This window comes from Planococcus citri, chromosome 1 (genome assembly GCF_950023065.1).
Source record: "Planococcus citri chromosome 1, ihPlaCitr1.1, whole genome shotgun sequence".
Taxonomy (NCBI): domain Eukaryota; kingdom Metazoa; phylum Arthropoda; class Insecta; order Hemiptera; family Pseudococcidae; genus Planococcus; species Planococcus citri.
Window position 1 is genome coordinate 41,739,066 of NC_088677.1, and position 111,643 is coordinate 41,850,708.

At 32.4% G+C, this 111,643-nt stretch overlaps 2 protein-coding genes across 4 annotated transcripts; one reads left to right on the top strand and one right to left on the bottom strand.

The window, feature by feature from the left end:
• Positions 1-4,572: 4,572 nt before the first annotated feature.
• On the top strand, positions 4,573-48,810 carry Dh31 (diuretic hormone class 2). Of its 2 annotated transcripts, XM_065344941.1 has the most exons (5): positions 4,573-4,729; positions 7,165-7,258; positions 43,574-43,683; positions 45,722-45,823; positions 47,929-48,810. In XM_065344941.1, the coding sequence occupies exons 3-5, from the start codon at positions 43,577-43,579 to the stop codon at positions 48,080-48,082; spliced, it is 363 nt and encodes a 120-aa protein (XP_065201013.1). In that variant the 5' UTR covers positions 4,573-4,729; positions 7,165-7,258; positions 43,574-43,576; the 3' UTR covers positions 48,083-48,810. The 2 variants fall into 2 exon arrangements, with proteins under 2 accessions (XP_065201013.1, XP_065201014.1); XM_065344942.1 differs by lacking the exon at positions 7,165-7,258 and having other exon boundaries at positions 4,585-4,729.
• Positions 48,811-49,988: 1,178 nt separating this feature from the next.
• tyn (trynity) lies at positions 49,989-108,246 on the bottom strand. 2 transcript variants are annotated; one of them, XM_065344939.1, is made up of 17 exons: positions 107,909-108,246; positions 84,429-84,514; positions 63,233-63,330; positions 58,494-58,626; positions 57,530-57,666; positions 56,890-57,011; positions 56,539-56,683; positions 55,692-55,804; positions 53,776-54,001; positions 53,411-53,533; positions 52,885-53,060; positions 52,444-52,577; positions 52,201-52,349; positions 51,973-52,054; positions 51,727-51,871; positions 51,457-51,658; positions 49,989-51,373 (listed from the first exon to the last, which is right to left on the bottom strand). In XM_065344939.1, the coding sequence occupies exons 3-17, from the start codon at positions 63,324-63,326 to the stop codon at positions 51,222-51,224; spliced, it is 2,133 nt and encodes a 710-aa protein (XP_065201011.1). In that variant the 5' UTR covers positions 63,327-63,330; positions 84,429-84,514; positions 107,909-108,246; the 3' UTR covers positions 49,989-51,221. The 2 variants fall into 2 exon arrangements, with proteins under 2 accessions (XP_065201011.1, XP_065201012.1); XM_065344940.1 differs by having other exon boundaries at positions 52,210-52,349; positions 107,909-108,245.
• Between the last annotated feature and the right edge of the window lie 3,397 nt (positions 108,247-111,643).

Below are 111,643 nucleotides of genomic sequence, written 5' to 3' on the forward strand. Positions count from 1 at the left end.
CAAAAAGTTTTGGGTTAAGTGTTTCGGTTAGTCACAGTGAATAACAATATGAATAATGATATCGCATAATTGGTTAATTGGACTGAGGTGATCACATTCCACCAATCATATGCATCTATTTCATGTCGACAACATAAACATTTAAAAAATAATTTTTGGGGGTACTCGATATTTCTGCGCTCCCTGTACGTTACGTTCTTGACGAGGTGAAGGGCTGACGGAAAGGAAAATGTAGGTAGGTAGAGGTACGTAGGTACAGGTAACTAGATACCTTTCTGAGAGATGCTCACTAACACCGCGGAATTGAAGTAGTAAATTGTTAAATACCTAATAAAAAAATAATAAAAATATAAAAATAACGAATCGTAGTTCGATTATTCAATATTTAATATCAGAAATTAGGTCTTAAAAAACGATTAGGGACGTTTATTATTATTATTATAATTTTTTTAATCTAAAGAAGTGGTCTCGAAACATGGGTCATTTATTTGAACATGGGTTAATGAAACGTTTTTCGTTACAACTGGCGGCAAAAAACAATAGGAACAATACAAAGCCCATTGTTTAGAAATTTGTAAGCCCATTGTGTGTATTCGTACCCAGACCAAAAACTGTTATAAGGGATTTCTTCTCGAGTTTACAGAATCCTGTGCGTAATCCCTATACACGTTTAGGTTCGCTAATTAACTACATTACTAGTTAACCTGTCAGGTATTCTACAAATGGGAAATTTAATCATTTTTTCTATTAAATTCTTGCATTGCAGGTATTACTTATTAATCCGCTATACGGTTACGGTTTTTGTTATCATGTTGTCATTTGTTTTTTGCTCCTTTTTTTGATGAAACGTGTTTGAGAGGGTGTCGTGGTTTAACAACATTACAGCTCGGTTTTCTGTTGTCGACGAGTATGAGTTTTTCATTCGAATCGTAGGTATCACACCTCTTCATTTTTAGCGTATTTTTCACATTTCTTTGCAATGTGTATGTCTATGTACTTATTCGATCAAGGCGGATAGGACAAAAGCCAACTTTTTTCAAAATACATATAAAGCGATTTATATATAATACTTACTTGAGTGATGCAGAGAAATTAAAATTACATTAGATCCCATACTAATTGAAATAAATGTACAAACAAATACTTTTGAAACGAAAAGTCCAACAGGAATAGGATCGTAAGGGGGGACGGGGTAATAAATTCGAAAAAAGTGAAAAAACTTCCTTTAAGGAATAAAATTTCTTACAATTTGGTATAAGCATATTGATTGATGAGACACTGACAAAAAATTTAAGTATGTACATAATTTAGTTTCTTGAATTGTAACATTACTTTTACACAGAGCCTAAATTTTTTCAGGAGTTTCCAAAGGGGCTACATATACCCCAATATCAGTCTGATCAGCCAATATGTTAATAAATTTGCATAATCTGTTTGCCGTAAAAATGAAGCCGGAACCATCGATTTCGTTACACAACTTTTTACCAGTTCCTTTCGTTCTGGTAAAACAACAGCTTAACAAACCATCACCATCTCTTCTTTTTTAGCCTTCCGCTGGGTAGGGAGTACCTACAGATCACGTAATTTTCACGTATTTGCATTTTCTTGTAAAATTTGAAATTTTTGAATTTGAAGATTCAACTATGTGTACTATCTTAAAAGACCAGTATCATACTCGTAGTTGATTGATTGATTGATTGATTGATTGTTTGTTTGTTTGTTTGTTTGTTTGTTTGTTTGTTTGTTTGTTAAGCATTCAATCTTATAATAAATATGACTTTTCATTCGCAAAGATTGTGTTCTTTCAGACTTGTTAAAAAAGTCATCGATTCCACTTCGTAATTATTGTTCAAAAATTCTACCCAGTTTAATTTTGATTTAACTCGCTTCAATTGCAATAAGTATTTTTTCTTAATTGTTTTGAATATTTTTAATGAAAACATATTCTTCCAAGAAAAAGTTATCAAAAGTTTATCCCTATTTACCTAGTATGTATTTTATAGTTTTTTACTTACTCGTAACTACAGGTACCTATTCCAAAAGTTTTCATCATCACAATTGTACATATTTCTCTCTGTTTCAATATTTGTTTGGAACAAAATTTCCAAATCAAAGTGCAGGACTTTTGCAAGGTTTTTGTGATGGCATGTTGTATCTCAAGGTAGGTAATGTAAGTATCTACCTATAAGAATGCCAATCATTTTAAATCATACCGAACTTGTTCTTAAAGTTAGTTCTTTAAATTGTCTATAGTGGTACCAAGTTTGATTTCTTTAAAATTTTAAATACAAAATTTCTTAAAAATGACTTTTGGCGAATTTCTACCAAAAACTGCTAGGGTTCTTCTGGCCAAATACAGGACTATATTAGACCTCAGCTTCACATTTGTCAAATGCCAGAACCTTTTTTTATCACTTGCAAGCTTGCGGGATTCACAAGATCTATTACACAGTAGACTGTAGATACCCTGGTTCACGTTCAATTTCAGTCCAAATACCTACCGAAATGCGAGTACTAAAAAGAAAACTGAAGGTTTTACGATTCACCAAAACTGTCATCATTTCGCATTTTTTCTCTTTTTGATGACAAACGTTTTGATTCAATAATTTTTTTCTGTACAATTAGAAATGTTTTTAAAAAATAATCAGGTTATTTTTTTGTCATTTTATTGTGCTGCGAATTTTTTAAAAATCAGCCGCTATAATACGATACGTACTTGAATTTTGTATCTTTTCCAAAGTTTATCAACTATTCTTTTGAAGTAAACTGTGTACCTAATAAAATTCCAATTGGATAGTTTTTCGTTTGTTGTGATGTTCTGAGAGACGTCGAGAGGAAGTACTCGTACTAAACAGTGCATCAGGAATTATAGATATGTAATGTAATTTTTTTTAGGTACTCCTTCTTTTACCTCAAGGTTTATTAAGTAGTGGTGATAAATTTTACAGTTTTAAGAAAATTGATGGAAAAATTTAGAATTTGTTTGGTTTTCACCTAATGAAATTTGAAGAGAAACGTATAAGCTCAACCAACCGATTTATTTCTTAACTTCCCGCTCTCCCCATTCGCAGCTGACTTTAGAATAATTTTAAGGCGTTTAGTTTCTGCCTGTCGCATTATCGCGAGAGGCAAATAAAAATATATCACAGATGACAATTACTGCGTACTGCGTCCGTTTGCGAAATTGGATTATTCGAAACTCAGGTTCGGACAGATAAGGATTTTCCCTTCAGAATGATCATAATTATTCATAAAAGAGGTACCTACTTTTAACAAATTTATCAAAATTATCCCTCCTCCCCCCTCCCATAATTAATTCGGTACATGAATTCGGAGGAATTTCACTCCCCCCCTCTATAATCTAATCCGAAGTTGAAACAATTCAAAACTGTTGACATGGATAGTAATTCATAAGTACTTACTCACCTTCATAAATTTACATGTTTCGATAATTAATATCGTATAAGGCTATCCATCAAAACAAAAATACATTTTTTAATTACTCACTTTACTAGACCAGTGAATTATATGACGGCTATGAGTGAGTCTGAAAACATTTGTTTTCAATCCTGATACGATACCTACTGCACTTTTACGTAAAATGGAAACCAAAAGAGAACAAACATTTGACAAAGTTGGCTAATTGTATTTACGAACTATCCTTAATTATTAAATTGAATTATTTGTTGGGAAATGGTTGTTTGTACCGTAGCTTAGCTGCCTTCTTGATTAAATGTGCTTAACTACTGTAAATGTTCAAAGGTAAGTGCATTGTTTTTTAATGAGAGCAAAATATACTTTGTTTTTGTTAAACGTTTTCTTGATGCGGGGGAAAAACTTGAGGCATAATTCCATCAACACATGACCATCTTCTTCCTACGTGGTCATCTATTTATCAAAAAAATGGGTACATCCTATATATACGAGAAAATTAGCGAATGACAACTTAATTTCAAAGCAGAAATTTTTTGGAAATATGTACTTAATTCGTAGGTAAGTATTGAGAAAAAAAGGTTGTAATGTATTGTGGATTAATGAACTCGCGTAAAAATGCGAATACTTATAAGTAGGTACCATCGTAAATAAGGAAATCGGCTACCTAAGTACAAGTACGTAGGTCTGTGGTCATAATTTCGAGTTTGAAATTTTGAACAAGAGTTTCAAAAGTAAGTACGAGTATACTTATCTAATACCTAACAATGACGGGCAGTATTTTATTTAAAATTTTCAAAAAAGATGACTTTAAATTATTATTTTGTATATTCCTTACGTTAAAAATGAACAATATTGGGCTTATATTCGAGTGGGTAGATAGTTAGGCACATTCTACACTTTGAAACAGGTTGATGCTTCCAACGGCACGTTTGATTTAAAACTGCGAAGTGATTTTCAAAAGTAGAGTAGGTAGTAGGTACACTACATATGTATACTAAATATGAGTCATCAGAAGAAAGTTTGAAATTGCTGAAATTTGTGTATTAATAAATAAATAATAAAAATGATGAACAAATTCGATTGGACCTCATCGTGGGATGGAGGCGTGGTTTGGGCAAAAGCGTCATGAGCTTTATATGACGTTATAGTCGTTCATATAACGGTACGTGTAAAAGCCTAAGTTCGAATTCTACTTCATTGTTCAGTCACTGTTTCAGCATCCGTATTACCTCTCAACGTTGCAATTTTTTAAAAGTTGAACCTCGATTTTGAAATACGTTTTTAACAAAATACCGTAAGTAATTTTTTCCCGTTTTTTTTTCGTTGAATTTTTTTCAGCTTGTTTATGCGTTGAATTTTTTATTTAAATGTAAGAATTATTTTTTTCTTATGTACCTAGTTGAAAATAATTGTTAATATTTACGAGACAGGGCCTTATCCATCGTACAAATATAAATAGGTACATTATCAGATTTTATTTGTGTAAATCTGTGTTCAGTCTTTATTCGTGGACATTTTCGAGTAGGTACCCATTTAATTTTTCTGAAATTTTATTGAGATGTAGACTTCTGTTCTTTCTCGATGCCGGTATGTTTTCACCTCGAAAAGCATACATTTTTTTTTACGAAATCGAATTCTTGTCTTAAAAATATTTTTGAATAAGTAAACGAGAAAAATATGAAGTTGCTGAGTATAAAATATTTTCGCATTTCGCGAGCAATTGTCTGAAATGAAAAGTGAAACGATTTTCGCAGCATTATCATTGCCATGTGTTACCTATACATCTACCCGCATATTATTACCTGTTGAAAATGAACCAACTGTTTCGTTTGCACAAATTCTATCGGTGCAGAGGATCGAGTATTTGCGGCAATTTTTATCGAGACGATTTTTATTTTTTATTGGAATTCATAACGCATCAAATCACGAATTGAATGGAAATGAATAAGTATGAAAACATTTCTGATGGTACTCGTCGATGCACAATCATTAGGTAGGGTTTTCGGCATTAAATATCGATGTGTTGTTATTGATGTACGTACTTACATATAATTTTCACCGATGATTTCAACTTAAACACTCTTGGTTCTACACTTACTTTTATCAATTTTGGAGAAAATCAGCGGCAGATAATTCTTTGGAAGGGTTGAAAAAACTACCTACACAATAAAATGAATAAATACATTTTTTGCAAGTTAAAAGAAACCATTCGAGTTAACTTTTGTCTCTATATTCTTTTCACTTTTAAGTATTCTTTTTTGAACACTTTACCAAACAGAGATACTTAGTTCAGACTTTCATGGACTTTTTTCAGAAGAGATTGTATTAAAGGGTCATTCATTTTTCACTTATGCATGATAATGATTTTTCCCCTACTCAAAAAAAAACTATGTATCTCGTATTCGTGTATTCTGCCACGTCGTCGTGAGGCAGAAGTCAGCTAAACAGACGAATAGCTAGGTGTACGTATTTTTCAATCGTTTGCCTTATTTCCATGTTTTAGAAATTTGTTAAAATTCCAATGCAGAATTGCATTATAATAAATCAATTGATACTACAGGTATCCCATTTACTTTTCGAATTGAATTGAAACACGCGTATTGAAAATTCAACACGACCATAATTTGGCAGCTTTTTTACATAAGCCTCGGCGTTATCTAGCATCACTTTTCCCTAGACGAACGGAGAAATTTGTTTCGTTGGAAAAATTGTTTTTATTGGAATTTTTTTTCAATTCAGCCTATTTCTTTTTTGTGCCTTTAAAACCGCGTCAAAGTGAAATGAAGATGAGACAAGAACGTTTTTCCGCGCGATACCAGCTTTACGTAAACTGAAAATTAAAAATTAAAAACCTAAAAATGAAAGAATTACACGCATATTAAACATAAGACGAACCAAGTGTCTCAAAATGAATGATACCGTTTCCGATTTACTTTACTGTGTCGTCGAGTTGTTAAATCTTTGAACATCGTTAGCTATTCTGTTGAAAATTTTCGTTGTAACCGAACGCCACTAATAGGCTATACTTTTTTGTACCTAACGAAGTTTTAAGAAAATTAAAATTACAACTTCAAAAAGCGATCGACATTTTTTATCGAAGATTTTTCAAAATTAGTCGGTTACTCTCGCGATGATTTATTAGGCCTATTTATACTCGGAATTGCTTACCTAGAAATGTACATTTTTCCCCTCAACTGCTAAATTTATTTTTTGGTCAGTTACGAATAGGTACGTATATGAAAATTTCATTACGTTGCTATAAGGAAAATTGTTTCTCACGTCTTGGTAATTATTTTTATTATAATGATATCTGTAATACTTAAGAGAGGAATACATGAAGAGTAAAAGTTGCCAGCAACATTTTATGAAATTGCTTAATTTTTCTGTGAACTCATTTTCTAACAAAAACGCTCTCTTGAATATTGATGATAAACTTTTCAAATTTCGAAAGATGAAAGGTAACAACGCCCAACTTCATTCTGCCTGATTAATCCACTTCAATGACAATACCTATACAGATGCCTGTCTCTTCGTTAAAAAAAAAAAACTCTAATTCGTTCATTCTAGAAAATATTTAAATGCTGTAATGATCTATTTGTGGATATCCCTGTAGTATTTTTTCATTTTAAAATAAGTACTTAGGTACCTATATTTAGACATTGGGCCTTAGTGCGTACGAAGTGTATGAAATTGGCTGTGGTAAGTAATATTTCTTACTTTTTGTTCTAGATACCCATTTCTGCAGGTAACTTAGGCTGAAACATTGGTAAAATCACCAACAAAATTAAATTTACTTCGATACAAACCGGATAACGATACATCGGTAAGTACGACTTTCAGTTGGGGTGCACTTTTTTTAATAGCTACGTGCTTATTCTAAATTTTAAAGAGTGTAGTTTTTAAGTCAGTTGTAAATTGGCAAGAGGATATTGGGCTGCAGTATCCGTATAGTGATAGGTTTCATTTGATATCCACAAAAAATGAACCATACAACTTACCCATTAGTTTTTTCCATGCTTTCCGAATAGTACTGAACTAATTTAAATTTGGTAAAAAGTCACCATGCCTTAAATTTTAAAAAATCTTGAATAAAATTCAAAATCTGCTACATGTAGGTACCTACTTTTTTTAAAAATCCAATTGGAAGTTAATTTTTAGAAACAAAAAAATCAACACCCATGTACTTTGTAGAAAAAATTCTAAAACAACTTTGAAGTTTTTTCGTTTTTAACTGAAAATTTTGGCTCATTCTCAAATCTTTGCCAAAAATTGTGGACACAAATTTGAAAAAATTCTGATGCCTCCAAAAATTTCCGGTAAGAGTATCTCAGCTTAGATCCAATATATAAATTACAAAAATATTTTTGCGTTTTTTTTTTGCCATTTTAAGCGTTTTTCACTGCTTATGAATGTGTCCGAAATCATCTTATATTCAGTGATGTAAACCTCTAAAAAAAAAAAAAAAAAAAAAAAAAAAAGAAAAACTGTAATGTGGAAATAATACATAAAAGTAGGTAGTAGATACCTATTGAATTCTCTACTGTTCCGAAATTGTAAACTCAGTAAGAAAATTGGTGATTGCGAGCCGTAGTTCTTTTGAAGTCAATTAATAACTTGTTTATGAAACCCTCTCTCCAACTTGACAAAAAAACATCATAAGAAATTCACTTCAGCATAGGCACCTACTTACATACAGCTTCAAAAGTAAAAATAACAACATTTGGAAGGCATTTTTCCAAAAAAATATCATTTTCAGAAGGGAAAAGGGGCGTATAAGATTGAGCACAACTTGAATCGTTAACGATCTGAGTAAAAATACGAATACGTAATCTAAATAATTATCTGACTTGGATACCTAATGATTGATTTTTGGCTGAGAATTTGTACAATGGTTTGAAAATTTCCTTTTTAACATGGAAAACCTTGCATGGGCTTATATGTATTTCGAACCATGTGGTTTTTTTTTCAAATTAGAGGATTCGAAGAACAGGATACAGTTAAAAGATTCAATCTCTAGTCAATTTTTAAAAATTTCCATCATCAAAGAAATAATAATTTCAACGTGAACACTTATTGGTTCTATATTTATTTTATCAATTATGAATGAAAGTCAGTGGTGAGTAGATAATTCTTCGAAAAGGGTTGAAAAATACCACCTAGGCACTTATCTGACGAAATAAATGAATACCTACACATATTTTTCGCTTTTATAAATTACGAGATTTATCCCACCTCCCCTAAAAAATCTGCTATTGGTACTTAGTCCACTTTTTCCACTTTTCTATGTATTCACTACCCACCGTTTCAACCCTCGTGGTTAAAAATTGATTTCAATGTTTTTTTCTTTCTACCAACTATGTACCATACGTCACCTATTATACTATACAGAATCACCATAATCAACCTCAGAAAACTTGGGCATTTGCTCATTTTTGTAATACGATGAATGCATTCTATTGATGCCTGCAAATCTCAATTAGACAAATCGTTGTTGTTGTTTAAATATTCAAAATGCCATAAAGTTATGCATAATACCTACTTTTTTTAAAAATTTCATTTTAATCGACTTCTCATAAATGAATAACTTTTCACTATTTGCTCACTCTCAGGGTTGTACATGTTTAAAACAAAAATGTTTTATACATGTTTAAAACACGTTTAAAACAAATGAAAAAAAAAACAGAACGATGTTTCAAACAAAAAAAAACATTTAAAACCGATTAAAACAGTGTTTTTTTTTGTTTTAAACGTGTTTTTTTCAACTCCAATTTCCTAAAAAAAACACGTTTTTTTTAGTTTCTTGTTGAAAAAAAGTGAAATTGAACAAACGGTATTTTTGGAGACAAATTTTGTGTTTTGATTCCAATTTTTCAATATTTCTTAAGCTTTATAGCTATTTTATGACGTCACATCTTAAAAATTGATGTCTGGTGAACCATAGTTTTAAACAAGAAAAAAAACAGTTTTAAAACAAAAAAGACGTTTTAAACAAAAAAAAACACCGTTTTTGTACAACCCTGCTCACTCTTCCAAGCTACCCTTGCGAGGGTATCTCTTCATTAAAAGGCATTAAATTTTGTCTTTTATAGCAAAAAAATGAACGAATGAATTGATAAATAGGTAAATACATACCTAGTAAGTTGTAGTAAATTATTACTTACCTTTTTAGGAATGCCATTTCATAATTTCGCGTTGAATACAAAATAAAATATTCTGCATAATTTTTATTCGTAAAAAAAATGAAACCTTTTCTGTAAATTCAAAGAATAGGTAGGTCTGCGTGTAAGTAGATATCGCAAACTGTTGAATAAAAGTCAAAAACCTTCACTAAATCTTCAAAGCAGATGTTGAAAATGTCTGTCATCAATCTTTTGTATTCTGTATACGTAGATGAAGCCTTAAAAAAATTGACTAAATTGTGAGGGTTCAATTCAAAATCGAATAAACAATCATTTAAACGTTTTCGTTTACATTGCAACTTGACTTTTTTTTTCAATAACTAGGTACATAGGTAAGTATACCTAATTAGGGACCCATCCAACACTCTATATTTTTTCTTTGTTTGAACCAAAACATTTTTCATTCAAAATATGTTATAGTACCTACTTAGACTTACCTATAATTATGTTTGTATAATGTATACTAATGTAAGACGTACCAAATCGGAAATTACTTCTTATTCCAATAAATTAAAATGTTCATAGGTACGTAGACGAATACTTTCCAAGTCATACTGCCCATACCAAGACACCTACCTACTTACACAAAGAATGGTAAAACGGATTTGAAAATCTTTTTGATGGCAAACAAATTGTAGCTATTACAAAATGAATAGGCTACGAAAAATCATTGTGTATACATAATGGGTTAAGCTTTTATAATTCATTCTGGTTTATAAGACATCGTACAGTCGGGTTAAATGACATGTCAGACTACTCCATTAAGACAGTTGCAAAATCAAGGCGCTTTTCACATGAATCATAGCTACGATGAAAATTACATTTTTAGGCGTCTTGAAAATTGTTGACCGCGCATTGCAAATACGAGTAATACCAACCAAAGGGGAAAAATTAACCTAAAATGTTCTTAAAATCTGAGAATGTTTTCAAGTTTCCATTTAAACGATTATTGTATAAGAAGGAATATTTTAAACTGGCGGCTCAAGTTGTACAAATTGTTAAACAAAAACAGAGTTGTCTGCAACAACCGACTGCCTTAAAATAGAACGCTAAGAATTGTATGCATTACCTATACGTTTAAGGGAAGGAAAATGTGAGAAAATATCATAATTACATATAAAAACGAAAATGATGAAGGTTTACGGTTTAGTAACCTAACCCCCACTGTTCCCCCTCTACCTTTGAGAGAACAAGGTTTTGGAAATGTTGGATATATGTAATTGTAAATGTACACTACGAAAAAAAATGCTGAATGAAAACGAACTTCAATCACACATTTTTGCACATAGATATTTCTGATTTTTGTGAACTTTGAAAGAAATTGTTCATTCCGATACCCTCTTCAAAACCTTTTAGGTAGGTACCTACATACCTCAAAATGAATACCCTTTTTTAAAAAAAATTCAATAATAGGTTTCGAGAGAAAATTTTGTATTAAGTACTAATAAATGCACGTTTTCGAGTTGATCCTGGGAAATCTTTGAAGTACCTATATATAACTGCCCACGATAATTTAGTAGATAAAATTAGCTTTCACTTGTTATGTAGGTATACCTACGGTTTTTTAGCCTTTTGCAATTTGACGGGAAGCAATTTTGAAAAAAATTTTCTCAGCCACTCTCGATGATTAGTCATTTGCCATTATTCGAAAGCGTTAAAAATAACGTATGCGTAAAATTAGATTACGGATGTCGTAAAATAAAATACATTACAACAACAAAATCTTGAACTAGGCACCTATAATAATGAGAAAGCTTCACAGGTGCAGTTTTTTGTTTAAAATTATTTGGAAAAAATGTTCATACAGAACAAGAATAATAAAATTTTACAACAAAGTCGTAAAAATACACCTTTGTGCGTGGTTAGGAAAAGCTTATATATGTAGTTGATTCGATTGTGTATCAGTATAGTATAAGTGGCAGATTCTATCTAGATAGAGAAGTACCTATACCTACCAACATATCGAAATGATTTAAGCAGTTCTTATTCCAGGCATTTATGACGAAACAAATTTCTTGTATGATAATAAACAGAGGAAAAATGGCTTGATACTATTCAACCAACGATACAACGATACGCATCATAAAGCCAAGTACAAGTAGATACCTTTACAAGTACCTACCAAGTACGTTAATACATTAACTAGGTATGCTCTTTCTCCAAAAACCATACCTATTACTTTTTAAATGACGGTATGTGAAATTTTCGTAAATACTCCCCATCTCTTGCAAATTATTTTAATTCTCCTCTATTAAAGAGATACCTACCTCTGAATAAAGTATTTTAAAACAGTTAAAAATTGTTCTATCATAGATTTCAGTATTTTTCCAAACTACCCATCTCATATACGAGTATTTTTAGAAAACCTAATGAAACTACCTAAATCCGGTAGTAAATATTTACTTTACGGGGGTTTTTTGTGAAATGAAATACCTACTTGAGTTAAATTCAATTCGATTACTTGTGACCGTTTGTGTAAACATTAATAAAAAAATATACTTACTTACCTTACAAGCGAAATATCCATCGATCAAGAAATATTTTTCAATTATTTCCCATTTAGGTAGGTACATTTTATTCCAACTTGTTTTTTCAATTGAAAATATACGTAGGTACTTATTTAAGACATTAAAAGTATCAAAAAAATGAACAACTCGACTAAAAAATTATTCAACAATGTTACCATTAACGAACTGGAGGCGATATAATTTAATCTCTGCTATTAATAGTTGACTACTTAAAATTCTCTGGATAAACTTATTACTTAAATGAAGAAAAAATTAGGTAGTCTAAATATGTAGCATTCATTCGACAACTTGATTACTGCTTTTTCAAAATTACAGCCTAATTATTCATTCATATTGTACAGCGTGAAATATAGGTAGGTAGGTACCTATTAAAATGAAGGATCCAATTTCGGCGCTAATTTGTTCTTCTATATATTTTTGAATTTTGTATGGTATTACCAAATTGAAACAAATTATATGATTTTCAGATCATTTTTGATACATTTTTTTTGGTGCGGGTGAGGGGACGACTTCAAATATTTGGGTGTAATAGGTATTCGTGAGAATTACTTCTCAAGTTGTATAAGTCTTATTAGTAGGTAGTGGAGGCCGGTATTAAATAACTTCACCGAAATTTTGTAACAATATCACAATCTAATCTATGAAACCAAAGAGCTTAACAGTGATAATTAACCTAACAATTTAAAGTTTATAGTTGAAGCTCTACTATAGATTAGGTACCAAGATGAAAACATATTTCCCAAATCGGATCACTTTTCAAATAACAATTGATGAATCGTATTTTCCTATAATCCTTTTTGAAAATAAGCCTAAGTACGTGGTGACATGTAGCCAGAAATTTTCCAATAAGTGGCGGGATAGATTCGAATGGAAAGTAAGTTAGCAGAGAAAGTTTTCGATATTTTTGTTTTGTTGTGTCTTTTTGTACGAATGCAACATTCTTATATAGGTACCTAGGTATATAGTACATATATAGGTAGGTACTTACCTAATAGGTAATACATTTTTTTAAAAAAATTTGCCGTAAGTTTAGAATTTTTGTTCTTTTTTATTTCTTGCAAAAGTCATCATCATTGACGCGTGATTCTCAGATGATGAAGTGATGACTAATATCCTACCTAATACCTATACGTATATACGCTTTAACAAACATTATAATTATGCCAGCGTATTCAGAGTGAGTGAGCACGACCAATTTAAAATTTAGAAGAACCTTACGCACATTCGAATTTCAATTTTGAAAAAATTCAGATGAATATACACAGCCTATCTTGAAAATTGGAAAAGCAAACATCATTTTTAATGAAGAAAAAAGGTTGAAATGAATTTTTGATCACGGAGCGGGTTGGTAACGGTATAGCACATGTGTTCATCAAAAACTGAACAAAAAATTACATACCTACCCAATTCAGATGAGAGATAGTCATGACTTAATTGAAGGGGCCAGATTCCAGAGTGGATTTTTCAAAAATGGACCGTAGACTTTAAAATTATCGCGAAAATGAAATGCACCTGGGCGAGTAAACAAAGTTAACGATAATAACTTTTTGTCCAAAACTAAAATTTGAGCGTCGCATTCGACGCTTTGAAGTTGTAATAGAGGCCACTCCGCTCTGAAATTGCAAGTGATTAATCGATCTATGCGCTTTTGCTGCATGATGTGTTATTTGGCAGGAAATAGTTCAGACATGTGAATTTTACGAAATCAGTAAAGATATTCGTAATCTATATTTATACTATGATACGATAACTTATCCGATGAGACGAATTTGAATCCAAGTTACATGAATCGGCGAAGAAAAAATGCGACAAAATTCTATGAATGCTGATAAGCTGAATGCGGATGTATAACGTCGCACACTGGACCAGCCTAATGAAAAGTGCGCGCATGTCAATTTTTTGAGAAATGATGGCCTACGACATGAAAAATATGACCTTCCCTCATGTAATTTTTCACGATAAATTCGATTTTGGTATCAGTTTTACCCCTAACCCCACTGGGGGGGGGGTGGTACTCGCTCAAAATTTTGGAAATTTTCAAAAAAATGATCATACATATCAATATGTAGGTTTTCGAAGGCGTAGAATTCGAATTTCACACTATTTTTGCGCTCCGAGGTTCAGGGTTCAAGGAGTGGGGGTGGGGGTGTTGAAATTTGAAAATTTTCAAAAAAAGGATCATACATATCGATATGTAGGTTTTCGAAGGCGTAGAATTCGAATTTCACACTATTTTTACGCCCCGAGGTTCAGGGTTCAAGGGGTGGGGGGCTGGGGCGTTGAAATTTGAAAATGTTCAAAAAAATGATCATACATATCGATATGTAGGTTTTCGAAGGCGTAGAATTCGAATTTCGCACTATTTTTACGCTCCGAGGTTCAGGGTTCAAGGGGTGGGGGGCTGGGGCATTGAAATGTGAAAATTTTCAAAAAAATGATCATACATATTGATATGTAGGTTTTCCAAGGCGTAGAATTCGAATTTTACACATGACAATTTCTACATTCTGAGGTTTAGGGTTCAAGGGGTGGTAGATGGGAGGGAGGAGGGTTGAAATTTGGAAATTTCCAAAAAATGAGATGGATTTCAACCTCCCTCCCCTGGCCCATCTTTGGGAAATTTCACAAAAATGATGTAGGAAATGGGTTCAGGGAGGCAAAAAACATATTATTTTGATATCAAAACGACTTTTTTTGTGAATTTTGGATTTCGACACCCCTCTCCGGGTTCACCTTTGGGAAATTTCACAAAAATAATGTGAGAAATGGATTCAGGGATGTGAAAAACATATATTTTGATATCAAAACGACATTTTTGCGAATTTTGGATTTTGACCCTCCCCCTCCCCGGGTCCACCTTTGGGAAATTTCACAAAAATGATGTGAGAAATGGCTTCAGGGAGGTGAAAAACATACATTTTGATACCAAACACGGCTTTTTCACAAATTTTGGATTTTGACCCCCTCCCCTGGTCCACGTTTGGGAAATTTCACAAAAATGATTCCAGAAATAGATTCAGGGAGGTGAAAAACATATATTTTGATACCAAACACGACTTTTTTTGCGAAATTTGGATTTTGACCCCCCTCCCCTGGTCCACCTTCAAGAAATTTCACAAAAATGATGTCAAAAATGGATTCAGCGTATTCGAAAACCCCCGGATCATGAGTCTTAGACTTTTGGAACCCTAAACACGAAAGATTGCAGAAAGTTCAATTTCAGCAAAAATTTGCAACTTTCACACGTTTTAACTTGAAAAAGTAGTCAATAAATCGAAAATCCGCAAGTTTCCGCAGCTGGAACTATCGTAATAGTAAAAAACACATTGAAATTAATAAATTTTCACGAAAATTTTTTTGATCCACCTTGATCCAAATAAGTAATTGTACAATGAACACGTAAAAACAGCTTAAAAGTACTGCTTATTTTGCTACCAGTTATTTTGTAAACAGTAACATATTAGGAGAATCTTGTTCAAATATTTCAAAAAAGTACACTTTTCTCTTAATAATCAAGTTTTTTCCATAAATTTTCATGCGTTTTTACCCGCTAATTAAGAGCAAGCAATTACCTGCATAAGTGCCAATGTGCTGTGTCACGCGACAGTGCAATGTCGCGCGCAACGATCGGTCGCGTTAGGGGAGGGATGGGGCGATGGGAAATTTTGTTTTGAGTGTTTTTGGGTTCGGGGAAGCATGTACCTTCTACAGGACCAAAAAAAACATATTCATTTGGTATTTTTTTTTTGGGTCCATGCGCGCACTTTTCATTAGGCCGGTCCAGTGTGCGCGTCGCCAGCAGTATATCAGAATACATACTTAGGTATAGGTATCGAAAAGGAATGTGAATGTAATGCGATGAGAAAAAAACGTTGCTGCGAAGGGTGAAATGAATTCTGCATGTAGGTACCTACTTGATTAAACGATTAATTTATCATTTTATGATCATATCGTTTTGAAGTCGTAGGTATTTAATTTTGCAGATATTCTTAACCATTTGTTTTCAGTTTGAAAAATTGAGAAGAAAAAAATGTTGAGAAATAATCAGATAAATCGGGTATTTTCGATTTTATTCCCTCATGAGTCATGACTTGAAAACTACATAATTATTCAAAAAACAGGAAAAAATGGGTAAAAAATTATAGTCACTTTTTCCTAACGTAAAAAACTTCAAGTTATCTATGGATAGATAGGAATGCTTTTTGGATTTTGAAGGAAACGGTTCAAGTACAGCATAATATTTTAGCAAAAAAAAAAAGTCATTGGTACCTACATGCATGAAAATACTTCTTTTTCATTTCCCATTTTTTAACCCTCATAATTTTGAATGCAAACAAGAATGAAGAAACTAATAGGAAAATCATGCCAAACAATTTTTCAGATGCGGAAAAGGGGGGCTAAGTAAACATGTACTGAGGAGTTGAAATCGAAAAATGAATACATATTCAAACTCAGCGATCTGAGATTAAAAGAAGTCAACATATTCGGGCCGCATTTTCATAATTTTTCAAACATTTTTTCCTAAAATGGAGGGAGCTAAAAGAAAACTTTGAGATCATAAAAAAAAAACGGATACTCAAGCACCTAGGAAAATTCAACAAACAGTAGTAAGTATATGTCACAGTTTCTCACATTCATATTTTTACCGTTTTGACCACGTTTAGTAAGACCCTGAAAGAAACGATCAGATACGCTAGATACCGGCTAATATAGATGGACATATACGCTATCTCCTGTAAAGGAGCGCGACTACGACGACGACGAATGGGGGATGAGAAAGGGAGGGGGAAGATGATTAGAGAAGTCAGATTGAAAAAATGAGCAAGTACATAGGTATTAGGTATCCATACTATTAGGAATCGTATTCAAAGAAAAGAGGGTAAAAATGTTTTTTTTTGTGATTTTTCCATACTGTTAAGTATTAGGTATAATAGCTTTCAAGTTTTAATTTTTATTTTTTTATTATTTTTATACGTACTGATTATGAATAAGTTGAACTTTCATCCGGCAGTTTTTAGTACCCACTAAAAAATTTTAACTAACTGATTTTGAATCCCTCTCTTATTCTCGTTATAACCTTGCGAATTGAGTTGGCGTTTCAAGTTTTATGGTGTAGTCAAGAAGGGACACAGAGGACATTGGCTCATCCCCTCCCCTCCCCTCATGGATTAAAATTTGTCATTCAAAAATGAGCGTTTTTTGCCTTTTTGAATACATTTTTTTGTAGAATTTATGCTCTTGCTTCATCGCTTAGACGTAATTTTATTACGTACTAATTAAGTACATGTAATTGCCATTTGAAGCTTTTCCAAAAAATGCTTCCAAATTTCACTTTTTTAAAATTTGGAAATCGTGTTTTGCTTTCCCCTTGAAAAAATCCTAAAGTAGGAAATTGTGGTGGTTGTTTTTTTAAACCTAAGTTTTGTTTTTAAATTCAAAAAAAAAAAAAAAAAAAATAGATACGCATCGCGTACATACCTAATTTTTTTTGAAAAAAAAGATCGAAAAAAATAAGTTGGAATGATCAATGATTTTGTTTCGGTCCAGAGAACTCGTATCTATAATATTTTAGTTTCTGCGCTTACCTATAATAAAAACAAATCATTAGAACCAGGTTTACGCAGGGTGTGAGGATTGTAATTTTTTTTTACTGACTGAACGTAAATTTGTGAACCGTAGAAAGAAAAATACATAGGTACCTACTACCCAGACCTACTGTAGTTATGTACCTACCAAAATTCACGAGGGAATTGAAGATAAGTCTATTAATTTATGTTTGTAGGTATAGGTAGGATTCTGTTTAAACTTTCAATCACAAAATGAGAGTGTAACTTCAGGGCCAGGTTGTAAATGCAGCGGCAGAGGAAGTACGTACCTAATTTAAATTTAATCAAAAGGATAGCCACTTAGCAGTATCTGTGGATGATTACAATAGGACATTTGTCGAGACTTCATAGACCATTGCTTAGGGTCCTGATGAATTTAAAAATGAAGTTTTCTTAATAAGCAAGCACCTATAAAGTATTGCTTCATAATACATATACAGCATCGATAAGTAAAGGAGAGGTAGACTTGATAGTTGATCGGTAGGTATAGGTACGAGTATAATATGTGTATGCTACTACACATGTACGCGACTGAATGTGACGTCAAATTTGCATAGTGTAGATTTGAGAAACTAGGTATACTCCGTTAAAAGTGTGAAATAATTAACCACATAGAAGAAGAAAATTTGTTGCGCAAAATTAAGCAGTTGTAAGTTTTGGAATTCGTTCTTTCGAAGACTGAAAAAAAAATATTAAAATGATATCCACCGAATTGTGCGAATATTGAAATCCTGTAATCTTGTCCTAAAGCTAGCGTTTATTCATTGTTTAAAATTTGAATGCATGAAAGCGAAATAACAGAGAACACCGTAGAAATCTAGTAAATATCTACGATCCTGAAACTAGGTAGGCACTGAAAAAAATTTCCTCCAAATTTAAAAATATCTACAAGGATATAATTTACTAACATTGTCAAGAATATTTCAATTTCTGTCTATCGTTTATAGGTATGATTTCGTGTGGAATGTTTACCTTCGTCAGACTTTCCTTCCATAAGTAAAGCAAGCAGACAGAAAAAGGAAAGTAAAAAAAAATGTGCAAATTTCAACTTCTTCACTTTATTCTCATTATTTATCAAGAGTGAAAGCTGATATTTTGTTGACTGTATGGTATAGCTTTCGTTGGTACTGAGCAAATAAGAAACGAATCAGTTTCTATGAAGTAAAAAGCTCAAAGTTTGAATTGATTTTTTTATCGTCAATCATATGTTTTTCCCTTTAATAGATTTTACAAAAAATCTATTATTTAAATGAAAAAAAAAAAAAAAAAAAAAAAAAACGAAATGAAAAGCTACCTATGTATATTTTACAATATAGGTATACAAATTGTCCCAAAACAGAGGTACCTATTCATCCTATCTATGCATAAGTATGAACCGTAAAATCTCAGTGATATGTTGAAAAAATATAAAACGACTTTTTGACATATTTCTGAAACAAATATGATCGAAAAAATATACATTCGGATGATAAACAAAAAGATTGACCCAGAAAAGTTGACATTATACGTATATGTAATATCATGTCAGAAACCTAAAAGGAAAAAATCTCAATTTCATGTTTTCAGTTCCGTTTTCTCGATAAATATTTGTAATCAGAATGGAGGTTTAAGTAGCTCTTCTATACCGCGTTAAACTAACATAATACAATATTTCACGGGGTGAAATTTGAGTTTTGAAAGCTGTGTAACTTTTCTTATGTAGTAATTCTTTCAATTTCTCATTGAAATATGAATCCAAAATTTAAAGTTCAAAAATTTAATTAATGAATCATTTTTTTTTTTTCAAAATTCAAAACACTAATGTAATTTTTTGAAACCGAACTATAAAATAAATTAACCAGTTCAAAATTTTAAAAGTAGGTACGTAATACGTGTCATGTCTGGAATTCTTGTTTATTATAAGAAAAAGCTACAAAAAGTGCAACATGTAGAGTAAAACTCGAGTTAAACTTGAAAGAATACAAACCTATTCGATATGGTTTTATTAGAACGTCTACTCAGAGAATTAACACAATGTAGCGATGGATAATGAAAGAACCTCTGGGAATTTCCTTTTCTAACGTTAAAAATGCCGTTTAATGGCGCTATCGTTATTTGTGAAGAGCAAATGAACCGTTTCCAAAGAAAAAGAGGGTCTGAAGTTTCTATCCCTTTTCCTTCGAATCATCGACAAAACGAAAACAAGCCAAGGTTTACAAATTTACATTGAATTTGTGTCTGTCTCTGTACACAGTTTGACCGAATAAGCTTTTTTATTTTTTAGAAAATAGCCTTAACACTTCCTTATCATTTTTTTTCAGTCAATGATTTTTTTTTTTTACTAAAAGAATTGGTTTTGAATTAACTACCCTATACCTAGTACCTACATGTTGATCAGGCTCGATGAAAAACTCCGAGTTTTTTAGTCTTGCATCTTTGTGCATTCGATGTAATTATATTTAGAATAAAGGTGTACCTTCTACCTACCTATAGATAAAATTAGGATAAGGTGGGTATCAATTTATTCGATACGTCATGTTTCGAATTCAAAATTAAATGTAGAATTAAAGGGAGGAAATAAAGTAGGTATAGGCACTAGGCAGTTGGTAAGTACCTATTTGTACTTACAACCTTACAATTCAATGGTAACAAAATTTCATTTTCGTTGAAAATTAAATTACCAATTTATTTCTTCTTGGGATGAATATTTCTTTCCTTTTTGCAGTTGAAACGTTTCTTGTTGTCTTTTTGGAAACGTTTTGTGTGCATATATGTAGGTAACAACATGGGTAGGCAATTTATTTTTCAACACAGCGAGTAACCATTGGATGTTGATAAACCATTTAACAAGATTTTAATAATTTTTAAATGTTTGAAAGAAAAAATGTATACTTACATAAAAAAAATGAAATTCATATGACTCTCTTTTACAAGGTTCACGAAACGGTCACTGAGCAGTCGTGGTCGTGTAGCGAAATATGCGGAAGTACCTACCTATTAATTCATAATGAAACGTCGATGAAAGCACGAAAATTTCTCCATCGCTTAAAGATGCTACGACGGCATCGCGTAGCTACCTGTATTTCGAAATAAAAAAAAGTATCCCTCGAGGGTGAAAAAACTACACAATTTCGGGCCAACGAGATAAAATATCTAATTAAAAGCGATGTACACAAAGTATTGGGGTTAATGTCGTAACAAGTCAGACTAAACGATCAGTCTTCTCGAATATTCATCGAAAAATCGTGGGTGTGAGTTATCCAGAAAGAGAGAGAGAGAGAGAGCGCGATCATTTTTATAGAGGGTTTTAATTTCAAGGATCTATTTGAAGGACGTTTTTCCTACTTATACCTATCTGTGAAAATTTACGGTTTAATTTTCTCATAAACGAATTTCCATAGAGAATTTGAAAACTTATGCAAGACTTTAGGCATTTTTATCGACAATGCTAACTGCAGAGCGATTGGAAATTCAAGCTGGTTTCATACTTGCATAAAGTCATGGCAATGGTAATAGCCAGAACGAGAATTTCACCATTTTCTGATTCCTCCCCCCTCCCCCCTAAATAACAAAATCAATACAAGTTGGAGAATTTTCAGAAAAATTACCTATTAAAATGTATTCGCAAGCAGGAATTTTTCATTTTTTTTTATCCTGAATTCTGTACATTGCAGAATCCTACGAAAACCACAAAGCACTCTCTTAACACGAATTTGTAGAACTGTAGATTGGAATAGGAATAATAAATTTAGCACCTTTTTTTTTTTTTTTTTTTAATAAATTTATTGTTTGAATATTTGGATACAGATTTGGGCACACCCTCACCGCCTCAACATGCCACAAGGCCTTTATGAGGGGATAAATTTAGCACCTAGTCAGACACTTTGTCGGCCAGTGAGCATTCTGAGTTTATTTTCAAATGATAACCTCATCATATAGTAATCGATAAATATTCAGAAACATTAAAAAATAAGTTTTAAATTTTTATTAAGATCGTAAATTATTAAAAGCTAGGAACAAAAACGAAATAAAAATATCCTCTGGGAGGAGGAAGGCGATGGATAATACAAAGTAGTGCCAAACAGCACCGTTCGCGAGTACTTAATATTTTTATTATAATATTTTCAAAGCTAAGACGATGACGTTGATGGATAAATGTTTTCCAGACTCAGGATTACAATGTTGCAATGTCAAATACATATAACAATAAATAGTCTAGTGAAAGAATCCAAATGGTTTATTGGTTTGTCTGACGTGTAATTTATGCCAACCGTTTGTCTTTCTTAAATGTCACAGATTATTATCCGTACCCGTACGCATAGGTTATCGGTACGTATACATCTACATAGGTCTAGGTACTTGCGCCTGCAATTGAAAAATACCTCTGGCGCAACAGCGCGTCTATTCGCGATGAATAACGAGTAATTCGTTATTTTCGTTAAATTTTATTTTTTCGATACCTAAATTTACGAAAAAATTTCGTAGTGCCCGAGAAAAGTTCATAAAAGTTTTTTGTTTGTTTTTGATAATGGAATAGCTAAGCTGTTGCTCTTTTTTTCATCTTTTAAACTCCAAAAATCTCGTCTTTACGTGGAAAATTTAATTATTGATAAGATTATTCGTTAAAAAGAATTTGAGAAAGGAAACGTTCTTCGTATGCCATGTTCGTGGATAAGTCTATACCTAAATAAGATTTGGAATATTTAAATTTTATAGGTAAACAATATTTTCTATTGAATACGTACGTATACGTATACCTATTTTGTACTTATAAAATGAATGAAAATGGAATAAAATTAATCAGGAAATAATAGAAAATGAAAAAAATGTCTACGATTTTTATCAAACACATGAAACACATATGTATGTACTTACCTACCTAATCTTATTACCTACATATATGTACGATATGTACTTATCGTTGTGCAGATTTATAACCATAGAAATCTGAATAGGTACATAGATTTCATATAAAAGTGTACAAGTTAGACGCATTAATTTTTTATTTAATAGCTGCGTCGAATTGGTATACTTATAGTAGATAATAAACTGATTTTCTCGTCGTTGTTTACGTAGGTCTAGGTACGTATGAAAATAAAGAGGGTGTCAAGTCACCTTTTGAAAATTTTGACTCGTAAAGAAACGCCACCTTTCATTAAAATGCTCCATGACAGTTTATTTTGGTGTTAATTGTTGTTTAACAGGTTTCCTATTCCATTTCACACGAACCAACCATCATTTATAATGGTACTGTTGAATAATAAATTGTTTTAAGGATTTATTCGAGCTCTATAAGAACTTGGAAATAATTTCTTTGAAATTTTTTCTTTAGGTGCTGCCTTTCAGTTTTTATATAGGTACTTACGTATTTCAAACCAAATCAGATGTTGAATGTCAGCATTGCCATGTCATTACATAATTACCTACTACTGGGTGTTCCGCAACAGGTTTACAATTTTCGAATATTTTACAGGACGTTACAGCAACTTAACGTACAAACTACACGCATGTAACATACGTTTGCTGATCCTAAAAAATGAAAAAGTACAGTTGTTGGGTATTGAGGGATAATTTTTCATGGTTGCATACAGGGTGTTTCGGAAATCGCCTGTCAAAATCCAACTGTTAAAAAACGTTATTATGACTAGTGGCCTATCTTGTGAATTGAAGGAGACGTGCTTTGCAAAACTCAAAATTTACTTATTTAAAAAAAAAATCATCAAAAATAAGAAAATATTTGAATCATTCGAATGATGCCCATCACCCGATAGTATAGGTACTCAAGTGGACGAACAAAAAATGTTATTATGACAAATTGTCTATCCTCAAAATTGAAGGGGTAAACTTAATTAAAAATTTTCAAATACTAGATACCTATATAAGTTAGTGAAGCCACTTGAATGATCCAAACGTTTTCTCATTTCTGGTGAATTTTTCAAAATTGATAAATTTTTGCCCAAAAGCATTGATGTTTAAATTATATACCTACATCGAAATGATTTGTTTTTTTAAAAGTGAGATTTCATCAATGACAATTAATTACTTTTCTTGCCCAGCATTTTATAAGAAATCCAGGTATGCATGGAATTAGAACGTGATAATTTTTTGTACAAAAAAATTCATAAAGTATGTGGGGAGGAAAGACGAGAAGATTTTTTCTGATTAAGTAAGTATACTTACCTATTGCAAATAATTATGTACTTACCCACCTACATCGTTATAAGAAATCGTAAAATAATTATTCCATTTTAAATGATAGGCTTCAATTTACAGACTAGGTAGGGACTCAAAGTAGGAACTGTCATGAAGAAAACTTGAACTACCGACAGCAAAATTCAAAATTAAACCAACAGAGTAAACACGTGATTACATAAATGTAGTTTATGTTCTTGTTGGTACACATAAAGTATACAGACTAAGTATGTACTTATGCTAAAAGCTGAAACAATTAAATAATTACGTACCGATGTGTATATGTATAACAAAAACAGAAATAACTTGGTAGGTCTATGCCTATTTATGTAGTGCGGGTTAAAAGTAATTAAAATATTGAAGTTTGAATATGTATATAGCAGGTAGAGGTAAATAACATTTTATGTGAGCTGATACAAAGATACACATGTGTAATTGTGTACATTATCTATTGCAATTTAGGTGCCCAGTTAAATCCTGTGAATTTTCTTTTTCTACGAAACACGATTCTAGGTGCATAGGTATCAGGCACCTACACCCTACACTAAAATAGAATCGAATTTCTTGAAACAAATTTCATCCATGTAAATGACCTAACGTGACGAATTAACTAACGGTTCGTATTTTGGATAACACTTATCTGATGGAAAACGTTTAGCCCAGGGATATAACGTTGCAGTCTAATTTGAATGGGCTCAAAAAAATGACCGTTGTTATTGGGGTTCAGTTGAATTATTAAAGGTGAGATCATGTTGTCCAAACAAACAGATATCTACCTGCGATTGTACTCCTCATTTGTAAACATATTTGACAAAATAATATCGTACCTATACTAATGTGACGTATAGTGGGTGGTTCTGGTTACTATTCGCATTTTTTCATCGACGAGAGCCTTCCTGCATTTTCGACTTCACATTTTTGCTGAACCAATCAAACAACTGCATTACTTATACTTAACCAACGAGAATTTGGCAGGTATTTTTGAAATTCTGTGACATGTTTTTGCCATACGTTAAACATCGGAATTTTTTAAAAATCAATTCAAGCATCCATTATTTGTGTACCTGTCTATTTACATATAATCTTTGAATTTTTTTCTATGTCTTCCTTCTTTGTACGAATAGCTAAATATATACCTACCTACCAATGATAAAAGCCTAGTAAAGTCTATCAACTTATCATACGTAGTTACCTAAGTGGGTGAAGTGTGGATGGACAAACCAAATACACAAGTACCTACCTCCTAAAAGTATTAGGTACGTAATTAATTGATTTCACTCAAATGGAAGGTGTGAAGCAAAAAAAGTTACTGTAGGTAAATGTGCGTAACATGAGGGTTAGGAAACTCCACTATACATTTTAGATGGACTTGGATAAAATAAACATCGTTAAATACGTAGGTCGCATCATTTTATTGCAATTTTTATATTTTTTACCTTAATTTATTTACTTATTTCTTGCAATGTATCAGGGTATCCCTAAGTACGTTTTAATTGAAAATTTTACGATGAAAATGTTAATTTTAAAATGATTTTTCAAGTCGTGTGATTTTTGTATCACTAGGACCAGTTACCTATACGGTAACCTAACATTCATTCCATTCCACACTCTGATTGAATTGACTTTTAATCCTGCTATCCGAAATTTTGTAAATCTCACCCACTCATGCATAAAGCATACGATGATCGATGATTAAATTACATATTAAAATGCCAAACGTACTCGTAGAATGAATTGGAAAGTAAACTGGGTAGGTAAAATATACCTGCAGCTATACAAATAATGATGCTATTGCAATGATAGTATGCATTTTAAGATTATAAAAATAATTTTATTCCAATATATTTCCTGGGTACATTTTTTTAAATTCACGAAACGATATTAAAATAAAAAATGACTTCAACTCGTCTCCAAGATAGTTCAAAATTGAAGAGCATTTTATTAACATTGTCTTAATGAATCTATGCGGTAATATTCTCTTTACTATTAACGACGGCGTGGTAGATGTAAATTGGAATTATTATTCAGCGTACAAACGAGTTTATCAATTATTTACAAGCTAGCAAATAATTTTACCTCTGTGGAAATTCCTTCGTCTGATAAATTTTCATTCAACAGGCAAATTATCTAGGAACAACGGAATGGTTTCCTTTTCTTTACAACTACATACCTTACCCTTTTCACTCTTACACCTAGACCTACTCATGAACTTGTCTGTGTGTATCTGTATAGGTAGCCTACCTACCTAATACTCGCGTCGTATACACGGTTTTTTATTTTCTGTGACGATTTGATGTGACAATGTATGCAAGTTAACTTTTAATATTTTATGATTTTTGTCGCCGTTTGAAAGGATTTACGTACCCATAGCCTTTACCTTTTTCTTTTCCTTTTTTACGCATTCGTATACGTACAAAATGTTTATTCAGTTTTTCGCAAGTTTACTTACTTGTATCTACGATTTTTTCAACCAACAAAAATTGCTCGCTTTACTGGAAAGGATTTCTGATAAATCTATAGGTACGACATTGAGATTTGTTTGTTTCATTCCATTGATAAGATTGATGTATAATTCCTACTGGTATTAGGTACCTACTTGTTTTTTTTTTGTTTTTTTTTTTTTTACAGCCGTTACGTTTTTGATTTTGTTTTACTTAACACTTTTACGCTGTTTTTTTCTTAACAAGTTGGTACCAAACTCGAAAGATTTTGAATGAAAGCTTTACCGCGAATTTTTGATACCTATCCTCCTATTAGAGATGCATTCAATACGTAATATTATTTTCGTGTTTACATACTGGAATTTTTTATATTCGCACTTGTCAGAAAACATTATACGTTATGTAAAAACCGAGTAGGCAGGAAGATTTTTGTTATTAAAAAAGCTCTAATTAAAAATAATTGTAGGAATTTAATCATTTTTTTCAATAAAAAAAACATAAAAATATCCGGAAAATCAATCAAATTATTAATCGTTTTGAAATAATAAGAAATCAAGGCGATTATTCAGTGTGATAACTTCCTCTTTATTTTTTTTCAAATTGACCGAGAAACTTAAATAAAAAATTGGTGAAAATTCGAATCATTTTTCAGGTGAATTTGAAAGAATTAAAAAATGCATTCATAAAAAAATGTATATAGGTACCTGTTTTAGAGAAGCAATAAGCTTGAATTTCAAAGATTGAGTCATAGGTGTGTGTTATCAAAGGTTCCTAGAAACTATGTTATAGAAAGCTCGTACTCTAACCCAGCAGTGGGCAATTTTGAAATGCTCTTCGTAGAAAAACAAATTCGCAGTGATGGTGAACGAATCGATTGCACGCAATCTAAGTATCTATACCATTAGCTAAAAGGTGCAGGTATTAGGCTACTTTTTTCACGATTTTACGTGGGTTGACAAATAGATACGAACGTGTTTAATTCAATTCAACCAGTCACATATCCATAATACATTATATTAGCTAAAATAATTAGTTGAAGGATGTGTGAGAATGCGCAGATTTTTTTGGTATACTTAGCCATAAAAGTTAGAATATATAATTAGTAGGTACCTACTACCTATCTATACCTTTTCTTGAACTTGAAGAATCAAAATGAAACACAAACCACAAACGTAACAATCATGTTAAAAAGCCACTGTAGCCAATAAAGATCACAAGAATAGCAATAAACTTAAGTTATCAAAGCAGTTAAGCTCGCATATCAACGCATGAAATATTGTAGCCAGCTGAATATTAAAGAAAATTTAACAAAGTCCAAACTCTGTGAGCTGATGTCGTGACAAGTTGAAAAGTTTTCTTGTTTCCGAATTCTCACAGGAATGTTTTGCTCACATTCGTATTGTAAAAGTATCATTAATGTCGTTGTAAGAAGATCGGTCCCTCGACTACCTCGGAAATATCATTGTTTGATTTCATTTTTGATAACGTGTGAGGTAAAAAGGAGATATTTTGATAAAGGTTTTAGGTAGGTAGTAGGTACTAGGTACCTCCTACATCATTATACTTCCTAAATCACCACAACCAATCGTTTTTGATAGCCTATTAATGTAGGTACGTAGTAGGTACAGGTAGGTATTTTCATTTTTGTCATGATGTATTTGCAAATATTTTGTCAAGTTCGACAGAAATTCATAATTGGACTAGTAATTCAAAAAACACGTGCAACTTCAAATTTTTCGAAAATTTGTGTTATCACGTTTACTTGAAAATTTTACTCGTCTCAATTTCAGATCTGTGTACTTCCATCTCCCGGATTGAAAATTTGTTTTGATTCAATTTTCTAGAAACTAAATTCAAAAAAAGAAGAAATTTTTACAAAAAATAAAAAACAAAAAAAACGCCGTCTGCATTTAAAATATTTTGCCTTATTTTATTTTTTAGTGTTTATGATTCAATTGTGAGTAAAACTAACATGCGAACGAGTGATCGAGTCGACTGGTCTGTATAGGTAGAGGTATTGGTAAGGTACTAAAATTGAAAACCGCATCGCTTTTGACAATACGTATAACTTTCTTACCTCACCTACATGAAAAGGTTTGAAATGTACAGTACAATTAAACGAAGCAATTCAAAAAATAACTTCTGCGCCTTTTATTAGCCGCAATAGTGGAAAAAGTGCACTTAATGCGGTTTAGGTAGGTATATGTAATTTTATATGGTGGCATTATAGCTTTCTGGATAATATTTTGCTGCAGGATGTTCTAGGTATAGGTATACTCTTTGAAGCGGCTTTATAATTTCTGTTTAAACGTTGAATTAATTTCATTATAAGTAGGTATAAAGAGGAAAATTTTGTTTTAGAGTTTTCAAAAAATGCATACCTACGTACCTACTACCAACCTACCTATCAACTGTAGTTTTTTCTTCTACCCCTATGTCTGACTGCCAAATCATCTTCTTTTTATTCGAGTTACCTAGGTAGGTAACGTTTTTAATGAAGAAGCGTAGGACTGTCGGTACAATTTTTGGAAAGTTTTTCTATTAATTAGGTAATAAAATAGGTGAGCCTATCGTTTTATTTAATAAATGTAATTCGAAATAAGTTCGGTACAAGGAACAGGCAGCAAGCTTTAAAAGGACTGTTTTAAGTATTTTTTCAGCCCGTTAGTTTCAAGCTATTCTCAACTTTATTATAGCCGGCTAATATTATCTTATTTGCAAAATATTCACCATGATTACGGTTTTATAAATTTCAAAAGGGTATACAGCGGTTAGTAATAATTAATTTAGATTTTCATAAAACGAAAGTTTTTACGATAGATTATATTTGATTTGAACTAAGTTCTATGTACCATGAAAAGCAATATACAAAAGAAGTTCGTAAAGATAAAAATATTTTATTGCTATGAAATTTTCCAACAAAAGGTCGTACGGCGAGAATAAGCTCTTATTAATAAAATTCACAAACAGATTCGTACGTACGTAGTGTACCTACGTAAGTTTCCGTTGCAATTTTCCTAACGACATGATGATGAGTTGTTGTAAATCGTTCGTACTTATACGTTTCTCTATCATTTAACAAATTCAGTTTTCAAAATACCTACCTACTCAATACTCAACTTACCGGTAACGAAAAATGGCGTTGAAAAAGTGAGTTACCTACCTCAGCTATCTGTTTATAAACGTCGTAACTATCTTTTCATACGTAATAATGTCATACTTCTTATGATGAGAATAATTGAACGTGGGTTAATAGAGAAATTCGTCTTAGGGATGGAATTTTACTAAAATGGTATGCGTTGGGTCGGTAATTCGATAAAAATATGCTAGACGACATCCGCATACGTTTACGTACCAACATACAGTAAATATCGTAATATGACGGATAAAATCAACACTCTCGGTTGTTTCACACTTCTCTCGCTCTAGGGTATTGATATTGCGCTTGCATAAAAATAGCAAACAAATCTTCATTATATTTTAGTGGGTTATAATTTTCTGTGGTATTTTGAAAATTTAACTTCGATTCGAATTTCATAAGACACGTACCTACCTAGTATCTGTAATTTCATGTGTAGAAACCACTGTTCAGACGACAATCTGTAATTTGTCGAAAGTAACTAACTTTGTTAATATTTTCACTTCAGAGGTGGTTTTGCAATTAACAATGCAAACGCATCAATTTTCTTACTCACCTACGTACGTGCAACCGAATAATTTGTCAATATAGGTACCTATTTATTTACCCAATTCGCGAATTGTATTTTGAAGGTGGTTTCAGTAACCTGCGATAAAATGTTCTTGAACATACGTATGTACATGTAGGCTGTTTTCTTTGAGAGTAGGTATATAAATTTTCTAGGCGTTATCTACATGAATGCAGATTGCAGTAGGTACCTACTACCTACCTATATAGTTGACGTATAGAGTATGGATTTGTATTATGTGTACTTTACTTACCTATGTACCTAAGTCTAAGTATAGGTACCTATAGAATTTTATTTTTAGTGCCAAAGGATCGCGGAGGTATCTACGTATTGCATTTTTTGTGCATTTCTGACTACTATAGATGGGTACCATTTGTTGTATCTACCTATATTATTTTGAGAAAAAATACAACAAATTGTTTATGTAATGTATGTACTTGTACCTATACCTACTATACAGATCACAGTAACTAGCAGATTATGTGGTGTTTAGGAACCGAATTGCAATGTCAAAGCGTGATAAATAGATGTCAGTTTATTTTACGCTTGAACTCGTGCTCTTTTTTTACCTTCTTACCTACTTGATTCAACAAAAAAAATGAAGCGATAAAATTCGATTTTTTGATGTTTAAAATGTTTTACCTATATATGAACTTTCACCTAGGTGCATTTTTCATCACGTACAAAATGAGACTAAAATCATTAACGACTCGGAAAATTGATCAAATAACGTACATACCAAGGCAAAATTTGCATGACTCCAATAGATACCCATACTCTGAAAATATTTTTATTTGCATTATTATGACGGTAAATTGTTGAAACATCAACTCTGTTGCTCGTTCTTCGGTCAAATAAAATCGAAATATTTTTAATTTGACGAAGAAGCGTAAAAACGTTATTCATGTGTTTTTGTTTTTCTGTCAAATTGAAAGTGTGGGATTGCGTTTCTATTATTTTAGAATTTTTCAGATTTTCAAAGCTTTTGTTTTTTTTTTTTTGTTAGTTTAACGATAAAATGGTTATACAAAATGACTTATTTTCCGTGTATTGAAAACTTATTTCTTGAGGTTTTCTTAACGTGCGAGGCGTTTTTGAAAGAAACTCTAACTGGAAATGTTTATCTACATTATCGAATGAAATAGCGCTGTATTTAAAGGTCTTTTCTCCACTTAACGGACCATTAAGATCCAATTTATGATTTAAGCATGGCACAATAAACTCACTTGGGTTATTTTCAGTTATGATTGATTGTACCTATCTCAAAATTCTGATGGGTAGGTAATTACTAGGTATGCTATGATCAAAGCAGAGGAGTACCATGAGACAATTAAGAGAGAAATTTTCCAATATTCGCCCTTGGCTTAATTTTAAAAAATCTCGTGAAGGTATTATAAGCACACCAAAATCGGATTTATAAAAGAAGATCGAATCTACTAAAAGAGTGCTCCAAATGTGCATTACAAAGTTGAATTATTACCATCTGATGATGTCTTAGTAAAAATACCTACCTACTAGGAAGAATTAGCCTTAGAAAATCTAAGCGGATTCTTCAATAACTAGGAATGAAACGCTTTCTTATACTTAGTCTCAAAAGAGGCAGCAGGTCAATGTATGATACGAGTATGTAATTGAAATAAGTAGAAAACAATATATTTTGTATGTCATGAGCATTTTTTAGAGTTTTGCGGAGGAAATTAAAACAAAATTGGTAAAAGATAGTTCAACGTCGATTATGAATTGACTCTCACTGAAGAAAAAAAGACAGAAAATAAAAAGAGGCTACGGATTTTGATCAACGTGAGGGTGTGCTCAAACCAAATCTTTCACGAATTATCAAGATAAGTATCGGGAGCTACCTACCTACATACTCGTAAATTGCAATGTTAATTATTAGGTATTTAATTTACGCCGCGCCGTAGTTTACGTAGGTAGTCTACGTGTACGCGTATATATATAATGGTGATAAAACGAGAACATTATTTAATATCCTTCTTTTTTACTTGTGTACAGAAAGGATGAATTGAATTTAACAATTCAAAATAAACAAATAAGAATTATGAAATTTGCATAGCGTCACAATTTAATACCTATGTAGGTACTTTTGTGCTAAAATTTTTTCGTAAATAAGTCGAAACGAGAAGCCTTGTTGGCAAAACGTCTCTCGTTTAGCAGCGTAAATTAGCGCTGTTTGTCATTTATTTAATTTCATCAGGAATTTCAAACAGATTTTGAGGAAATGAAAATAATAAATGCCAAATTAAAAAATAAGGCCCTTTTTTCGCGGTCCCAGCTGGAAAAAATAAACACTGATTTGAAATTTTAATGGTGTTAATATTTAGATAAATTCGTCTAAATACATATATTCAACGAGAGAAATTTCATGTTTACACGTTACACGCAGTCTATAGCTTGAGAATTTTGCACTATCCACGAATATCTTGTACGTGAAAATTCCATCACATCGTGAGATAATATACATTGGCTGTGCGTCGAACGCGTTACCTACGTAATTTCTATCATACCTTTACCTAGCGAATAGCGTTGAGAAATATTTTGCCGACATGATGTTCAAAGAAAAAAGTTCGGGTTGTTTTGTCTAAAATAAATATATAAATTTGCGCGTCGAAAGTAACTCAAATAATCACGCCTTGTTTGGTGTATACTATGCGGGTAGGTATAGCTAAGTGGTAATTTTATTTTCAACAATAAACTGCTCTAAATAAAACCTAACCTACCTGTGCAGGTGCGATCTTGTGTGATGTACAAATGTGGAAAATTGTGATTAAAGGGGCGTTACTTTTGCTTCAGATTTGAAGAGTCGCTACAAAAGACTCTTTATTGGTGTTAAAAGTAAAGAAACGAATTGGCAGTTTTACTTAAAATTGAAAATATAAGCCGTGAAATCGAATTTCATTGATAACCTGTAAGTTACAAAATACACTTTATGCAGGTCGACTATCGTCGCTTGTTTTTTTTTTTTTTTTTTTTACTTTTTTTATTATCATTGTAAAAAGAAATCGCATTTTTCCTTAAGAATGGAAAAAGGTTGCAAGTATAAGATGTAGGATGAACTCTGACATATTTTTCATAAACATTTCCAATGGATATAGGTCTTTGAATAATATGCATTGTTTTTTTTTAGTGCTAATAGCAGTCAAAATATCCAGCTATTTTTTCAACTGTCTTTATTCTTATAATCGCAAAAATGGCAAGGATACGAGTCGTGAAATGCTGAAATCATCGTTGAATTTTCAAAATAACTTCAATTTTTGTTTTAATCTTGAAAAATTGAAAATTGAATTTATTATCTGAATTTTTGTACAACCTTTCAGGTAAATTATTGTTATCATTTAAAGGTGATATGTAGGAGTAAATTTGAATTTATGCTCTTATTTTAGGAAACACGTGAAATTATATCTTTACAGTAAACTCTACGGTATTTCAAAACTTTGTAATGCCTAGATTAAAGTTTTTCAACTTTTATCAAATGAGGAACTTTAAAAATAGGCAAAATAAAGTTCATTGGCTTATGACTTCATGACTTCATCAGCTTGTTTATAGCTTTTTTTTTTTTTTTTTTTTTAGAAAAATAAACAACAAATAAAGGATTTGTCTCCTACTCTAATGATAAAATTTTGTTTTTTCTCTTAAAATTAGGACACTGCAAAAAACGTGTCATGAGGAAGACGATGTTAGGTACTTTTCCAATTGATGTAAAATCTGTGTGAAAAGTGTTCACGAGGTGCCTTGAGTGTTATTTTCTTGGGTCATTTGAATTTCACAAACCTAATTTTTTTCCTGAAAATTCCCAGTAGCGTAGCGTGTACCTAGGCCAGCCTAATATGTATAGATTAGTATGATCACTCATATGTTAATGAATTTGCATACCAGTTTGCCATACTTTTGCAATAGATGATATACATAAATTATGAATTTGTGACTGAGTTTGAGGATCGTCGTATATTTTGGATACTTTTTCTTGGTACCTCTACTCCTTCAACTTCCAATTGAAGACGTCATAGCAAAAAGGACATATGTGAAACAGTTGTACTTTGAGAAAGAGCTGTTTAAAAGTTTGTGTGCTTGTGAAGAGTGTACTGCATTCAGTAAAATTACCTATAGTACAATCCCTGTACTATAATTTTACTGAATGTAGTACACTCTTCACAAGCGCACCAACTTTCAAACAGCTTTTTCTCAAAATACAACTTTTCACATATGTCCTTTTTGCTATGACGTCTTCTTGATAAAAAGTTCAAAAAATTATGAAAATGTGGGATTTTTCTGAGCAGGATATTCTGCTCCACGTTCTGATCAATCTTTAAAATCTTGATTTTGTCATTTCTCGCTAATCTGTGGCCTCCAACAAGATTACGATTTTGAGGCTAAGCACCTTTAAAAGTAGTAGATGAAAACCAAATTTCAAGCTGCTTCTACCAATTTTAAAGTTTTTGTAATATTTTGAAAATTTATGAAAATTACAGTCATTAAACGCGGGATGAGATTTTTCTTTTCCTTTTTTCAATCTCATAAATTTAAAACGAATAAAAAATTAATTCAATCAAACATTCAATAAGTTGATTGTCATTTTCCGAATTTAAGTAACATTTGAATCCTGTGAATAGCATACGAGTAGGAAACAATAATAAAGCAGGCATACGAAAAACTGAATCCTAAAACTGTGTTAACTTTGCAACAATGAAATATCTCTACTCATTATTGAATGTGCTTTTCTAATTAAAAAAATCTAAACTTTGTTTTTCAACGACTCGAATCACGAAATAAAATACTTCTGTGCTCGAATCTTCCACTTTTTTCTCGTTCATACTTACTCATCTTGACTTAAAGGTACGTTGAAATTTGATACTTCTTTGTTGAAAATTTGTTTGTGTGCATTAATTTCGCTTTAAAAAAAATGAATGACGTGGTTAATAAGAATACTCGGACGTACTTTTTTTGTTGCTCATTGTACTCGTAGTACCTATTTTTGAAATTTTCTCGTTGATAAGTATAAGTATCATTTTGAGTGCATTCGAATAAAAATTACTCATTATGATCATGCGAATCTGTAGTACGTAGCTACGTAGCTACGTATACTGAATCTACATACCTATAGCAATGGGAAAGGTAGGCATATAGGTACTCCTAAACAACGTCATGTCTTTAGAAAGTTTACAGGGGAGCAAGTCCATTTTCATTTTATTCACACAATTGGAGAGTCCATTATGGAAGAATATAAATGAGCATCTGGCTATTGATAAAAATAGGTACCATGAACTTCAAAATTTTGTAGTCTTAAAATGGATTTTTTAAATTTTTTTCTATCTCGCATTCATATCCAAATAATAATTATGTCAGGTAACGTTACCTCTAATGCGAAATTCGACACTAAATTATAAAGGTAGAAAATATCGCTAAAATAATCCGTAGGTATTCTCCGCAGTTTGCGAGACCGTAAAAATTACGTAGCCTGTGAGAGAGGGAAAACAACTTCGATAACGTTTTCAAAGTAATTTTCATGCAAAATCAGCTCAACTAACGTCATTTTAGGATTTTGAAATTTTAATGACTAATGTGGAAGGTACTTAGTTTACAAGGAAATTAGAAGTGGTAAATTAACCTACCTACCTACGCTTTCAAGAAATATACTACGTACTCGTATTCTTCGGTGTAGAAAATCTGACGAATTTGTCATTCTTCGAGATCAAAATACGATTTTACTCGTAAGTACATATTTATAGCGAATGTAAAAGTAGTAAATTGGTATCTTGTTATGGGAATATTTTTCAATGAAAAAATTACTCATTACGATCGTTACATGATTTATCGATTTGAATAATTACCTATTTTGAAGAAATATTTTTTCAAAGCGTTCAGTTACAGGCGCCTACAGTATTTTTTAGTAAGATAGGTATGACAAAGAGATAGGAAACCTAATAATTAGGATTTGAAAAATCTAAAAAAATGCGTAAAAATAATCATTTATTACGAGTATTTTACCCTCTTAATTTTGAACTGCAGCCAGAGTTTTGAAAATTGTTAAATTAGGAGTGCAAATAAACGTTCCCAAAACCTCTTCATTATAACAACTCCAAACATCAAACTACATAGGTAGCTTAGGTACCTATTCAACAAAGAACAATTTCGCGGATTTGTCACGAGTTATTTTATTTTATCATGCAAAGTGTGAGTGGAAATTGTAACGTAGGTATGCTCTCAGATATATGGGACGCAATTGAATAGGTAGTATACCACAGTTCACGAAGCTAATCGTGATTATCATAGCCTTAGAGCTGGATTTGAAAGGATCTCGCGAGAGATTTACATTGAGCCGAAATCGCAACGCCCCGTCTCACGTCGTTGTCAGCGGTTACCCAGTTGAACATTTAATTTTATTTCAAAGGTGTGCGTATAGGTAATATGACAAAGTTTATGAAAATTATGATTCATACGAGTTTGATATTTCAAAATGCATAATATGAAGTTAATTTGAGTTGTTGTTTTTTCAAACCTGGAGTTCCATGGTTAGAGATTCATTTCGGCATTTTTAATTTTTCTTTGAACGATATTTATCCCTACTACATATGTATGTATCTTCAAGATAGGCAATGTGTTCGTCTGAATGTTTTTTTTTATGGTATCCTACCACATCTGAATTTTCAGTTTTGCTACTTTCCCCAGACACCCTGCATCTATTTGTGCATGTAGGTATACATACACTACTTACAAATTGATATTCTACCTCATGATTTAGTTGAACACATAACCAAGTATAAAAAACGTTTTGGTCATTTTTTAAAACTTTTATTAAGAATTCGAACCACGACTACAAAAAGTTTAAAGAAAATTACAGTGAATGTAGATAAAAAATGGTTTACTAGAGACAGTAAAAAAATCAAAAAATTGGACAAAAGGGATTAATATATACTCGTAGGTACGCTACTTACCTACCCCGTTTTTTTGTTTTTTTTTTTTCTACAGAATTAAAAACATTGTTTTTCTTCCCTTCTTTTTCACCCTGGAAATGTATGCGTTTTGCGGTCTGTTTATTTCATTGTTTTTATATTCATCTTTTCCTGGTTGAAAAATTTTTAATTATTTTCAACCGCGAATGTGCGACCTTTATATTTAAAAATTACGATTAACCTTCGTTTGATTTTTTTCCCTCGTCGTCGACGTCTCGTTTAATTTAGAAGTTGCAGGGATATCTATGCGAGTATAGGTACTACGTACCTACAAGATTTCAACATAATTTTTCAAACGTTCGTGTGTATTATGACATATAACAAGCCCTGTATCGAGAAGATAACATTTTGGGGACTTTTGTTCCATAGGTAAACTGTTAAAGCGTATTCAATTTTCAACGTTCGATTTTTCGATATAGGTTGGTTTACATGACTATGTGTTCGAGTACTTTTGCGACAATGATGAAACACTCTGGTTTTGATTCTAATCCAATCATTTATGCTGGCATTTGTTTTATACGCTGATCCTTGACGCGAATGCACCTCATACTTAGCTGATGTTTAATTAGGTATTAAGCATTTCGTAGAACTGTTGGAGGAATAGAAGGGTCATTCTTTATTATACAAGAAACAAAAAATTTACAAGATAAGCATGGAGCCTATCTACGTATTTGTACACAGGTGCAATGCTTTTGAAAATTTTCAAAAAAAATTAGTTTTCTACAGCTAATTTCAATATGATTTTTTTAAAGCCCTATAGATGAACTACAAAATTTTCATGACAAAATTACATATGAACCTAACATCCACCTCACCTGCATTTGAAGATGAAGAAGCAACTAGACATCTACTTACCATTGCTTAACTACGAAGCCTGAGTACCTAGGTATTTATTTTTGTTTGTTTTTTAATTTCCAAAGTGATTGTGCTTTAATTTTTAGTTTAAAAAAAGGAAAAATTGCTCTCACGAATCACAACATTTTTGTGTTGCGAGTAAAGAAACAAAATTATTTTCATTTCGCACTCTCTTCCTTCCAAAATGTCCCAATAAATGCGTTCAACTCGTGAGTTATCCCATTTCTTTCAAGCCCACGTCTGCCTCCGCAGGGCTGCTGGCCCACGCTGTTTCATCAGAGGTCAAATTTCACAATGCAGACCAATTTAAGATGCTCGTAGTTTAGCTGAAAGTGTCTGATCATTGTATTTCTCGATGGCCTTTGACGACTTATTTCATCGTAGACAAAATCAATTCATTATCCAAGTAGATTTCATAAAGTAATCCTGTTATACATTTATACGAGTAAAAGAAGGCATTAGCAATCTTGAAATTATTCTCATAGGTACTTTTCATAATTTTACGATCATCATATGCGAGATTTTATTTTTTTGAAATTATCCAACAGCGGCAATGTATTTGTAAATTTTTTTACCCTCGTATACTTGAATGGTCAGGCTAACTACAACCGCTCATAAGATTAAAATACAATGTGTAGGTAATTTTGAAGCACTATGGAAAAAGTAATAAAAGAAAGATATCTGGTGAATCGCTATTTACAAGGCTGTAATATTTTTCAATTACGACTGGCTATTAAGCGGATCATTGCGTCTTACAATGCAAACACTTTTCACATATTACACATTTGTTGCGTAAACTCCAATATGTAGGTACTGAGAGGCTTACATGTATAGCGAAAAATTACGCATTCGTGGAAAAAATAACATCGCAACGTATTTAAAAGGTCAATTATCTGGCATAAGGTTTTTACCATTTATTTTATCCATTTACCAAGAATCGATGTTTACTCTTTTTTTTTTTTGTTTTTGATAAGAATTGAGATTGGCTCGAAAATTTGCAAGATTATTTTTACGAGCAGAAATAATAAAAGAAATATGGAAAGTGAAACGTAGTTACCTAAATGTTGCGCTTTTGTTGATAAGAATCGGTTTTGAAAATATGAAAGTTGTAACAAGTGTCTAATATTTTTTACATAAGAGGGTAAAGTTGATACCTATCAAGTACATACTAGGTATGGTATTAATAATGTAGCACCTTATTAATTAATACGTTGATCATGTTCGAAAAACGATTTCTGACAATTGGGTAGGCGAGCAATCAAAAGACGGAACTTTTTTCAGTAGGTATTGCAGAAACACGCGCGTTTAAGTTATAGAAAAATATTACTTTTGAAATTATCTCTGACATCGATGGAAAACGTGTTTTTTTCATCGCTGTATGTTCGAATAGAAACATCGTTTAGGTATTGAAAAGTCCTGTTTTTCCATTTTTTAAAAATCGAACATTTCGTTTTTTTTTTCACCACAAACATTTGTACTGAGGGTTATAATTTCAATGTATGTAAATAGTTAACCATCAAATGGTTAGGTCGAGGCAAAATTTGAATTTAAATATTTAAAATTAGGTTTATGGATTAAATGCATACTAAGTATCGGATTGAAGAAAATTTTACGATAATTACATCGGTCGCAATTACACCTAGGTATGCATATGATGGTATCACGTTGCGGAGCTAATTTCATATTCGTAGGTTTTTCCTGCATTAAAAATGCATACGATAAAAATAAAATTTTACGTAGCTAATCAAGAAGTTAAAAATGAGGAATCCGGAGCATTTATTCACTTGGTGGTTTAAAATTCATCGTGTTCTCTCGAAACGCATAAATTTTAATTGTATACTTGGTTGGACCTTTTCTTTGGTTGAAATTTACCTTCCTCCGGTTGGTAGGTACACTTTTATTAAGCCAAGTCCATTTTCGGTGTACACCTCCTTTGAGAATTGTTATTTTTCTTTTCATTATCATATGTGGGTAGGTTAACAGGGTATACATGCATGTATACCTATATATTACATGTACCTATATTCCTTGTTTACGCGTGTTTTACAACAGAAAAATTACTTTTGATAATTTTATACGAATAAAATAATTTAACCTAGGTGATTGTTAGCAGTAAGGACTCAAGAGAACATATCACAATCTAATTATATAGGTATAGCTCATTGAGGAGGTGAAAAGAGATTTAAGTTCTTTGGAGATAAAATGAACATCTCATTTGCATTCATATTGGTCAATTTTGAAATGATTTCTATTTAAATACGTGTATGTATGTATGTACATTAGTGTGGTTCATGAGATAGATCCTCAGTGCTCAGGCACTGTCTACATATTTTAATTGAGTCAACGGTATAGGATTAAATTACCTACCTTCTGACTGATGCAAAATATTTAGAAATCATTTTTGTATGATGATTTTTAAAATTTATATTTGGTAATCTCAATGAGTCATTTCACTGCTGATGAGTTTGCCTACACACAAACTGCGAAACTTGACGATAAATATTGTGTGGTACTTACATACCTATGTAATGTACATATATAATAAGTAAGTACGTAGGTATGTACATACTTATTACGCATTGCGGATTGGTAGGTACCAGTCTCAGCTTTGAATAGTAAATTACACGAAATCACCATACCGTCTAATTTTAATTCCAGCACACGATTTGTTTCGTTCGTTAAATACCCAGTCTGTGCTTAACTGCTTATGTTTGTATTTAACAAAATTCTTTGGAAAAATTTTAAAATTGAATTACCTTGTCCTACATAATTGCATCCACGAGTACCTTGTGCTTGAAATTTGCGCTGCAACGTAATACCTATTTTTAATCGCCGATAAGCGATGCTATTATCGAATTCCAGCCGGAATTTAAAAGTAATCACGAATAATTTGTAGTGTTAAAGAAAATTTAATTAGTGAAAGAAATAGGACGCCCAATCACTAGAGAGACGTTTACCACCGAAGTTTGTACTTGTAACTTATTAATGTAATTAAAATACAAACCCAAGGCGAGTATATTATTTCGTTGAAATAATTCGAATTAGATCGAATGTTCTATTGATCATCATTTTACTAAATGTTTAAATCGCTCGTGCATTTTCTGTATTCCCACCTGTATTCAAACTCGTCTGTCTTCGACAAATTGCATGTTTCTTGTAGAGATACAAGTAGGTATAAAATGATTTCCTCGTTAAAAGAACTGAACATGTTGTATCACCGTTTGTTCGATTGTTTTTATATTCTATCGATAATTTGAATAAATGGAAGTTTGGTATCTTCAAGTGAGATGTATGAAAATCTCTTATTTTCTAAAGTCATCCTTTCACGATTCTTTCCCACAAAGCTGGAAAAAATTGAATTCTACGAAATTTAAAACTAAACATAAAAAAAACAAGTGCTTCTTATCTCATAAATAGGTACCTACTATAAGGACAAACGAGTCACACTCTTTGGCTTTCCCTTATAAAAGTGCCAATCTCTTGCATTATTCATTTAACGTCCATTCGATTCCAATAAAAAGTCGTGCTACTTTTGTATTAACTTATAAAGCAAATGTTTTCTTTAATTTCAACGTGTGTGTTATGTTTGATTGTAAATTTATTTTATATCGTAATGATTCTATAATCATGGGGAAACTTCCAATTTGTGCATTAAAATTTTACATACTTCTTTCTATGCTGAAAATTACTTCAATTTTTGAAAATAAACATGTGAGTTACCCATATTGAACGTAAGACCACCTATCTCTGAAAGTTTGAATCATTTTTTGACCTATTGAATTTGAATGAAGAGAAAAAATTGATGTAGGGTCACGGGTGGTTAGTTGTCAATAATTGTTAGTTGTCAAATTGCGTTTTTAAAAGGATACATGAACGCTATCTCCACGAAACCTTCATAATAACTTCATGCTATACCTACTAATGTTCCAACATGCAAAATTGGCTACAAAGCTTTTTATTTGGGGATACAGTTTTGAAAACAGTGATTTTACAGGTGCGAAGTTACACATGTTAAATTGGAACTTTTCGTTTTTAAACATCAAAAATATGTCAAAAGTAAATAAATTATACATCAATTTAAAGGAAATTTTATCACGGATTCAGTAATCACATGTTCAATTACAAAAAATTTTGAAATGAATAAAATTTTTTGGTTCAAAGATGAAAAACGAGAAGTTGTTAGTTGTCAAAAAAGGGAATATTGTTAGTTGTCAATGAGATAGTTTACCAAAATATGCATCAAAGTGGGAAAATATTTTTAGAAAATTATCTATTGCATTATTGAATCATTTTTTTTCTGCCTTTCGTTCTATAAAACGAATAAAAAGTTGCATTGATCGATTTACCTACGCAAAAAAAAAATTCAAAGAATGACCAGTCAATTTTTAAGTCGTTTATGGATATTTTTTCAAGTTTTTGGGTTTATCTAAAAGTTTAGTCCTTCTCACGTGTTATCTTTTTGAAAATTTTCGAAAATTGAATTGTAAGTTTTTTTTTAATCAATAGTGAATGCGTGTTTGACAACTTACAACAGGGGTGGTTGTTAGTTGTCACAAAAAAGTATCTCACTAAATCCACCATTAACTATTCATCACATGAACCAAAATTCAATTTTAAAAAAAGAAAACATGCGCAAAGAATCAAGCTTTCAAATGAGCTCAAAACCGCAAAAAAATATTCATAAATGGCTTCAGAAACTTCAAAAAACTTTTTTTTTTGACAACTAACCACCCGTGACCCTATTTACACATCTGCCGCTTCACTGTAGTTTTCAAAACTTGTTTTGTCCAAAATATACTCTGCCTACTTGGCTATACTCAAGGGGATTTATTTGCTCACTTACCTACTTACTTAACTATATTGAATTCGTAACTTTATTAGACGCTCTATTGTTCTAATGTTTGTTAGTCCACATCTTTTTACATATTTGCATCAATTGAGTAAAATTGTAACATTCTGTACACTTTGGGTGTATCGCAAATGTTACATTTGATGTTTTTGAAAGAAATGCGCAGAATTATGCCACTTTGACCGTAAACTTAAAATAGGTACAGATTCAAAGCAGGGAACATGCGTGAATCATTGTGTTTCAACGATATGCAAAAATATTGTTGTTATTCTCACTGACTCTGAGAACCATTAGAAGAAAAAATCGTAAAAACTATAGACAATGTAAAAAACTAAATACCAGGTGCCAGGTAATCAAAATGAATGATAATCCAAATACAAACCCTTCCCTGCCTCATTCATCCTATAAACGCGTTGCATGAGAAACATACTTGCGTTTCACGTTAATAAAATTGCCTATGCACCTTGGATGAAGGAACAAACTGCGTTTTGATACTGCGAATCGAAACATGATATTTTTGAAAATAGCGTGCCGTTATTAGATATTTTTAAACGACGACAGTTATTAAAGCTGATTTTACCTTATTTTCTTCACGTAACATTTTATGTATGTATGTTTAAATATCTCAAAATTGGGTGCGCGTCAAATCACACTTGAGGGAGAATTTTGAGAACATTGAATAAATGATCGAAAGAAAATTGGGTACTCATTGAGTTGCAGTTGAATATTTATACATTGAAGTGTGCGTGGTTTTTTTTTTACGTACCTATAACGATAATCGATAATATTTTAATATGATCTGCTGTTAAATCTTTTTTTCGTTTTTGTTTTCAGGATATGCGTTGTTGTGAGAATAAGTCTGCAAGAGTGAGCTTGCTGTTTTTGTGCTTATTTTTAGTCACAAGCACCGTCCAAGCTTTAGAAAACATTCCTTACGTATTCGGGTTGGTATAGCAATTAGTTTATTTAGATTTGAATATAAATTCCCAAATCGAGGTGATTAATTAATTTCAGCCAAAAATTGACGGGAGAAAAAAACAACAACAAATATCTTGGTAGACAGACAGTAGGTAGGTATGCGCTTCACTATTTTCCCTCTGCAATCAATTCATTTCTATCGACGAAATGAGTACACCACAGTAAATAAAATATATATCTACTTGTTTTGTCATTTCAAAAGCCTAAAATCGATAAAATGTATCGAAGCAAGTAAACTGAGTAATAGATTATTTGTATTTACTTTAATAATAAAAATAAAAAACTAAAGGTTCATTCCGGATACCAACCCACAACTTTACTTTATAATCATTCAATTTTGTTTTTTTGGTTGTCGTCGACTGAAGTCTGCGCTGCGTTCTTTATTCTTATTCCCCTTCATCGCATTTATAATAATTTTCGAATTAATTTCGGCGCCTTGTCGAAGTCGTGATGCAACATAACGTGTAGGTAATGTTTTAATTAAAATGTTTAGCGCTTGTATCTGCATTACGCACGCATAGGTATCTATTCTTGTATGGGCCCAATTGTAAAAATATTTTCAATTAATTTTTGCACTTGTTAAATTTAATTTCTGAATTAATATTCACAAATAAAGGATGTACGGATACCTATCAAGGTTGAAGTTTTAATTGAAAATGTTCGTAGGTTTTGACAAATTCTTTAATACTCTTTTAGCGAAAAATTTACCCATATTCGTTGCACGCTGGATGAAAGGTTTTAAAATTCAGGATTAGTTGTAAACTTAATTATAAAATTACTTTTATCAGCTCCGGTAGGAATAATTTTCAGATTGTTGTCTTTTGAAGGGGGAAAAGTCAACAAAGTCACACATTAACTTAATAAATTTTCATAAAATAAACAGGATTTGTCAAATTTTACGCAGGTATTTGAAATTTGGATTTTTATTGTCGACTAAAGCTTATATCTATATAAATTTTGTTACATAAGCTATGCATATTTGATTTATAGTACGTATTTGTAGTAACTATCCTACTTACCTCTGTATGGGTAGGTATAGAGTTCTTTCACTTCTCGAGTACTCGCATTTGAATTTATAATAAGGAATTAGTACATTTTCTCACAGTTAGGTTATATATTTTTATTCGTTAATTTCAGTTCTAGAAGGAGGGGAGATCGAAGAAAAAAGATTTGTATGCAAATAAATATTGAGAAACAATTTTTTGGGGATAAATACAATCATTATATTGGACTAACCGTGATTCGTGAATACCTACCTATATATGTTTCTGGATTCGATCCTTGCAATTTAAAAATAAATAGGTAAATAAGTTGAATAAAACATGATCAAATGAATTTTTAAATGACATAAAAAATCTTAAACCATTAAAATTGATTTGAATGTTGTGAAAATGTTTAAAATGCTGTTAAAAATGGGCAAGCATTGAAATGTCAATTCGTTAGGTACCTATTTAAAAAAATAGATACCCTAACAGTTTTTTAAATCATTTAATTTGTTTAATGCTGCTTAAAAATAGTAAGACAATTATTTAACATAGGCACCTTCTGAAGGCGAATAAACAGGTTTAAGTATAGCTTATTACTACTTAAACTATTTTTAAATTTTTTGGTTTCTACAACATTTTGTTTAGCTTGAAGGATGAGGATGGAGTAGGGGTAAAACGAGAAGATTTAACAACAACAAAAAAAAAAAAAAAAAAAATAGCGGATTTAAACAGTTGAAAAAAATACCAAGTATTGATTATTTCCTTTGAAAATTAGACCAACTGGTTAACAAAAATGTTTTATTAAAATATTGAACAATTTTAGAAATAAAAACAATCGATGAGTTTTCATTATTTCATTATTCAAAGAATTATAAATGATCCAAAGAACTAATCGTCAAAGTGCATACCTATGTATAGACATCAATTTGAAATAGGTAGCTATTTTTTAATCGTAAGAAACAATCATAAGTTGGGTAGGTATACTTGTTACTGACGAAATGATTTATTATGATTTCAGACACAGATCTTACGAATCAGACACAGATCGAGAAATGATACTAGCTATTTTAGACAGATTAGGACAAACTATAAGAGCAAATGCAGCAAATGATGTTGAAAAGTAAGTCTCAACTCCATTAGGTATCTATGTATCTTTAACTTACCGCTATAATACTCCTTAAAAACCTATTCAAAATACTTACACAGTAGAGAAAGAAGCACATTATACCTATACAGATACACCTACTGAACTGAATAATATGGAAGTCGCATGCACTCATCTGTCTAGTCCATAATATACCTAACTAAATTTTTTTAAAAAGTTTATAAAAATTTGAGTTGAATGGAATGGAATAATAAAATCACAACAGTATGCAAGTACACGTCGGATTCTACGAATAGTTATATTTTCTTAGATTTAAATTACCTCACACACATTATATTACGGTAGTGAAGAAAGTAGAAGTAGATAGCTTAAATAAAGCTATATATATTCAAAGTCGTGAAAAAATGTCATTACCTTTTGCGAATATGTTAGGTAACGTGGTTCTTTTCATAAAACGAACATTTCTGGTAGCTTTGAAAAAGTAATAGGAATTCAATGGTAGCTAATAGCATGAAACGATTCGGTGGGAGAAAAAAACATACCTATATGTACCTCTACGTACCTGTGCTTCGCCTACATTTTGGAAAACATTTTCGAATCTATTTTTTTCTCCAAAAATTATGTATAGGTAGGTATACCAACTCCAAGTATCTCCTTATTAGTGAGTCCATGTGTTTAAGTACTTACCATAACACACAGATAAAAATCCTTTCGATGTAGATAATCACGATTTCATATGAATAGGTAGCTATGAATTGAAAAATCTATCGCTATAAAATATACTTATAGCAATACCTACCTACAATTTATTATAATCGAATGAAAGCAATTATTCAATTTCCTCGAATGAAAATTTCATTTCGCTAGAGAAAAAAGTTCTTCCAAACCAGTAACCGTTCAAATAGATAGGTCGATAGGTAGTTACTTACTAGATAGGTACAAATACTAGGTAATAAAAAGTAACATAATTGTCGCAAAACTTGAAAATGTGAAAAGTTAGCTATTGGTCTGGTCGAATGAATGAAAGTTGAATCATGTACAAGCTGGAAGGGAGAAAAAAAGACGAAATTGTATAAATTAGATTTTTTTCATTCCGACGCAAAGAGAGATAGGATATTTTAAGGGAATATTTCCTCTGGGAGTGGACTGGAGGTCTTGGAACTTTTATGTTGAAATGCGGTTACATTTCTTTGAAATTATCGAAACCGATGCCAGTAAAAATAACGAAAACCAGAAAACGGTTTTTCGTTGTAATACATTTGGTCACAATAAATCAAAAGATCAATGCTCATCATCGTCGTCGCATCGGGTGAAAGTACCTAAAACAAAAGCTAGCCTTACCGATAACCTAACGTAATATCACGTACGTTTGCGAATTAAATGTTAACTGCGCTATTACGTTGAATGAAATCTGTCGTTTATTGAATAATAAATACACAACGCGTAGTAATTGTACTCGCGCATGATTTCAGTCATAAAATACCCATAAAGAAGTAAAATTAAGTAAAATTCTAATATCGAATGTAGAATCCTTCAAGTATTGTTGTTTATGTAAAGATGGCGATCAAGTCGGCCAAGTCCCCGAGGAAATTTCTCCAACGGTCGAAGTTTAAATAAAAATTTAACACTTACTTTTCCAAAAAAAAAAAAAAAAAAAAAAAAATTTTGTACATAATACATACCTATAAATCAATAAGTTTTCTTACGTACTTTTAACAACCACTCAAAATTGAAAATTTGTTCATCTTTTGTTTTGAATACATATACCTAGGCAGGTATTTTCACATATGTACCTACTTATCGCCTCCAATACCCATAAAAAGGCAACTAACATTCTCCCAACGTAATGATTAGACGTAGTCATTTTGAAACACCCACACATTCACATTCTTTGAGGGAAGAGTTTGTTTTTAAAACATCCCCAAAAAATTATTGGGCTTTGAATTTATATAGGTACGTGGAAACCCTAAGAACTCGTTGCATAAATTAATTAACGAGGAGTAATGACTTCATTAAATTTCCTTTTCGTAAGAATATAGTAGGTACGATAGAAGGAATAATTTATTCAGAATATTAATACGATAATACATTAAAAATATCATTTTGTGTAATTTTTTCAGTGCAAAGAGAGGATTAGATTTAGGCTTAAGTCGTGGTTATTCGGGTTCACAACAGGCGAAACACATGATGGGAATAGCAGCCGCCGGTTTATCGGGTGGACCAGGCAGACGACGTAGAAGTCAAGATACATATCGTTACGGAATGCCATATTGATTTTTAATATTATTTATACAATCATTTTATTTTACCTGTATTATAATCGGGTCTAGTTTCCACTACCTTTTTACATAATTCATTTGCTTAGAGAAAATGTTTCATAATTAAAAATTTCTGTGCCTATCAGCGGCAACAAGTTGATCAACGAAGAAAAATTTCAACCCAAACCAAATAATGTCAAGTTCGAGAATACTCCTACCTACCTACATACATACCTATCTACCTACCTATAACTATCTATCTATTTCATTCGTGTACACTAAAATTTTATGTAACTAATATTATTTATTTTAGTTTAAGTATTAAGCCTTGTGTATCTATGCTTTGAAAATCCTCCTTTTTCGATACTTTGAACTTTAGTCAACTTGAAGCATTAAAAAAAATATAAAAAATACATTTCGAAATATTCATGAACCCAATTCGTTTCGAATTTAAGCTCTTAGTGAACATTTTATAAACAATCAACCAAAGGAGGACAAAAGAATGAAAAACGAGGCTTCACCACCAATATTTATAATGTAAGACTGTCATTCCATTTTCTACTTACAACATCGAGCATAATTTTAATCGCTTTTTGAATTTATATACTTAAATACAAAAATAACGTGTGTTTTCCAGTTACCAATTCACATAGCCTACGTAACTTTTATGCCCACAACTACGATGTTTAAGACGTTTAGCGCGATATGTACTATCTTGTCCATCAATAAATATTTTTTGAATCATTCATCGAATTGATTACCCATGCATAATTCTCTGTGATCATATTATCCTATGCAATTTTTAATTTTTAATAAATATTCTGAGGAATATTGAATGATGGATTTGTTTATATTTTTTTAAAAGTCACAAGACCTGAATGTATCGGTGTTTGGAGGGGCAGCTACGGAAAAACAGAATAATGTAATTTGATAATTATTTATGTAGAATGCGGGCCATGTGGGTATACAAGAATTTTTTTGATACCTAAGTATTTGTATAATATTGCGATCAATCACTTGACTGAGTAAGTATTTGTATGTATAGTAATCACGATCATATACTAAAATATCGAATTATATTCACAAGGTATACAGAAAGGAAATAATAATCATTTCAAACAAATGAGAAAAAAAAGAGTAAAAAGTAGGTAGGTACTTATAAAAATTTCCACCTAGGTAATTCTTTTTTTGGCCATGTAGTTACTCGTTTTTAATGAGTATTTCATTGCTTACTCCCGAGACTCTCGAGGCTCGAAAAAATAGGCATCTCAAAATTTAGTAGGTGGTACCTTCCAAAATACTTACTTAGATATATGTATGCATTAGGGTACTATAGTAAGAATTGATTGTATTAGAAAAATAACGCATTTAACGCATTAGAAAATCCGATTTTCTAAGAAATACCTATCGTTCATTATTATTATTTTTTCAATTTTTCAAAATACTTTCCTCCGTGTACGCACTGATTTGATTATAAACTTTTATGAAGTTCTGAAATTGCTTTCTGGTTTAATAATAGATTTAAGTTGTTATTGTCAAATTTTTGCATTTTTCGAAACAAAAAAAATTAGAAACATTTTTTCTAAATTCATAAATTTTAAATTTTTTCAAAATAGAAGACGGTTACAATCAAAGAGTAGGTATAATTAATTCGACTTCACTTTCTGCATGAAGCGCTCTCTCATGAAGTAGTTTGTAACTTCAAATCACAGACTGTGTTTCCTAGTATTTCATATTTTATAGTTTTCTTTCTCGAGTTTTCTTCATCAAAATACGTATTCGTACTTCTTTCTGTTTAAAGTCAGAATGGAGATATACGAAGAGAAACCAACAGAAAAAAATTTTAAAAAATGAGTCAAGTACTTATTTTGTAATGTTTTATTTTCGCTTACGTAAAAAAAGGAAAAAAAGAACATAGAACATGTTATCTACTTTTGTTATATTATGCTATAAAAATCGTTATGTCGAAACCAATTCTTATGATACATACAATTGTATAACGTAAGATGATGTGATGGAAAAATTAAGTTTTTCCATGAAGTCCGTTCAAGGTACCTATCTATTGCAAAAGTATACTTCATTTAACAATGTCTTAATTTTTTCACATAAAACATGAAAAAAAAAAAAAACTTCACTTCGCTCATACTCGTCAGTCATCACAAGCTATTAGGAGAATAAATTATTATTTTACCTACTCAAATGAATTTTCTATCAAAATAAATAAAAATCACTCAGTTTCCACATAAAATTTCATGCATATGTATTAGGACGGTATGAATTATCAAAAATGAAAGTCGCATCATGTACCTAAATGAAAAATGAAAGTTTTTTGGCAGTGAATAAACACAATAAGAACCTAATTCAGTTAGGAATAGGAATGCAATGAATAATGAAAGTTATGACAGTTGACAACATAATATTGTCCGTTTTTAAAAAATATATATCACCTGTATACGTTTATACTTATTATCTAAGACTAATTTTTAAAAAAAATAAATAAATAAATAAATAAATAATAAAAAAATTTGAGATTCAAATTTTAAAATTATAGGAAAATTAAATACTGTTTGGAAAATAAATGCACATTTCAATTCAGAAAATAGAAAATAATTTAACGAAAATAAATAGTATGCAAATGAAAAATTAAATCAATCAATAAATAAATAAAATAAATAAATATGAACAAATACAAAAAAGAAGTAACACAAATAATTACAAATTAAAAATATTATTTTGTTAAATTCTAACAAAAATACATTTGCCATGAAGAGGAGGCACTTGTTTCAATGTTCTTTAACAGCTAATACCAACTTGTTAAATTGGAAAAAAAAATATTTTATTGACTATGAAGTACAAGGTCCTCATCTTCAAGACAATTTTGAAATAAAAATATTCTCAATCAATGTTGCATTAGCATAAAATTTGAAGAAAAATTCAATATTAAAAAATGGTACCAATGTATAATGAAAACATAGAAAATTTTCATTGCTGCGTAGATTTCTTTATGACGAATGGATGAATACGTGTATTTATAAAATACATTAAAATCAACATGACTAATATGGTAGCAAACATTGATTGATCGAAATTACGTTTCGAAAGATAATTCGATTTAATAAATGGCTTTTAAGATTTTTAAAAGTATTCACTAAACATCAAGTCATGAATTTCCGTGGTGACATCCATTTTCTCAAGTAATAAAAGAACAAAGTTGTTACGTAAATCAAAATTAAAAGAATACAAGTTATACCTAAAGCTAATACTGAAGTTTTGGTGGGACAAGGTTCCATGACAGTTATCGTTTTATCTGCAAGGAAAAATTAAATTAAATACTTCATCGAGTGATAATCTTACTTAGGTACCTACTCTGATTTCTTTTTATCGTATTACCTTTGTCATAATGGGTAAAGGAAGCTTCGTTATTATTTTTTAAATACTGCGATTGTTTTTCATCGCCAAAATCTAAAACTAAAATTTCTTGACTGATTTGAGTCATGTCATCTCCTTCTGAATTGGTGTTGTTATTACTATTCACTTCTCTTTTTCGTCTTCCCCAGGATTCCACCGAATCACGCCCCCAATCACAAACAGCCTGCGTAAAAATCTCTGTGTAAGACAAAAACCTATATTCGTTATGATTTTAAAATTATGAATAAATACCGGTTCACAAGGTCCAAGACAGTATTTCACATTGCACTGGAATATCACACCGTAAGACTCGGTAAATCTAAATGCTTCGTAAATAGACTGAAGAGCGTTTCCATCCGGAGTAAACGAGGGGAAAATACTAGGATCCACTGGACATCTAGAAAATGGTAAAAAAAAAGTATATATTAAAGCTTGTACAAAATTCAAATTTTTTTATGGAGAGATGAACCACGGCCGGTAAGCCAAAGTTAAACTTACCCTTCGTCGTCAATAATCTGGAATGTACTCTTTGAATCTTTAGCCATGGCCACGCAACTTCTCGCGAATATTCCATAAGGAGCTGCAATGTACCCAAAAATAGAAATTTTAGTCGAAGAACGTAAAATATCACCACCATCACCATAAGGCTCCATTTAGTCGATGAAAGCAAACCATGTTACTTGACCGCCGCTTATAAATAGTGTTAATGAAGAAATTCATATTTACGTTTCTTACTTTCTTCTGGAATTTCTATTCTAAATGTGAGCTTATCTCCAATACGAACAGTTTCAACTTCCCTATTTCTGGTATCAAGAATTCGAATTCTCGGAGCTGGCGCTTCCGGAGCCGAAGTAATGCTAATCATTTCTGGATCCCTGTATTAAGAAAGTTTGCGAGAAATTAAAGTACATAGGCTATTGTACGAAATTTTTGCGTTTTTATTTAATTAAAGAAATGGGTATAGGTTACCTTATTGGCATCATTCCAAATGTAATATTCTTCGAAGACATGTCGTACGTGCACTTTACTTTATAAATTTTATCAGCTTTCGTCATGACTACGCTGTGGTGTTGAATAACTACGGTGTTTGAAAACACCCCCGTCTGCAGAAAATTATTGGTATAACATTTTTTAAAAAACAAAATATTAATTGAATTGAAAGATTTATGCTTTCAAATAAAATATTGTGTTCTCAATATCAATTAAGAATATACATATTACAGTAAATAACGGTGATAGGCGCCCATGTACTTTTTCAGGACTACCTATTGCAAAAAACTATATCACAACGGTGATTGTAGTATATTGAATTGAAAACACATCAATTTTTTGTTCATTTTTTCCTTTCATTTTCCCACTTTCCTCGTTTGCTACACCTTCTAAATTTTAATTTCTTCCATCGGTACTTACCACAGACTGAGTGTTACAATCTTGCCCACTCATCGTTAAATCTAATCTGAATAAGTCACTGTTCAGTACATCAATATTACATGTTTCTGATCGTCCTAAAGCGTAGATTCTTCCGTTAAATGGCTTATTCGTTCGAACTTGGACAGCGATTCTGGTATCTTTACAATGCACCGTAACTGAAATAAAATAAATTGCATTAGAATTATCTCATTATCAAGTTGCACCTAACCAAAAAAGCCAATTTTAGAAATAACATGTTCTGCTGTTAGTACATATGTCTGTTTGATTTCCGACTTCAATTTTTTAAAAATAGGTACAAAGTGTACCTAGGTAGGTAGATACAGATGCAGCTACCTATGTACGTAAAAATCATACACGGCGTACTCAGAATTTGAAATACTGAGCGCCCTATATATAGCAAGTTTTTTTTTTATTGAGAAAGTAGGTTGACAACATGGAGAATAGAGACATGGTCAATCACGAGTCATCATACGTATTTGTAAGGATAGGTAATACAAGTACTTACCATCATAACATGTTCCTGTTTTGTCACAATTTATATCATTTCTAGTCAAATTGCTTATGTTTGGATCTTCTGTTGATTCGAAAACGACTGGTACATTTTCATGGGACAAAGTACCCAATGATTCTGAAAAAGTATTAAAATAGTGAGTTTCGTACATCTGATAAGTTCAATTATTTATTTATGTGTAGAAGTAAACTCCATTTAACTATAGCAAAATACGAGTAGGTACGATTTGGGATTCTTTTAATTTGGAATACCTAACAAAAATTTGAAAAAGTCTCCCGCTTAACCTTATTTGCTTTTGAAATCAGTTATTACGTTATAAATAAATAGGCAGGCAGGTGCCTGGTGCATCGTACACTTACTCTCGCAATGGTTTTCGTAGTAAGTTCCTATCAATTGGCCATCATCGATTAATGGCCTTTCTCCATTCAAATACGTGCTCGGTCCATCAGGTAGAGTTTTATGATCTAAATGGAACAGTTGACAGTTGTACTGGTTTCCACTTGGTGGTCCTTTGTATAGGAATGATCGACATAAAAATTCGTTTTCAATTTCGCAAGCCAGTCTGCACGCAGCTTCGCTGGTTACCTAAAAAAAAGGAAAAATACGTTTTAGGGTGAAAAATGAGCGCAAAAAGTTTTGGTTTAGGTAGACATCCCATTGGTGAAAGACTTTCGCCATCAGGAATGAATACATTTTCCGCACGAATAGATGCCACTACACGATATAATTTACGAACGTTCTGGCAATGAAAATATATTCGCTGAATGATTATAATACATATTATAGTGAATGCCCGCTGAAGACGACCCAACATAGGTATAGGTACTGGGTACTCGTACGAAAGCAAAATGAATTGAGCATTTTATACGGTTTATTGAATAGTTCCTTGAACTTTATATGTAGTATTCGAATGTGTTCGTTTTCCCATTCGTTTACAAGTAATGTAATTATACGCTTATAAAGCTAGGTAGGTACGTTATAGTGTTAGAAATATTTATAGAATGTGAAGTCACCGCTTTCAGTATTTTCATTTTTATTTTTACGAGTAAAATTATAGCATTGTTTATTATTTATTTATCGAGGTATTTTTTCAATTTTCATTTCTACAAATTACGTAAGTAAAGCACTGAAGATCTAGGATACAGGGTGGTCAGTAAGTGAGTATAGTATTATAGTTCCACGATTTGGATGCATCTATCTACCTACATCTAATTTGATAATACATACGAAGTAAAATTTGTTGGATGAACAAAAGTTGACTATCTATTTATTTGAAGGGGTAAATCAACCTCGTTCATAAAAAATGTTATGTAAATAGCTCCTTGTCCTTTTTTTTTTTTGATAGATATTGTTGAATTAGCTCACTCACTGACTCAAACCTATATTATCACTTGATAATCTGATTTAGGCAACTCCATTTTGCCCCTTCCTCCTCCTACCCTAATATCATCGAAAGGAATATTTTCGTTTTACATGATTTCAAAATCATTCTTTCAGGAGAAAGAAACGCTCAAAAATATATTTATATGGCATTCTGACAAATATTACAATTTTTCTTTAAAAGGTCATTGAACCATAAGTACCTATTTATAGTTTCAATGTTATTGTCTCACTTCTCTGTCCAATTTTGTGCTGTTAGTATTTGAACCCTAATTTTGTATCTACGTAAAATTCGAAATCAGACCCAAATTGGAGGTTCGTGAGAAAGAATATAGGTACCTACCTTACGAGTATGTAGGAATTTTAACTTGAAATATTGTTACCTACGCAGTACGCACCTTTTTGCCGGAAATGAGAAATCTACGATAGGTAGCGGAACAAAATATTTTTTGGTTTAAGTTTAGGTCAAGGTTAAAATAGAAGATGAGAAGCATACCTAGTCACGCTTCAACAATAGGCATATTATACAAGTACTCATGATTTTCATCCCTCCTTTTTAAATTTACCTATGTCAACAGTTTTTAAAATACATAGTATCGGAAACTAAATCAAAAAATTCCACCGCGATGAAAAACAATTTCAATTTTAGTAGGTATATTTGAAGAATTCGAAGAATAATGTAAAAAAATCTTTTTAGTGAAATTGACTAGAGAAAAAAAGCAAACAATAGGTATACTTTCGATGACTGGTGAATTTGGCAATGCACATAATCTGTGAAAAAGCGGAAATTTACATTATCTCTGAGCAAGTCGAGGTTCGACTGATAGGTCAGTAACACTTGTAGCAACGGCGAGCAAAATAGTAAGGTATATATATAAAGGTAAATAAAAACTACCTGTAACTCTTTATCCACGTAGTAGTGTATGCTTGCGTAATGCGCAACTTTATCATCGGCTACTCCGATACGAGGCACTTGGAATACTCTGTTTCCTTTACACGCTTGATTTCCTAAAAGTAAAATTCTTCATTTAGAAGCCATGGAAGTCCCTCGGTGGCGTAGTAGGTAGAGCCGCGGACCTCCGTTCAAGAGGTACCCGGTTCAAACCCAGCTACAGAGGCAAGCTTGTGCGTGTAATTAAAAAATCGTTCGTGCAATTATCAACATTACACGCCAAGTACCGGGGGACTACCAGTTTAGCCGAGCTAACAGATAATGCACGCCATCTGTTAGCAGAATCAAAAAGCTGAAACTGGTTCGAGCGTCTATAGAGGTCAACACTGAGGAGCTCAGGGTCTCTAAACTACCCGGCTAGCTCCAAGGTGCTTGTGTAGATGTCACTAGAAAGCAACGGGAAACTACTAGTGGAAGCTCGAAACAACGTCGATTCCCCAGAATAATCGCAGTGGCAATAGGCATTCGCCTCACCCTGTAAGGGTACCACAAAAATGCGATTTCCAATGTCCTGTAAAGGACAAGGAACCACGACGACGACGAGAAGCCATGGCAGTCTTATCAAATCAATTCGTTTCTATACGTATGTAAATAATTGTGTAATGCTGATCGTATACTTTCTTTTGTGCAGCATCCTTAGATTATACCTAGAAGCGTTTTTCTTTGGCAGTTTCTTAAATGGTTGCCCATTTGAAAAATCTCGTATTAAAACGACGACCAACGATGTAATTAGGTATCACGCGCGCTAGTTGAATTAGTTGTATTTACCGTATATTGCGCATAATTATACCTTTAAGACATAAGTTTTCGAAGTAATCGACTCCTTGGGTTTCCACAAATTGTACAAATTGCCCAGTTGTTCTTCGATCCGAATCACTTAAATGACATTGCAACGTAACGTAGTTGTATTCAACAGAACGGCAAGTAAACCGATGCTGAAAAAGTTAATGCCGCATTAAAATGAAATTATGTAATTAAAAAAAATATGTACCTAGGTATGTATGTATTTTTATGCACGTAAGTAGTGTATTTGTATTTATAACAGTTTTGACTTTGAGCAGAGATTACAATTAAAAACAACGGCATTCAATTGTAATTTCCAAGAAGCATTTGACAACTTAGCGAAATATGTCAAGTTTACCTCGTTCAGACAGGCTGCTAGACACGCTTCTTTTGTAGACGTATAAATCAAAGCATTATCTAATCCTCTGATCATCCTATTTGGTACACGTTCGAAAGCCCATGGTCGCATGCATACGTTGTCTGTAAATAAATATCGAGTAAATGTACAGATTTATTGCAGGTATATCTAACAGGAAAATGCTTAGGTAGGACCCGATTTGTGCGAGATGATGTTGAAAATGCAACCTAACCGGGAAGAAAGAGAGTGGCGGGATAAGTCACGAGATGATAAAAATAGGTTCTGTCAAAGTCTAGTAAGTTCGAGTCTCTCGAATGACCCTATTCTCTATAATTAAAAACTCTAGGCGTCAAATTTTTATTTTTAGATTAATCTGAGGTCATTGAACTTCTGAATCTTTTTTTTACCTCCTAATATATTTCCATGGTTTTTTCTCGAATCTTAGCTAAGAATGAATAATTTCAAAACGAAAAATAAGTAATAGGTAGGTATATGTACTTCGTTTGAATGCTCCGGAGTTTTTATTCGAACCATATATTATTCCGAGTCGTTTGTTATACACGAGTTACAATTAAAAATCAAACAAACAATTTAAATTGCATTCGAATAGGTAACTCGAATGATCAAAATTTGTAATTACCTGATCTAATTTGTAACTTGACCATGTAGTACAGGTTAACCGAGCGTTGAGGAATTGCAGCCGGATTATTAGCAGTCGTTTCATTTTGCAGTTCACAGGAAGTGTCTTGAATAGGCGTTAATGGATTCAAAACAAAACTGCAACATTGTCGTCAAACGAAAACATTATACAAGCAACTTACATAGGTACATGGAATAGCTATAAAAATTGAAACACGTTCTATACAGAACAAGAGTATTTCTAATTCATCTTAGCGTAACATACATGACTTTTGAGGGGGAAAAACGCAATTACGCAAGTTATCATCGTACTCTTCTCGGTTATTTGAATATAAAACTTGAATCGACATATAGTTTTACCTATTATTGTTTCCGTTATATTCGCCATTTTTTAAAGTATTAAGTAGGTACTTTGTACCTACTCTTCTTAATATGTAGGTACTTTGGGTTAGGATTGTATATTTTTATAGGGTTCTAAAAAATCCCATTCACGATAAACTGATAAAAGATTGGCGAGTAATATTCCGCGTGAAATATGCGGTACCTCTATCTATGTACTCGTACCTAAGCCTATTGGCATGATTGAAGTAGACGTATTGTACGTCTACGTTCGTCTTTAGAGGATGAAGATGAGCGAAATAACGAGTTTGAAAACGTGCATCTTCAAACGAACGCGAATGAGAAAACGATAATTCACAAGTAGGTATCTTTTTGAACTTGCAGATTTCTAGCATTTTGCTTGTCGGTATTCTTGAAAGAATTTTGTTGCGTTGTAAAGCCATCAGGTAATATCCCACATAAAATATCGGACACGTATAGGTATTTAGTAAAATGGGACATTTAAGTATCAACTTTGTAATTCAATAAAAAATTACCGTTGCAAATACTTTTTTTTCCTTCCTTTTTTCACAAAGGAACTTAATGTAGGTAAGTGAATATCTAACGTAAGGCTTGAAAGAAATTACCTAAAAACTGCAGCTTGGCATTCTAATTCTTCTCTACACCATGCTTGGCACTCGTTTAAGGTTATATTTTTTACTGTGTAATATGTGGTACCTCGGTAATCTAAATCGGTTAATTTTTCAAATGCTACTCGACCTGTTATACAAACAATAAGCAAAATAATTAGATACCCACCAAAAGTTTATATTAATTTTTACACAACATTATTATTTTTATTACCTATTAGTTGATATATAGGTATACCTACTTCAAGTATTAAGATTGAATCTCTATCTACCATAACGAAACAGGTAAGTTACAAGTGCAAGGTTTTGAAGGTTTGAAAGCGTGCATGCGTTATAAATACATATTAGGGCAATTAAAAAATCCTAATGAAAATAAAACGATGCAGTGAGAAAAAAATGGATAGGTACCTACCTACTTGTACTACGTGTTAGATTACAGGTAGGTAGTTGGAGGAGATGAGGGTACCAACTTATATGTACACACACAAAACGATACAAATTTTAAAGAGATCACCCAGATTACTTCTATGTAATAGCTTCTGAACATAACTCGATCCCTTGGAACCAAATAATTTTTTCTTACGCATTTCCCCAACTTTGACACCTACTTATAATGTTCGAATTCTGAGGCTGAATACTGCCGAACTTTAATAATATTGAAGGGACTATTTTTGGATTTTCCTCATCTTTATGAAACCATTTTTGCGTTACCATTACCAATCTCAACGCTGCTGAGGAGGGGCATGGAGGTTCCCAATTTCGATCAAAATTTCAAAAAATGTTGAAACTACAAAATACGCATTATGCAGTCATATTTTGATTGATAGTGAACTGATTTTAATGGGTTGAGTTCAAATAAGTACTTATGTCTACTAAAGCTCACTTTTTCGATTCGGCATCCTTGAACCCCATGTCGTCCCCACAACCACCATTAGGTACCTTAAATGGCCAAAGTTCTAAAACACAGAAAAGATAACGGGTGACGTACCTCTCTACCTCGCTAATACATACGAGAAATTGCGAAAATAAAATACAATAGGAAAGGGACATATTGATTTCAAAAATACTTTTCAGCACTTTTCCTTAAAAACAATGAGATTTTTGTACCAAGCGCATAAATGATTTCGAATTTTCTTTGTCATATAAGTACCTACCTATACCAAATAAAATTCAACAAGAATCGAAAAATGATTCGATTTTGAAAATTTTTGACATACTCTATCCATCTATCGAGATTTTCGAATGACAGGGTCAAGAAGTTCTCATGTCATAAGAAAAAATGATGAGTGTTCGATGATATACCTCAATTGACAGTCTCGTAAATACTGGAAAAGTAGGTACCATAATGAACAATGTTTTTGGTTCATGCTCAGGTTTTATTGGTTATTAAAGGTAGGTATAGGTATAGATATATCGAAAAAGAAAAATCACTGCACGTAAGCCTAATGTAACCGCAATTACGAAATCCAAAGATAGGAATCTTCGAATTATGCTTATTATAACCGCATAAAAATAAACATGGATGCAACTTCCGATTTTCGTGTATTAATTACGACGTTATTTTCGTTAAAGATTGATTTTTTAATTTTTAATGCCCCGGCTTCGAAATGAAAAACGAGTCAGGCTATAATTAAACTGATACCATGTAAGAAGATATGTATCAGTAAAGTGATCATTGTAAGTTATTACTTTTCCACGGCATTTTTATTTTTCGCAGCCGGAGAGAGGGGTCAGAAAATTACTAAATTAATTGAATAACTCGAACACCCGGTCAGACGTTAATTTCCGCAAAATAATCGTTTACAGTTCTCTCGGCGCGGCACGGCGCAACGGTGTGTGCGGCGCGGCGTTGGCTCGCGAGGCCACGCTGAGGCTCTGCTCTGTGTCGATATCGGGCTCTCGGGATTTTTTTACCTAACATTAGACAAGTTCAACGTACATCCGAACACTCACTCGTGATATTACGAGTAGTAATTAAACATGAAATTCGCGCCTGTGTCACGCTGCAACTTATATTCAATCATGCAATACGCGCAGCTAAGCCGCGCTTCATTTCCTATACCTATACCTTACCAACTCTTCCCGTTGTTTACTTTGAAAAACCATTGTGAAAAAAGAAACAACAACAGAAAAAAAATATTTACAAGAAAAAAGCCAAGACGAACCCAATAGGTACGGGTATAAGTATACTCAAGTATACAGTGTAGCCTATCTTTTGTCAATATAGGTAAGTGCTTCGCATGAAAAGAATTTTTTATAATAGGTAGGTACATTTTAACCGGCAATAATTATTTTGTTTTGTTATTACGATATTTAAATACCGCAAAAAAACAGTAAGATATTTTTCATTGCAGACGATTGCGATGGTATTCAGTTAGACTTGCGCGTGATTATGGTATGTAAGTATTAGGTACTTCGGGTGGGTTAGACCTATGCCTATACCTATCGAAGAACGTACCGTATACATTTCCTTCTTTCTCGACGAAGAAGGGAAAAAGTAAACCCGACGCAATCAAAGTATACCTAATCGTAAGCATTACAAATAGTAATGTCATCAACCTGTAACTTTTTCTTTCTTTGTAATTTAGCATAACGTTTATTTTATAAAATCAAATCAACCGTGTAAGTAATCATCGTTTACCAATGACCTTTAAAATAGCAGCCATGTAATCATTAACCAATGATTGTCTCCTTTAATTAAACTTATTTCATTACGTGCGTTTACCTACCTATGTCAATTAAATGTACGTGCAGGTGGTAAAAGTAGGTATACCTAATGTGTGAGCAATGAGCATGTAGTGATATGTGCAAACTATGTACAAGACTCAATATTATATTTATAGGTAGGTAGGTAGGTAGGTAGTTAGGTACCTCCTACTCATGTTCCATACTTGCATACCAAACTGCCTATTTATGTAGGAATCTATAATATATCGTTACAGCGCGTCTTTTATTCTAAAATTATTATCGATATACTTATTTGCCGAATTTAATTCGTTGCTTTTCTTTTTTCACGAAAGAAAACAGTGTAATCGAATGTGTGTTTTAGTCTGCACGTTTCGTTCGTGTTTGACCATATTGTGGATATCTTCATGAAATGACGGAATGGTGAAAATTATTACTGCGCTCTCAAGACATGTCAACAATGTTTTTATTGTAAGTTGTGTCACAATGCGAGATCTCATATTTTCATGGCACGCGTCAGACAATTGCCAAAATATTCGTACTTTATTATACGTATTATAAGTATTTTTATCCGACTTTTGACTGCATTTTTTTCAACATTCTTTAATGTACGTCGATAGTTATTATTAGTTAACAAGTTAATTATAGTGTACCTATCTGAACTGTCATCTTTTCTCTATTTTTTATGTGTTTATGGTTGAAAACGAAAGATGTGGGATCAGGTAAAGTATGTACCTATGCTATTCTATTTTTTTTTGTAGCGAGGAAGTCTTTTTAATCTTTCGTTAATTCATTTTGAACAGGAATGTTCATTTCAGAGCTCTTTTTTTGGATTAAGGGATAGAAGAGTATAATTGTATCAAGTCGAAAGCTATACTTGAATAGGAGCCTACCTGCTTCATTAGAACTGTGAGACCAAAGATACCTACCTACCCAATGTTGAACGTAATTTTGAACACATGTTCCATCATAAAACGAACAGCTTTCGCTAATAACTACAATTTCTGATTGTCCAGTGGGTACGTGCGTCAAGTTGAACGTTTGTACATATATGTAATAGATCTCGAATAACTTAACGTTTGATCATACCAAATTTTATGCTTCTATCATAAAATGCTGTTTACTCGCAATTTGCCACTGGACTATAGGTTAGGTATGTAAGTACGAAATTACAGTAGACACTACAAAAGTGTTTGAGCTCATCATTTCATGCCATATACCGTGGAAGTGATTCTAAAAAGAGCATTGCCACGACCAGGTAAGATAGATAAAATGACCCTCTCATTTCAAAGTTGTGTTTTTTTTTAATGAAAGTAATTGGTGGATCTCGTAATCCTCGTCGAGAAGAAACCAAAAATACCAGCAGGTATCTCGATTTCGAAAGATTTTGGATTCACCTAGTTTTTTTTGATGGACTCTTCATGCACTATAGTTACCTATGTGTAAAAAAAGTTGTGAGGTTCTTCTCGAGGGGTCATTTGGAGAAATTTTCGTATGCTTTTCCATAACTCATTACCAATTGAACCAAAATTTTCCAACTTTTCGTCATTTATGTACACTCTTATATTGTCTGGATCACATTTTCTACGTATTTTTTCAGCAAGTTTGCTCAACTTTCTCCAGAGTAGATGAAATCAGCGCATATCAAATCAAAGTGGTCCGTTTTCCTGACCAGATCAGAATTCAGATAGGTGGATCGGTACAATATTTTTTAGTCGGCCACGGTTCAAAACGCCAAAAAATTCGCGATAAAACGTAAAAAGTATTTTTAAATTTTTCGTACGAATGAATTAAGAGTCAAATGGTTTTTAGTTATATTCTTAGTCTCTCCATTGCGTAAGCAGATATTACGAACTAATAGATAGGTAATATAGGCAGTAGGTAGGTACTGTTAGTAAGTAGGTATTATTAGCTCGATGTTGTATACATATTTTATATCTAGCATAAGCTGTGCTGTGCGTTATGGGTTAGTAAGCGAAGTTAATTTGCAGATTTATTCTAATAAAATAAAATAACGCGTATGTAATTACGGCAATTAAATAAAATATTACCTAGCGCTAATACGGCATTACTCCAAAAAATCAACAATGACCAACTACATATTGCCGATATGCGATATGTAGGATGAATGTAAAACCTCATCATACACCTGGAAATAAAAAGAAAAAACAGTTTCTTTAATTTATATGCGGAATACATAACAGTAACATAATAAGCTTATCGATACATACAACTACAAATTATAAGAAGCAACGTAACCGTTAACAGTTCACATATTTTCCATATTAATATTATAATTAGCGTATCCGTGTAGCGTCTTCTTATAATATGCATCATACATAGGTAGGTAGGTATACGTATACGACGTTGTAGGTACACAGACAGGTAGGTAAGTAAGTAAAGGTACATAACATTCCATTCAATCAAAAAAGTAACGAGACACAAGAGTGCGGTGTTTTTACGTCGCGTCGATCAAAACGCCGTAAAAAGAAGCCCATGTCGTCATTTTTTTCCCACCTATGATTAAAACGTTTCCATAATTTTTTGTATAGGGTATACCTTTAACGTATACGTATAATACGTACATCGCGTTGGATGGTAACGACAACGGCAAGAAACGCGTGTCATTGCTATGGTCGCGAAAACCTGATGATTCAGTGAAGAATTTAAAATTAATTTTGTAAACAGAAAAAAATCGCAGTAGTATGAGATAGGTCGTGAATAAGGAAAAGACAGGGCACACTTGATCCGTGCGAAAAAAAAATCTACCTACTTACTTACCTACGTAGTACGTACATAGAAATTTTCCGAAACGCAGACAAGAGAGAAAGAAAGAGACGGAGAAGCAGGAGGATATGATAGAAATCATTTCGATAGGTGGCTGCAAGAGAATAGTGAACATCGATGTGGCGACTATCGAATTTCAGTGTGACCTGATCGAATTGTTATATCGGAATTTCCTGAGTACGTGCGTGCCGCTTTATAATTAAATCTGTAGACGGCAGCTCGTCAGCATGTTCCGATTTATTGGCCCTGTTTTAACGTCTTACCATCGCGTATTGACCATGAATTGTGGTTTCTCTAATACAATTAACAATAGATAAATACATTACCTATTTCGTGTTCTCGAAGGATATCTCACCGAACTACACTCTTAATATATTGCCAGGCTGGCAGACAGGCAGGCAGCAGGCAGATAGGTTGGCATAGGTAGGCTGGCGCGGAGGCGCAGGCGGCTTTTTTTATTTCAATATTACTTCATTCAGAAAAGTAGAGCATTAAGTAGTAAAAGTTGATTTCATATATTTGACGCTGATATATAAATAATTGAGACTACGATGTGTTTCGTCAAAAGTGACCTAGCGTGCAAGACATACGCTCGATTTCTAGCCTATGCGAAGAATTTGCAATGATCGCGCTGTCGCGTCGTACCTGCTGGCCTGTGACTAGTGGAAGGGAGAGACATCAGTCTCCCTTCAAATGAATGGCACTTCTTTAACAATGTAAGTTTGGAATTTCAAAAGCTAAATTGACTTCCCTCCTAGAACTCAATTGATCAGGAACGGGAAGCAACTCGTCTCCTCAAAGATGAAAAAGTGAAATTTTGTTTGGAAAATTTTCCAAAATTCTGATTTTTTACTTTTATTTCTTGGAAAAGATGTCTGACCACGATTCTATGTACATACATATACGTATGTTTGTATAATTTTTTCGTTTTCCCCTCAATAATTTTCTTCGATTGATCACTGTTCCTCTGTACCTGTGAAAGATGGACACCTACAATCATTTTTTTGTACCTTTCTTAAGTGTTTAATAAAGTATGAATCTCGAATGAGTATGTAAGAATCTTCAATTTTTCTCAACTTTTCCAATAAATTAGGTCAAGAGACACATTTCACTGAATTTCTTTAAATTTTCGAACCTTTTTGCGATCACTTTCAGTTCAATGAAATATTGCATCTTTCATTACAATGTTGTCAAAATATTGACCGAAGTCCGACGCATCTATATTTTGAAGATAAATAAATCCGCGTTCATTTTGGTCATAAATTTTATGTGTTTTTATCACCGAATTTGGATTCTTTTCACTGACTTAATTTATTTTTCAGGCGATTTAAACAACTTTTACCACGTTTCTGACCATTTTCTACAAATTTTACAGAAGTACTTCATGTATTAGATTTTCATGACTTTTAAACCTGTACATTTGCATGGTACCTATTTCAATGTTTTAAATGTTTATGAAATGTTTGAAATAGGTAATAGGCTACTCACTCTGATGTTTTCATAAGACAGATTTACGTACCTACTTATTTCTTTGGATAGCGACTTTGCAAGAAGATTAATACATATGTAACTCATTTTTGTTTTTCAATTTTATTACACAGACTCAACGACCTGCGGCTGTAGCAATCAATGTAGATATGTGTGGTGAAAAGAGAATAAGTATTAAATTCACCAATTTTATAGTCAAACTGCAAATTTTTGAAAATTTTTTATCAACTTTCTTTTTTTTCAGACTTTATCTACTTTTTACCTCAATGAGAACTTCTATAGCTCAAAATACGATTGATTTGCCCCCTTCTTCGCCAGTCTATAAGTTTTTTTGATCTAAGGGTCGTTGTTCCATACACAATGGATACCTATAACTACTTACTTTTTGTATTTGAGCAACCAGTTATTTTCCCAGGATTAATCGTCAGTAAAAATTCGTCCAAAACACACGAGCAAAAATTTCATTTCCAATTTGAAATACTATCGTAACTTATTTTGGCACTTACGAATTTTGAAAGGTATGATTAATTTCAAATTGACTACTAACCACCACCATAATACGTGATTAGTCAAAACTCCAAATTGAATGATATGTTTCGTAATTTTAATCCGTCCGTATGGAACTTGAAATAAAACATATTCCTACATTTTTTTTGTAGGTATCTGGGGAAATGTAATTCACTTTTTATTTCATTCGAACGCAGTGGGCAGATATATGTATAGTATTACAAAGTTTGAGTCCAATAATGATGCGGTTTTGGATATTTGATCTTCATTTTGGTGGCGTATTTCGTCACTCCTTTATGCTTCGTCTACAACGAGTAAGTATGTATTATTTTAAAATAAGAAAAATACCTACATAAATTAGATAAAGTTATCGGTAAGTAAGTATACGCGGGTATTATTAATTTTGGTGGTTTGCGGTAATGAATTCGATAATTCCCAGATACGAGCAGGTAAGTAGCGACCATTGCGGATGGAGAAAAAAAAACATCAAAAAATTATGGAAAAGTATTTTAGTGAAATTAAAAATAATATAGTTCATAGTACGTTTCCATACCAAAGTAAGTACCTATCATTTTATGCATCATAAGAGGTGGTGTGATGAGGAAACGTCTCTTTAAGTGACTGACTATACCAATACAACTGATCTTTTATTACTTTTTTGAGAAAATGAGATGTCTTGAAGGGGTAGGTAACCTACTCAATTGATGGTCTAAATGAAATTTTTCGGCAGCTCGTCATTTTAGAATTACCTATACCTATACATTTCTCAGGTTGGGGAATCATTTTTTTGGCATGAGATGTTCGGAATTGACTGATTCTTGGGATCACAAGTTCAGAAAAACATGCGGCAACACAGAACACGCAATTTACGTACTTGTAGGTAGGTACTAGGTACTTAATGCCTATTTTGTTTTGTCGATTTTACAGTCGTTTATTTACGATTAGGAACTTTTAACGATCGTATAGTCGATGTAAAAAACAATGTTGTATACACATGCTACCTACTCGTACATGAACCCTTGGACATATCGCTGTACGTACAAATTATGAAATGCACCGGCTAGAGAATTTATGTAAATTTTCTTCACGTTGTACATACTACCTACATGTTTTATGAGTATTATTTTTAACGTGTAATAAATTCACCTAACATGTATTTTTTTGACAAGCCAACATTGTTGTTTTATTTTTCCTCTCAGTTGCGATATCTTTATTGAGAGGTAGGTATCTTATTGAACTTTTCAACGGGTCACATTTTTTCCTTCGTATTGTAATGGTAGCTATGTATTAAGTAAAATATGTATAGATATACACTTATACAGGCCATCCAGCATGTGGATTTCATTTTCAAGTTGGACTATAGTAGCGAAGTTTTATTCCATATTTCATTTTCGCGACAATTAAACCGTTTTTTTGAACTTTGACCTCGATTCCTTACGTGTGTAATGTGCATTATCTCAAGGCGGAGAATTTTGAAAATATCTAAATGTTTAATTATCAGGAAATCTCGTCCGTAATACTATTATCATCCGTAATCTATCATTGCTGGAATGCTTTATCGGCTAAACGGCGTGGTTATGGAAAAAATACATTGTTATAAATACAAAAGCTGCATAAATTTACATAAATAGACTCGTTTTTTGATATTATCGCTCATGTTTTGCATAGATTGTGCAAAACGATAATATGCAGAAATGTAGTACAACTGCTTGCATTACTTACCTATACCTACACTATATACAGGTTCGATTTTATTTACTTTTTGTCATATTGCATTCAAGTGAAGCTTGAATTGTAGGAAAATCGCTCAGTGCGAATGTTTTTTCAAGTCTACGTACGTCGTTCCTTGTGGTGTTTGTCCTGGAGTCTCTCAGTTACTTGAGTTTATTTTAACCCGAGATTACGCGAATTCAATTCAATCCTGACCACCACGACAATCGTTTCAGTAGGTTCAAAAAGAGGTAAAAAATGAATCAACTTTCAATAATTAATCATAAAAGTGCATCTAAAATGTTTATGAAAGAATTTCTCGTCATTTTTCTTCTCACTCTTTAATATGCAGGTAGGTATCGGGAAAGACGTAGAGGATATCACAAAAAATCACGAATTTGTTTCAAAAAATTTTGTTTGATACACAGAATTTTTATATAACATTGGATAAGTACCTATTTTTTTTTGCTTTCAAAATATTTCATAAGGTACCTACACATTATTTGCCTCTACAATCGACGCCGCGCTGGTGATTCTAAAATCAAGTATCGTACCTAAAAATCACTTTTTTCTTCTCTAATCCCATGTTAATAACGTCGCATGTCATACAGGTTGACTGACAGCATATTTTTTCTAAAAATGATCGAAGCGTTGCTCGAGATATTCCGTACATAGTTGAACGAAAAATCAATGTCATAAACTGTTTAATCCATTACGAAATTGGACGAGATAGCGCATTCTTTTTGTGTGACAAGTTGTTTTTACATTATCAGCGTAAAAACTGAAGATGTCCCACGAAGAGTTGTAAAGTATCGAAAGTAGATCATCTGCTAAACAGAGGGTAACGAGCTGGCCATGAGACATGCTCGCAAACTATATTTTATGCGCCAACAATTACTCGCTATAATTAGGATAGGTATAGTTTTCTTTTTATTATTTTAAAACTCAGACATGTCAAGCTGTTTTAGCACCATGCATTGCAACAATGATTGTCCTCCCTGCGAATGGGTGAGCGATAATTACAGAATGATGTAGCGAACCCAATGATGTAGTTTCGATTTGATTTCTAACCTACCTACCTCGTATATATATGCCGTGTATTGATCTCAGATGCATTGTATGTACGTAATATGTGAAGAGTTATATTACGAATGACATGAAAGAAAAACGTTAATAATCCTTTGAAAATCTCGGTAATGTTTCACGTTAATGTATAATTGAGAGTATTACAGGTTCTAATGTAATTGGCAAGGTAGGTAGATCTAGGTAGGTATGTATGTATATTATATGTACTTATACGAGCAAGTAAACTTGCATGTGTATTGTGTAGTATAGCTTTATGTTATATTTATCTCGTTTTAAATGTTCATCAAACCAGAACTAATTTGTCCTCTAATAAAAATACCTAGCTATCTTTATTGAAAAGTAATCTTTGTATTATTATGCTAAAAACAACATTATTGTTTTTTATTCAAATGTTGGAGCTGTCCGCGATGAAATTGACCAGGTACTTACATTAGGGTAACCTTATCTTTAAAGCAACCATCCATGTAGTAGGTAGGTACCTACTCGTATGTGATTTTTTCCCATTCTAAAATATCTAAGATTAATTAAAAACTAGCGTTCTTCTCTCCTCTCCTCTATCTCAAGTTATAAGTAATGCATTTTACTTATATCAGTGCAATCGAAAACCTAAGTATAATACTGGAAGCCTGGAAACTGCATCTCAAGTCATGCCCTTTGTTCGTGCATCTAACGGAACTTACTCGAGGTACGATAACGTATTGACTTTTTCTTCCCAAAGCTGATGCCATCTCGTTTTCTCAGACTATCGCACTTTAATTCTTCTCTTAATTCAATCGCTAAACACGCACTGGTCATGATCAATCTGATTTTCTTTTGTGTTTTTTTTTCTTTCATCCTAACGGGTAGTCTTGAGATTCTTTATCGGGGATTTCGCGGCGTCGGTTTCTGTATGACCTAAATTCTAATATTTGTTCCACGAGTTTTGATGCAGTAGGTATATGTATGAATTGAAAGTGTCTATCTAATTACTCAATTAATTAAAGAAAAGTAAAATGTACCTAATGGAAATTCTTATTAGTTTGTTATGGTTCGCGAGTGATTTACACAAACGAATGATCGCAGTTGAACAAATAATTCGATATTTGTCGTTTTCGCTTTTCATTCATCAAATTTGTACCTAAGTATACCTACATGTTACGAGAGCACATAATCTGCTTGGCTAGCACATCGTTAGTTTGCGCAATTGTGAATTTGTGATTAAAGATTGATGAAATTTGTAATTTTTTTCCCCCGAAAAAAGGAACAAATTTTCATTTTGAAAACGTCATGAATTTGCTTCAAAAAATTTAATAAGATTACATGGTAGTAGAGAGTCATTCGTGAGCGCATACCAAGTCAATAACTTTTTTTAGTGTAATGTTTATCCAATATCTTTTTGTTGAAGGCCATAGAAAACAGAAGTCAGCTACGATTTCATAGAACTGTTACCTAGATATAGCCTACGGAACGTTATGAAAAAATGCAGTCGAGTGAATGATAGCTTAATAATCAGCGAACTATAATATGCACAACAACAATTCTGAAGTTTTCTCTGCCTTTCAATATTAGTTAGGCAATTTTAAAAACGCCATGTTCAAACCGCCAGGATCTTGATGACTAATGAGTGAGTGAAGTAGGGTAGGGAAGTTTCTCTAAATCCGTATACGTATTACGTACGTATTCGTAGTTTCATTGGTTTCATATGGCGCGGCGCGGTAGCGGTTAATGCAATCACGAAAAGCTAAAGAGATTTTGAGAATATAGGCCCATGCATACAGGCATCTGTGTACAGCATAATCTGGCATCGATCCGCAACATTTTTCGAAAGTATTCGGCAATGTTTTGGTGGACTTACAAAATGAGCAGATCGATTCTCAGCAACTTTAAAATAGCTTGGTAGTTGGTACGCATTTGCGTCAACTTGAAAATAAATGAAATAATGATAGGTATACGAAATTGAAAAAATTTAATTCATTCAAGCATCTACCATAAGTACCTACCTATTATTATCAATTTTGTTAATCAAATTAAATTATTTCGAGGAGTAATTTTTTCATGATGAGAAAAATGGTATAAGTTTGTGTAACTTGCAACACAAAACAAAAACTTCAGGTTTTATTGTAGCTTTATTTTTTAATAATTTGAATTACTTCGATTATTATTTCTTAGAATTGCCAACTAGGTATCAGTTCCATTTCTTTTTTTTTTTTTTTTGGTTGAATTATGGCTCTCGGAAATTGAATTTCTATCTGTTGAATAGGTAGGTATACGTTGCGAAAAGAAGAAAAATTGAAATGGAACATACGATAGGTGATTGGTAATATGTAACAAGAAAATAATTATAGAAAATAATTCACAGTTCCTTATGATGTCAATTTTTTTTAAGGACGTTCATGGTTTCAATTTTAATTTTACCGATTCCAAGCTAAAAAATGACACCCGTTCATTTTATTTTGTAAGACCAGTCGGACACGGTCGAAGTCGAGGGCTTCCGACTTCAACTTCCGAAAAATTTTTGCGGATCACCCCAAGATTATGCTGCCCACAGATGTCTGAGTATGAATAGGAGAAAAATAGACGAGAATGGGGGGGGGGAGTAAATTTTCAGTGGGACAACAGAAAATTAATATGCACTTATATATGTAGGTACCTTATAACATGAATACCTCGTATGCATAATAAATGCTTGTTAATTTTTTTGAAGAAAAGGGAAGGGTAGAGGGATTAAAATGATGAGATATACATACCTACGGAATGTACCGCCTCCGATAATTTGAATTGAATAAAATTAAACGCGCGGAGGTACAAGTTACCACTGACCATGCTTAAAAATTCCTTAGGTTATAAATCCGCTTCCTGGTGTTTTGTTTTCTATCTTGTCCGCAAATTCCGGATTTTTGTTTCTAAATTAAGTTACCTTCAGAAGGGTGATAGGAGACAGAGACAGAAAGATTAATAATGAGACCAGTAAGTTGAAAAATTTATGCAAACTACGTAATTGAAATTAGGTTTAGAGAAGTAGATTTATCTAAATTATTCCTATCTACCAGTTTACAAATGTACCATTTCATTGGCCAAATTGTACAGTGTTCTCGTTAGTATAGGTACTTTTTACAATGCAAGCTTCATTAAATAACGAAAATGTTTAACAGTATGAGCATAAATGTAGAATTCAGCCTTCGTCTGGGCATAAGATGAACCTGTTTTATAACGGTATAAGAGTGCGGAGCGCGGTTATGTATAAAAAAATTTGCTCTTTGTGGATATAAATAAACGTGAAATATAATTAAAACGAAGAAAAGGTAGGAGGAAATTAATAATACCTAACTGGTTTTAAAGCCTTAGGCTTGGGGTGAACAACTGGTTAAACTGAGTTCACACAGTTATACGTTAATAATCGAATTAAGTCAATTGCAAAAACGATAAATCTTTTTATTGATAGGATTTACCAGCGGATATATTACGAGTAAGTATGTCTCTCTACTTGGATATGTTCATTTTTTTCATCAAATTTTTACTTTCTTTTGATTGCTTATTGATGTGGAATTTTTTTCCCTACATTGTTAATCTTTTTACTGTCGTGGTTTATGATTGTAACCTCGAGATACTAATATACTGTAGGTACATTTATATGCAATAGGGTAAAGTCGCCAGTAGTTGAACAGATTTTTGATACTTTTTGATAAAAAACAATCTACAGCTCAAGTTGATATTTTTTTGAAAACTTTGGTAAATACATCTAAAAGAACACAGTTTTCCTTACATTTTGATTTGTGTTTCACATTCGTAAGTGCATTTTCGAGATTTTTACGATCATTTCAAAAAGTGTCCAAAAAACCCCAGTAATTGACACCCGGTTTATCGAGCATGAAAATGTGATTATGAATCAATCAAAAGTAGTTAGAAAGAAAGTGTATCTCATTAGCTTTCAAATGGTATAATAACCATCTCAAAATGTTCAAAATTGTTTGATGGAAAAATAATTGTAAAACACTTTGCAAAATTTTCATGGTGAAAATAAAAGTTGATAAAACGCAAAAAGTATGACTGATAATCATCACCTAACTCACGGCCAATAATAAGCGAGGTATGAATTAATTTTTAGTGCAATCGGTGTTTTCAATAATCACACTGGGACACCAAAATGGCGATTTTTGTGACGTAGGTGTCAACTACTGGATCATGTCAACTACTGGCGACTTTACCCTACTCAATTGTATACGAGTTAATGGAGATCAAGTTACAATAGAACGGGGCTGAAATAAAACCTCAGTTTTCTGAACATCTTCAACATAAAGGTTTGTAAATGGGAAATATATAATCGCACGACAGAAAAGGGTGTTTGAACGACACCAGCAAACGACAATAAATGCTGTGGTAGCGACAAGTTAGGTCTTTACAACGACCAGTGGCGACGCCAGACAATTTGAACAGGTGTGCCAATTTTCAAAATTATAAAACCAAGTTGTAAAATCCCCCCCTTCCAAAATTCTCATTCTGGCCCAATAATGTTTTAAAAATTGAAGTAAGAAAAATGATGTTGATGCATCAAGAAATGAACTTAAAATTATTCAAAAATAACTTTTGGTTTAACAAAAATGAGTTTTTGGTAAAGAATTTTATAAATAATTTGTAAAAGTCAAGTAAAAGTACTTTTTTTTTTCTTTTTGGAAAATGAACAGGTGTGCCCGTGCACACTGGGCACACAGGCTGGCGTCGCCAGTGACAACGACAGGTTTTCAACGACAAAATAATGAGTCAGAGCGACTATTTTTAATTATTAATCACGACAAGTCCTCCCGACAAAAAAGGATGTCTGAGCGACAGAATAAAATTTTAAACGACAGAACAATTTATCCAATTGCAAATCTGAAAATACACGAAAAAGCAATAAATAAAATGTTGGATTGGGAAGCTAGCAAAAATATACTTACTTAAAAATTGCCCTGAAATTGGTGCAATTATTGAGATTGCAATTTGCAGAATAATACAGTAATGAGAATTCGTCAATTTTTTCAACGAAAAAAATGAAGATCATTACACTTTATATAAATCATTTTCAAAAACATGGCGCGTGACACACAAGTCGAAGGACATTTGGGGTATAAAACCGAATGTACACGAATGAAAGGTGAGCTAAAAATCTCAATACCAAATGTAAAATGTGATGCTTGCATAGATAAAAAAAATAAAATAAAAATTATGCCAAAACCGTTGAGAAATTGGCTGTGTAAGTACACAAAATTTACCACTTTTTGAGAACTACCCTCCTATCATTTTATGAAAATTTCTATTTTTTTTTTTTTTTCATTTTATTCGATTTGTAACTTTTTTGGTAAAAATAGGCGTGTTGATGGATTAAAAAAAAAATTAAAAATAGACGTGTTAATGGATATTTCTGTCGTTATTTTTTTTTACCATTGTCGTTCAATTTTTTTAAACTGTCGTTCAATTTTTTATTTGTCGTGGACATTTTTTATCTGACGTGCAAACATGATTGTCGTTCAACTTTTTTTTCTGTCGTTCAATTTCTTTTTTGGTCGGGCATTTCTTTTATTTGTCGGGCCTGTCGTTTAGACCACCTTTTCTGTCGTGCGATTCACCTATTCTGTCGTAACGATAAATCATACCCTTTGTAAATTATCAAAAAGTTCTCATAAATGATGTTTGTATGAAAGTAAAGAAATCATTACGAGCTTTTTTTATTCAAAAGAACGATATCTCATTTTGGAATATGTTAAAACGAATTAAGTAGATACCTTTACCTACCATATTGAACATAACTTCAACAGTGAAAGTAATAACTTACAACAAATAAACCAATGTTCTCGTTGAATCTTTCTAGTGTTTTTTTCAAAATGAGGATTTAAAATTCGAAAATATAAAAATTTTCATCCTGACAAGAAGTTGATTAAATGGATGGTTCTGGATGGCTAGTTACCTCTTTTTTGTTTTTTCTTTAAACCCCGCAACTCCGAGAAGAGAACGTTTATGATCAGATGACTGTATCTAACCGAGCTGGAATTTGACTCATGATTTTTCGATTTTTGCAATGAGTGCATCTTGAGGAATTTTAAAAAATTCAAATTGAAGGAAGACATCACATAACACTAAAAATATTTTGAGCAGAAAAAGTAAAATCGAAAGAGTAATGAAAATACTTACACCCCCAGGTCAAATTTCAGACGCTGAATTTCTGTTCTCGATTTTTGGTGAATTTTTTGAAAATTCAGATTTGCTCCAACCAAAAAAATATTCGATTTAGGAAATAAATGCCTCAAAGCTACTCTTACCATGTAAAAGTATGTACCTACCACCTATTTAAAATTCATCTTCTCCAATTGATTGCGAATCAAGAGCGAAAACAAAGTTGTTGCGTGGTCACCTTCGACGCCTTTGGAAATTATTACTGTAAAGTATGCAAGTATATGCTGGAAAAAAGTCAATTTTTACTGCGAGCTTCGAATCGACTCAAAGAAGACCACAATCGATTCAAGAACAGTAAGTATCTAGTTTCAAATGATTTGTTTTGACCTTCCGTGATTCAAATTCTCAGTGTTTGAGAATTTATAGGTCTATTTTATCCTCACTTATTAAGAAAAAATTTCACGGAGGGACAATTTTTGTCGAGAAAAGTAAACTCAAATGTTTTTTAAAATGTATTTTGGTCAGTCATCAAATCGTTTCTTCGAGAACTACACATTTTATATCGGTATTTTGAAGAGGAGGGTTCTTTCAAATATTCATTTTTTCGAACCAGGGAGTTTGGATTTTTCTCTCAACATAAGATCAATGACGGAAGTAACATGGGTGAAAAAATTTCATTCGTTACGTTGAATGAAGAAAAGTGAAGAGGATTCGCATCTACACTCTACCTATACTTCATCTAATTAAACGTACCTATACCTTCAGTTGGCAATTTACTTCTATGCCAATTTTTTTCATCAATTCTGCATGTGGGGTCAAATTGTATGTACTTTTGCATCAAGATGAATCATCATTTGAAACCTTGCACCATTTTTTCCAAATTTCAAAAAATTCTTCTTTTAGTTCCACGGTCGCTACAATTCATGTGGATTACTCACCGTTAGTTTCACCTTTTTTTTCGTAAATTTTCCACACACTTTTTACAATCGCATTTCACCTAATTAGAACAATTCTAAGCTGCCTACATGTCTACGATAAGTAAGTACAACGTGCTACAGCAGGCTACGGCTACACAGAGATAGTATGTCAAAAAATAAGGCGCGACTGTAATGTTACAAATATTTTCATCCCGGGTAGCATGACTGCATGACATTGAAAACAAAACTCCATTAAGATGATATTCTACCAAGCTACCAAAAAGACCGCCTTTTTTTATCTGTAAAAATGGTGCAAAATACTTACAAGAAACAACCGCATAAATCAAGACGAGCTGCACGCCACACATCATAAACCGAGCGAACAAGCTACGTTTACGCACACGTTCGTATGTTTTTTTCAACAACTTGTTGACAAGTAATATTGTAGTACATGTGGAGAAAAAAAACACATACGTATTATAGGTAACTACGTTGAACGAAAGGAAAAAAAGCATTAAACGCGAAGCTTTTCCAGGTATCGGATTTGCGGCGTGTGGTTTAATTCGATTTCGTACGATTGGAAATTATTCGGTAAATAACAATATCAGTTCTGTTGGAAGACTTTTGAATCGAGTTATTAAAAAAAAAAAAGTAAAAAGAAAAAAAATAGGAAATCATCCACCGCTTACGTGTATAACCGCAAGTTCATTCAACTATAGATTACTGATGCGTCGAAAGATCATATGGTGGAAAAAGCACTTGTGTATATTCTTGATCACTTTCAACCGTACCAATAAACGGTTATGGCATGAATTAGAGTGAAAAAATATCACAAATTATGAAATGTAAATACTCGTGTAGGTAGGTATATTAAACCTGATGGATCGTAGTATTATGGGAAGTTATGAGGTTTTGTTTTTCACTCGATCCAAATGTAACGGTGATTTAAACGTGTCATAATTAAAAAAAGAAAAAAATAATCCTAAGAAAGTATCAGCTAGGTATTCTCTCCTTCGAAATATTAGGAACCTGATGGTGAAGTTTTTTTTTTCCATCATGAACATAGATTTTGTCTTAGAAGAACCGTTGTTGGTATATTTTTTCATCAAAGTACGGAGATTACACACACAATTTTTTACTTATTTATTCTACACAATGTTATGGATGATAAAGAATCATCGTTTGTAGTGCGCTTATGAAAATTAATCTGGTATTTTTCATAACCGACTGAAAAATTTTCACCAGGATCGCCATTTTTGTGAAAAAAAAAGAAAAAAAAATGCAAAGTTGGGATAGGGCTACTTTAATGGAATTTTACACTTGAATTAGCTCGCAGGAAATGATTTACTTGTTAAGAGTCATTGTCCTTTTAGAATCTTATCAAAACTGTATTTGAATATCATGAAAAACATATACACCATACCCAACATATGATGGGTTGAATTCGCACACCTTGTTATTCTCCTTATTTATTCGCTTCATATGGGAGTTAGGTTTTAATTGAATACCTAGACCTACCCGTGCGAATATAAGTTTTCAGCAGGTACTTGTGCTTATAATCTCACTATTAGCGTCGGCAGCTACTTAAGTGTGACCTTGGTAAATCCCGCAGACCCCATTTGTGTTGAAGAATGTTATCTTTTTGCAACGTTTGCAACATTTTCACCTATACCTATCCAGTTATTTCCAGGAAATATCCAGCAGAGTTCCCCTTTTATACTTAGCTCCTTGTCATTTTCAGAAATGCACGCCTTATTGCATATTATTACCTATTCATCGATTCGAAGTAAGATTTCGATTTTAATTTTTAATTGGCGATGTGGGTAAATAAAATTTGAATTTTTGATTGAAAATTATAGCCCACGCTCGACTACTTAGATGTCGATAATGAAAAGAAGTTGGCGCCGAGATAACTTGAATGTAAACCGGAAGATCTCGTGAAAAAATTCAACCTCGAGGTCAAAAGGAATATTTGCATTAATGACATTCAATGATCGAAATTTTCTCTCGTTTATGGCGAAATTGTTGATGTTTTTTTTCGTGAGCGGAGTCGTATAATTACAATGATTTTAGAATTTCTTGAAACCGTGTTTTTGCTTGTATATGTACATCATGGATGAGAATGAGTGTTATTTTTAATGGCAAAAAGTGGCTACTGGCTAGTGAGTCGAGTGTTGATTTTTTTACGCGAAGGTAAAAGGAGAAGATTTTCATCTCATCAAATAGGTATTTCGATACCTAAGTGGTTGTCATATTTTCGTATTTCGCTACCCAGTGAAACGGAGGCATTTAAGTGAAATTTCTCTATGGCTCTCTTATGGTTAATATATATAGAGTGTATAACATACAGGTAGTGTGTATGATGAATCAGCACTTTGAAGGAATTGAGGATGGTAGTGTAAACATATGAGACATTTGCTGAGAACTAGTTCGATAAGTGACTGCGTATATTTACACACACTTCATGTCAATACCTATGTAGACCTACAATAACGTGTTAAAATAGCGAATTTTTAATTAGCCGTTCTATTTTTTGACCAACTAAGTAGGCATGTTTATTCATACACGTCATTATGGCGAATCATTGTCCTGCCATCATCCTAAGCATACCCATACACATGCTGTAAGTAAGGAAGTCAATTGAAAACCAGTTCTGTACCATCTTGATAACGTGCACCGTTCCCTCACAATAATTACTTCGTATTACTGTATAGTTATCTTGCTATAATCTCGTTTCATTCATAACACACGCCGCCGTCGCATTACGGTGTTCATGTTTTGAATCAGCCACACAGAAATATTACACAAAAATCGTAAATTTAAGGCAACATTGAGTAATTTGTGAAAGAAAATACTCGCAATTATAGGTTAGATGAGAAAATACGATAGAGCAACGGAGCGAGCAAAAGTAACACTCGGTTGAAAATAAGTTGATCTTGAGGCTCCGTTAGTTACTTACGCTTAGTTCATTACTGTTTTGTAAGTTGAATATGTTACATATTGTATTATGAGCACCTACAGGTTACAGTATGCTTATTTTCAAGGTGTATGAATTGAATGTTCAATAATTTTGTTGGCCGAAGAAATCATAGTGATCATTTTTTGCTTGGTACAAAAATTTAAAGGGAAAGAATTTCCAGAAATCGAGTTATTTTCAGTGTGATTTGGTGCCTTCAAATTCTATAGGTTTGCCCAGTTTTCAGTGTTCTGCTTACTGGGTCTCCATGTGAAAGGCTGGTAATAGGTAGACTTGAATACTTACCTACTTATGTAGCAAGTGTTGCTATTACACGTTTTCAATGCCATGCAATATGAGTTTTTGATTGGTAAAAAAATCAAATTTCCAAGTAAGTAATGGAAAAATTTTTAACAATTATTTTTTGAACAAACATGAATAATGCATATTTTTTGACTTCAGCTCAGAATGTCAGAAGTCAGAAAAAGTGGAAAAAGTAAATAATATTTTGTTGATTTAAAAATTTATACTTCACAATTTTTACTCCCTCATTCTTTATGAAAAAGATTGAGTTTTTATGATGAAAATTTTGAAATTGTTGTATAATTTTTCAATTTATTGTCTTAGGTACCTTTACCTACCTACATATATATACTCATTTCAGACTTGAGAAAGAAAGAGCGTTCATTTACGTTCAATTTGTGTTCGATGTCCAATTGTTCAGAACCTTGCCAATGCCATCGCATCTCTCCTCACCCTTAGCCAATTTCTTATCAAAATGACTGTCAAGTGCCAACGAACGAGATTTTTAATCAATTAACAATTTAATATGATTAAAGCGAAATGAAAAAGTCGGAATATTTATCGATCACAGCAGAAGCGGAAAGGGAACGAAAGTGAAACAAATTATAGGTTAATGGCGGGTGTGCTTCGCAAATTTTAATAGAAACGGAGTAGGCAACTGAAAGTTCTAGTTTTGGTTCAGAAGTCTATACTTTTTTGAACAAAGAATAAACAATATTAAATAATGCGATCAAAAAAAAACAACATCATCTGAAAATCTATTAAACATGATTTCAGTTTTCTAGTACATGGAATTAAGTATTAAATTTTTTAAAACTCATTCGTCAATTTTTCAAAACAAAATCTACTTTGTATATAGATAGGTACGTGAGAACTCTAAACTGACAGGTTACAACCAACCTCTAATTTTGCTTCATTCTCAATGGAAATCATTCTCCCTCCTCTAAGCCACTTCTTCTAGTTTAATTTCTCAGCATTTTAGACGTGATTTCTTGAAAAATTATGTTTTAAAATTTCTCGTATATATACGAGTTTTTTTCCTTTCAAAAACTTCTTCAAATTCACTAGTAGGTAGGTTTAAATATAAAATTTCATTATTGTACGTATCAGCCTGACACCCGCACTGAAATTTACTCTTCCTTTAATACACTCGCTTGAACTTTCTTACCCACTAATTTGACGGAGTATCGATATCATTTCCTATTACATAGGTAACGAACGCGAAGATTACACTAAATCGAGCATAACGATTATTATTATTTTTTAACTCGCCAAACCGCGATTATCTAATATTGCGAATTGTAGGCGATACATTTTAACTAATGGCACAGACGAGGTGTAAAATTAAAGTTGGTAATTTCGTTTTAACCATTGTGTTGAATTCGAAAAATGAAACCAAAGCCGAAATTCGCATTTGTATCGAATATTCACGGATAAAGTTGCGAGAGAGATTGATGTGGTAGGTACATTGACCTTAAGAAAATATTTGTACATCGCGTCGTCGTGTCGTTTTAGTGGCGAATCTTCGACATTATATAGGTACTCGTATGCACCTGATTCCGATACCGCGTGACGTTCGTAAGAATATGCCGTATTTTATTTTAATGTATGAGAAATACTTTTGCTTGGATTTTTTTTTATAGGTATTGAAATGTAATACTCTTATCCTTCGAGTCGTTCCCAGAATCGCGCAAATATCGAACGGAAATTTAAATTCTTAATTTTGGCCTACCTATACGTATCAAGTGTAGGTAGGTACATTTGAAAAATAAAGTTAATCGATAGGTACGTAGTAATCGATAATTAAAAATCGTTAGCATTTTACATGTATGTATAGGTATATAGAATGTATCAGACATCGAAGTGTGTGAACGCGTGCGAAATCATCCGAACGTCACATTTCTAATAAGAAAGTTATGAAGGTAGTTAGTTGCCCAGATAGTGCCATTTTACACTTGGTTTGCTGCTAATAAATTGCATTAAACAGAGACGCATCATTTATCGGGTCACTGCTTCCTTCCATTTGACACCCATTACCATTATCTAGTTTCATTTTCCTAGTAATCAGTCCATTTATATGTATAGGGTATACGAATAGTATAGCCGCATAAATTATACTCTCACAGGTGTTCATTTTTGAATCATTGAAAGTAAATAAATTTCATGTTTTCCTCTATCCTAGTTTGAAAAATTCTGCCAGTGTGTTTGTTCAATAGGCGAATCATTGAGTGAGTTTTGCCATAAATGAAGGCTAAATTTTGCAAGCTGTGAGCAATATTCCCCGCTCAGGAGCGCAACGGTTTTGTTTGTACGCCTAAGTATAATACAGTCTGGCCTCGTATACTGAAGAATATGTATTTGTAACACGTTTTTATGAAAGTGAAAAAATTTACTTTTCAGATTCAATGAGCGGTGTTGCCAATTTTTAGATCACAAATTTGTTATAATTTTACTTTTATCAGACTCAGAAATTCAGAATTTAGTATGTTCACTGTTCACTGCAGTGACAGCGAGAACCAAGTCGGGCCCTAGTGCAATGATTTTGTGGACCATTTGTGACCAAAAAACCAAAATGTAGACCCTGTGGACTTCCTGAATAGAGGGTAGGGGGTGGGTTGTGGGCCGATTTTGGCGGATTTATAAATGTTGAAGAGAGCACGGTTACAAACTCATTAAGCTCAAAAATTTGCTTGATACAATTGAGGAGTCGGCCTGCAAAGTGACCTAACTGCAAAAAAATGATTTTTGAGATAGCAACGCTATCTGATGGTCTAGGACATGCACTACAAAAGGAAAATATCACCTTCATTCAGTTTCACTTGTAACACCTCATTTCCCCCCTTGAAAATTATGAAATTAAATCTGTTGCCTGCAAAGTGACCTTATTTTTACGATTTTCGGAAAGTGTGTTTTATGCGGTACTGTTTGTTGGAATCAAAATTATTTTTCACCCCTTCTGAAGAAAATATTCAAAAATTTTGGAGACATCGAAAATCGCACTGAAGGCTCCAGAATGACTCGGAATGGTAAAATCGTAAGTTGAGAATAAGCCACAACTCCTGTTTTAGCTACCCAGCCTCCTATACGTAAGAAAATCTTGAATGAATGAATAAATCTTTGCTTTCGTAAAGAATAACATACGCCATGAAAAACCGGAGAAAATTGCGTACATATCTCTAAAAAAAAAAAAAAAAAAACGTATGTGTGGCCTGCTAAGTGACCTAACTGCAGCATTTTTCATTTTTGTTGCACCCTGTAGCGAACCCGTGTACATATTTTTCAGAAACGAAAAGGTGATTAGGTGAGTGAAGGTTGACCCTTTCGATTCCCGAAAACAGATTTCGAAAATGTGACTTCAATTTCCTAGGACCCGTTTTTCTCATTTATCTCGAAATCAATTTATTGCAGTTAGGTCACTTTGCAGGCCGACTCCTCAATTGTGTGAGTCCAGGGGAAAATCGCAAATTTCCCCCGCACAGCTGCAGAATTTAAAAAATTTTAGAGCGTAAAATTTCAACTTGAATAAATTTTAAAAATTGGACTATTCCTCCTCCACAAAGGAAAGAAGCTCGGATTTCTTTAAAAGGAACAGTTTTCAATAGACAACTTGCACATTTATTTTTTGAAAAAATTTCATTATTAATTAAAAACTGAAAGTAAGTAATAGGTATACATTTTAAGAGATGAAGATTGAAAGAAAAAAAAATTAAAAATAGATCTATTTATATGTAGCTTGCGTAGTGATTTTTTGACCATAGATGGAATACTTTTTTAATTTAAAAAAAAAAGTTCAATATTTTTCTCTTTTATATGGGTTTTGAAAAAATGTTTGCTTTTTTATGCTATTGTAACCTGTAACCTACAATGTTTTAAAAACAGCTGCCATAGTATTATTATACCTTCACTATCAAATTTTGTTATTCGATCCATTTAGGATATCTCCTACTCATTTTCCCATTTGATTGAAAAAAATTGGCAACACTGGTTAGGGTTTTTCAATCACGTTACCTACCAATTTACTTTTTAATTTTGATGATGGTAGGTTTCAACTGTTTTTACACTGAATATTGCATAGGTGTCAGTTTACTCGACAAAGTTGTTCATGAAGGAGTACTTTGCCGTTGAAACGTTAATTATTGACGCAAGCATAATCGTTCTTTCATACCTCCTAATGTAAGGTTTGAGATAATAAAACATTAAACTACCTACTGCAATGAAGGAGGTAATAATTGCAGATTCAGGGCAGCTTGCTACAAAACACGTGCACCGGTACATGTGCACGTGCACGTACGCTATGGAAAATAAACGAAACGATTTTTAAAAAACATCAACATTTCAAAAGTCCCTCAACCTATCTACGTATAGGTAAATGTACAGTAATGATTTATCTGATTGCTGTATATAATGTACGCACTTATGTATACCTAGGTACCTTACGCTTGTCTTTAACACTCGATCAAATATCTAAAATGTAATACAGTTTTGATCGAATTTCCTCTAATGCTGAAAATAATTTTTACGCCCAATTGCAACAGTACATCGGTTCGATGGAAGATTGGAAAACGCATGCACGTTTTTTTTTTTGTTCGCGCATACCAAACATGTAGCCGGTATTTATCTAGTGAAAGGCGTGACTGGTATCGGTCAAATCAAGATATAATTTGCCGAAGATGTATCCGTAATTAGAATGATGCTTGGGAGTAGGTAATCAGCGGTAATCTTAGCCAATATTGGGGGATTTGTAAAAACCTCAGAATAATCTAGCCGGCGAGCGCCGACAGCCTACATTTTACCTTCAGGTCAGCAGTAATAAATAATAAAAGAACAAAAGTAAAAAAGAAAAAGAAAAAAAGGAATAAACGAAGCTGCGGTGCAGTAGTAAACAGAATGCACAGAGTGGGCTTAATGATAGCACATTGTGTGCTGAATAGGTGCTTTGTCCAGCACGTTTTTATTGGCTTGCGTTTAACCGAGTGTCTTGTCTTCCTTATCATGAGTAAAGCTTCGTAAATATGTATAGGTAAGTATCTTTTTGTATCATGCTTTTTCTGCCACGATGCCGCTAATTTATTTCGAAAAAAAATTCCCGACTCTCCAGACTAATGAGATTTTAACCGAATAATATGCGCCAACTTAAACATTTCGTACTGCGAAAATTAACTATAAATTCCATCAAGAGCTCAAGTACTATAGGTATAGTGAACTTTTTTCGGTCTGTTGAAGAATTTTATTTCATTTCGTACGCGCTAAATTTACAAGTAGGTATTGTTTTTAAAAAATCGCAATCCGTAACATTTACAATGATGTACGTATTTTTATGAGAAATTCTGAAAAATATTACATACTATGTATGTAAAAAGTACTTACTGATTATTTTGTTTCCCAGTGGCCAGAGGAAGTTGTTAGCAATTTATTCTTACTATCGATTCATCCAATACATTTATGGTAATGATCTGAAAAAAGAAAAAGTCTTGTTAAATCAAGTTTTCATAAGTATATGGTCCTTGAGACTGAAAATGTTGAGAATTCTATTTCGCGTGTTCAAAGCAGATAGGTAGTATTGAAAGCGTGTCATCAGTTTTGATTCCTTCCGCTGTATACATTACCCACCCACCACAGTAAGAATCCTAAAAAGTTGCCAATAATAAAATTTTTTGTTTGTCAATACGTTCACGACTGCTTGAATTTATTTTTCATTTTAAGCAAATAATTAAAGTAAGTACCGATAGATACGTAGATAATAACATTTTCATCTTGAATACCTATATCACCTATACAGTTATACACTTATTGATACGCGTGTTTTTGAGCTGACTCTATTTTATATGAACGTATGTACCTGGTTGAACCGTCTATAAATAATGACCACAAAGTTCAACTCATACTTTATTGAAATATTAAGTGTAAAATGAGACACGGTATCAAAACTTTGAAAAATTTGATTCGACATAACCAGTCGCCGTAGTTATTATATTCAAAATAAGGTATACAATATACATACACCTAACTGTAAAAAATGATAAAAAATAAATAAATGAAAAAAATAAAGAAAAAACTGTAATAATTGGTAAATAACCAATGCACTACTTGTACCGTTAAACAGGAATCCCATACATATTAAGCCATTGATCTGTGACGTTTATTTATGCTCGATTATTATGGATTAAAATAATGATATAAAAATGTTTAAAATGCGATGGTTCACCTACAAGCACGTCTTGTAGTTTTAATGATAACTCAAGTAGGTACCTATCCTAACCCTTTTTTATAGAAATGCACGGGGTATTATTTCATACCTACCAAATCGCGTACATTATTATTTCACTTTTGAAGTTGCTACCTATAAGTACATGAATGATTAAAGAAGTAAAAAAAAAACTTGATGAATTATTTTTACACAACAGTTAATTAATCAAGCACCAACATTCTAGGCTCGTATAATTTCCGTCTCGTGCGTGCAATGCTCGCGAGACCGTTGGACGAGTTTTTAACCTTGTGACATAATAATTAAACCAGTTTTGAATACCAAAAATAACTAATGAAGCGGCTCAACAACAGAAGAGTATAGAGAGTAGAATGAATCAATTTTGATTTTTTTTTTCTTTTCGTATTCGTACGTTTAAAAAAATAAAACGTTTGACCCGAATTAAATCGTTATTTTAATTAATATGATATTTTGGTAATTATCGCAAAACTGTTAAAATTAACGTTATGTGTTCGTATAGCACCCACCATCCACCAGCATACAAATTTTTGATGTATCATCGCTATACGTCAACTGGTCGACCGGAATTTTCCATCAAAAGGAAACACGTGATGATTTTATATTACAAAATTTGACGATGGTGAGCACTTGTGAACTCTCATTCGACAACCTATAAGGTTAAATCTTGGTGAAAAAGTTGGTCAACATAAGTAGGTACTCATTGAGATGAATCAGTCACGAGTTTTACAGTACGTATTTTACGCATTTAAGGAAAAAAAATGAAGCTATCTACCTAAGTAAAGATCGTTTCGAAAATTATTGTTCTCGAGTGCGCTTATAATAGACGACTTTGTGCGAAAGCAAGAATTCAAAACTTGAGAATAGTTTTTACGAAACCGGAAATGAGCATAGTACTGTACTTATGGAATGGAGAATAAGGTCTCTGGGTTGAATTTCAATATTATACGTAATATTAAGTTCTACCCACTCATAGTCTACGTACTATCATCCATTAAAGCACCACTTCCACTATATTTCGTTCGCTGCGGGCAATGTTCTTTAAAAATAGGTACTAAAAATAGACACATTAGTTTACTAAGGTAGGTATAATTTGCATTATCAACGAACTTACATTCAGCTTTCACGTGAAAAAGTTTTGACCGGAATGTATCGTGGAATATGGAATTGCAGTCTTGACCTACCATCTTTGTAAATTATTTTTTTCTCTAAAACGACATTACCAGACGGATGCGAGAGTGTTTATAAGATTTTTTTTTATCGTTAAAATATAAAATTAGTACATCCGATGGCGTGATAATCCTCTAGTAGGTATTCGTATAAGAGTACCTAATACTTACCTATCTATATATACATGTATGTATGTAATGTACATATTATAAATACGTAGGTAGGCATATTATTCTATTTTTTAAAACACGATTGTTGTTTGGTCATTTTTTTCTGCTTCAAAAGTAGACTTGAAGAATTTAGAACAATTCACACGAACAGTTCGCCAAATGCAACTGGACTGCTGCTTAGGTAAACATACCTATTTAATTAAACTGAAACGAATACAATAATTATCGACTGTTTGCAGTATTCGTCTTGTATTTTTTCTTTTAATTTTCTTCCTTTTTCTATTCTGGTTTAGCTACTAGTGGGTGGTACTATGGAGCAATAGTTTACGTAGTAATTAGTCGACTTAGGTATATTTAGGATTGGAATTGTGGGTAGGTACCTGAGTAGGTACCTATTCATGTAGCATTGTAGCTGTTCTATAATTTTATTTACTTACCTATATTTTGTTCGTTGGAAAATTCTCAGGTATTTTCTTAATGTGAATTAAAACTTTGAAACGGTAATTAATTGTAGCGTTGATTCTTTTTTTAGGGCAGAGGAAAGAAGAAACGTATCTACCTATAGTTTAAAAATAGATAGCGTACAAATGAAGGTGTTACTAAATATCTAGTTACTCCTCAAAGAGTTGGGTTCTCCTTAAAGGGGCTGAGGGATTCACTTCGGATGAAATTGCAATATCATACTCCAACATTTTTAATTTTTCAATTCAAAAGTAGGTATTTCATTCTATGTTTTTAATTCATATTGAGACTAATGAGGTGGTAGATGATACGATCCAAATCTCCACCTCACTTTCGTCTTAGCCTGCAGGTTATCTAAATTCCAAATTTCTTTCTCACACATATTTTTAAGCAGGTTTACCTTACCTACATTACCTTACCTACAAAGGTATTACAAGTAAGTGAATACACGGTGCTCATTTAAATCGGAGGGTAGGGAGGTAAATGATTTCACAGGTTTATTTTCGTGATATTATGAACATTTGATTAGTTGAGCGCAAAAAATGACGCCGTGCTGTTGGACCCCACAAAGAACATTTTCTGAAATCTAATTTAAAATTTTATGTAGGTAGAGGTACCTAGACCTACAATATTATAGTACCCATTGGGTATGGACTGGCATTTCATACATTCTATGAAGTTTATTCACCATCTAAATCCCATAAAATTGTTTTTATGATAGATTTTAAAAATTTTAATTTAGTTTTACCACTTTTTATCAGCAAAATATAAGTAGATATGCACTGATAAGAATTCATAACTTTACACTACCTATATTAAATCATGTTTCATTACTGAACATTATGATATTTATCGGTTTGACTGAAAAAATGCACTACCTTGGTAAGTTGGTACCTAAGTACATATATGCGTTTTATTATTGCTCAGTCATATCATCATAAGTATGAAAACGAAGTATGTACCTACTACTTAGTACCTACCTAGTACCTACGGTTTCATGTCTATCTCTGTACGCATAATACGGATACATAATGTAGGTACTTATACTGAGAATAATAAAGACGATTCGTTTTCTTGCTATTTTATTTTAATGCATCGCTACTTCTGGCTTGTAGCAGTAGAAAAAGTAAAGGTGGTTGAACATTACACACTACACAGGTGGTAATATCTATAAGTGAAAAATTCCATTCAAATTGAATTTTACTCGATTTATAAAGTGGGAAATAATTTTCAGTGATAATAAACTTGAGTACGTATGAGCAAAGCATCGATGATTACAAAAATATAGGTATAACGAAAAATTTGTTTCAGCAATTACACGGCCATTTAAAATACCTATTACGACTTTATATTCTTGGCAAAATATAAATGAAAAAAAAAATAGGTAATGTGTACCACGCGGGAGTGTTACTTTTTGTGTCACATTGAAAATCACAAAATTGTTTCAAAAATAAACAAAATAAGTATATTCACCCAATCAAAAATAGATCAATTATTTTTTTAAAAAATAGTTTAATATTGTTCTTCTATTTATCGAGATATTTTCTGTTAAATACATGTAAAGTTTTGGTAAATGGATAAGAAACCTGTAGTGAGAGACCCTGGGTTGGAGTGCTAATTTTATGAGAGTGGATGATTTTGTTTTAAATTTTTTTTTTAGATTTTCATGTAATTATACGAAAAATTTAATTATCAATTTTTTACGTAGGTAACTACATACTTTTTATCTACTCATTCAATAAATTTTCCAAATTTCTTCTTTATGATTGTTCAAAAGCTCATGAATGTAAAAGGTTACCGTAGGTACTCAGATTATGTTCTCCGAATCTGAGTAGATAAAGTACTCGAATTAAAAAATATTTATCCTATTATCAAAATGGCACATTCATCAGAAGTCTGAAAATCCAAAAACCTTGAAATTTGAAAAATAATACCCTGAAGGTAACCGAATAATGTTTCTCCAAATTCTAAACATTTCCTCGATTTTTTTAAAATTTGAATAGGCACCATATTTTATGTGTTATGCGTTATGCATGTAAGATGTGTGATGACTGATGATGAAATGAATGTTTCTCATGCGCAAATGCCAATAGCTGTAACTGTCTCTCTTTTGTCTCTTACTATCCATCCACCTGTGCAATCAAATGCGTGTCTTTTCGAAAATTTTTAACAAATGTTGGACATACTACTTGAGTACCTAGGTCCTAGGTAGGTATATTTTCTCAAAAAAATATTTCATGGCTCACATTTATATCAAAACGAAACTGACAATGAGTGCATTAAAAACAATTTCCAGAAAAGATTAACAGCAAGTCGTTTTGAAAAATCCTCCTCTGACAAGACACATTATACTCGTACGTAGGTACTTATACTCGTTGATAATTTTATTTCTCGAAATCAAAATGAAAAATTATTTTTCCGAATTCCGTTTTTAATGTTCTAATACTCTAGTTCGAGTAGGTAACTCTATATTTTGTCGGTAGGAAGGTATCACCGAGGTCGGGCGGGCGTCGCGTCGCACTGTCATGAAACACGTTACTTATATTCAAAGAAAGCGCCAATGGTTCGCGACGCGACGATAGCATGTCTGACTTTCACGTATTTATTTGACGTTGCTAATGAAATCAATGACCTAATAAAAAGTATAAAGGAAATGCCTGAAAATCACGAAAAAATACTCATCCGCGTAATATAAAGCAATCGGAATTTTATTTTAACTAATTTATTGTATTGAATTCAATGGTATTGCGATGATTTTTTTTCTCTCTTTTTTTTATTACTATAAAAAATATTTCGCGAAAGATGACTTTATCAGCCAAGTACACCCTACCTACTCAACTTCTGGGCGTTTAAAGAGGCAGCAGTTGGACAATTTCCTAAATGATCTTACAGAATATACATAGGTACCTAGATATGGGTAACTAATCATTTTTTTAATTTTCGAAACCTTATTCACGTTCGTTGAATTTTACAAGGTAAGTGTAAAAATAATCACGACGTATCAATCTGTGGCTCCCGTATGAAAATTGATGAAAATTGTTCAGCTTATATATACGAGTATGAGTACGTGTAATCGTACGTATTATATATAATAATAATACATAATAACGGCTCGTCCATAACGTTTTAGCTATCATGCGGACAAAGCGTACGAGTACGCAAAACACGCACTTACCTACTCATTGTATAGTGTAAACCAAATCTAATAGTAGGTACCTACCTATTGATTGCTCTATAGTCGATAATTTGAGCAAAAAATATTTAAATGGTTTTTCACAATGCCGAAGCTATTAACCACGATAAAATATTTTCATCTTTAACTCGCTCAGCTTCTGCTTCTATGCATCCCTATCTTTCTCATTTTATTATTAGAGTTACCTACCCATCTACCTAAAAAATTGTTATGTATTTAAAGCGCACGCGTGTAACGAATTTTTAATCTGATCATCGTAGCGCTGTTTTTCGTCTTCATCTTGGTGTTTTGTTGCACTGCAACTGAGAATGGTTCATTGACAACACCAGGAAGCGGTTAAAAACATAAGAGATTTCAGTGTGAACGAACCAAAACTTCCAACAGACTCCATAAATGATCGCTGGAGAGCGTAATAACCGTAGACCAAGACCTCGATGACGTCACGAATGAAACATTGTTATCAGAGACGATAGGTATACCTATACCGGGTGGACCACAAATAACCTAGCTAGACGCTAGATTGCCCTGGTGATTTTACAGTTAGCAGTAACGCATCCACAAGAAATTCTCTTTGTTCCACTATTTTCTTTACAATATCTTAAATGACTGCAAATGTTAATTAAAAATTTTCAAGAATATTTTCCACTCTCATTTTATTACTATAATAAAAATTTGAAATTCCGAATTTTTCTAGTTTTTTTTTTGTTTAGTGGGTTTTTGCTTGGTTTGCATCTCCCAGTACAGCTTGGTTTTGTTTTGATACGATGTGTAAAAATGGAGGCAATAAGCTTTTCAAACTGCAAAGCACGGGTTCAAATTTTCTTAACTTCAAGTTTTCTAATACTTATTAAAATATAAGGTCTAGGTGCAATCCACTGGAGACGATAAATTGTAAGTCGATAAGTACCCAACAAATTTTACAAAATACCTTGCAACATGAAACATGACTGAAATTTGGCAGTTCAAATTCAACTCATTTCACGGAATTTTTGTTCCCCTTTATAAAAAATTTTAAAAAACTGATTTTCACAATGGAAATGCTTGAAAAGACCGAAAAGAGGCCTGAGATTTAATGATAATGTAGGTAAGTACATAATTACGTAGGTACATAGTTACGCAGGCCTCCTAACTAAATAGGTAGCAGATTTTACCCCAAAAAATGTTGATAATTTTCACCTATTTCCTCTAAAAATTTATTGATGCTTAGTACATACCTACATGAACAAATAAATTATTTATTGTTTGTTTTCCTGGGCATATTGTTTCATTTCATGAGCACGATAAACTTAATTTCATGTTTCATAGGTAGGTAAGTATATGTACTTATTTTGAATGAAACATCTACGAACGATTTTTATTTTAAAGCGAGTTATTATACTTATATTCAACTCTACGTGACATGGTGCTTAAAATAACTTGATAAATTTGTAAAAAGTAGAACAATCAAACAATAAATTGGATTAACGAAAAGTAATCTTCATTTTTATTGTTACACCTTTCGTTCATTATTTATCAAGAAAAACGTGTAATCATTATTTGAACATTTAGGTGAATTTACGTGGGCATGACAATAGTTTTTTTTGGAAAAGTAAATTGTGTGTATGTTGGTATGCGATATTTTATGCACTTATACCTATACCAACTATACATTCCGTAAAACCAGTTGGTATGCCTCGTCACGATAGTCTTGTCATTTTTCATCCCTGAAACAGCTTCTCGTATTTTTCTTCACGAAAAATTTCGCCTCAAATATAATTATTTTCTTCAACCCTAAAAATTAAATTTTTCCCATCCTAAATCCACTAAGTATTTCAAGAAATGTCCTACGTAATTCTGAATCAGTATGTAAACATTGTCCCACCCTCGAATACTTACCTGTGAGTGAGTAATAGGTATACGAATTTAAATTCAGAAAAATTATGCTGCATTGAAATTAGTAGGTACCTAACCTGCATTCTTTATAGATAAATTTATTCCCTAATTCGTATCTGTATGCTTTCCATGATCGGTATTAATTTACAAGTGGGTATCTAATTGATCTCAGCATACCTCGTAGGTATTAGTAGATAATGGTGTCCATGTTAATATAGGCCACACACATAAGCATATGATGCTCAACTATTGAGTGCGCTAAAATGAATTAAGCGGCGATATATCCATTTTGAGCACATGTGATCACTGACCATGAATACGTGAAAATTTCGAGAGATTCGACTGGATGACGATAGGTACAATTTTTCGTTTTTGTTTTTCAAAAATGATCCCGAATTCCCGAAAGGTCCATTTTGACATCTCATAACTCCATCCCTAAATGAGATAAAGATCTTGAAAATGTTCTTAGCAGTTCTCATAATAAAGCAAGCGATTCAAGTAGGTATATATATAAGGTACCTACTGATAAATGCTCGAAATTAAGTCCGCTTCCCCATACGTTATCGAATGATTGAGTAGGTAATTTTATAAGCTAAAAATATTGCCATCAGAAAACAAATAAATCAATTTTCTGATTACTAACGCGATTTCATTTTTTAGTTTGACCCACAAAAATCATTTTATTTTTGTATTTTGCACCTTATTACCGCGAATCAGCAAACGAAAAGTGCATACCTACCTAATAATTTATGCATGTTGTAATTGATTTCTGGTTCTTTTTGAAAGAGAAATCAACATCTCTTATTTAAATGGTGTTAATTACTGAAAATGATTTTTATCGAAAGTTGTTGATAAGAAACACATCAAGGAAAGTGATCACGTACGAGTATTTTTCATCGTTTACTCAACATGATAATTTCAATTGATATTAAAAAATGTAGTCCGTATTGTGACACTACTGTCAGTATTTCCACACATGTTCAAGTCATTTGCTAGGTAGGTATACGTACTTATTTAAATGTTCCAAAAATTTAATTTTTGATTAGTGACCTGTCTGACAATACAGAACCAACATTCTGATTTTCAGCTGACCTACTTGTTTATTGTTTTGACTTTAATTTTTACCTAAATATCTATTTTGGTATTCAAAGCCATCGTATCCATCCATACATGGCAAAACTTCCCGTTAGAATAGATTTAGAGAAAAATGCAATTCCAAGTAAGGAAAACTTTGAAGTTTTAAACTAGGTGTAGGTATATCATCATTATCATCATCATCATCATCGTAAGAGCCGGGGAAAATCTTCAAAATATAATAGATGTATACTGAAGTGATGATGATGAATTTTCTATACAAGTATAGGTATAGGTACACTTCACACCACACATGAGTAATGAAAAAATAATGGAAAGAAAAATGCTCATGAGGCTATAAGTACAATTTTAATAATGAGTCTGTGTAATGATGTTTCCGCCAGCTGTCGTCAAAAGAAAGTATAATTTTGTTTAAATTTTTTTCATATAGGTATAACCTTTAATTAAGAATTAAAATTAAAACTTTAGAATTCGCGATTTAGTATTCGGTTGCTTAGGTAGGTACTTATACATAAGCACCTACCTTCTGACATAGCTGGTACCTACAGGACGAACGTACAACTTCCGAATGGGAAATGAACATAAAGAAGACGAAAAAACGTTAAAGTTCGAGTTATTTTAGACTAAGAAAGCAGTCGATTATAATTTTTAAAACATTATTACTAAATAGCTGTGACGAGTAAATTTACCGCAATTTAAAGAATTCATCAGTTGATGTAATATAGGAAACAGTTATATCGAGATTCATGAACGTCTGGTTGTACAGAATACGAAATTAATTTATGTACAACTGGTTAAGAATTACGTTAGTCTTAAAATACCTGTGTTGGAAAATTCACAAATTAGGTATTACAACTTAATTGAAGTTCGTCGAGAAAATTTGGTAAAATCAATGATTTCGATGTGGGAGTCGTAATTGTAAATGTTTAACGACAAAAAAATAGCTTCAACTTGGTTCTTGGTTACATAGAGTAATCAACTTTACATGATGCGGAAAGCGTCACGAATATTTATCGAGTTCACATCACAACGTTAACATTAAGACAGGAGGTGAGGCGGTATTCTCATTCCAATTAGCTATAGGTATTACTGGTACAGGTAGATACTTACAATATTTTCAAGGTGTAAGTAGCGTTTATTTGTCAATAGGCTGGTTTCAATCGAAAATCATCGATGATGTGATTTTTTATTGCAAACAATCTTTATCTAATTAACGAACAATTGAAACGAAAGTAAGCGTTGCAAAGTTCATCACATCATATTCGCGTTTCATAATGAGTTTATTGTAGGTGCTTCTACGGCTCGGCGCTGCTCAGACTTGGAGTGCCAAGGAATAAAGTTCGAATTATTAGTCACTTCATGGCGTTTCTGTGTACGACCGCTATCGTATTAAAGTTATTATAATGAATTAATGTGCTTTCTGTAACCTATAACTTGGTGTAGATTATTGGTTACAATAATTCTATTCAATTCCATGTGATAATTTCTGAACATATTAAAATTATACATAACGTTTAAAACTTTTACCACGCCTGCATGAAGAGTGTGCTGTAGAGAACGAGGACAGGGAGGATACTTCTGCCAGTGAGGTAGGTACTACATAGGTATAGCTACAAGTACATACTTCGGACAGCTCTCTTTTTTCCTTGCTATTAATTTGCGTCAACCATAACCATAATTTCTTGTAAGAATGCATTACGCTAATTAGTTCAGTGCAAGAAGCATTTGAAATTTGGATTCTTTGCTAGTCATTTATTGGATTATTACTATTGAATTTTTTCAGAGAAGTTTTGGAATACGAGTGTTTTCCATAATTCACAGACTTAGACACATCATATTAAGTATATTAATTTTTAATCCAAATCCAAAAATTATTAAGATCTATGGTTAGACAGTTACTTACGTAGTAGGTACCTAATTTCTACTGAAACTAATTAGATTTTCAGTTTGTAACCTTTTAAAAATATTACCAATTTCATCATACCGTTGAACCTTATTCTGAAGACCGCGCCGATACCTAATGTAAATGCTTTCATTATTCAGAAAGAATCTGGCGATCTGGAAATTATAAAATAAATATGTACCTACCTAAATAAATATTGGAAAATACAAATCTTTGTTGATCTAAGGAAAAGACATCTAGAATCTCTCATAACCAAACGATCATTTCATTTCGATCATGCATCGATTTTTCACACGAAACTCAGATTCATCAAGCAGGGCGAAGTATTGTCGTAAACACGAAGCATTCGAATTTGATTTATTATGCGTTTCCCAGACGTAAAGAATTTGTCATATATTCGAACAATTTTAACGAAAAATACCACGGTTGAAAAAAATTTGAAAAATGTACAAACATTGTGACCTATAGTAGGGTAATAGGTATTCGTATTCATGACATGAATTCTGCAATTCGAAACGAAAGCGAGATTTAATCGGTGTATAGGTATGTAGCCAACCCGCACATACCTATCATAATATTAAAATGGAAAGCATGTTGAGAAAAAAACCGAACAACAAACTAATAGATACTCGTAGTCGTAATAGGGTGCTCTTAATAAAATACTACAACAGTACATAGTAGAGATGAAATAGTCATTCGAGCAAATGATAAAGAATCTTTGCGGTTTTACACCTTTGATAGCTTCTTATATTACATGCGGAACACACGCAGATGTGACGTAGAAGACATTTTTTACATATAAATTCACACATGACCCTGACATCGTAACATACAAAATGTAAGTATAGGTGAGTGTACACTATGCACAATTCCTAAAGAAACGCTATCGACATCCCATTAAGCTACAGTATTAGCCTACCAATAATATTAAAAAATACGCGAAATGTAGAAGTTTATCTACACCTCACATTATCATCGGCTACTTCTCGTCTATACTACTTAGCCCGTATGGTAATTTTTATTCACCATATTCTTCGACGAGTCAAGTTCAGGGAAATGGTATAATTTTTATTAAACTGCTACAGGTATATACTAAACAAATACTATCTATGGCGTTGGCGAGCAAAAGTGGCGTAGGTATCGGTTACTTGGTCGGCTGAAAAATTATCATAAATAAAATGTTATCGTATTTCAAAAGTGAAAATTGAACCTACTTTAAATTTTTTGAAAGTAGGTCGATGGAAAATTAATTTATTTCAAAAGTAAACATTGCGGATATGTTTTGAACTACAGTTAATCGATTATGAAATCTTACACATATGTAAGTACAAGGGAATTTTTGCAATTCGTCTGTTCCTTTTCCAATCAACAGAAGGGGTGTCAACCTCCTCGCCGAGTCGTTTTTTAGTCAGTATTTTCGAAAAAATTTCATCCAAGTCAGTCGAATTTTGGAAACTTTATAATAGACTTTCGTCAATTTTTCCAACAAAATACATAATTTTAATCTTTAAATAAATCTGTAACTAAATTTTTGAAATGCCGATACCTACTTTACGAAAAATTTCAAAAAATTAATCGCCCCTAAAGATTGCTCTAAGTATGATCAAAGTTTTCCCATTATTTGCTTATTTAAAATTTCTTCAGAGGTGCTTCAAACAGCCAATCCTGCGGTAGTTTCGTCATGACGAAAAAATTTTCAGTAGTCATTTTTACAATTTACACCCCCACCCCTTTAAAAAATTTGCTCGAATAATCTCTTCCAATCAAGCTGAGATTTGGCTCATTGATACAGCAGAGCTGCTTTAATTGAATTTTCGAATTTTTTGACGAACTCTTAAAAAAAGTGAAAATAGGCTACAAGTATAGATACGAGTATGTATATCATGTTTTTTAATAGTTTTGCGCGATGCACGAAAAAACTACATCAAGTACATATAAGCATTGTTTGCATTTTTTCATTGAATTTTCAATTTCAACGCAATTTTTAAGTGGCAATAGGTAAATTACTTTTCGAATTCAGTTTTATAGAAATCGGGCCTCTTTCAATTAACAAGAAATAAAAAGAAATGATAAATTCAGACAAATCAATTTTCGAATTGATGGTAGGTACCTAAATGTCTGAGGTGAGATTATGTTGATCATGTCCATGCCATCAAGAGTTGTTGAAAAAACCTTTGAAAGAATACCTATAAGTATGAACCTATAAAGCATTAAAGCAGCCAATAAGCAAAAGGCAAATATGCAAAAACTCTATCGTAATCAGCGAATAGCTGATGCTTGTTTTTTTTTACATATTACTAGAGTATAGGTAAATTTTGAGATGAAAATTTTAAAATCGATGTACCTAAAAGCCCGACTTGATCTCCCGAATCAATTGTAGGTACGTACCTACCTACTCTGTTTTAAGCCAATCCAGAGGCCCGGAGGCTACAACAGCGCTAGATCAAAAATTGGTTCATTGGTAACCTAAGAGTACAAGCTCAAAAGTCAAAACTATAGGTACCCCCTCCTCTTATCTTCCATTAAATTTACAAAGTAAACAATCCCTGCTGAAAAAATCATATCCAAGGGTAAATTTTGTACGTAAATATTTTCATTTTTATGTCAATTACGTATAAATACCATTTGCATGATGGTTAACGTGGATTACTACTACCTATTATCATTATCAACGGACAACGCGTCGAGGAACTAAAATCGACTCTAGAAGAACGAGAGTCGTTGATCGTATCCCACAAAAAGTAATGATTTCACACGCTACTACATTATAGTGTGTTACAGATGTAACCGGCAAAGTTGAAGAAGCAGAAAGCCATCACTATCGAGAGAAGGAACAATGCTATAAATCAAAAGTGCCGTTACTATATTTACTGTGATTTCCGCAGCGATAAAGTTACTAAATTAAATTAATGTCGAAGATGCAGAGGCGGTAAGAATGTTCAAAAAATGCTACAGTTATTTATGCATTTGGCGCACTGATCTGTCTTGTCTAGGTATTAAAATTAGGTACCTCGGTCGATTACCATGCATTTTTTTTGATTCGTTTGAATGCGAGGGCGTCGGCGTTAAAAGGAGTAGGTACCTAATACCTATATACATATAGTGAAAGAATTCAAATATATTTAGTTTCTGAAATAATAGAATAATAAAACGTCAAAGTGAGATTTTCAAATGAATTTTATTTTTTACATTGGTGAATCGAAATTATTTTTGCTCTAAAAGTTTCTAAGATAATGGGAAATTTTTTATTCAAACGAGTTACCAATTTTCAGAATTTTTCTAATTGTAAGGTTATTTTCCAATTCAGCCAATTCTTTTTGGATCAAAATTTGAAAAAATTTAGCTCCTTAAAATTTCATTTTCGCCACAAAACACAGATAAAAACTATTCAAATATGTACGTATATCTACGTATTTTATTCAACAATCATATCATCGAAAACCACTCTTGCATATCAACAAACAGTAGGTAATGCAGTTTAGTTAGGAACATATCCATAACTGCATGAAAGACTCTTAATAATGGATCTTCCATGCTGTGAATTATTTTAGCGCCAATCAACCATTAATCATTTGAATGTCATGTAGGTACATATCATCTTTATCTACCTATAGGTATGGGTAGAGAGGTACATAAAAAATGTATTCTATTGTTGATGTCTAGCTGCAGGATATGCCACTTTATTTTCGCAAATTGATTTTTATCTCGCCGAACTACCAGAACCTAGCCGACGTAAATTAATAAATAAAAAGTAAATTTCAAATCACAAGTGATCGAAAATTAGATAATGTCTGTTTCACATTTACTTGCGTTATATGCCCAGTGTAGGTAAGTACTGCTTCTTCAAGTAGTAGATACCTACGTGTCATTTTTATCTCTATTCTATGGGCTCATTGTACCAACATCCTCGTGCACTATTTTCGTTTTATATAATTTGATTTTGTATTCAACGTGACTCGTTTTCTATAATCCTTATGCTCTTATGAATTCCTGGCATAATACGAAGAATCATACTTACATATTAGGCATCTCGTGGATAAAATTATAACTCTTTTTGATTGACCTAAAAATCATCTACTTATTTAAGTATATTTAGAGATATACTGTTATTTTTTTTCTTACATTAAAGATTAACCTGTTGTTCGAATTTATACAGTTGAACATGAGAAATCAGACTTTTCAGATTTAGGCACCTAAATCGTGGAATTCGTTTCGAGATGGTGGTTAATTTCACAACAGGTCTAGATACATTTTCAAGGGTCACTTGGTTGAATTATGGAAATTCTTCACGTCTGAAGTATTCGTTGGCGAGTAATCTGTTAAGTAACATTACAGTTATATTGTCATATCGTTGAGGATGCAACTATAACTTTATCAGGAAAATTATGATAGGCAATAGTTTGGGAGTTTTTCTAGACTTGAGTAAAGTAACCTACAATGCCTTATATGCGAGTGCATTGAAGTTGCTTTGCACCAGGATATGAATTTTCATTTAGGTAAAAAAAGAGGGAAAGCGGGTTTTCTACGTTTTTTTTCTCGTGAAAAATCAACTAAACTAATTAGCAGCATACTTTAAATTGAGGCGTATTATGAGTATAGATTTTATGCCAATAATGATGATATGAATCACAACTTTTCAAAATCTTTTCAACTAAACCCTTAAGGGGTCCTTAAACTGGCAGTGATCGTTCATCAAACACTTGTTTTTGCGATGTTGCCAATAGTATAGCCAGTAGGCGTTTTCAGCATTTTTTCAACAATCACCAAAACAGGATCAAAATCAAAACTTGACGAAATTTTCATTTCATTTAAATTTTGTTTTTGATTAATATTCTTACTTATTCTCCTCAAACGACTTTTAAAATAAATTGTGTATGTATTGATTTTTATCATGTAGTTTTTTTTTTCATTTTTTAAAAATTGTTTGTTCGACGTGAAACGACCTGATGATGATAAATACGTAACAGGATATAGATACTTTTGTGGAAAATCATTGTTCTGTGGTCGAGTTTTTTGATAAATTATTGAAAGAAACCGGATATTTTTTTGAATTCAAAATTCCAAAATCTTAAATTTGTATTTTTCTTTATTCTTTTCTTTTCTGAATAATTTCATTCCTAATTTTTTATTCTAAATCATTCATAGAAAATTTACAAAAAAAATTGAGTACCTTCTGCTCCTCATCAGTCATCACTAACCTTTGTAAGAACACATTCAGTTACCTACATCAATGTTCACTTAAGTATTTTACCTGAGGAATCGCTTTAAGAATGAAGTTTTTGAAAATATGGGGCAAAGTTGGCGATGGATCGCTGTCAGTTTAAGGACCCCCAATAGGAAACATGCATCCTATTATTTATGTATTTAGAATACCTAACAAAATGCGAAAAGTTTTTTTTTTGGTATCTTGGACTTGAACCACAAGATGCGGAATATTAAGTTTTATGTCACGATTTCGTATTTTCTCCTTCGAAGTTACCTATAGGTATAGGTGTAGGTGTATTATACATACGGAAATGTGTCACGCATCGAAAACCAAAAATACTTATTTATTTACTAATCAGGAATTTTTCCAGTATTCGCTAACGTTAAGAGCTGTACCGCATAAAAAAAGTGGTAAAAAAGAAGTAGGTACCTATGTGAAAAATTCCAAATCCAGTGTAAAATCGTGCAAGTTCAAGGTAAGATCAAATGGTAAATAAATTGTAAGTAGTGTGAAGTGTTCGTATAGTGTGTCAACGGCGAGGCGCGGTGCTTTTAGCTCTAGGTCACCATATTTGTAATTCCGTTAGTATGACATCACGTGGTCTGTTATTTTTTTGGTACGTATGTATTCATTATTTCAATCAATGTTCAAATGAATTAACCCACCTTACTACATATTAATTTCGGTACTTTAAATACTACCCGTTGATAATGAAATTTCTGTGAATAACGAGCATCGTTGATTTGGATAATTTTTTATTTTACGTATAGGTACCTATACGAGTACCTACTTCATTTTTCGAGTGCTTCGAGTGTAGAATTTATTGCGATGCGGACACCTGGTTTAATCCGTGTGTTGCTTTCTGTCGAATACGTAGGTACGCTTTGTTTAAGAGTTTTTATCACATGGTGATTTAGGTCAGCCTAGTTTTTTTCTCACAATATACCTTTCCTACGTACCTATCTACCTACTTTCATTTCAAATCGATCACTTATTATGGCCATAGTGTCACATAATCACGTGTGAATTAGTTTTTGACAACCCACAACTAAGTATGTCATTTCGTCGGAGTTAATCAAATGTAAGCATTCTTGCGATAAATACTCTTTGAATATTCTCGTATTGATGTTCAATGCAAAATTTGTTAGGATGCCCCTATTTTTATTATAAATAATGGTACATAAGTTAGCGTTAAGGTGATTTTTCGACGTAGGTACAATTTGCTTTTTGTGGATCGAGAAAATGAGCTTACATTAAAAAGAAGCTAAACATGGATCATTGTTTTCCTATGACATATTATTGAGAGAAAAAAAAACAAGGAAATGAAAAAATTTTCATCCGAAGTGTCAAAAAATGAGTAGAAAATTATAGAAAATCAAAATTTTTTTTTCAAAGTTTGAATTTCAATTTTTTGAAAATTTTGGCATTTAATTTGTATAGGGGCGATACCAAATTATGTACCTTCAATTTTTCTGCAAGTAAGTAAGTAGGTACCCACTTGTCAAGTATTTATGTATTTGGTACATGGCAAACTAAAGTTGATTTTAGTCTGATTCACGTTTTCACTGCTCCTCCAGCTCGAATTGAAGAGTTTAAATGTGAGTTAACAAGATCATATAATTATTTGAACTACCAACAATTAATGTGGAAGTTTATTTCGAATTTATTTTGGTAACCATCTAATTGGATGGACTGCGAGTGAAAATATTTTTGAAAAATGTAAGTTTTGAGAATTCTCGTATCGTATGATTTCGTATTTTTATTTATTTTTGGATTTAATTAAATTATATCACATAAATCACGATAAATAAAAACCCACTGTCACTTCAAAACAGAAACCTGAAAGCAATTAAAATAATGTACATAAGTAGGCATACATACATTTGTTAATTACTTAATTTTGGAGGTAATTATCGTAGTTTAATCATGTGGTTAAACGGTTGGGCTGAGATACTTAACAAATGGTATGATATACGACTGAAGAAGGTGAACATTCATAAGAAGCCTGATTGATAACATCAACTTCACTCTGCATAAGAGTTTGTAGGTAATTAATGATGAAAATGAAGCTTATCTTTGACATGTATTTGAAAAGTAGACGCCTTTTGAAATTACCTGCCTACTCTAACCGGTAACCACATCTCTCATAACTCGGCTGCACACTCACGGGGTCTTAATCTGATCTTCTGGATAAGTATAGCAATAAAGAAAACATTTACTTCTTTTCAATCGTGTTTGTAATACATACCGATGATCAAATGGAATGGCAAAGAGTAAAATTGTCTTCAAAAATAAAATAGCGTTATTTACCTATCTAAGTAAGTATACTTACTTATATTCAAACATTTTAAATAGGCTACATAGGTACTTTTTTGTAAAATAAAAACAAATTTCTATGAAGCAGTGGAAAAAATAATTACCTACCTAAATCTGCTTCCAAAAAAAGTTTCTAAAAGGTAATTACGTTCTACCCAGTGCCTAGTACCTATACCTACTTAGATTTAGATACCGGCATTTTATACTTCCATCATCGGATTCCGGATACGGATGATTTTTTAAAAAGGGCAAACCTACTTATTTACTCTGCACTTACGAGTTTAAAACGAAAAGAAAAAATGCCGTTCGTGTAAAATTATCTTCCACTTTTGGTAAAGAATTGGCGGAGGAGAAATAATGTATGACTTGATAAAACAAAGTACCAAAGAAAGCATTATAATTACACGCTGCCAATTACACTACTGTAATTGAATTTCAGATGGGTGCTAGGTGAAGCATTGATTACCATATGGTGCATGGCACGACTACATACTAGTTGGAAATAGGAATTGCCAGCAGCTTCGAGTTTATTGCACTTACGTAAAAGGCGTGCCTTCGATTGAAATTATTTTAATTTCATCTTTTTTTCTGCAACAAAAGACTAACGTGTTGTACATTCTTTTTTTTCTTTTCTTTTTTTTTTTCAAAATTCTCAAGTACAGAACGTTAAAGTTTTATTAGTCCAGATGAAGGGTTAACAGGTGTACCTGTAAAATATCTTACTGAAATGATGAAATATACCTACCCCTTCTATGACAAATGTAAGAGGTATAATGTACCTACCAACTCACGAAGTTATGAGTAATGTTTTATTACTTTTTGCATGTGGTACTACTTACTATGTAGTAGTATAAGAAAGGTTCATAAATGATGAATTCAGAGTAGGTATAGTGAACACATTTTTCGAATTCAAGTACACGGATCACGATGGATTCAAACTCAGCTGGAAGAATAAGAGAGATAAGATTACCCAGACTACCATTGTTATGATTTTTGGAGGGGGGATCTAGAGCGATACGACTTTTAGAAATGACCATTGATCACCAACAACAAGGTCAAGAGGGAGTAGGTAGAATAATTTTGAGATTTTTTTTTGAATGAATTTCTGGTCGTCATTAAAAGCAGATCTCTTATTTTGCAAACAATTTTTTATAAGAAGATAATCGAAAAGTAGATACATTTCAATGCAACAACCATCAAAAACAATATTTTCTGGTAATTTTTGAGATTTTAAAGTTTTTTAAAAATTCAGTTGGAAATCTATTCTACCGCGGCTTCCACATCTTCGGTAAATGTTAAATTAAATCACTGCGATAGAAATTTCTGCACTTCTGCTATAATACCTACCAAATATTAATTCCATCGTTAATACTCTAGTGTGATGTTGAATTTTCACGCTAGTATCAATATTTATCCATATCCATAAGAACGTGTGCATGAAAAAGTAGGTATAGGTATACTTTTTACGATTATTGGATTTCGATACGTCCAGTTCAGGTACACTATTAGTCTATTATCAAAACACAACGCAGCCTTCGTGTCGCATGTGATTGTGTATTTGAACGGCAAGAATAGAAAAGAAAAATACACGAAGAATTTTTCATCTCAGCGATATTGAAGATACCGTTTCCTTATTGCATTCTTTTATGTAGGCATCGATATTAGACTAGGTACTAAAAAGGAAACTGCAATTGTTGTACGCGCTATTCTGAAAGTAACGTATCACTCAGGCTACCAATAGGTACCTAACTAGTTTTTTTCACTTCCAGTTTTTTTTTTTTTTTTTTTGATCTTTTAGCAAAGCATTTGTTCAATTTTTCAAATTTTCATTACATTATGTGTAAATTAGGTACAATCTGTACCTATTCAGCTGTGAGCTGAAAAGGTATACCTCTACCTATTATAGCTATATGCATCAATCGTACATCCAACACTGCAGAACTGCAACTTATTCAGATATTAGGGTAAGATATGTATTTTCTCGGTGAACTTTGATGTTTCATCTAATTTCACAGAAAACGAAAAACTTTCACTGACAAAGCCCGCACCTTGACAAACAAATTGTCGTGTACAATAAATTACCTACGTAGATGAAAGTGAGCTCTATTAGGTATTTCTTTTTTATTTTGAATATAAATTGACTTTGTACCTACATTCTGTTGCAGATGAAGGTTCTGAAGGTAGGTACTTGATAGTATGGCACACATCACCTGGCTAAACTTAGGTACCTACATTTTTCATTTTCTTTAGCAGAAATCATCAAAAGATGATCATTCATAAAGCCATATGAAAATATTCCAGCTTATTAGACTAAACGGAAAATTTTATGCATATTGCGTCCTCAATTTTTTTTTCAAATGCAACTATTCAATGTTTGCATAAAAATTAAATACTCTTCAATGTTGGATATTTTTTTTCTCTTCTTCCAAAGAATAATAAATTTTTAATGACGTATAAATGCAGCATAGACAAAATTTAACATCTGACTAGAACAAACACCGCGAAACACAATGAAATTTAAATGAGCAATTCAAATAAGGAAACTGTTACATTCTTCGCCATCTTTCCAACTAAAAAATAATTCGTATTCAATAGAAATATAGGTACGAACTGGTGTCATGAGACACACGACTCGCATAACACATAAATACGAGGCATATATGCTACTATGTTAAGTAAGATGCAGCGTTGCCAATTCGCACTTCAACTTGGGGCTCTAATTTTAAAAATCACGAATAGGATAATAAATAGGTAGATAGTTAGGTAAGTAGGTAAGTACATATTTAAAACAGCGCTGTAAGTATAAGCCAGCAAAGTATAATTGATGAAGAGTGAAAGGGAAAGGAAGGGAAGGGAAGGGACGAGGGCGAGGGCGAGGGCGGTCAACTTGAAAATTTTCAAACGTGGTGGCGTTACCAGTCAATTTTTTCAAGAAATTTTGAGTTGAAATGAAAAAAAAATAAGAAAAACTCAATACATATGAATAAGTACATATTTAGCTATAGGTGAGCTTATAACATTTCATTTTGTAGATATTAAAAGTTATACTTTGATTTTTTTCCATTTCCAAAGCAGTAAGCGGTAAAAAAAAACTCAGATAATTTACCCGGCATTTTGGTCAAGAATTTCACCTTTCAATCAATTTTGAAAATGTTTACTGAATTTCTCAGGGATAAATTACCGTTTTTGTTGTACCTGACTTCTTTTTAGAATAACATTTTTTCGTCTTTTGATAAGTAGGTAAGTAGTTTTTCAGACGTTTCCCAATCGGTAGATACCCTAAATTTTCAAGAAAAACGCCACCATCAAGTTTCAAAGTTTTAAAAAAAACGAGAGTCGTTCATTATGCTGCAGGAATTCTCTTGAAGTGCCCATTTCAGACGTTCCAATTCATCACTCAGTTGAGGTATCATAGACAGGGATTTCTTATGGTCGAATCCAACTGGTCAAGTACATGTAGGTACCAAGTTGTTACGTCCTACGTAAGTATCATTCGAAGAAGAAATACAATATCAGTAGCGGTACGAATCCTTTTCCAGACCGTTTTCTACTAAAGCACTTTTAGGGAGAGGAATGCTTAATTCCAAAACGATATTATCCTTTCGAATGCGATATCATAAAAAAATTAAATGGGGAAGAAGTACAATGTGATTAGAAATGTGAAAATTTTGAAAAGATTGAAATTTCACTACAAACATTATTTTTTGTATTTTTCGTCAAATTTTTGAAAAAATTGAAGACTTCAATCATCTTGATTGGCATTACTTCTGTTTGTACCCTTGCCCTAACTTTCAACTGCTGTAGTTTTTAAACCAAATAGAATACGACATCAAAAAATGATTGTAAAATTTGACAACATTGAAACACTTTACATCATTTGCTGCAGCGCTGTGCGGAGGACGTTATGGTTTATGCTAATAGAAAACCGGTCTTTCACAAACGTGCATATTTTACCGTAGGTAACTTGTAAATATTGACCTATATACATGCCGCCTAATAATTAATAGGTTACGCTTAGACAGTTGATGTATGCAAAAATACAAGAACTGTTCAATATTTTATAAATTAACAATATTTACAATTCACGTACATTTATTTAAAGAACTTGCTGGGATACTCGGAAATGCAGGTAAATATTTAACATACCTACCCATGTGAGTACACAACCTATGTTGGATACTATTTCAAAAATTTTAGTTTTACCCGAAGAAAAAATCTATTTCTCGTTTTAAGTCATACAAAGAAATGAAGGTATTAAGTAGGTACCTATAGGTAAAAACGTTTGCTTACAGAAAAGATGTTAAATAATCACAGAAAATGGGATTGTGATCCAGTGTGAGGAACACAAACATGTATTGAAAAAATAAAAGCAAAATTACTCGAGAATTATTCGATGAACTGAACTGTCAACGCAGAAAGTGATTAATAAAATGACAAACAACTACAATGTACATACAAAATACCAAATAAAGAATCTGATAAAACTCGTTTGTTATATCATGTAACTATTAACAGTTAGGTACAATTATTACTAAATGGCGATCATTCACATAACCGGATTGGATAGAATTACTGTTATAAACTTCAACGTAACAGATGATTTTAATTAGACGAGTGTTTCATTTTACCGCACAATTTTGGAAACAGAAAGGAAACGTAAAATTTTTTCGAATTCACTTTCCATTAATTTTTGGAAATATTTTATTAGTTTCTGTTTTGTGGGTGTTGGTAGGTAGGTTTTTTTGTAGCAAGGATTAGACTATAAAATGATCGGTGAGTAAGTATGGATATTTAATTTTGCATCAGTAACTGTAGGTAGGTACCCACCATTTTCTCAATCGTGTACTTTACCTACAATTTCTCAGAGATATCATTTATAAATTATTTTGGTAGGGTTTATTCAATGTATCAATTGCGCTGTTAACCTAACTTAGCTAATTAGAAATTCAAAAAACAACCGGATTTGAACATTATTTTGATAGGTACCTTTATGTTCATCTCAAGTCCCCAATTGATAATTTTGTTCCATATTAATCTATTTAAATGAGCAAGTGATTGGAATATCTATAGGTATGTAGGTGTACTGTATTTTTTTAAATTGTCGCCTTCAATACCTAATATATTTTTTTGAATTGCACAAATAAACATCCACTTGGAAAGAAACTATTAAAACTGTCTCACCAATTGAATAAATATCTATAGATAGGTAGATAAATGTGTAATCAGTATCTACTCACTATGCGGTTGATCGATGCAGTTGTTTTGATATCACAGTCACAAACAATCGAAAGAAAATATCGGAAAAGTAAGTTTAAATGAAAATAAAACGCGAAAAAAAATACAAAATACTTATTTAGCAAGTACGAAACAACCGATAAAACAGCAACCGAACAGTAGTTGAAATAAACGAAACCCGAAGAACGTACGTCGTTTCAACAATAAAAATATAAAATACGAATCATGAAAAAACGGTCAATGTAAGATGTACCATTGCACCAGAACGTTCGTAAAATAAATGTTCCTTCAACTTGACCTAACCAGGAAAAACACTACCTCGGATGTCAATGTCAGACATGGTTTTATAACTTTTGCCCTACCATCGAGAAATACCCGATGCCGGATTGGTTTTGATCGCGCGGAGAGAGGGCATCGCTTCGCGTTGCATCTGAACACTGCTCGGAAGTGATTTCACATTCCTTAAGAAATGCATAATATAGGACGGTAATATATGACAAGCTAAATTCAATTTAAATGATGTATTTATCTGCCAATTAAAAAGTTAAAGATGATTTCCTTTCGTACGCGGATTTTTTTCACTCTTACGCGTTTTACGGAAATAATATCGATTTTTACCAATGATGAGGTCGTATTATGTGGTTGAGGTCGATGTATGCTCGTGATCAATGGCAGACATTTTACGAAGAATTTATGGAAAATTTTTCATTTCGGGGTGATTTTTATGTTTTGGCATTTTTGTATTTTAAAAGGACGTTTTATTTTTTTGTGTAAATACCAACCTACGCTTGCGAAATATTTAAAACACGCGCTACCTAGTACCTACTTACTAAAATCACAATCAATGACTATTTTCAAGCAGCGTCGTAATTCAATCTCCCAAAGTTGTAAAAAAAATTCACTTGAACGATTGGGTACTTTTTTTCATGAAAATTAACGAAAACTGCCGAATACCTCACCTACCTACCTACCTACCTACATATTTAGTCACAGAAATGAGAAGTTGGAGAAATTTTGAAATTAAAGTTAGTAATTTTTATGAAATTGCGAGTTCAAGGGAATATTTGAGATTCACTGCCAATAATTTTCACTTTCATAGTTTTTCCAGCATTTTTTGGAATTTTGTTTTAGATAGGATATTTAGAAACCTATGTTCAGATTTATGGAGAATCAAGGATGGTTCTACCACCTTCGAATTGTTAAAAAATTGAGATAGGATATTAAAAAATAGAAAAATCTCCATCGTATATTTTAATTGAAATTTCATCCTCTTCAATTGTTTTAATCTCTTGCAAGTTGGTGATGTCTTTTTTCCTATGTAAACATAAAGGGGGAAGAGAGGTAGGTGCCTATATGCTATTCACCCTTTCACTTTTATGTGGGTACATACATTAGCTAAGTAGGTAGATACTGAGTACTTACTCTTTGAAACTTCAGTGGTGATTTGGAAACTTTTCAATTGATTTCAAACTTACGGATAGGTACCTAGTTTTTGAAATAAGTAGGGTATAAATAATTTTCAATGCTTTATAAGCGACAATTTAATTGGTGAAATGAAACATTCACAGATGCCATTTCCTCTTCTCTTCAATAAGCGGCTTATATTCCATTTCAAAAAAATTTTGTTATTTTAGAGAGCGGATTTTTGAAATGAGCTTTTTTTTCAGTTGAACTGAACTAAAGATTTTTGCATGATTATGATTGGAAAAATTGTGAAAAGAAAATCACTTTGAATTATTAAGTAATTTTTAAGATTTCAATTTGCTATCGTTCTCAATTGGTTTGCCTTTGATCGTGGTGAGCAGTAAAAATATACTGAAACTTTTCATCTCATGTTTTTCGTGAGTGGGTACCTCTACCTACAAGTACGAACTTACGAAGTACCTACAAGAGATGTGATGTTCCATTCATTTACGTATCACGAACACGATGTTACGTATTTTCTCAGCCCGGGTTCCTAAGTTACGCGCACAGGACTAGAACATAGACTAACATGAAGCGTTTGATAAGAGTTCTTCCGGTTGCATTCGCAACCAGATCAAGGCTACATTATACGTATTTCAAACGAGAGATGGTTTTGACGAAATAAAAGTAACAAAAAAAAAAAAATGAATAACTGTCCACTGTGTTCCGAAAATATGTTATTAATATGGAATAATGAGTAAGTAGTCTTTGAACGTCCTGGAAATGAACTACCTATGCGGTATTGTAGGCACAGACGTTATGCGCGTGGAATTTTCCGTTTAGTTATTTTATTTAGTTTCATTTTAAACGAAAGAAAAAAAAAGCGCATAGGTAAAATGAAGAACTAGTAAACTTTTGCAAGCAAGTAGTCAAGTACCTACTTCTTTTTTTATAGTACATATCTCTATCTAGTATCTAGCTCTCGTAAGAGTTACATAAGCGAGTATTTTTCATTTTTTCTTCGTGTTTTTCTCTTTCAAAAATTCACTTGCACTCATATAATGTGATGTCTCAAAGTTTTTATGCATTTTTTCGGGATTAAAAAAATTGCTATCAAACTTTAGAAAAATGCTCCATTTAATTTTTCTTTCGACTTTTTTTTTCTTTATATAAATTCGCATGATGGAGTTGGAATACTCATTAGCTAAAAAAACGGAGATATGCAATATTCTTCAAATTAGTATTTCAACTTCTTAGCTGAATGCTAAATAATACAAACACACACCAAAAAAAAAAAAAAAAAAATAGCGTACCAATATAAACACCTCTGATCACTTATACCTAACATTTATTTATGCAACAGTTATACCCTAGATGGTCATTTGGTCGTTTTTTCTCAACCTGTCTTACTTTTGTTACAATCTTTATCCACAAAAATATCCACAACCATTTTATGTAACGGTATAACGTACAAATTGCGATTATATTTGTTTTAAACTTATAGGTGAATAAAAAAGTTGATGATTTTTTTCTGTCGAAGAAATAAACCGGAAATATTGGTCATCTTCGTGTACTTACTTATCATTGATTAATTCACACAGCTACGTTGATGTGCTCGGGTATTCGTCATAAATCTTCGACGAATGGGAATTTATCGATTTACCTACATGATTTTAATTGATTGATTATCTCGACGAAATTAAATTTCATTTGTGGTTTTGGTGATAATAAGATGTTCGAGATTACCACCGACCTACAATTTTTCCGTAGGTATAAAAAGACTATATATATATGTGGGATCACAAGAATTTATATGTATTATTTTATTATTTGATAGGAATGTTCCTTATTTGGCGAACGATGGTATTCTGCACACCTGATTAGATAGGTAGGTAATGGTGTACCTAATAAAAAAAATCAAACTTCCCAATTACCTACATGATCACGTGTATTTTATATGTAGGTACGTTACCTATCACATCTAGTCGTGTAAAACTGTTGATGATAATTGCTTATTTTTTTCTAGAGTTTTTAATGATTTTTTTATTATCAAAGTTGCAATTTTTCCTACTTGATCGGTTCGTTTCAGACAGGGCAATTTTTTTCGTTGATGTACAAGTACCTACAGCCTTCACGCATTTCTCGAGTATATTATAATTAATTTCATAAAAGCGAACGTTTTTATGGTCATTTTTTCAATCTTTTGTCTTCACCAAGCATCAGCGCCGAAGATTTAAAGGCGTTACAGAAAGCATCAATCCAGACGGAAACCGTAAACAAGTTTCTTATGTGACTTTTTTTATCATTCGCATGATGAATATGTGTATCACACG

Excerpts from the sequence above, each read along its gene's own strand:
- Dh31 (XM_065344941.1), top strand. The coding sequence starts at position 43,577 with ATGCGTTGTTGTGAGAATAAGTCTGCAAGAGTGAGCTTGCTGTTTTTG. Across the intron at positions 43,684-45,721 it reads AACATTCCTTACGTATTCGG|ACACAGATCTTACGAATCAG; the intron begins GTTGGTATAGCA and ends TTATGATTTCAG. Across the intron at positions 45,824-47,928 it reads GCAGCAAATGATGTTGAAAA|TGCAAAGAGAGGATTAGATT; the intron begins GTAAGTCTCAAC and ends TAATTTTTTCAG.
- tyn (XM_065344939.1), bottom strand. The coding sequence starts at position 63,326 with ATGATGAGGTTTTACATTCATCCTACATATCGCATATCGGCAATATGT. Across the intron at positions 57,667-58,493 it reads TGCCAAGCTGCAGTTTTTAG|TTTTGTTTTGAATCCATTAA; the intron begins GTAATTTCTTTC and ends ACAATGTTGCAG. Across the intron at positions 53,534-53,775 it reads CTACGAAAACCATTGCGAGA|AATCATTGGGTACTTTGTCC; the intron begins GTAAGTGTACGA and ends ATACTTTTTCAG.